We start from the raw sequence: 129925 nt of genomic DNA on the forward strand, positions 1-129925 counted from the left end.
GATTGGAAGGCCTGGTTGGAGCTCAGAACTTGAAGCGATGGGAAGCTGCCGTTTCGTTGCAGGGCACTCTGTGATCTTAGCTGGAGGCTGTACATGTATGTTCTGATGGGTTATGTTACTTTCGCAGGCCACTATATGCTTTCAGCGTTGGATCCATTCGAAATCGACTCGAACAACAACTAAGCTACATAGTGACTCTGCTTTGGCTGTGAGCCATGACAAGAGGCAGAAGTGGTATGGCTCGCCAAACTTTCAAATACGTTTGAGGCACCGTGATTGACCATTGCCCAGTCTTTCAGAACCACCCTTTCTCTTGAAAATGGGTGTTTTTACACCCTTAACATGTTTTTTTTTTGTTCACGCATGTGTACAGCAATATATTTGACTGCCCCCCCCCCGGAAAAGTGTTGGATGATATGATCCACTACCATACTAGTGAGGGAGCGTAGTTCAGTTGGCGCATGTTTCGGATAAGATCGTAGATCTTAACGTGAGGGGTTCAAGTCCCGCTCATGCCGAAACACATCTCAAAAAATCTAATGCTATAGCGTTGTGTGTAAGCGTGCCTCACCACTATTCAATGCCGGTGTGAATGCATATGGAAATACTCCGTCCATCGGAAAGGACGAAATGTTGGTCCTGTTTATAAGAGAGTCATGACCTATGCATGTCAAAACCAATACACTATTCTTCAAAGAGTAGGGTGTTCACCCGATGTGTTGCACCTGCCGTACCCGGCAAAATTCAGGTCCAGTCAATCTTGACGTTCATGTGCCGTAATAATCAATGTAATGATTGTGGGCATTAACGGAAAGGCAAGACAGGACATATTATCTGTTGAATGGGAACCAGCTTGAAAACTTCATATGGTTGTCCATGCTTCAAAAAAGGTGGCTGTTTTGGATTGTAAGAAAAGACAAAATACTATCAAGAGATCTATGGGGAAGAGCTGATGGGGAGAGAGAGACTTGTTTGAGGTCATGTTACAGTATAAAGTACAATGGTTAGGAAGTATTTAATCCAATCCAATTAAGCAAAAAACAAAAGAAATGAGGGAAATCATCAATCCTCATTTGCACATAAATTGTGCAACTACATGCATTTTATGAAAAATAAGTGAAAATTCAAAATATCATAATTTGCTTATTTTACATCCAATTTTGATGAAATTTTCAGCATTTAATATGCTTGTCTGATTTTTTTTCTTTTGATTTATATCAACATTTTTGTGAGGTGGACTTCACCTTTAAAAGCTAGCTAGAATATTATTTATTTATCATAAGTGTCAGAAATGTCCCATAAACAGCACATCTTCAAAGATATGCAACAGAAAAGACTGTCATTGGAAAGACCCTTTCATGCAATTGGCCACTAAAGTTTTCACTTTCAGTAGAAGGTTGAAACTTCAACATGTGCAGTCACAGGGAGAAACCTTATATAAAAAGCCGAGTTAAGAGGTTTAAAACTAATTGAATTTAAAGGAGAATGAAACCTTTGGACCAAGATAGCTTGTGTGAAAACAGAAAAATCAAAGAAACAGATCAACGAAAGTTTGAGAAAAATCGGACAAGTAATGAGAAAGTTATGAGCTTTTGAATATTGCAATCACTAATGCTATGGAGATCCTCACATTGGCGATGCGACAAAGATGTGTGATGTCACTTTTGAACAACTCTCCCCATTACTTTAGTATATATTTCACTTAAATTGCCTCTTTTATTACATCTATCAGTAGAACATGTATTCTTTCTATAGGAGGGCATGTAATACAGATTTTTAAAGAATACATCATGGATAAAGAGTTTGTACCACCATACGAAAAAGCAAAAAGACACATTTTCAGGGTATTTCATAGTCCATCAAAGGGAAAGTTGTTCATGTGTGACATCACACATCCTTGTCGCGTTGCCAATGGGAGGATCTCCATAGCATTAGAGATTGCAATATTCAAATGCTCATAACTTTCTCATTATTTGTCTGATTTTTCTCAAACTTTCTTTGTTCTTATTCTTTGATATTTCTGTTTCGACATAAGCCTACTTGTTCCAAAGGTTTCATTCCCCTTTAATTGGCATGATCCTTTTCTTTCTTTTGTCAATGTGAAAGGCAAGTTATTCTGTGGCATAGATAGGAAAAAGTGTGTCTGGGAAAAGTGATAAGATTGCACCGCTTACCACATCAGAAAACGAGGGGCTAGGGTTGGCATGATGTCCCCCTTCCACTATTTGATGCTTGTAGCGTCTTTGTGAAATTGAAACTAAGTTTTTTCTTCCCTTTTCTCTGAGTTTTGCCTATTATGCACCCCTTCAAAGTGGTACCTGAGGCACTTTTCCCCTTGAAAAGAATTGAAATTTTGATTGTTTATTATATTACTTTTCATGTTGAGCTTAAAGATTAAAGCAGAGATTAAAAGAAACATGAATCTTAATTCTAACTTTCTGTCTTTTCATTTCACCTGTATCTTGCTCTTGCTCATCTTTTCACATGCATTATTATAAGAAAAATTTGATTTCAGCTTTATTTCAAAATAATACACCGCAACACTCATATTTATTCAAATTTTCCACTTTAATATATCTTTAATAAATATCAATGATAAAGAAAAGTACAATGTCAAGAATATTGTTGATACAGTCATTGATGGAATAGCACTAAATCTGAATGTGCAAACTGAAACAGATATCACTTATGACATTTTCATTTTTTATTTATATTTATTTATTCATATAACATCCCTAATTGTTAATCAGAGTTCAAAACTGGATATTTCAATATTTTTACTACACTACTACTACTTGAAAGCAGGCTCTTGTATCAAACAGTCATGACAGGTCTGACCTACTGAAGCATTGACTATAAATTAAGAAGGCAACAGTTATCTGACAATATAAAATATATATACAGTTCATAATATAGTATACAATTTTTAAAATAGCTTTGAAATTTGTGCCATCTGCAGATAATACGAGGGGGTAAACAAAGAGATACGTACAACCAAAAGAACTAATGGAACAGTCGTAATGCAGTTTAACCGAGTCATCAAATTTCTTTGTTAATAAATTACTTGTTACATAATTGTTAAACGAGGTGAAGAAAGCTGTGAAACAAGCAAGAGCAGAAAACACAGACTTGTTGAATAAAGCATGATTTTCATGATCAATGTCACACAAATTAAATATTTGTTTTTCTTCAATTACAATAGATGCGAGGACGCCTTGCACTGCAGTCACTAATTTCATCTCTACTCTCTCTTTAACCTATCTACTGAACACCTGGCAGATATTAGGGACACTTGACTACATGTATGACATTTGCCCCTCCTACAAAGTTGGGGCACAAATTGTGACATTTCAGCATAGCTCAATACTTATCATACTCCATGGTATACATTAATTTAAGGAGGCTTTACTTTTGTATTAGGAACATACATTGACATGGTGTTTAGGTAATTGGGATTTAAGTCAAATTATGGCAATTCAGCTAACCAAAACTTGAGACAATATGCACATTTACTTGTAAGTCAGGTAGCTAAATACCTCAATATTTCCTATGCACAGTTTCAATTTTAAAAAGAAACTTCAAAAGTAGTACTCTGCTAAACCTGTAGCACAAAAATATACTATTTATTGGAGATTGTTTTTTAAAAATAGGGATCGAGGATGAGAATGAACTTTAATCAGCATGGTAGTAAACTTCAAATTACACAATAAATCCTATCGCCATGATAAATATCTTGCACCAGAGCACAAAAGGCATACCTAAAAACTCTAAGAAAGGTGCTTGAGGATAAGAAATACAAAATGAACTTTAAACAGCATGGTGGTTAAACTTTGAAATTGCACAATACAAATACTTTATATCTCATTGCCAGGATAAATATCTCGCAACAGAGGACAAAAAAATGCTTAAAATGTGAAACGATAATAAATGAAAATGCATTAAAACACATAGGTGCAAGCTGGCAAATACTTATCAATCCATTCCAATTCACAAGTATTTTTGTGGCAGCTATAGCTGTGGTCAATCCATTCCAAGTCACAATTATTTTTGTGGGCAGCTGTAACTGCGGAACAGAGCTCACTAGAGCTTAGCAAATGGAAGTCAAGCAATTAGTCCAATGTTCTTGTTAATATGGGTCTTAAACTAAAGAAAATTATTTTAATGCTTTTAATGTACAACCCCTGTATGGTGCAAAGGTAAACAGCAAAACTCTTCTTCATGATTGAATGCATTTGCAATTTATCCTTTGTCCATACAATACATGTTCTACCGTAACTTTTCACATTCAGTTTGTTCAAACTAATTGACAATATTCAATTCAACGATGTACAATTTTCTGATACACACTGTACATGTCAAATCAATCTGCATTTACCACACACATACACATCTGGAAAAAAAATGTGAAATTTGAGCTGTTATACCATAAAAAAAACAGGCACTTGAGAAAATGTAGTAAAACAAAATTGAACCATGATAACACTAATTGAACAAATAAGTCACATTACAATACACATTCCCTCTTCAATCGTCTACTGCAAAGTACAAAGCAGTGTAAGTAGTCATCTTAAAGATGTACATTCATTGTGTTAAAGAAAATTTAAGATCTATTAATCAGTTATGAATCTTTTACTGGAATTTTGTGAAAATTGTAAAGTAGAAACTCACAATTCTCTGTAGTTAATAAAAATTAAAGACCCTTATTAAAGCCTTGATTACCGGTATACATTTTTAAGATTTGAAGTGAGAGTACATCAGAAAACAGTAAGTAAAAGATGTAGGGTCATTCTCTGACAAACATTACAATTCATCATCTTGACCATCAGTCATTCCGCAGGTCCTCAAAAAGTGGCTTCTTTTATCCAAGTGATATTCATAACACTGAAGATCTCTAAGCTTAAAAACATGAATACTGTGCTCTAATTGGTCATAGAGACCGCTCACACAAATTCTAGCAGTTTTGACACTGGGCCTCTCCAAGGTCATACTCACCTTGTGGTGATCCCTTCAAATTACCCGTGCCAGTTGTTCTGAAAACATTATTCAGCTAATCAAAACTCTGGATTTTATGCAACTCAGAAATTTCAAAAAACTTGTCTTGTATCTTTAAGGAAAAAGCTGACTTGACCATCAAAAAAGTCCCACATATCAAGAGTGGCATTGTAAGAAAGTACAGAGTTCGAGCTTTCTGATGATTTATATAGTATTTGGGCAAAAAAAAGGGTTTTGCACAATTTTCAAGAGAAAACAGAGGAAGAAAATTCTGTTTGAGGCATCTTTTCAGGCCTGAAATTTACTGTATTTATCAAAATATTTTATTTAAAAAAATGACTAACATAAAAGAGTAACATTTACTCTTTCCTGTGATACAAAAAATAATCAATTTTAATTGACGATCAAGTGGTTAAATTCTTTGGGAAAGAAAGTCTGACAATTCATGAGATTTCATGAAATTCATGAAAATTAGCACTCGAGACCGAGACAAGACACAAAAACACTGTCTCAAGACATGTCTTGAAATGAGAAACGTCTCAAGACTCCCAACACTGAAAAGAGAAACATTAAACTTTTTCTGAATGGGTATATGTATTTGGATATTTCTGTCAATAATATAAACCTTTCCTTCGAAAATCTTCAAGCTTATTTTTTTTATCAATGCATGGCCAGCATGACGTACATGTATACTCTGCTATTCAAACAACGAATATCCAATAAAAGGAAAGGTATAAAACTATAATGTGTATTTTTATAATGAAGCAGAATAAATCAATCACAATATGAATTTTCACAAAGAATCAATGGCGGAAATGGCTCCTGAACTTTTGTAAGATTGTACTCCCATAAAATTCATATTCTTGACCCTGTACTATTGCTTAGTTTAGGCAGGCTTTGATGGAAAATAGGGAATGAGCGAAAAGAATGGGCAATCAAATATACCATGAACAAAATGGTCTTTGTCTGATGTTATCCAATGTCCATTTATGTCTCATCTCAGACTGAGGAAAAACCAGTATCATCAGCCAAAGAAAGTCCTCAATGAACGATACCATCTAAGTGGTCCTGTGTCATCCAGACGGCAGATTCTAATTCAGAATAATTCCTGTCAAACCGTTTCAAGTCCTTTCTGCAAAGGTGGAGCTACTTCTTCTCCCTCCATGAAGTCCTCCTGCAATAAAAGAAAAAAATACATGCTTACCTATGTAAATTATACATCATGTAAAACTTGAAAAATAGAATGATGGAGGTGACTGCGGGTATTGCAGTTTAAAGCATTCCTCAAGCACTGGTGCTTTTGATCATGTCCTAAAATAGCTCATTGTCACAATTAAATTGAAGATATGATGTTTCAATTAAACTAGGAGTGCCTTCTCTTCACTTCTTTGGAATTCTATTTTTCCTTTCAAAGAATGATTAACATTTAATCATTTTAATGTATTTTTTTAATTCATTCATTTTGATTCTCTGCAATTATCAAAATTGTCAATTCCATTAGAAAAATGATATTTGATGTTGAATGGATTATTACCGATAGTCTCTTAAAAATGTGAACCAGTGACTGTTATGATCCTGTATTATATATACTTACCAAGTCATAAATAACCTTTAGAATCAATGAGCAGCTTGGGCATGTTGCAACTTCTTCTCCATTACATAGAGCCTCCTAATAACACAAATAAAAAAAATAAGAGTAGGAGTGACAAGACAACCTGATTAATGATGATAATGTCGATAATTGTAATGATTGATCAGTAGAGGCGCTGGTCAAAATATTGGGATTGTCCCAGAAAACAAGGATATCCTCATTAACCAAGAAAAAACATGTCTTGATAAATTGAGATTGCCCTAATGCGTATACAGGGATAAAAATTATTTCACTATAAATGGTAAAAATGTAACGTTTCTTAGGTCTTTAGTTTTCTACTAATTATTTATAATTGCGTATTAAATTTTAGTGTTTGTGAAATAATAATTTTTATTTATAAATTGTTCTTCAAAACGGCATTGCTAGTCAGATGTCAAGGGTCAGGTATATTGTCTTTGCTTTGTTGACAAACGGAGCGAGGGATCTATGGGAGATCGGGTCTCGTAAGAAACGTCTCATTTTTACCATTTATAGTGAAATAATTTTATCCCTTTATACGCATAAGGCGCCTGAAGGTTCATAGATAAAAAAATTGATTCTACAAACCGATTTCACCCTCTAACTATGCATTTCCTAGGGAAATCCATCTTTGTGTACATGTGTCTCTTATATGGGCGGGGGTTCAAGACTCCATGATGAAGAAATATATGTCAAAATATTTAAAAAAACATCCATCATGGAGTCCTCAAGACTAGGGCCAATTGCATGAAAGGGTTTTTCAAGGACCGTCTTTCGTGTCGCCCATCTTTCATGATGCGCTGTATGCGGGATATTTCTGAAATTATGATAAACCAATAAAATTTGTTGTTAGCTAGCATTTAAACATGTTAAATCAATTGGTAAAGATCTACAATTTCATCACATCAATCATTTTTTAAACAAAGATTTTGTTTGCTTTATAACGGATGAATAAAATACGTTTGCAGGTAATTTATTTAAAATGCGTTTCACATGGTCATGGCGCATTATAAATCATGGGCGACACAAAAGACAGTTCTTTATTTTTTGCAACCCTCGGGCTTTCGTGCAAATTGACCCCTGATGAATAAACTCACCCTTTAAAAAACAGTCCAATCTACTTTACTTATCTAGATGTTAGATGTATCAGCTCTACAAATTTTAATCAAATACAACACTAAAAGAAAAAGGGCAAGGGGAACCCTGGACTGGTTTGGTTGACGTTGATCGACCCGACTTTCATGACTTTCTTTACTTGAACTTATGCGTGGCCATGTAACACCAAATTAATCATATGGGACCGAACAATAATGAAGCCTGCACTAAAATGACTAATTGACTAACCTTTGTTATCTCAAATCTGTCACCACACGGACAAGGATAGTGATATATTTCCGTTTCTTCGTCATATTCAAAATCTTCGATTTCCACTTCGTCGTGAAATACCGTCATTTATTACTAAAATATGAAATGGAAAGTTTGAGAATCAACAGTAAGTGGTAACACGTTGACCTACCTAGCAGCCTACTTACGAATTAAGTTCACTATTGATATGGTATTCTTGCTTGAGCTTACGATCTTGAAAAAGAATTAAATCCCTTGGATTGGAATGGGAGAGAGAGAGCGCAGACAACATGCTTACAAAAGCTCGTATAGCGGCATGTGGTGTACAGATAGGGGGGGGGGGGCTTGGAGAATTGTGAAATATAATATTATTTTCTGTATAGAAAAATCTATCACAACATTTGATTTTTTGTAAGAAAATTGTTGCTATTTCGCATTTTTGGGGGATGAATTTTACGTGATACGCCATATATTTGCCACCTCCAAATTTTTGGCTCATTACTCAACTACTGTACTACCCGTAATTCCAAAATGATGGTTTGAAATCTATGTACAGTATTGACGTTTGATTACTAAAATGTTAATGCTATGCTTTATTCACAAGAAATTTAAATTGGGTGGCATTCACGGGGACTTATAAAGCCATCATATTGGAAACCAAATTTCTTTGCATGCGTCCATTGACCAATAAAAGAATCTTGAATCTTCACTTTATCATAAATCATTAGGCCTATAAAAAATAAAAACCTACAGCAATTTTGGAGCCAACTTGATTGGAAATATATTGTAAGTTTCTCGAAGAATATAAGGGCATCGGTAGTGGCGGATTTAGGGTGACGGGGGGTGGTTAGGGGGTTTACCCCCCCCCCCCCCTCTTTGGCTACCAAACAAAAGTTATCGACCTACATTTTGGAGTCGACCCCAAATTACGTTCATGTTATAGTGAACCTTTTTTTTTAAATTCATTATCGGTACCAAAATGCAGTGAAGGGCTTACTGAGATGAAACTTTCTAGTACGTGTATATTTTTCGTTATATCTCTATGGGTTCAACGTAGCAGGGCTGATTTTTCGTTTTATCTTGAATTATTTCAACAATTCCGAAGATGAAAGAGAATATGTTTTATTAGCATACTGAGAGGCCTAATTCAATTTGATAATATAGTTGTTTTTTTTTTTCAAACATATCGACAGAGTCAAATCGCCTGCTCGTAAAACCCACCGTTATAAACTATGGGGTCACTCAGCCGCAGAGGGGGACACGTATGACCGTTACCACAAATGCAAGTGTCCCCTATTGCAGTCAATTTCAAGGACATTTTGTGAAATTTACCCCCCTATTTTCACGTAAAACAAGGACAAAATTGCGGTAAAGTGGTACCTTGAAACACCCCTAATTATAAGATTGTAAGGACACTTTTGCCCATTTCGCAAATTTACCCCTATTTACCGTATTTCAAGGACTAGGGCATTTAACACCCTTTCCTCATTAGAGGAAATTGCAACACAGGCGTCAGAGTGCTCAGTCCTTAAAGATGACCAAGAGCCAAGTCATACTGATACAATAATCCAAAAGAACTTTATTTTTCTTGAAAATTAAATAAGAAAAGTAGAATTCTTAGTAAAAATAAATGTAGAGTTGTCCATATAAAGATACAGAGCATGATGAGCGCGCCTTCTGCGGCTGGTGACTCAGCTAGCTCGGCGACGGATTTTGCTTCCCGTAATCGTTCTCCCCTTTTTCCTGACCCCTATTTCCATCGGATCGAGGACGGTGAGCACCCCGTGAGCACCCCTATTTTCACTACTTCGAGGAGTGTTCTGTCCGCGGACGTTCAATGAAATTGAACCCTTTTCCCGCGATTTTGGTAACGGTCATGCGGTCCCCATGTCATATTGAGTGACCCCACCGGGGAACTATTACGAAACTGGAATAAAAAATAGCGCAGAATAATAGCTGAGCCTGATTTTAGCCATATACGGATTGTACTTATTCAATTGTTCACACCTGATCATGTAACTATTTTTAAGAATTATGATTCAAATCCGATAAAGCCTGAAAACTGCTGCGAATCTGGGGGATTTGACTGCTTGTGTGCGATACCAATGAATATATACATTTTTTTGCAAGACCCATCACCCTACACAGTAATAGGCGGCCATCCAGCGCGGGGGTCCAGCCTTAGTTTTTCTTTTCTGGGGATATCTCACTTAAATTAAAAGCTTAATTTATTCATTTTTTATTTTTTGAAATATTTTTGGTACATTTTTATATTGCGTCCTGTTCAAAAGACAAATGCTCTATGGAAATATAACTTAGTTCGACGAGCGGGTTATTTAAGAAATTATGGCCTCCATAATAATGCTATACTGCCATATCTGCTATACTGCCAATCAGGGGCGGCGGAGCGAAGTTGAAAGTGGGGGTCAGGGAAAAAGGGACATTTTTTCTTTCGAAAAGAGCACTATCTAAAAATAAAGAAGAAAAAAAGGAAGTTACATGACTCACATATATATGGCATATATCGTACAAGTTTTTTCCTTCATAAGTAGTAATATAATATGAAAATTATATTGTTTTCTTAATTATTGTTTCTGTATACCAATGATGCCAATTCTTAATGGAAATTTGCCAAAATATTGCAAACGCTAGCTGTTCCTGTTTCCAGTATCATATCATATATGAGCACTTGGAAAAAGCCGATCACGCCATCAGAACATTATAGGTTTTGAACAAACTAGAAAAGAAACATGAGAAAAGGTGATTTCATGAAAAGTAAATAATAATAAAATAGGGCATTTAATTAGAGGTTTAAAGGGTTGAATTTCATTATCAAAAGAAAAAGAAGTATAGCGAAAGGGGCAATATTTTTTAAAGGAATTATGTGAGAACACGTTCACGAGTGGCACTTTTATCTAAAAGGGGCATAAGAAGGCAATTGGGCACAATTATTGCTAGCGGCATAAAACGATTTCTCAGTCCTCAAGTGAAATGGGCATAAAACACGTCATGTGATCGAGGATATGCATTTTTTTAATACGAGAAATGGCAATTTTAAACACATAAAACGGGTATTTCTCGGGACTGGTGAAATTAAGGGACAGAACACGTTCGAGAGGGGGTATATGTTGGGGTAAAAATTTGAACTTGTCTTACGAGGAAAGGGCAGCGGTAACACCCGAAAACAGGCCCTCCTCATAATTATGCAGGTGAAATTAGACCTATACTGTGCTCCCTTCATTATGTTTTTGACACCTTTATTACGTACGTAACGTGCCCTATCTTGAAAAAAGAGAGACCTTTCATATTTTTGGCCACGCATGGTATCCATGCACTCGTCAATGGAAGTGCCTCCCCCCCGGGGGGGGGGGGCAAAATAAACTTCCAGCTAGTGATTCCACTTTGAAGAAAATTAATTTCCCGAATTCCGGGAAATCCGGATTAATTCTGTTTAATTTTGGGGAAATAAAAATATTCCGGGAAATCAGAAAATTACAATTAAACTAAAATTAAAAGCAGCAACTTTCAATATTCGTGTTATATTTTAAGAATTGTAGCTTCATACCTAGCTCATAATTTTCTGCAAATTTTGTTTGCTTTTTTTTTTTTAAGTGCATTCAACAAAAAAGGTATTTTTGGTCACTGTCGGAGCTTGGGATGATCGGAGCAAGTTAAGGCTAGCTCTGTTATTGTCCAATTTAAAACAAAGTGAGAATTCCAGGAATTTTCTATGGATTTAAGGAGAGTTTAGATTCAGTTTTGAGAAATTTGTTTTGGATCTGTGGGGACACAGCTGACTCGGAGCTGTGACTGCCCGGTGTGACTGCTTCAGCAAAGTTTATCAATTATTTCTTTCTTGTTTACCGTATCGGGTACACCATAATTTTTATCTTCTTCAGTAACTATATATGTTCACGCTATACAACCTTACCACACCGAAAATACGACGGGGCCTTGAATTAACATACAATGTCAGAATATAAGTCTGTGAAGGGTGGAAAACTGAAATTAAAGGGAGCATCAGATCATAAATCGTAAGTATATTTAGAGAGAAGCGTTTTTTTTTTAAACCTTTTTGTGTTCCTATACATTGACAAAGGCGCTAGTGCTCTACATTACCCGATAATAATGCTCAACGCAACGAGCGCACGCCTGACCGCCACCCCGCTCGGGAGCCGGTGCGGGTGCATTGGGGATCTCTATTTCTTCGCGTGATGCCATGGATGCGAAAGAGCATTAGCGCCCGAAGCTGCAACTGAAGTTGTGAATTGTGTTTATTCCGTTGGGCACGCCAAGAGCTTGAGGCTATTAAGTTGAGCAGTGTAAAGGGCATATTGCGAATAACGTTGAAGGTGTTTTACTTTTGCAAATTACTTTTCTTTCCTTATTTTTTTGCATGTCCTTTTCTGACACGTGACAGTCACTGCACTGGAGATCAAATGCCATGAATGCCCAGCTTATTGTCTAACTTTGTTAGACAGGAATAACCTTCATTTCTGGGGATTTCCTTAACAATTTCTGACATTTCACTAAAATCCCCATTCACCAACGGTAGTTCGTTAGTGTGACGTATCTGTTATCACTTCCACCAATTCGCCGACTCAGTAACACTGCACTGTAGCTGTCCAGACTTCAATATTTTTTTTAAATCAAATTTACAGTCTAAGAATTTAGAAACCACCTTAGTCCTGTCTTGAATATATAAAAATAATGAAATATGAAAAAAATAGATCAAAAGGTATGAAAATAGTTAATTAAAAATAGTACTTTACCGATATTTACTTGTCTTAGTCTCGAGAATCACCCCCAAAATGGCAGCCAAAATATGAGATATTTACCAACAAACGGAGAGGGCTCAACAATTTACAAATGTGATATCGATATTGCTTTCGATATGCGACCTGCTCCATATGCGAGCTAAACCGCTACAATCACAGGTAGCAGACGACATTCGATATATCGAGACATTAAAAAGTGAATAAGGATAATAACGTCATTCAAGATGGCGACTTGCAAGAAAAACCATCAGCTTAGGTGAAAATGTCTTAGATGAGAGATTTCTTAATCATCTAGAGGAATTGTTTTCAATAACTCCGGTCCAAGGTATGCAATTACTTAAGTTATATATATTTCCCTGATAATGGAAACCATGTAACTGTAAATTTCACTTAAGAACAGTTTTAAATCGCGACCTGTAAAACATTAGTTCACTTATACGTTGTCTGTAGCCACGGGCCACCAACTCTTCAGTCTATGTATTGGTGAGTGGAGCCAACGTAGTTCAGTGGAACAATTAAAATACAGAGACTGAAGCTTTTGGTCTAATTTCTGTCATGAACTGAAGTGTGAAAACTCGTTCTAAAACTAACATTACAGCAAGGCTCCACATTAATTTTTTTTTGGTGTTCGGGCCTTTAAAACCTTCAAATAATTTTTTTGTGGCCCGATGCGATATGTAAGTTTGGTGGCCCAAAAAATATGAAGAAAAACATTAAAAATGAATAAAACAAACTTCTGAAATATCAGTTCTGCAGCCACTACAAGTTACTTTCAATTTGTACATCTTTTATGTAAGCCTTTATTTTTCCTTTGCTAATTGATTTGTGGTAAAATATAAATTGTTCTATCATTGTTAATATTAAATGATTGAGAATAAATGAATTGTATTGTTCCCAGGTTGTCTGGACTCAAAATCTTTGTACATAGACACACACTCATAATGGTGAAGTAAATAAGTAGTGCATAGCAAACTCAGATAGATGTACAAAACAATGATTTTTCCTTTCTTCCTCTTTGAATCCTAATACCTAGATTATGCAGGCCCCAAATCCATTTTTTTCTCCTTTGCAGCATATTATAGCAGGAGAAAATCACAGAAAAATATGCTGCAAAATTAGAACAATGCATAAAAAGGGGAATTAAACAAAAATAATTTTCAAAAAATATGTTACAAAAAGAAAACAAAAACAATATAAAAGAAATACAAAGAAAAAAAATAGAGAAAAAAAAATCAAAAGAATATGAAAGAAAAATGAAAAAACAAAATTAATAAAGAAGTTGGGAAAAGGGGAAAAAATTAAGAAGCCATTACAAATGATTATTTTAAGTCTATTCTGACTGGAATGTGATTAAAAGCCAAGCAAATAATTTTCACTTATCTTTTGGAAATGGTGCATTTCTATTTTTATATCCTTTAGGTTGTATTATTTTTTTTTCAGTAGAAGCATATTCTTTAATCAGGCATATTCAATGGGAAGGGGTATAAATGGTTTAACCACTTTCAAAAAAAAATGAAAGAAAAATTAAATAACAGCAAAAATTATATCTGGAAAAAAAGTGTGAAAAAAGTCCTTCCATTTATTTGCCAAAATATTGCAAAAATTCACGTTTCATATCAATGAAATCCCTTCCCAAAGTATTTACTTTCTCAAGAGTGGTTTTAGTTTAAGAAGTCATTTATAAACAAGAAAGAAAGAAACTGTTTATGTTTTTCTAGAAAAGACACAGCTTCGAAAGTATCAACATACATATACAAATGCATACATGGGACTGTGATGTTATGTGTTTTTATGTGTATTAAATAGCTACTGCATGCTATAGCGGTAGCTATGCAAACTTTGTATGAAGATCAACAAAAAGGGTGCATGACGAACTGGCTATCAATTTGAACTGTAGAAGGTTTATAAATGCCTGCGAAATCGGGAGAAAAATTGCGCTACTTTGAAAATTATTGGTTGACCAATTTGGGCCACCAAAACTTTACATTTTTTCAATAATGGAGCTGCACCTATAAATGATAGTTTGTAATTTTCTCATATTTTTGTCAACTCCAATAGAAGTTCCAAAAAACACAAGAAAAAGAAGCGGAAGAGAGAGCATGAGGATGGGCAGGCAATGGATGAGAAAGGAAAAGATGCTGAGAAACATGGTAAGCAAAGTTTAATAAATTCTAAAAATCTCTGAAATGATAATAAGAGCTATGTGAGGAATATTTGGAACTCCTTTGTTTTACAATGCCCGCCAAGTAACACAAAACATGCTGTCCACATTAGGAAAGTAACCATACATGATACATGTATGATAGTAGATTCAAATAGCATTTTGGGTTCATTTACCATTTATTCTCATTAAATTGTTTAGGAGATAAATAAGTTGTGAGAGGATTTGATGTAGCTCATTTAAAGTAATTTTTAGTTGTTTGTAGCAGTTTTATATGGTATCAGAGAAATCTGTTCTCAGCATTTCACAATTGATATTTCAATGTTTATGTAAATAACTCATTTTCTTGTGTCTGCTTGGTTTGAAATTATCTCATCTATGATATTGATGTTCAATACCTATAGAGTTAGGGTTGCATACACAGTTAGGCAGAACTCAGCCACTCGTGGTCAGTGTTGATTACAATGAGAATTGGTATTTTAACAAAGAATTATGAGTGTTTAGATTTATCTTTGTTTGTGAATTGTTGGCTCACTTGGCTGCCCTATGAATATCAGGCTTCCTATTTTTTTTAATGTAAATTTTCTTGTTTCACCATATTTCATTTTGCAGGGGGCTGGTGGGCAGTTACTGAATTTAAAAACATCAAAGGAAATGTTGCAATAGAAATGGGTCCAAAGACATTTCTGTTTGCAATGGACAATGGTCTCTTTACATTAGGAGCCCCTCATAAAACCAGTAAGTATAAATTGTCATATTAATGAGCATGTTACTTCCCGCTTTTTAGAATGAAAAATGTAGATTATCAATTCAAAAAAATAATGATTAAAATAACCTTTGATAAGGAATCAATACAATCAAACCCTTAACCCTTGAAAGCACTGGCTTTCAATCTGAGGTGGAAATTAGGAAAGGTATCTCACTTGAATTGAATTTATGTTAAATTGAAAAGCATTGGTTTGAAACTGAACTGAATTGAATTTGAAAGCAAGTTTGTTTTAATTAAATAATTGAAATGATTTTATTGAAGTAATAATTGGTTGCATGTTCAGAACAGATACCTGTTGTCCAAGTCTGGGATGGTAAATTAGCCTTTGATAATGACTATTGATCTTAACTAAACTGAATTGACCTGAGCAGAACTGAATTGAACTATAACAAATTAAATGAAATTGAACTGCACTGCACTGAACTGACTAGACCAGACTGAAAAGGACCGAACTAAACTAGATTAAACTGAAATGAACTAAACTTGATTGATCTGAAGAAGACTGGGTTGAACTGAACTGAACTAAACTTGGTTGAACTGAACTGAACTGAATAAGACTGAATTGAACTAAACTAAACTTGTTTGGACTGAACTGAACAAGACTGAATTGAACTGAACTGAACTAAACGTGATTGGACTGAACTCAACTGAACTAGACTGATTCAAACCAAATTGTAACTTCCTTAATTGTTTTTATCCTGAAAGCTGTAGAGGGCCCAGCCCCACCAGAGCAGATTACAGCCATCCCAGTCTCCGATAGTAAGGTAGCCTTTAAGACGGGCTATGGAAAGTTCCTGGGTGTAGATGATAAGAAGAGAGTTGTTGGCAGGTCAGATGCTATGGGACCAAGAGAAATGTTTGAACCAATCTTTCAAGATGTAAGTCTTATTGCAGTATTTTCTTGATTAATAATAATTGTTGAGAAAGAATCAAATTAACTGGACAAACATCCACGATATAAGTTTCTGTCATTTTGTCTGTGGTGCAATCAGGAAATGCCAAAATAATTGCAGTATTTTTTTAGGATAATATAAAGGTTTTTGTTTCTCTTTTGTGTATAAAAAAGGTAAATTACTAATTTACTTTCAGCTTTCTTCAGTATAGAAGTTAAGAAAAAACAACACCATATGTTTCATAAACCTGCATTTTGTTTATGAATACAAAAATACAATACTGAAAAAAGGAAAGTTGACATCAACTCTGTGCAATACACATCTGCACACTCTCTGTATTATGTGACTTTATCTCTTTTATTTATTATTTGATATCTGTTTGATTTACTCGACCTTCATGAAAAAGAACGAAATCATTCTACATGTTTAAAAACCAATGCGAAGCTATACAAAACTCTTTAATGGTTGAAAAATGTTGAAACTCTGATATAACACTACAGCAGAGTATCCCTACACAAATAATGCATGATTATGTGTGTTGAATTATGTTCATACTAAACTTTGATGTTGTAAACAGTAAATTATTGAGGCAGGCATATTAGGAAATCATTTTAAATACTTGTAAATTTAAGCTCTATTTCTCTCATTGTTTCTTGGGCATTTAATTATTACATTCTTAATTATTAGGATTGTTTGAATTTACTCACATAATTATCGACCCATTGTATTTTTACCAATTATCTCTATATTTGTATTTATGTATATATTATTAATTTGCGTATGTTTTCACCTCCAGTTTCTTTGTTCCTTAACTGAGATATCTTGTTCATGTATATTCTTCTTTCTTTTTGTTTTCTTTCTTATAGCGCTTTGAAACGTCTGTATCAAGTGCTTTATAAATTTTGTGTATTATTTATTACCGGTATTATTATTTATCATGTAAAACTCAAGTTTCAATTCAGCTTTATAGAATCAAGCATTATAATTGATTTATGTCAATTACTTAATGTCAATTAATTTAATTTCTTTATTTCATGTTTTATTATGAAGGGTAATCTTGCTATGCTGGCTTACAATAACTGCTTTGTATCCTGTAATGATGAAGGTGAACTCATGGCAACCAGTAACAAGGCAGGACCTGATGAGATGATTGTAGTAAGTCGGCCTTCATTCATAACTCTTTGCTTACGAATATTGCATATTTTTACGCCCATACAGTTAAATTCAACAATTTTAATAATTTACATTCTCTGTCACATTTGTTCTAGAGAAACTAACAAATTTTCTTGTAACCTCTATTGGATAATTACAAGGATCAACAGTGCAATAAGAAGAGCAAGATTTGAAGGAAATATTGAAATAACAATCGTCATTATTACCCTATAGTGCCAGCATGAATTCAGTTCACTAAATGTGAAGGTATAAATTATATAAGTGGCAATTTTGAAAGTTCTTTAAGTATTTTGATTGGGAGCGGGGGGTTAACAACTTTAAGTGATTCATGGATATCCAGAATAAGATATCAATGAATTTAGGTTTGGATGTTAACTTCCTGTGCTGATGTTGCAATTTTGCACATTCGTACAATTGAATTTAACTATCGTAATAATTATATTTTTCTCCCTTACCGTACCTTAATACGTAATAAAATGTGATAGATAGCTATAGTTCTCGGGTAGCATCTATTCATTTCAATGATTATCAATATCGATGGTGAAATTTTGAACTCTATATTCAAAGAAAATATCATCGGTACAATTGTCATTATCATTCCCCAAAACTTAATTCAGCGTCCAATGAGTTAATCATGTTACCAGTTTTAATTTTTAATGGAAATTTGTTTTACAGATTCCACTAGATTTTGAATAAAATTGATATGAATTGTGTCGTATACTTGTTTCATTTGTCCCATCACTTTTAATAAATGATAAAAACAGTTTCATATGTGGTTTTGAAAGATATATTCATATCATATGGCATTTATAATAATTTGTACTATTATACTCCTGCCTTATTTTACGTAAATATTGTTTCATTGTCTGTACTATATAAGTTTTCATGCGAATTCATTGTTTATTATACAAGTAATGAATGTTTATGAGTGCAATGGACAGAATACTTCATGAGGAGAAAGATGAAAAGATCCATTCAACTCAGCTACGCCTCGTTTAATGGATCATCATTTCATCTTTAACCGAATTAAATATTCTGTCCATTGCACGAATGAAAAAACATTCATTATTTGGTTTAAATGACACCTAAAAATTGATTTTTTTTTCATTTGAAATTTATGAATTTCGATGCAAAACATGCTCATGCAGTGCGAGTTTGATCTGTTGATTGTTACGTCATTACAACATGCGCACTGCTTGTGCCTGCAGCTGCAGTCTCGGTGCGCGTGTGCAATGGACAAAATCGTATGGATCCAAAATTGCACGGTTGATGATGTCATTGCAAAATGGGCTGAATGAACGATATCAACGAACCAATCAAATCACAAGGATATATCTAGGTGTCATATAATGTTCATTATTTGTTATTTTTATTTTCTACTGTCTAGATAAGAAGTGATGCCCCTCTGATAAAGAAGAAAAAAGATGACTTGCCTGAGGAACAAAAAGGTGACCTCAGGGAATGTGAAGTCAGCTATGTGTAAGTTACTATCTAAAATCTAATTACAAATTATATTCTTCAATGAGAGAATTTGTAAGAAATACATGTAATAATAATAATAACAATATACAGTTCTTGTATAGGGCATATCACAATTATGAATAATATCTCTATGCACTTCCAAAGGATTTGGATATTATTACCCCAGCTGTAGATTGGGCAGCGGTAATTACTAAGATTACAGCGCACACGCATTTCAAGGAATAAATTCCTGCCAGGTACCCATTCACCTCACCTGGGTTGAGTGCAGCACAATGTGGATAAATTTCTTGCCGAAGGAAATTACGCCATGGCTGGGAATCAAACACACAACCCAGGTGAGGTGAATGGGTACCTGGCAGGAATTTATTCCTTGAAATGCCAAGCGCGTAAAAGCTGCTTGAGCTACAGCCAGGGTAATAATATCCAAGTCCTTTGGAAGCACATAGAGACGTTATTCATGATGTGTTATGCGCTATAGAATAACTGACTACAGTATTATTATTATTATTTTATTACCTTGTATAAGGCAAACAAATTGAAACTCTCTCTCTGTAATATGTTTTAGTTAAGCAAATTCCTCTTGCTACCAAAACTGGAGACAAGCTTTAAAGAAAACAAATAAAAAAAATCATTATGTGAAGCAAATGGATTTCAAATATGTTATTAATGTATTGAAAAAAAACCCACTCTGCTCAGTAAATAAATATGATTTAACTTGTCTATGAAGGTCACTTAAGGCAGACAACTGAAGAAAAGTTTTCTTTATGAGAGGCAGAAAATATCATGCTTTTTGCAAGGTGGTCTTTATAGTCGGGTGGCTGGTTATTAATGTGTGATTGTATTTTGATTGCAGGAAGAAGTTTCAGAGTTTTCAGGATCATAAACTAATCATCAATGAATCGGCAAGGACAGGTCTCTCATCAGCCAGGGAAAAGGGCAAGTTACACGAAGCACTTCTTGACAGGTAGGGTTACACAAAAGACTAAAATAAAAATAATTTATTCATTGTGTCAACAGTTTCATTTTTTATACAAATCTCGTCAGAACTGTAGTTTATCTATTTGAACCAGTGTCAGTTTCATAAAATATTTGTCTTAAGGAAAAAAAAAATAGAAACATACTCTCAAATCATCCCATGTTAGTAGTTTGTACCAGAAAAGGCATTTATTATAATGCTCTTGTACAAAGTTAAAACATTCTTCCTTTGAGAATTTGTCAGTTTTCTCATATTATCAACTATACAAATAGGAAGAAAATGTGTAGAATGGTCACTTAAAGATAAATGCCAGTTGTGGTAACGATCTCAAAATGACTTTTTACAGAATCCAATATAATGACCACCCAAGTGTCTGTTTATGTGAATAAAAAATATGTGCCGAAGGATTCTGGAAGAAATTGTGTAATTGCTGAGAAGTAAGCAAAATAAGCGCGGATTCGGGCACTTCCGTTGGGTCTTTATTCCAGCAATATAATATACACTGTGACTGTCCCACGTGTGCCTATCTGTGTTGGCGATCTTCAGTGTGATTGTTTTTCAGCTTAGATTTTATGATTTCACAAAGTTCAGTTTATGTAACTGTACCAGATCTAGATAGACGATGATATACATGTAGTAATTCTTAACCTTGGCTTTAGAGACTTTCTCACGAAATAAGTGTTTTACTGCAACTACTGTAATATAGCTTTAAACAGCAAACCCTTAACGAGCAAATAATATTCGTTTATGGATACATTTCTTGTGACTCCAAAGACCTCCCAATTGAATGGTCCTATTGAAAAAAAGAAATCCTAATCTTAAACAAATTACCATATTCCTTTTTTCTATGAATTTTTTTTAAAGGTATAAATCCATATATCTGAAATAAGATAGAGTTGTGTTGTTTCCCATTATACCCTGACAAACAAAGACCATGTTTGTAGGGGGTATATAGGAATCAGTGTACAGCTTAAAAGTCCATGGATCTGTTGCAAATCTTAGGGATCATACTACTTCTTCAGTTTCTGCTGCATGCTCATGAAATTTTGCACACAGATTGGTATTTGAGTGAAGACATGCAATACACATTTCTTTGTACTGTATTACCCATGGTAATGACTATAACACATTAAATCATTAAATCAGAAAGAAATCTCTTTCAATTTACATGATACTGACATAATGAAGTAGTTATGAGTGGAGATAATCATTTTCAGGATTACTTTTAGTTTCTTTTGGAAAATATAATTCCTAGAATAACCCTAAGAATTTATTCTCATAATTTGTTAAAAATGTTATAGAGAATCAGACAATACCCATTTGTCTTTGAAAAGATTCCCTGAAATTTATTATGATGATTTGTTGAATATATATTTGTAATTTGTGATCAGGAGATTTGTCTTAATATTTTCTTGATGTAGGAGAGAAAAGATGAAAGCAGACCGCTACTGCAAATGACCCATGCTTTGCGATGTTTGGCCACAGTGTTACAGTGCATCGAGCAGATGTAAAGCCTGTATACCTCGACGACAGTGCTGAATGTTACCCAGTGGTTTAGCTGAAGTTAATTTGGTTCAAGGAATCATCAGTGAAATTCATCCGTGCAAAAGTTTATTCTCTTGAGACTTCTGAAATACAACCAACTTTTCTTCAATGAACTTGGATGATTTAAGCAATTGCCCCAGTCAACAGTCACTGAAGTTGGGTGTTAATACCTGAGTAGTATTTCACAAAGATGGACTAGTTACTAATTGCATGTCGTTTAAAACTCTAAAATTCATCATTTTATTGGTCAGTGGATGCACACTGCCACATATCTGTGAACGAGACATGCATTTGATAACGTGCACGGTTGCACTAACATGACTTTATGTCACATTTAACACTTAGTGAAACACCCCTGGTATCTCAAACATGTGAGAAGAAAGCATCGCTTCATAGAATATCTAGTCATTTTTTTTTTTATTATGATTGCAAGATATATATTTTTTTGCTTTGCTTTAATGACTAGATAGTCTATCAAGTAATGCTCTGTCTCAATGTCAGCATTTGATTTGGAAGTATAAATGGAGCCTGCCTACCCTGTCAAAGAGATGGCAATCTAATTCATTAAAGTGTTATGAATATATGGCCATGTATATTCACTCTTCTGAATAGTTAATTTATTTATTTTGTATCCAAGGTTTACTGCTTTAATTTTGTCGGCTTTCTGCATGAAGGGACTTGGGGGTAATGTTTACAATTATTTCTTTATTATGCACTTTTTAATTTGCTAATATTTTTGGTTTTACTTGTAATATCAGAATAATTTGGATGTAGCCTATGATGAACTCTTTCAATATTTGAAATTGATGAATTATAATGAAAATTACCCCTAAATTTTTCTTGCTTGATGCCGTCGCTATATGTCTGTTGCTTTTTGCCACTTTTACTATTAGAAAGAAAATGTTGAAAGTATAAAAAATGGGGACTGTTAGTATCTTTGACTACTTATTTGTTTCTATTACTCATGCAAATTTGTCGTACTTGTAAGAATTAAAGTCTAATTAGCTAGATAAACTCTTGCAGAGAATACCTGTTAAAGCATACCAATTCTCAGGGGAGTAGTTTGTTAGGTTTTGAAAATAGATTATAATAATATGAATTATTTACTGGATTGGAAATCCTAACCTATGAATACTTTAAAACACTGAGTATTTTGTGAATGAAAGAATGATTGTTGTTAACTGATCCATATGAAGATTTTGATTTTTTTTTTATTGTAAAAGATAAATGAAAAATACACTTCAGCAGTTATTTCTGGAAAAAGAAATCACATTTGATAAGGAAACTTTAGAGAAAATTGATATTAATTATTAGATTTTTCCCAAAAATTTTTTATGTAGTCAATCCTTAAATGTAGAAAGAATGATATAGACTGTTCTCACTAATCATGAAAGTTGAGTTTTCTTTTTATTGATACACCCTGAAGTAGTTTGTCAACAGAGATCAGGAAAAAAATGTAAGCATTTTTATCTTTCAGTTTTTTAATTGTTAATGGATATAGTCATAAATCTGAACAAATGATTGATATAGTTATGAATTTGCTGAATTCATTTATTTATCTATATTTTTTTTTTTGGGGGGGTGGGATGGGATGGTTGAGAAATTTGAATTCATGTATGACGGTGATCCTTGCTTGTAAATATGTTAATGTATTTCTTTTTTAAAACAAAATATATGTATATGTAAAGAAAAAGAATAATCCATGTACGGACACAATTTGATTTCAATGTCTTTATTTTATTAGTATATATGGCCAAAAGCAGGATTAAATATTATTGTAGCTGTAGAGAAAGACACAAAACTGAAAGATATGGAATATTGAAAGTGAAGCAAAACAAAATTAAAAATATAATAGGGAAATGGAGTCGTATGGAAAGATTTTTTTTTTAAGGTGAGAAGGAAAAAAAAAGAATGAACGAGGACAGGGAGAGTGTGAGGTGGAGGGGATGGAGAGTTTGACAATACAAATTAGACTTTTATGGATGAATGCCTGTGTATGGGGGGGGGGGGGTAGCAACATGTCACAGATTGATGTGTGCCAATGGAAGCTGGTTGATTTAAAGGAAACAACATTGTTGAATGAGTTTCTTACTAAATGAAGAAAATGTGTCATTGTTTTTTTGTGAAAATACAATTTGCTTTTGAAACTTCCATATTTTTTTTTTATTGACTACTTTGAGTCCTCCACTACCTTGATCATCAGCAATACCGAAAGAATCCAAATTAAAATAAAGGTAATTTAGGGAAACGTATATATTCAATTTTTTTAAAAAATTCATATATATATATATATATATATATATATATATATTTATATATATTTATATATATATATATGTACGAGCCTCTTGCTTTTCCAAGTATTGGCAATAACAAGACATCAGAAATGCGAACAACTGTCATTTAAACTTGTCACAGTTCACGAATCTTTCCCGAAGAAGGTAGATGACTACTGAAAATTTGGAAAATGAATAAAAGAACTTGTTGGCCTTGCAAACTTGCATTACTCGTGAATATCATGTTTCGCATTTTTAAATATATATATATATATAACAAAAAAATGCTGAAGATAATGCTTTCATTGCCAATAAAGTTTTTATTGTTCACTTGAACTTTTGACGGTCCTCCGTCTTCTTCAGGAGTATATACAATGTGTGGTATCAGAGAGCGCATCCTCAGACAGATGTTGCTGTCATGACTGGCTGAGGAAATTGCAATGAAAGCATTATCTTCAGCATTATTCTGTTACCTTACAGAAGCCAATACGTGAAACTTTAAGATGTATATATATAATATATATCTATATATATGTTATATTTACATTAAAAATTTTAATTTTGCAATGTAAAAATGCCATTAAAACAGAGTGAAACAGAGGTGTGCCCACTCTTTTGAAAGTGAGGACTTGTTTTGTCAAATGTTTTTGGGTACGAAATATCCATAACTTTTGGTTAAAAACTTTTTTTTTTGCTTGTCAAAATTTCCCTCAGAAACATGTGCCCCCCTTTTGGAAAATCCTGGATATATATATATATGTATATATATATATATAAAATATGTGCATATAATCAACTGCGCTTTGATACTTGGTATCATATTATTACCCCGGCTGTAGCTAAGCCGCCATATTAATAGGCTCTAAAGCGTTCATATATACATATATCTATCAGATTTGCTTCCTTTTGTCATGGGATGGCATATATCAGACAATTAATTTTTTACCAATTATAAAGATGATCAAATAGGTCCTGGGGTTGACTGAAATAAATTTGTGAAAATTATTTATTATCACTTAGAATTAGTTTTATAGTTATTACTATAGTGGTATATTGCCCCTTGATTGATGCTGCTGATGAGAGGAATAGAAGGAATTGTAGGATATAGATGAGAAAAGGAGAGGGAGGAAATGTGAAGGAATATTATCATATAGACCTATTGTCCTTTTTTTGGTATTTCAATGAGGTGGGGGTGCATCAAGCCGAAAGATTAAGAAAGATGAGGACGGAGCTAGGTCTCTACGTTGTGCCTAACCATGTATGCCTACTGCATAGAGATGTTTTTAATTAGGCATATCTCAAATTAGCTACTACTATTCGAAATTCGGAAGGATTTTACATTTGATTTAATATGATTTATTGTTCTCTTTAATTGCATTCATATCGTTCGTATAATACATTTGATGCATTAATGTAAAAGAAATGATTACCTGTTTGGAATGAATCGAAGAAAAAAAAATGTCACTAAAAATTAATTCTAAACAAATATATATGATCCACTCACAACATTAATTTGCAGGAGCAGATTGCTTGAAAAAAAAATGACAACCACGGATTAAAACTCATCAAATTGATTAATACATGTACATCTATAATTCAGAATGGAAACATCTGTTCCTAATTTGAATGATGGAGATTATTGGATGGTGGTGACAGTTTCGAAGATGAGCCGAGCACAAACAAAACATACCCACTGAAGTACTGTACACCGAATGCATAGTCCTCGCTCGATCCATGCATGCGCAGATGACATTATGTGTTGAGCGCCATCTACGTTCTCTTTTAGCTTATGCTAATATCCAAGGTATTTCCACTGCATATTTTTCTTTCGAAAAATCCACTTTAATCTTGGTTATTCAAAGTAATATTCATAAGATGACTTTAGTGATCATGAAACAATATATTATTCATGTAAATTTTGAGATAATTTCTGTAAATTATGCCCATATATCATTAATCTATAACATTTCCCTATCATCAAGTTAATCGGGCGAGAGCTCGAATGCGAAGGTGAACTGAATACTGCACAAGATTGTCACTTTTGTGAAGTTCTAATAGATTAATATGCATCAATCCAGTCTGAACTCATCATTTTTTTAACTGCATTATTTATTAAAATATAAGTTATGTACAGTTATTGAGCGAACAATTTATTGATTTGTTGTTAATCACGAAACATTTCCAGAGCATAAAATTGAACCGTCTGTAACTTGCACATCGTTGCCCCACACCTTAATTTTGGTGTGTGTAAATTTGGCACGCGCCTGTCGCGATGTCGATACGATTGTATCGTATGAAGTGGAGATCCCGGATTCCCAGAATTCGGAAAGGGGGAGGAGGGGGCGCATGTCTGCACACCCTTGTGCACATCTCAAGTGACTGTTAACTTGAGCCGAGATCAGGGTGACCAGAGTCAGACATCCCTTAATATTTCCCAGGCCAGCCCACTGCCCAGGATCGTTCTGTATTTTGCTCCTTTGTCTTTGACGTCCTTGCGTTTGGGCAGATGTTTTTGCCCCCCCCCCTTGTGGCTGTGGAAAATCCGAGTACGCCACTGCGAGACACCTATTTCATATTTGTCCTGTATTTCAGAATATTGAACAAAATATAGTTAATACATTTAGAAGTGAAGAATTTTAATCAAATATAATCAACACTGCAACAGATGATCAGGACAGTAGTCGATAGAGGCGCTGGTCAGAAAATTGGGATCGTCCCAGTTTACAGGGACTGTCTCAGTGTATAAGGATTTCTTCACGCAAGAAATCTAGGAATGCTCATTCACCTGTCATTGTCAAGTGCTGACACCAATCAAGTGTGCTAGTCAATGTAAACATCACGTTTCATAACAAGATTATTGGAAGACGGTAAGTCATGAAAAATAGACGGTGAACTGGGGCCGGCAGTGGGGGGAATTGAGGTCACTGAATCTATTATTAGCACTCTCAATTTCCGTAATTGCTGTCTTTGTCCCGTAGGGGGAAGTGAAAAAAAACCGTCCCCATAAACAAGGACAGTCTCAATTTATCAAGACATGATTTGTCTTGGTTTATGAGGATATCCTTGTTTTCTTGGACAATCCCAATTTTTGGACCAGCGCCTCTACTGATGATGAAGAGAGACAAGAATAAAAATTCCCAATGAAGGCAATAGGCCTAGGGCCTAACTGTAAACTTTTGCAAGTTCTGCGGTGCAAACAAACTGGTCTCCTGCTTGTGTGTGGTAGGCTAGCTACTAGCTCCGCATGTAGGATCGATCAAAGCAGATTTTCAATGGTGCAAACAATCTCACGTGATAAAACAGTTTTTCCATCAAATAATCACAAAATCAGTGGGAAATTTTTATATTATGGATTCAAAACTATTATCTGACAATGGTCAGATTTTACTGATTTGGTGATGTAATCGGAGGAAAAATTCATTGAGTTTTCATAACTAGATCTAGTTTCAGTTTTCGATTAAGTCGTGTGACTGGTGCGAACTTTGTATATGGGATTGGAGAGATGCCTGTGTGATGCTGCGTTATGTCATCTAATTCTTAAAGGTCAAGTCCACCTCAGAAAAATGTTGATTTGAATCAATAGAGAAAAATCAGACAAGCATAATGCTGAAGATTTCATCAAAATCGGATGTAAAATAAGAAAGTTATGACATTTCAAAGTTGCGCTTATTTATAACAAAATATTTTAATGAAGGAGCCAGTTACATCCAAATGAGAGAGTTGATGATGTCACTCACTATTTCTTTTGTTTTTTATTGTTTGAATTATACAATATTTCAGTTTTTACGAATTTGACGATTAGGACCTCCTTGCCTGAAGCACAAAATGTTAAAATAATGGAATTCCATGTGTTCAGGGAGGAATGAAACTTCATTTCACATGACAATGACGAGAAAATCAAAATATTTCATATTTCAAACAATAAAAAACAAAAGAAATAGTGAGTGAATGACATCATCGACTCTTTCATTTGGATGTAGCTGGCTCGTTCATATAACTGTTTTTGAGAGATGAAGCGAAACTTTGAAATGTCATAACTTTCTTATTTTACATCCAATTTTGATGAAATTTTCAGTGTTTTGCTTGTTGAATTTTTCTCTTTTTATTCAAATCAAGTTTTTGTTGGGGTGGACTTGTCCTTTAAGTTTGACAATGTTTCACTTTTAAGTTTTATTCATTTCTAAAACATTTTACTTTTTTAATTATAAAATATGCCATATTCAAAACCCCAAATATTAAGATTTTTGTTAGATGATTGGATTTTTTTATTTGCTTGAAGTTTGAACTTTTTTCCTCTTTCTTTCTTTCCTTCATTCTGTTCTATCTATCTTTATTTCCTATCTTTCTTTCCTGATCCTTCTCTTTCTGTTCATTTTTCTTTCCTCCTTTCTCATACTTTTCTTTGTTTTTAAAGTTCCCTTCCCTTTCTTTCCCTTTCCCTTCATTCTTTCTTTCCTTAAACTTTTCTTTGATTCCTTCTCCCTTGCTCTCCTTTTTCTTTTTGTTCTTTCTATTTTGTTTTGAGAAAAAAACTTCGAAATTGTGTTTTTGCACTTATCTCTCAACTTTCCCTGTTTTAACAATGTGCACAGCCAGAACGGAAAGTGTTGGACAGTTTGGACTGATATTTTCTCTTTGATAAACTTACTGGCCAACTCCCAGTTTTTTTAATGTATCAAAGCCTTGTTGCATTCTAAGCAAAATTCCAATCAAATAAGTTTAGGAACATCAATATTCATATAAATGTAAATTAATATAACAAAGTATAACTGAATATTCAAATATACAAACAAAAGATATATATTATATTGACTATTCAAACTATATGCAAGTTATTTTCTAAGCTTGAGTGCATCAACTTAACATTCTAACCAATCAGAGGAGAGAGGTGGAAGGAGAGGGAGAGTAATAGAGAGAGGAGTGAATAAAGCTGTATGAATGATGGTGGAGTGATTTAATACAAAAGAACCCTGTGTGAGGAGTGTACAGCAGTTAATGTGTAAGAGAGAACTGTACAAGAAGGAGTGGAATTTAGGATGAAAGGGTGAATATAAATGAGGGATGTTCTATTAGAAAAAAGGGATGATTCCTTAATAAGAGTGGAAAGAAATATCTACAAAATCAATCCCTACAATGACAATGTCTGATATTTTATTCATAGAATATAAAATATATATTTGAATTGCATCATGTCCATGTAAGAAGGCACCCAGGGCAAATATATGACCGAGAGTCTATAGTCAACAAATGGAACATTATAATACCCCCCCCCCAAAAAAAAATAACATTGCCTTGCATGTGCACAACTTACTAGGCTTACACACTGAAATAATATCACACAAACAAGAATAACAAAGAATATCAAACATATGTTAACCCCCCAAAAAAAAAGCAAAGAAGCTTCAGTTGAAAGTGATTTCCATGGTAATAATAAAAATTAATCCAATTTTCCCATTGTCAGTAAAAGTTGAGCTTGAAGATGCTGAAGAAAAACTCTTCATTAAGTTAACTTTCTAGAACATCGTACGAAACAAATGTGGACTTAAAAAAAACACTTTTTCAACTGATGTGAAGCCTCAATTGATAATGACATCTATAGACTATATGAATATAAAAAACATGCCTAATTTTCTATTTGCTTAATACTTTATTATCTAATATTTAACATTACATTGATATATCTTTACCATGTTATCATCCACTTACAGATGGTGAAAAAGGGATCAGAGAAGAAGAAGGGGCGCTCTGCCCTCAACGAGGTTGTCACTCGTGACTACACCATCCATCTTCATAAGCGCATCCATGGCGTGTAAGTTAAAGAATTTTGTATTATTTCTCATGTCATGTTTCATGGTATGGAAGACTTTTCAGTTCAAACCTTGAATTCAGGCTCTGTCAAGGCTTTGTCATTTACCCCCCCCCCCTTGTCCATTCATTGCATAGTTGAGGTTGCTATTAGGGGGTAAAAAGATGCAGAATTACAGATTGCTGCAACTTGGTCAAAAGGTGTACTCCTCCAAACCCAGTCAGTGGACTTTTATTTGGAGGAGGGGTGTATTGTTTATGCAAAGTTGCCATGTGGATAAGTTGTCAAAAATCCACCATAATATATTTTGGTTCACAATCCTGCTCTTACATACATCCTTTATGATGAAATGTTGATGAACATAAATTTACATACAGGATAATAACATTACATGAAGGTGAGATTATGCATCACAATTACTTTTAGTGTCTCCAAGAATTCTTTGTACACTACATACAACAATGCAAAATTAGAAGATGAATTAAGTTGGAGATAATAAATCCTAGCTTGGCTATCATAAAATTAATGACTTATATGCCATATGAAAGAGGGAAATATAGACTTTGTTTTGCACCTAGTTGAAATTTGTGATCTATCTCGAATGAATGAATATGATTTATGAATCATAATATGCAATAATGCATATTTTTCAGACCTTTCTGATCGTTGAAGCATAGCGTGTAATGCTTCAATGATCATAATTTATATTTCCTATTTTCCCAAAGATGAGATGATATGTTTTTATTTTATATGCAATTCGTTAGTATTTTGATTGGTATTACGTACATGTATTTTGCAAACGCTGTGCCTGTTGCCTTATTGACTTTTGTATAGGGGTGCAAATAGATTCATTTTTCATAATTCATTTCTTGCCAAAATGAATATCAAAAATGAGAAAGAAAGTGTGCCCTATGTTTTGCGCCATGTAATCATGTATTTCGCCATGTAATCATGCATTTCGGAAACTATTTTATTTTGATTGGATGGATACTTGTAACTTTTGCCTCACTGACTTTTGTACAGGAATTTAATTAGATTAATTTTTCATTTCTCGTAAAAATAAAACGGATGAAAAGGATGCAAATTTTATATGGAATGAAAGCATGTCATCTCGTCTCTCAAAAAAGAAAAAGTCATGATCATTGAAGAATTACGAGTTATGCTTCATTGATCACAGAAATGTATAAAAAAAAAATATGTATTCTTTGATAATGAATTATAATCTTTCATTCATGACTGATCATTTACAACTAGATGGAAAACAAAGGCTATAAATACTCTTCTCTTTTATATGATCAATGTATAATACAATTTATGAAAGCCAGGTTATCAGTTTGTGACTTTGATCATATTTGATCCACTCATTTGGCAGTGTTTTTAATGTACACTACAAATAATACCTGTGTACAATGTAAATAGAATCTGCATAAGTTGACCTTTCATAAGTCAAATAATTCTTGCAGTTTATGTCATCAAGAGTTTTAATTGTCTTTAGGCCACCGCACACCTTACAATTGGTTTGCGATTCGATTTTGAAATAAAACCTTAATGGAATTTAATTTTTATGCTAATATTGAGACACGGAATATCTTACTGTGTAATGTTCTAAATCATTGTACGACTATGCAATCTAAAGCGAATTTAACATCCAGTCGTAATGACATAGCAATCGTACGATTGGCTACAATTTGAAACCAATTTGGCCTTTACTCCAAATAAAGAATTGTTATTAGTATTCTTTCAGTTAATTTGAAACTCGAAGAAAAAGATACTTTTCATTACCATTTTCAGAAATTGAGCAAAATGTGATTTATTCCAAAATCGGATTGTGGCTCAGTCGTAAGATTTGCAGTGGCCTTTAGTTGCCGATGTACAAGGGTATTGACAGAAACACAGAGCAATATGAATGGCAGATTGGCAGACAGGAGTCTTATTAATATCCATTACTTTCAAGAGGGTCCCATGATTCACAAGGAAAATAAACTCAATTTCTGTGAATTGGGAAGTAACAAATACTTCTTCCTCACTTGTATTAGGTTGCATTTCATAAGTTGGGTATGCAAAAAGGGTGGCGTATGAACAATTTTCCACATGGTGCCATGGATAAATTGTTGCTACATCACATCATCTTGACCAAATTTATTGAGTAATATCTCATTTTGAAGCTAGAACTATAGGCTAAATATATTACTATGAATTAGATCAATACAATATAAGGAACAAAAACTATGGCACATTAAGTTTGAAGTAACAGGGGTGGCGGAGCCGGTGGATGCGGAGCCGGTGGATGCGGTAAATGATAAAATATTAATTAAACCTAATTAACAACTTACTATAATATGTAATATGACCATTATCCTCATATTTCTGGGCGTTTTACAGCAGGGAACAACTAAATGTCATAAAAATTTGACAATTTTGAAAATATGCAGCATTGGAATACATGTGTATGTCAGCTCTGATCTGCAACCTAATCAATTAGTGAACCGGAGAGATTTGGTTAATTATCTAATTTGTAATCTTAATTTTTAGTACAAATGTTGTGTATCATTGCAACAAACATTTCTACCCATGATGTTGTCATTTTGCCAAGCATATAAATACAGTGACAGGTATTTGGGGGGCAAAAATGTGAAATTAAATACTGTTAATTAATTAGTATAATTAATATGCATACAACAATAGATAATTATTCGATTTTTGGTTCAGATTTAATTATTGATGTTTCAAGATTATAAATGCAAAATACTAGGGTGATCCAATGTTGCATTTACTTTTGACACCATTTTATGTGCAGCAGGTCCAATTTGAGAAAAACACATTTCAAAATTCACATTTACATTGACGTCTATGTAATAATTAGCTGTTAATTAGTCATTTTAAGGAAAAATAAAGGTATTCAAGACTTAAAACTTTTTCATTATTTAGAGAATGGTAATAGCTATAACATATCAAAAAATACAATTTTTGACCATTTTTACCCTGTTCGCGAAATTGGACCACCTTATGACATGCGACCATTTCTGCTGCCACTATAAGAGCTTTACCATCATGATTGTTATATCCCCACTTATGACTATGCAGGACTTTCAAGAGGAGAGCCCCACGTGCCATCAAGGAAATCCGTACCTTTGCCACCAAGATGATGGGTACAGAAGACATCAGAATTGACACCAGGCTCAACAAGCACATCTGGTCTCAAGGCGTCAGGTATGATAACGTAAAACAATTATATAACTGTTGAGATTTGGGGACACAAGTACTGTAGGGCTGAGTCAAAATTTTTAAACGCTGTTCAAACGATTGTGGAAAGCATAAACATTTGCCTATTTTGACAACCATTTAACCTGTATAGATCTAAGGTCCAGGGGGGGGTCCAAAAGTTGCTGAAATATCACATTTTACATCTTTATATTCATAAAGTGGCCATGTATTTTCCATCTTTCCTTGTAATTGTTTTGATTTAGTTGGTAACTTCTAAAAAAATGAAGAATATTCACCTCTTAACTCTGAAAAATTGTTTTATGATGTTACACTCGGTACATATTGCAGTCTCACATGTAGACTATCATGGTGTTGACAGAGTGTAAAACAATAAAAAACTATCAAACGATCAACAATCGTTTTCAGTTTATGTTACAAATATAGGAATAGTGATTGAAATATTTCCATTATTTGTCTTTTTTGATTCCTTCAACTTCATTTTTGATTGTATGAGAAATGGATAAATATCTTACTGAGTGATCAGCAAAAAAAAAATAAAAAAATTGAATTCATATTTCAAATTCTTGGATGCCCAATTGATTGACCTGTGAGATTTTTTTCCCCTCAGTTTTTCCTTTTGTACTGCTGTAATATAGAAGCGTACCCTAAAGGAAAGTGACCAAGAAATATTGAAATCGATGATGGTCAGAAATCCGATTTTTCTCTTCAAAGTCCATTTTCTAGTAAAAAAAAATTCTTTACTAATACCCCATTCATAAACCCATCCTCCAATTATCCGCCTAAGAGTAATTGTGGATAATTCAATAAAAATTGCGTTCACAAACTCCGAAAATAATCCGCACCTTATGCGGCTATTATCCGCATAATTGGGTTTATGAAAGGGGTATAAGCTTATCATTGTAATGGTATAAACCTCTTATAAGAATGTGTCTTGTCTTGTTTTCATACAGGAGTGTTCCCTTCAGGGTGAGGGTAAGGCTTGCCAGGAAGAGGAATGAAGATGAGGATTCCCCACACAAGCTATACACCCTCGTCACACACGTACCTGTACCATCATTCAAAGGTAGGTTCTTAACCACTCTTCACGTACTTGAGAAGAATCCGTAATCAATTCAAGCATTTCACAATTCATTGTTTATAGGAGGCCTGCGAAGAAGCACTAAATCAAACTTGGTACTCTTGAAATGCAGTTGATAGTTTTATGCCTTCTTCAAATAATTGGTGGAAGAGGTTACTGAAGTGCGTTGTTAAATGTAGGGCGTTATGATTTGTCTTTCTGACATTTTCAAAATTTGTAGTAAGTCACAGGCAAAGTCCATTCTGATTAAGAGTGGGGTTTATGGGAGAAAGAGGTGGAAATAAAGATAAATTAATAAGTAAAGATAAATATTAAAAAAATTAAAATAACAAATCATTGAAGTGTTCCAACAGGCAAAACATAGTGAAAAAGCAATTGTGTATAATGTGTCTTTTTTTTTATTCACACTAGGCTGGGATGTATAGATCTGACACAATGTGATTGTCGGATATTGTACTATCATGTTATAATGAAATCAAATTCAGTCGCATATTCAAATAGCTGCAAAACACAAGCTTAATTCATAATGAGTTTCTGTTTGGTGGAATACTCTTGGATGCTCTGTGAAAATGCTGATATTATAAGTGGCATTTTGAAGTCCCAATTTATTTCATGAATACTGCTGACATTATCCATGCAGAAATAGCTAATTGGCATTGATTTCATTCACAGTACGTTCAACCCTATGTGTAAGTTTTCCTGAATATTTTCCTTTCTCTTAAAAAGAAAGAAAGAAGAGATTTAAAACATTCACCAATAGGCTAATTTCTTTCCATCCCCCCCCCCCTTTGTATCTTTCAGGTCTACAGACAGTGAACGTGGACAACCAAGATTAGATATTAAGATCAGAGAAATAAAAGAAGTCATTCGCATGTGTACATGGTAGAAACAGTTTATCATCTGTGTAGTGCTTTGGAGTCTATGCGTGTCGTACAAACCTTTATGGTGACTCTTGCTTGTTTTGCGAGCAGTGTGTATTTTTGTGTATGCACCTTTTGCGAAAAGAATTGATTATGTAAGTATGACAGCATTCAGAAGCCAGTGGAAAGAGAGATTGTGAAGGCACTGTAAGAAATGTATGAATGTAGAAATTGCTGGACTGTGGGGGTGTTTCACATTAATAATCAAGTTCAGCTTTGCATTCCTCGTTTCGTGTGGTGTATCATTGTATGATGAATAATCCTTAGTTCAGTGGTCAAAACATACTGAATTAATTTATAATGCCCTTGAAAATTATTAATGAGATTATGCTTGGTGTGCGATACCATAACAAATAAGTCACCACTGGCACTTCTGCCATGGGTGTACATACAACTTGATTATTTGTGGAATACCCCTCTGGTGTTGTATGAATGTGAGTTGTTTTACATTTAAATTTAGTGACTTATGAAATATCATTGGACCCTTAAATAGTTTATTGCCACTTGGTTGAGTGTACGCATTGAATTCTAAATTCATTGGTCCAATCCTGCATTGTCTGATGCCCTTTTGGTCTCATCTCACTTTGTCTTATTCCATTTTATATATAACTAGTGTATTTAATAACTATTTGATCAAATAAGGTCACTATGAAGAGTTATAATTACCATTCATGTAGCTACCATGGAAATCTTAATTGTGATTGGCTGCTGAGCTCTGTATACCATTGTAGTTGCCATTACAATAAATTTGTAAGTCTTGTTAAAACGAGCCCTTTTATGCTCACATCTTCTATTACCCATTTACCACTGGTAATAGACCAAATGGATCAATATATTCATTTTTTTGTTATATCCGTACAATGTTTTATACTAAATGTTTATTTTGCAAAATGAATTTGGGATGATAATAAATACACGAAATGGAAAATCAAGTGATGATGTGATAAAATGGACATTAGATCGGCATACTGTAGTGATGAAAGATGAATTAGACCAAAGGATTTAGATGAAACAAATGGCTGCAAACCCAATGAAATTGATTTGGTCTGATTATTCGTTATCAAAAAATTTATAAACAAAATAAGAGAAAATTGTAACAATGGAAGTTTTTTATTAACTTTCTTTAATCCAGTAACATATAAGACAAAATAGTAATACAAGTAATCGTAACTGCATCTAAAACAAAATGTGTACAAAAAAATGAAAATATTGTAATTTTGTACATTTTTCATGTGACACCCCCCAGATTCCATTGTACCAGTTTTTCACTTCATGTTGTGAGGTATTGTCTGAATATCACTGCTGATGAAATATGGTGCATAGGCATGGAGTGGATTTTGATTTGTGATGGATAGGTTCTGAAAGTATGTAGTTGAGTGGAATTCAGCGTAAATCAGAAGAGGGACTTGCCTTTGACATGGGTACGAATGTAAATAAAGGAGAGTGAGAGAGATGAAGGTGGTGAGAGCTTAATTTATAAATGAGTACTAGAATTTATATGTCCCTTTTCCTAGAAACAGAGTGCATGGATAAGGGCTCTGGGGTGTGAGAGTTCAGATTTTTTTTTGTTTTGATTTTCAGCTTAACTTTAGCCCTTTTTTTGCTTTTCTCTGTACAAAAAGAATGGGAGCTCATTCTATTTCAGACTTTTTCACCACTCTTCAGCTTTTTTCAGATCTTTTTATTTGTTACCACTCACACCCCTGGATTATACAAATCCAGTGTGTTTCTATCAAGGTCCATTGACTATTCGTAAGGCTAGCCGTTCTGTATAACCTCTGGTGGGTGTTTCATAAAGTTTTTCGTTAGACTGGTGATCCTTGTGGTAATTGGTATAGACACCAAAATGTGCATTGGCGATGTTTTAGCGCATAAGAAATGTTCACCAGTCATTCTTAAAGTTGCTCTCACGAACAACTTAATGAAATGCCCCCTGGTCCTGATAGGAAAAATGTGCATTGTTCATGGGGGGTATCATATAAGGGTGGCTATTCATAATTCACATGTAGCACAGAAAAAGATTCATTAAAGGGTTACTCCAGGCTGAAAATAATATGATTTGAACAGATAAAGAAAAATCAGACAAAACACTGAAAATGTGATCAAAATCGACAAGGAATAAGAAACTTATGGCATTTTAAAGATTTGCGTTATTCCCGTGAAACAGTTTGAGGCATGTCTTCGTGAATATTCAATGAGCTAAGTAACTGATGATGTCATATCCCCACTTTTGTATTTTATTATTTGAAATTAGGTTCATTCATTTTTTTTCCTTCAGGAACCAAAAATACTGGAATATCAACTGATTGTATGCAGTTATTTCATGATTATAAGGGAGACGTATCACTCACAAACGTATGGAAAAATTTAACAATTGTGATTTCATGTAATAACAATTGTGATTTCATGTAATAAAAAGGAAAGTGGGGATGTGACATCAGCCCATCTAATAAATATTCATGACGACGTGCATAATTATAACTGTTTTCACAATATATTGCTAAACTTTGAAATTCAATATCTTCGATATTTGTTATCCAATTTAGATGAAATTTTCTGTGAATTTACTCAATTTAGATATAAATATTTTCAGCCCAGACCATCCCTTTAAACAAGATCATAAAGATAGAATATATGAAAAGGGCAGTTCATAGGCTTCTTGAGGGCCGCTGTTCATAATCAAAGAAGGGTCACTATTCATAAATAAAAGTTCATAACAAAAAAAAAACTCGTCGCCGGGACTATAGCTACCTTCATACATTATTAACAGCAGGTTTCTTTGATTACACTATCATCCCTCTTTCATGATTGAAGGTAGTTTTCATAATTATATAGAAGGGGCACTAAACTCATTGGATACCCTTTTACATTATGATTAACAGCCCCCTATTAGATGATCACTAATTCTGGGGCCTTTTTTCCATCACGAACAGATTCTTTCTCTGATTTGACTTACGATTTTATTTGAAGTGAGCAACCCTCTATAATTATTTCAATATTATGAATAGCAGTCCTTATGATAAATGACTCTATTGGTGAATTATATCAACACTTATTGACAATGTTATGAATCGTGAATCTTATGAATAATGGCCCTTTGTACTATATGACAAGGGAGCCTTTTCGTTAAAACGAACGGACCATCTGAATGGTGGTCATGCCAGGGTGTTTGGATATGGGGAAGTCGAGCTAGAAAAGGTTAATAAGTGGTGTCTTTTTGTCCTTCAATTTACACATTGTTAAAGGGGGTAGGATGAAGTAAACTTGTTTTATGTGCAAGCATGGTGTCCCTCTTTTAATGACAGTTCCTCCCTCTCCTCTCCCGGCCCCATCTCGAGATCTTTTTTGAAGGAGGGGGGGGGGGGCGCTCTCTCTCTCTTACTCTTTTTCCCCTTTAATTCTCTTCACCTCTCTCCCTTTTTTTCTGATCCCCTCCTTTCCTCCCCTATATTATATTTTAGCGTCTTATAGATAAGGAGAAAAAAGGAAGTATTAAAAGGATTAAGCTCTGTGAATGATACAACTTACCATGCTTACGGGGCGGTGCTACATAGGGCCACCCCTATTATTTTATACAGTTGGTGAATAAAGGGATGACAATGAAAGAAAGGTATAAAAAGAAAGGTATTGGTCGTATTCATGTAAGAATAAATGGCTTTACCATTAGGACGTCTCTCCTATAAAAATACACTAGTACTGCTGCTTGATTCCTTGATGAATAAGGGATATCTAGTTCAAGGTAATTTAAAGGACAAGTCCACCCAAACAAAAAGTTGATTTGAATAAAAAGCGAAAAATCCAACGAGCATAACACAAAAGTTTCATCAAAATCGGATATAAAATAAAGTTATGACATTTTAAATCTAAATTTAATCTAACAAAATAGTTCATATAATTATGCACATCCTGGTCGGTATGCAAATGAGGAGACTGGTCACGTCATCCACTCACTATTTCTTTTGTATTTTATTATATGAAATGTGATATTTTCCAATTTTCTCCTCATTGTCAAGTGAAATGATGATTAATTCTTCCCTGAACATATGGAATTAAAATTATTTATTACCATAATGGTTCAGTCACGTTGACCCTTATAGTCAAATCTGTAAAAAAAAATAAACTAATGTATAATCAAACAATAAAAAACAAAATAATAGTGAGTTAGTGAATGACTTCATCGACTGTCTCATTTGCATGCCACTGAGTTGTGCACGATACCACTGTTTTTGTGAAAAATATGCGAAACTTTAAAATGTCAGCGACGAGATGGGATAGGGGGGGGGGGGGGTGGTCACATCTATCGTACATCTCTTCGGTAGGCAAAAGTTTCACGAAAAAGATGTCAGAGAAAAAAAATCATAAATGGGATCAAATATCATTGCGAAGTTGCATGATAGCTGGCGGAAAGTTAACTAAATTTCTGCGGAGCTCCGAGAAACTCTTGTAGTTTAGGTTTAGGTTCCCCCCTAAATGTTTTTGTTGATAACTTTTTCTTTTTTCCTGCGTCCCCCCGCTAAATTCACGTGAACCCCCCCCCCTGAAACGTCCCCCCCCTAAAATTTAGGTTAATGACCTTTTTTTTTTTTTTTGGCTTGTCAAAATTTTTTGGTTAGCAACTCCTAAAATTTAGGTTGATAACCTTTTTTGGGGCACTTGTCAATTTTTTTACCTGTGTCCATCCCAAATTTTCAGGTGGACACCCCTAAATTTTTTGGCTTCCGCCGCCAATGCCTTTTACACATTTTCTTTTTTACACAAGCACACATTGAATGTTTGGACAATTTTCAGATCCGTATTGCAGTGAACAGGGGCGGCCAGATAGTGCCACTGTTATTTTCATGGGGGGGGGGGAATGGGACCTAAAGGTCACGTCTCCCCCCCCCCTCCCCCATTGAACGAGTAAATAGAACTGCACAATTAACTCATAGCTCTCCTAGTACGTCTTTTTTTCTTCCAATTTTCTCCTCTTTCTTTTTTACTCCTTGAAACCACTGGGGCCGACACACAACTGCTCCTGAAGCACCGTCCCGCGTGTACTTAAAATGCGCTGTATGTCATTTATAAGGAAAAAACAAACAAACAAAAAGACAAACATCAAAATCGTTGTATAGTTTGATGATATGCGGAGGGAATAAGGCACCATCTTTCCTGCTTCCTCCTGATTTAAATTGGCCCATAAAACGCGTAACCTATTTAATTGCATAACTACTGGCGCCATACCACGGTGTGTGTGTGTGGGGGGGGGGTAAGGTAAGGTACTCAACTGTAGCCTGTATTAACTATACACAAGCCATGCATTCAAGTCATACACAAGTTTGAAAAAATATAAAATCATTAATGAACGCGTTTTACGATTAAATCATTTTTTATCACCCCATTCCCTGTGTGATTGGCAATATATGCAGAGTGATATCGTTTGAAGAGGATTCAATGTTGCGCAAAGCCCCCCCCCCCCCCGCAGTATGAATTGAAAATTGTAATTTGGCGATTTCAATTTGACTTTTATCATCAGAAACATAATGACTTTTTGTCTCTTTTGTGTCGTTGTGTCTATTTTTGGGCCGCGTATATTAATTGCACAATTTAAATTACATAATGTCCAAAATGTTCCCCTTGTAGTATTTTCACGTAAATGGACCATTCAAGGAGTAACTCCTTGATTATAAAGAGAAATTGGTTTTATCTGTTCAGGATCCCTGTAGTCGGACTTTCTTGTTCTCCATTCTGATAAGCCTAAAAATATAAGGCTTATTTTAATTATAGGCCCGATGGCCTAATTACACCATTACGTTGGTGCGCACAGACGATACCATCATTAAAAACATAAAATGTGGATTTGTGAAAATCCATAAGACGTTTGTATAAAAAATCATACAGATATTAAAGCAGTAAAACTGATACGACACGGAACCTTTGATCGGTTGTAAAGTTGGTATCAGATTGCATATCAACGCCGTCTCCGTAGCAACGGGGTCACGTTTTGATCTTAGTTTACACGGTTCGCTGCAAGAAAACATTATTGTTCCTGCTTTGACACTGTGTGATTGTAATTGAGAAAGACCCGTTTACAATGGTTATTATCTTCGCGTTGATTCAAATAAATATCACAGCCTTGAAATGATGGTGGTTTTATTGGGCGGAGAAACACTGGTAGAGAAAATATTAAGACACGATAATCGATAGCGTCCAACCCTTAAGGCAAACTTTATTAACTCAACAGAGCGAAAATCGATGAAAAAACGTCCCATTCTGGTTAGAAGTCATTACGCGGACATAAATGAACTACGTCGATTTGGAATGAGATTGATTTTTCCCTATTTCTTTTCATCGTTAGGATTTCTTTTGTTCTGTATTGATAGCTTGAAAAGCATTGTGTCGACAACAGTGTTATGAGAGGATTGAACAAGCTTTATCAAAGGGGTGTACGTGCGAGTCAAGAAGGGGCCAATAACACGATGCATAGCAACACATGCAGCCCCTAATTCTGTGACCGAGTTGGAATATTGGATTAATATTTCACATTGATTCCATTCATCTAATTTCGTTGACAACATCATATACTTTCATCGTTCGTCGACATTTAGAGAAAATGATTAGGTAAGCCTGTTTTAAAAGAGATCTTTATCTGCTTTTGTATAATTAAAATATCGTTGTAAGATATCGGGTGAGTATATATATATATATACTGTTTGTCAAATTAGTAATATACTATCAAACAAACCATTAATCAAGCTTCTCTCATAAAGAGTTTGCCATATTCTTGTGAACTGGCCTAAATTCTGATATACATGTACTATGCAAAAGTAAAAAAAAGAGAGAAAAAAGAAGTAACATCTTGGGAATTTTGTTGAGATATTATTGTCATATTAAATGTATAAAGTGGACTCAAATCTCCCATACACCTCAAACATTTAAGATTAGTTTACTAAATGAATTAATATGTCCTATACATCACTCTATTCTGATTCTTAAATATTGCTTATACAAATATTGGGTAATTTTGTGGACTGTAATTATGACTTACGTATATCATCTTTACATTCCACATACTTTTTATCGTAAGGTAATTTGGAAATAGTTTTGCATGTAAATCTGACGCTTTAGCTCTAGTAGGACTATAGCATATCTTCAAAATAATGACATTGATTCATTCTTGCACAAAAAGTGAAATATTATATACTTTACGAAAGATATTCTAAAAAGGATGTCTTTCTAAATGTAAATCCAACCCCATCAGTAGTAGGCCCGGATTATAATACACATGTATTAAAAATATAGTGTAATTGATTCGATCGGGCATAATGTAGATTAAATATACTTCACGAATGATATTCTAACAATTATTTTTTTTAAGACAAAATGGTTCTGTTACTTTCTGATTTATCTTAATATTCTTTCGACAGACTTTAAATCAAGTAAGAAAGTGAATTTTCTTTAAGGGCTTTGCAATCACTTTCTGTCTTAAATTGATATCGGGGATGGAATGGGGATAGTAGTCTTACCTCTTTCTATTAAAAAATGTAACAGTTTGATTCCATTCTAATCATTGCAAAGAAATATGAAAAATAATTATTTTCGCAATAAAAGCAGTAATGAAAGAATCAAGTTTCGTTGAGTCATTTCAGCCGATATTGATGTTATTAAAAATAATAAACCTTTATAGCTTGAACATGATTTCAATTATGGGGGGGGGGGCTTAATTATTAGTAATATCAGGAGGGGAACTTTGTTTGGCCAATGTTGGTGTTGACCAAAGGTCATTATTTAATATCGTTACTACCGTGAGAGTAAAAAAAAATTGACACCTCACAAATCTCCAATTTAAGGAAAAGTTTGATTATTGTATATTCTTTCTTCCAAATAATTTGATACCACATTCATGTGGTATGTGTTAACGCTTGAACGATTAGGAGGTATTCTTTGCAGTGATGTAAATTCTGATTTGCGCCAAAGTAAGGCACGACTACAATGAATGAATTCGGACATCAATGACGTCATTATTATCATACAAGGGTAGCATTAGATTAATTTCAAAACACTTTCTTTTCAGTAAATTACATTAAAATTGTTTAAATTGAATTGGTGGAATTGTAAAGTGTCATTTTTTTTACTCACACGGTATAATTTTTTTTACGAAGGTTCGATTGAATGCCATTAAAACTTCAGTTATTTTCCCTCTTATGCATGTTTAATTCATTTTAATTAATTTCAGATTTTAATGGTGATAATATGGATAGAAAAGGGAACTCACTTAATACTCATCCGCTCATCTGACCAATAAAGTCCTTAAATTAGTCATGTTTACCTTATTTCAAAATAATATTACATTCCTTCATGCAGGGGGAGTTTGTGGCCAATATTGTATACCTTTCCGGAATCAATTTAATAATTTATTTGTGTTCTCTTTACTATGTTTATAGCATTGTTGTACAGGTTGCAACAAAGATGAACAATTCAGGCTGACAAACTCCTGAACACTGAACCTGCAACAATGAATTCCCTGACGGTGCGATCCCCAGTACCCCTTCACCTCCCCCAAATCGAAGAACGCCCCCGAACAAGAACTTCAAGGAGTAGAAAAGGGCGGCTCCCTATCCCAGAGACTGAGTCAGGGGCGTATCGAGCCCATTTTAGGAGATGGTGGGAAGATGAAGGTCGTGCAAAATTATACGAGAGTAAGTGGGTTATTATTATTATTTTATAATATCTTTGTTGCTGCCTTTCATGGCTACTGCGTTATTTGGTGATTGCTATTGTAATACAATTTGCGCCTTTTATTTTTCATACAAATTCTGTCAAACCCCCAAAACATAGTAATTTCATAGGCCTATATATAGAAACATCGAATTATGTATGATATCAGATAGTTATACTTTCAGATAGTTTAAACGCAATTTAATGTATAATATTTATGATTGAATGAAAGAGTGTTGTCTAATTGTTTATCGAATACCATCTAGATAACTATAGTAGACCCTTTGTTTTGAATTTGGCCATAATTAGCGTATTTGACAGAATTTCAGTCGGATACTAGTAAGACAGTAACTTTTTTTTTTAACCTTTATATGTATTGATACGAACCAAATTGTACCATTAATGAGCCAAATATTAAAATCTTTCATTGTCCTTTTTTAACTTAATTTTCGTTGATTTATCTCAATATTTATCAATTAATAATTTCTTTTCTTTTGTGGATTTGTTATTGTTGATTTTTTCATTCTTTACTATAGTTATTTTTCATTTATTCATTCATTAATTTTTTCATTCATTCATTTTTTTCATTCATTCATTAATTATTCATCAATTAATTAATTCATTCATTCATTTTCCTTAAACTTATTCATTAGGTTTTCTTTATCAATTTGTTAATTTTTCAATGTCCCGTTTATTGTAATCAATCATATCATTAAAAAAAATCATCTTCTATATTCTAGAGGAAGATCCAATGATTGCCATCGGTAATCGAATCACGGAGGTACATGAGATGATAACACCGAGAAACACTAGAGAAATCACCATAAACAGGTTGCAGACCCCTCTGAGAAATAAAGTCAGGGTAAGTGGCATCCTTTGAAGTGATAAATGGTTATCAAAATAAATAGACAAAGAGGAAGAGAAAGAAAGAAATAAAGAAATAAAGAAAGAGGAATCGAGAAAATATAAACAAGGCAGTCAGGGGTGGAGAGTGGGAAGAAGAAAGATTACTTCGGGGGGGGGGGGTAAGATCTAGACGCGATAGAAGAAGGGAGGGAGTGAGAGGGAGGGGGAAGGGGGAGGGTAAGGGAGAGAGGGAGGAAGGAGAGGGGGGTGCGAGGTAGAGAGAGAGCAGGCGCGCCGGAACACTTTCAGTTTGGGGGGGGGGCAAAATCCCGAAGGGGGCACAATATTTTTGAAAGCGTGAGATACGGAAGCGATTGAGCGGGAGAGGGTGTGGGACCCCCACGGTAAGAACTTTGTGTAAAAATTGAGTGTAAAAGTTGCGTTTCTAAGAGCATTCAAAAATAAATTTCTTGAGAATTAAATTGAGTTCTTTTTGCTCCTTCTGTTTCCTCCCTTCTGACCCAGACTGGTGTTTCTTCGTGATCAGGGTCGCAGTTCCAGCAAATTACAAGCCTTATTGCAAACTCAGTTGTTTCAAACCAATGTAATATATGCCTTTTAAAGACTTTAAGATGACAAACATGACCGTACGCATCCGGGGGCCGCCGATCGAGAGGGCAAAATTAACAAAATTCACCAAAAGTGTGCACGAAATCTTTCAATTTTATTCTAGAAAATGCAAAAGCTCCCCCATCACCATGGGCGGAAATCCCAGGGGGACAGGGGGGACGCGTCCCCCTACCATTTTGGAAAGGGGTACATAATATCAAATGTCCCCCTACTATTTGTGCTCTTTTATTATGGAAAAAATACATAATTTAAAATCGAAATTATACACATGTATCCTCGAATTTCGAAATATATATAAACAGATATTTTTTATTTAAGAACTTGGTTAGGAAAAGAAAGGGCATACCGGCCCAACTATTCTCGAACTCTCATCTAGCCATATATGCCAGCCAAAGAGTGATGACATTGATGGCCATTGTCAATTTCATAACTAATAAAAATTACGAAAAAAGAAAATCGCCTCTGGATACTTATAAGTAAATTTAGTGCGTAGACGGTTAGATCAGTAAAATCATACCTTTGTTAAGCCAATTCACTTTCCCTTTATTCCAAATTTACTTGGAATATAAGAATATTTTCATTGTTCGCGTACTCAGTATAAAGAATAGTTTTCATGAGTTATGATTAATCCTTCACAGTGAACTTTAACTATGTTTAATCCCCCAAAATTTGTTTTTAAACACTCTATTAACGAGACTTATACTCCATTTTTACACAAAATTCCTGCCGTGGGAGGGGTCATCATAGGTAGATCAAGGGGGCGAAGCGGCGGAAGGTGAGGCGAAAAATGAGAAGAAAGATAGGACCGGGAAGAAAGTTGAATGATGGAAGGGAGGTGAATAATTGGGAAAAAAAGAAAACTTTCAGGTCACAGTATAAAAATAAAAAAAATCGCTCGCGCTATGCATAAATACACAGCCATCTTTTTATTTCAAAACGTGCTTGATTTTTTTTTCACTTTTTGGATCGAAATATATAAAATCAAATCATTTATCTAAGAAGATATCCATCTTTTTCATAATTTGTAGGTTTAGATATTAAAGAAAATTAGCTTGCCATTCGGTTTTAGTCTGAAATGTATTCATTAAAAAGTTAAACGTTATCACACTAATAAGATGGAAAAGGGGCTTATCAAAGGTATGTTTCACAGAGAAACTGTTCGTCAAACGACGCGAGGCTTACTATGATAATGTAATTGCCCCGTCAGGGGCAAAATTTTTTCATTTTTGACAATGGAAATGACAATTTTTAGGCAGAAAAGTGCCTTCATCGTTTACTTTTGTCCTTAAATAATTTATCAGTTTTCTACTTTCAGGGGGGCACATTGGGGGGGGGGGGGCAAAATCTCGTTTTGCCCCCCCCAAATTTTATTTGGGGGGGCAAGTGCCCCCCTGCCCCCCGCTTCCGGCGCCCTTGAGAGAGAGTATTATGTCCCTATGTGGGGGTGAGGCAGAAGGGGATGGATGCTAAGGACAACTGCAAGGGTAAACTTCTTTTTGGTTCCATTCCGTACAGTGTTTACCCTACTTGATCATAATAACCTATCAATATCAATATTTACATAATTTCAATTAGTTAATTAATCGTGTGTTTATCTATATCTATATCGTATTAGGAGCTCTCCATCATGACCCCTGCTACATTTCGACGGACCCGACGGCAAACAGTAGAGAAAAAGGTAAACCTCTCTAACAAGCCCTTATCTTCCTCTACACGAAGTAGTATTAAACTTCAATAGATACATGATATTGATTATGTATGTATGTATGGATGTATGTATGTATGTGTGTATGTATGTATGTATGTATGTATGTATGGAATTTATTATAGTACTACATGCATATTGATATATTTTGATTTATTCTTTTTTTGCAGGAGTTTCTGCATTTTATTCAGAAATCAATGATAGATTAACATGTTCACATAATTGAATGAATACAAATTAAATGTGACAATTTAAAATATACAATGTAAATAATACAAACAAGACTGGTAATTAAATCATACCTAAGCATGTGATATAGTTCGGTAAAATACAGGGGCCAGCTATTATAAGCACAGAGGTGCTTGAAGCAATAGCAGCCAGGAGAGGGGGCTACATGAAAACCATCATAAATTATATTTGATAAATTGATCGTCACGAAATATAAGATTTATAAATATATATATATATATATATATACATATTGGTTTATAAAAAAAAATTGGTAAAAAGAAGTGCAAATGTGTGCATGTGGGTGAGTGCAGGTGAATTAAATTAGGTATACTTAGAAATAAGAAATTTTTTCAACGAAGCTTTAAACGAATAGAGAGATGTACATTGTTTTATATCATGTGGCAATGCATTCCAAATGTCTCTTTTTATTGTTCGTAGTGTATTGTGTCTGTTTGATCAATTCGAATACTGTTTATTTTTTATCTTTAGTTTGACGCCGCCCATCATTTCTTCAATGCAATAAAATCAGTACTGATTGTCGTCACAATATTCAGACGAAGAAGGAGGTAACAAAATTTGCCCTACATTGTTTACGTTAATTTTTAGAAGGCTTATTATTTTTAGACCACACATCGATTTGCACACCTATGTTAAATTTGTATAGCTCAATCATCGTTATGTATTGATATTCGATCAGCCACATAAATGCATTTATCTTTTTATTGATTTTGTTTTATTTTAGGAATATTTATCATATGTCTTATTTTAGGAATATTTATCATATGTCATATGATAAATCTGTTTATCTTTTTATTGATTTTGTTTTATTTTAGGAATATTTATCATATGTCTTATTTTAGGAATATTTATCATATGTCATATGATAAATCTTTTTATCTTTTTATTGATTTTGTTTTATTTTAGGAATATTTATCATATGACATATGATAAATATTCCGAAAATAAGACATATGATAAATATTCCTAAAATAAGACATATGATAAATATTCCTAAAATAAAACAAAATCAATAAAAAGATAAATGCATTTATGTGGCTGATCGAATATCAATACATAACGATGATTGAGCTATATAAATTTAACATAGGCGTGCAAATCGATGTGTGGTCTAAAAATAATAAGCCTTCACATTGTGAAAATCATATACTATGATAATGAGGTTTTGATATATAAATAGAATGATTAAAAGATAGATGAGTGAAATTACTCGATGGAAAAGGGGGTATAGTGAACGAGTTGCATTTGACATTTTATCAATATTAATTCAATTTATGTTTTTTAATCTCTCACCATTGTATAATTATACTATCTCTGTTGATTTTTTGCTTGTAAAATGAACATTTTCAGCCTGCGAGCTGCCTGTTTGATATTTCTTTTCAATAAACCATACCAATTCAATATAATTCAATTCAATCAAAATGGTTTTAAGTGTCAAATCGATCCAATGCCATCATTGACTAATGTTTTATTTAAAGGGTTGTGACAGATTTTTTTTCATGACAATAAATGTATTTACAAATATCTTAATTATAATTCCTCACCCTCATGTCATATAGAATAGCATTAAAACCAGAAGTATGATAACTGATAGTGAAAGGGGGTGGCGTACATTGCCATGATTTTTCGTGGAGGAGGCAAGATGACCTAAATTAAAGATAACCTTACTTTTGTTCTTAATTGGCGATAGGACTATTATAGACTTAAAAGACCCAAAACGGCTTTTCCCTTATGCTCATCATTCTTCTTTCTCCCCCCATTCTTCTCTTTTTATGTTTTTTATAATCATTTTATTCACTACTGAAAAAAAAAAACAGGGGAGAGGTCGCACCTGCTCTCCCTGTCCCCCCCCCCCCTCTGTGTTGCTGCCAACGGTGAAAGAGGATTTGAATATTCTCATCATCATTCTCGTATTATTTTGTACCAGGTATGTTCAAAGAGGCCCGATCAGGGATTCCTTGGATTCAGATATAAGATGTGAAGATTACAACCAAGCTTGGTTCTCAAATCAAGATAAGGAGAACGCAGATACGACTCCACAAAAGACAGTGGTAAGGTAGCTGGGTTGATACTTGTTTTACATTACACATGCTGTCAGTTATACAGTGTTTAAACGAGAATTGAAATCTTATTTAATGATTAACTATGGAAATGATTCGTAAAGCCTATTTTTCGTGTGTTATTTATTAGTCAATGCTAAATTATCAATATGTTTCACCCCCCCTTTCCCGGGCCTGGCTGGTCTCTGTCCTCATGTCCCCTTTTTTGTCCCTTTTGTACATAAATGTGTCCTTCTTCTCTTCCCGCCTCTCTCTCTTAAGATATCATATTATATTATATTGCCATTTCTGTGTTGTTTATCCAATGTTCTTTGAATTCGTCATGAGGAACCTTAATTTACAAGCATAGCTTCACTTAGGTCTCCTCGTCTTCCTTTAAAATAATTTTTTTCTGTCTTAAGCCGTATAATGTATTTAAAAACAATGTTTTTTATGTATAATTGTATGTTTTATCATGCACTCTGCTTATTGTTTCATACACACTTGTATCTTTGTCATGTATTCAAACTCAAAGTTGGAAGACAAATAAAACGAACTTATGAACCAGTGGCGTAGACAGGTCCTTAGACCTGGGGGGGATGATCCCTAGCTGGGTCATACTTTATATATATATATATATAATTAATATATGAATATATATAATCAATATATAAATATAAAGAATGAAGGAGATAACGTACTCGATAAAAACAAAATATCATGGGCCAAAGCAGACGAGTTAAAGATAACAAAATAACACGATCTGCCTCATGGATTATCTCGTGTGTCTTTTAATCACTTTGCTTTCAGCAATAAACAGGGCATCCAGTAATAAACAAACTTCCTTGCACATTTTTCATGGCAGTAATCTTTTGTTTGATTAATGACAATGAGGGTAAAGATGATCATAAGAGAAATGTCATTTGTCGGATGTCTAGTTATCATCTTGGTCATGACAGTCCTGCTAAACATGATCTAGAATAACTAGTATTCCTTATTTTACTAGTATAGTAGTATACTCTTTTAAAAGTAGCGATATTGTTAATGATCAAACGAATGAATCAACAACTAAAGGAATAAACAAATAAACAGCCAAATAACTAAAAAAAATATCAATTACAATTATAGTAATAGGGGTAAAATAAAAAAAGCTCAACATTATATTTCTTATCCACGTGCAGATATGCGGACACTAAAATGATAAGCACACTCTGTTTAAAATTACCATGATTACCTCACCGGGTTGTCGGAAGTAAACTGTATAGATAGTAACTTGTTATAATTTCGATTCATTTCTTATTATGTACCTTGTTATGATGATTATGATAAAAAACATAGGTAAGGAAATGTAACAGTTTATAACCTTCAAACCTAGAAGACTGCGCACGTACAGAAATCACTGGTATAAGTAATTCCAAAATACATTGCGCCTCGACTTACTTCTTCTTGAAACTGGAAGACGTTTATTTTCACCCAATATAGTTATGCAAAACAGTCCTTAACAGTAAAGGATTATAATGCCCAACATGAAGGAAAAACAGGCATACTAATGCTTCATATGGCAGTATCAGGTAACACGCTCGAAAGGAACATACTTGCTAAGTTCCTATTCTCTTGAACGATTCAAAAGTATGAACGCTAACTTAGACCATAAATTAATCTTATCCATGGATTGATTCAATCTGCCTTCGTGAATTAAGGCATGTCTATATATTGGATGATTCTACCTTCTTTGAAAAGCGCAAAGTACTCTGAAAAAATTAGTGAAATAGTTCACTCTTTAAGGAGTGAATATATGAAAGAGTGAATATTGAGTGAAAAAAACCTCGGATATCACTGAGGCCATCCAAAATTTGCACTTTCATTCCAAAATCATTCATTTACTAATTCGCTCCTTAGAGACTGAAAATGTTCACCTTTCCTTTGCAAAGTAGGGGTTGAGGACATGGCCAGCAGGGAAAAGGGTCAGTGTATGTGTATAGGTAATTTCTTATTAATTCGTTTGAACAGTGTTAATGTGTTATGAAAGCAATTGCTCTGAAAGGGAGTGATTAAGCGACACTTTCTTAAATCTGTAATGAAATATTTTGAACTTATCTCCTTTGCAAATACATAATTATTATAAGGAAATGTACTTGGTGAAACTCTGAATAACGATCCTTAAATGTATATGACGACGCAAGACAGTTGTTATTACTTAAAACTTGCAAGTTGTAAATGCATATAAGATGATTGACTCTGAATAAAAGTCCAATTTTGATCATGTTTGTCATTGCTGTACGTTATGATTATTACTGCTATTATTATTGATTGATTTTAACTAGCATTCATTGCTTTATTACTGTATAGTTTTGCTTCTTCCCCCACAGAAACCTGGGGGGGATGATTGTACACACCATCCCCCCCACCTAAAATTCTGGGGGGATGCATCCCCCCCATCCCCCCCGCTATCTACGCCCCTGTTATGAACATTGATGATTGTAATAAAGTAGATGATTACGGCGAGTATAATGGTGGCAGTAATGAATGATGATGAGGAGAAGGATGGGGGGGGGTGGTGGTGAATTATTATAATAATGGAAATGACAACAACAACAGCGACGACGATGATGACGAATGGGAGGTGGTGGTTTTGATGGTGGTGGTAAGATGATGGAGGTGAGATGATGATGATGAGGATGATGATGATGATGATGATGGTGGTGGTGATGGTGGTGGTGACAGTTCATATTTCGGCGGGTTATATTAATTAAGTATATTTTAAAATACAAATTTGTGTTTCACTGTTTTTACTCACCTGCAGATTGGATACGATTATCAGTGCGATTTAAGAATGCAGCCCAAATATAGGACTCATGAACAACTTGAAAGGGTAAGTAACTGACACCAACATATCACGGTTTTAAAAAGGTAGATTGGTAATATTTCAAAAAGTGGTAGATTAACTATGAACATGTATGTTTTCCTGTTATTTTATCTGTAAGAGACTTGTACAATTCTGCTTAAGCTGCTGACCAATGTTGAAATAAAATACCATTATTATTATTATCATCATCATTTTAAGATTTTGAGGGGGGTTATAAAAAGGTGCCCCCAATGGCGTACCTAGGATTTTTCACAGGGGGGCGGCGGCAAATTCGTCCGCCCAAAAATTTGACAAGAAAAAAAAAGGTCTTCAACCACAATTCGTACCAGAAAAAAAAATGATAAGCAAAAAAGCAAACAAGCAAACTGCCCCACGTAGGTACGCTAGTGGGTGCCCCCATCAACGACGATTGAATATCCATGGGTTTTGAGGGTTTAAGTGTTGTCTCGAATTGGGCAAAATAGGGCAAAATAACAAATTTAATTATTTTCCTTTATCATTTTATTTATCTACCTATTTATTACATGTATCTATTTGTTTTTGATTTTGTTATTCTATATTATATTTAGATCGCTCTAAAGATTCGAACCATAAAAACATTCCAGATGTTTCCAACTAAAATTGAAGAAGAGCTTTGTCGTAGGATATCATACGGGTGCTATGACGATGGACGGGTACTAGCCTATCAAGGGAGTAATCCACGTCGCTTCTATTACGTCATCTCAGGACAAAGTAAGAAAATATTGATTGGAAAATGATAATGATTTATCAATTTCACCTTTTCAATGTCACCTTGTAAATTGATTAAAAAAATAGATTAGAAAGTCTTCAGATTTTAGATATTTTAGTTTACAGTCTTTGCTTTCAGATAATTTTTACAAATTGTTTTATTGTAGTATAATAATGTGATTTTAGTTCATGCAGACCTACTATATTAAAATAATTAAACATGTAATTTATCACGTACTTTTAAATTTGATAGGCATAAGCTTGTTTCAATAGTAACTATTATAATGTAATTGTGAAAGACCATATAATAATGATAATATGTGATTTATAATGCGCCAATTCCACTCGACAGAGTGCCCAAGGCGCAGTGAAAGAAGAAAGAAAGAACGAAAGAGAAAAAGTACAAGTATAATAGTAATAGATTCAGGAACAATTAAGAGGCATTGAATAGACGAGTCTTAAGGTAAATGTGTCAACGGACTTGCATTCACGGATTAATTGTCAGGGGAAGATCATTCCATAGAACAGGGCCAGCGTGAGCAAAAGCCCGAACCCCCTTAACGGATTTAGGAATAACAGGAAACCAGATCGAGTTGGATGAACGTATAGGGACCTGACTGTTGGAGTGTATTTGCTGATTAGATTAATATTGTACTGTGGAGCAGAGCCGTTAATTGCATGGAATACAAGGAGAAGGATTTTGAAAATGATGCGATCGTTGAAAGCAATTAACACAAATGTGGTGTCACGACCCCAATGATACTCGTTTTGCACATGTTTAAATGGAACGTTAAGCGGTTGAATAAGTTGACCATGGATGGGCACTTGCTATAATGTATATACTGAAATATAAGACTTAACACTTTATATCTCATTTTCCATTCATTTCCTTTTTATCATGACCAGTTGGTCTACTGCATACATACAAGTTACAAAGCGGAGAGGTTACGAAACCCGTTGGTGTTCACAATAGTGGATACAGCACTCCGGTAAGATATACACAGACGTGTTTAAAAAAATCATGTTTTAGAATGAGAAATTATTTTCATATGTTCTATCTAAAGAAAAAAACTCGCGTTATCTTTCCATATAAACAAAGTGGAGCCGTAGAGACCATGCTGCTATTTGTATGTTCGGATCATATTCTTCTATATAATACGACCCCCCCCCCCAAAAAAAAAAAATGATAAAGCGAAGTCAATTAAATATCGACCCGTGAAATTCCCTCGTTGAGTGAGAAAATACTTGATTTATTGCGGAATACAAACACATCGTCTATGGTTATAAACGTCTTGACACTATTATAGTCTTGAAAGTGATTAGTTTGATAAATGAAGCAGGAGAATAAAACAATCGAGGCAAATTTCCAAATGCACATTATGTACTTCAAGATTGCCGGGTATATAGATCTACCCACAAAGAGGAAAGTAAATGTAAAAGAGCGTGAATGAAGCTGGTCTTGATTCCATATTTTGCCGGCCTTGGCCTTGGGACTCGGGTCACGTGCACAAACTATACAGATACGGGAGAGGTTTATTTTATCAAAGTGGGACAGTGGGGCTTGTGTCCCCATCGATCTCGAAAAGAGGGCGGAGGAGAAGTGGATGAGATGGTATAGAAAGAGGAAGGAGGGGAGCCGGACACTGTAAACAAATATTGGGCAAAATTTTAACAAGCACGAGGGTAATTATGTGTCCAACCAATTTGGGGCAGTATTTTACCCGATGTGGGAAGCATATTGTCCAGTAAGGTTAAAAAAGCAGCAATTACTTTAGAATTAGCAAAATTTTAATCACACTGAATAAATAAAAATTCCCAAAAGAAATGCCCACTGTTGCTTGGACACACAATTACCCTCATGGAGCATTTTACCCAATATTTTTTTATAGTGGATGAACAGACAAAATGTAGGGGGCGAAGAGGATGGGATCTTATATATTTAGATATCCTTACAAAGATGAAAGTTAAATTAAGAGCAAACGTCGGAGCCAGAGAAGTATAAAGGGGTGGAGTCATAGGCGGCGGAAGCGGGGGGGACGTGTCCCCCCCTAAATTTGAGGAGGGGGGACGGTCCCCCCCCTAAATTTGTAGTTGATGACCTTTTTTTTTTTTTTTTTTTTTGCTTGTTAATTTATTTTCCTACGCGTCCCCACTAAAATTTATTAGGTTGAGAACCTTTTTTTTTTTTTTTTTTGCTTGTCAAATTTTTTTTTGGGGTTGTCCCCTCCTAAAATTTTTGGCTTCCGCCGCCAATGGGTGGAGTTGAGAGGGTCGAAGTTAACCAAGTTAGTTATTACCTGATCATTTACTTGCTATGTTTATCTCTTCTTTTTGAAGCGAGAAGAATTGGAGAAACGCACCCCACTCACCTCTCATATGGTATGCAAGGGAAACGTCGAAGTCTTGCTTCTTGAAATCGAGGTAAATATATTCATTCTAAATGTAAAATGGTGGAAGGTAAAAGGGAGAGATAATAGTAGCACGAAATAAAGAGGGCGAAGATGAGAAGAACATCGATTAGAATGCCAATAAAATATGAATATTTATAACGAGAGAGAAAAAGTATCATCTTGATCATAAAGACATTTAAGTTTTTTTTTCCTTTTGTTCAGGACTTCCTTTATCTGATAGACCCACCGGATGACCCTCCGATTGACTTCTTGAGGTAAATACGTCTCATTTCTCCTTGAAAACTGTTTACAGCCACCTGAACTTTAACTGAATATAGGAATCGAAAACTTTAAGAGCTCATAAACTTCATCGTCGCGCCATGTTAGAGTATGTAATTTATTAGCTGGCAATTAGGGATAAGTTAAATTGGGTAATGAATAGGCCTATAGATGTCATTTTCACCATAGTGTGGTCGACTTTTATAAGCCCTATATAAGAACGGAATTTTTGCCCTCATCTCTGTCACGTCTCTATCCATGAAAATTTGCTCCCACGCTTTAGCCACGCCCACTTTTGTTCCTTTACCCATAATGAAGGTTGGGAAATAAGTGTTATATTTGTTATTCATGGGACAACGTAAAGGTGGGTGTGTATGTGTGGGAGGGGAGGAGTGGTACTGTGATGATGCAGTGACCTCTTTAAAAGTTCTTTAGAAATTCAGGGGATTCTTTTCGTAATAATGCGCGATCATGGTAATATTATGTATAATAGTCAACGATAGAATTATATAATGCTTGCTTCCGATGGGTTATTTATGGGATAACGACATAAAGATGGTGGCGTATTTACAAACTGCAATTACAATATGCTTATCAATTTGCACAAACAAGAATTTTTTCCCTTTCTTTTCTTTTCTTTCTTCAAAGGCAACCTTGATAAAATGAGTGACATTCTTACGTGGACTGCCTAACTTAAAAATAATAAAACTGTATGCCTTAGATTGCTTAACAACATAGGCCTACGATGGACCTACGAATGCAACATCCATGTGAAACAAAATAATGTGGACATTTAAAAAAAGTTATATGATCTCAAATCTTGAACAAGAGAAGTTTTAGATTATCACTTTCTGCGAACTTACTTGTTAATTATTGATGAATTTTACGAACTTAAATCATTTTTCAAAATTATTTTCAGAGAACAGTCCATGTTCCGAGAGTTTCCAGTTGATGAGTTTCGTCAGTATCCGGACTCCATTCGGTCTCAGTACTATCCGTGAGTGTCGGAAATAGTTTTATAATATAAGCTTTAATATTTGGTCATACCACTATTTACCAAAGTTGTAATCAAAGATGCAGAGTACATTACTGTAAGCAAACGAGGGAAATTATCATGATTTTATTCCGTGCAAGAGAAATCTAAATCCCCTGACTGCAAGTTATGGTGATTATATTCATTTAACTGATGAGCATGATTCTGTTCAGGATCAAGATAGGTGACATTTATCCTCGTGTTTTTGTTCATCTTCCAGACCAAACAAAGTGATTTGTGAGGATGCTAATCACACCAAGTGGCTATATCTCGTAATGTCGGTAAGGTTTTGATAAATCTTCGCATCTCTCTCTCTGTCTCCCTCTATTATCTGATCTCTGCTTACCCCTCTCTTGTCTCAATGCTCGAGCTCGATCCATCTCAATATACGCCTAGTGCGCATCCTGGATTACGAAAGTATTATGCAATTATTATATTACACTATGTGATCGTAATGATTATGATGATGATGATGATGATGATTGCGATAACGACGACGATGATGATGAGGAGGAGGATCATGAGGATGTTGATGAAGATGATGATGATGATGATGATAATGATTATGATGATGAAGAGGATAATGAGGATGTTTATGATAATGACGTCGATTATGATGACGATGATGACGACTCTTACGACGATAATGATGATTGTAATGATGATGACGTTGATTGTGATGGAGGTGATAAATTATAGGGGGAAGAAAAGGTGAGAAAATGAGAGAAAGAATACCGGTTTCAATAATGATGGAACAGTGACTTCAACAATGATGAATATAACATTTGAATGTATTTTATGATAGTTTTGGGGATTACTATATTTCTTACAACAGGGTGAGTGTTGTTATCTACGCAAGCAGAACATACCAAGCGCATCAAACCTTGACACGCAGCCCTTGGTAGGAGGGGGTCCTCTAGGCGAGAATAAACGACAGAGGAGACCCTCTCATGCAAACGGTCAGTTTAGTAAAAATGTATACTCATTATTCGAGAAAAAATAGTTATTTTATAACATTTAGTATTCTATCATAATTTAAACACGAGTGTGATTATTAATTGTACTAGATTGCAAAATATTGTCTATTCCTAAACAATGAATTATTGAAATGTGTAAGGATTTGACTAAAGTGTAATTTCTTCCATGGAAGAAAAAAAGGAACATTTTGGGATTTTTCTTCTTTCTTAATTTGATGAACAGTGTGTTATTATCGCGTTTTCAACGGTTTTAAAAATCACGATTTTAAAGAATAGTTATTCAAATTTGTTTAGTTTGAACATGTTGAAGCGAGGTCAATGTGTTTACAAAATGTAATTGCAAAGAGAAATCTTTTCAGAATTTGCTACTTGTTATTATTGGCATGGTTGATAAAAATTAAAATTCATTATTGAATTTCTTAACTTTTTAAAGTACATCAACGCTCATGCATGAGATAAGAACAGGCGATCGAAGTGAATGAAAACCGATCTATATATATATATATATATATATATATATATATATATATATATATATATACATTTCAATCTTATCGTCCTTGAAAAAAGTTACATTAACGATTCAAGATGATTACTACTAATATGTTTTATCATTACAGAAATGATTGAGATGAGTATAGCAAGATATGTCGCAAAGCAGCGTTCATCTGTGCCCTATTTACCTGAGGTAAGCTCTTTTATTTACTGACAAACTTTATTTCATTATTTCATATCATATGTCATTTCATGTCATTCATTTCATATCATATCATATTATGTAATTTCATTTTATTTCACATCATATCATATGTCATATCAAATCATATATCATGTCATAATCATGTCATTTCATTTCGTTTCTTTTCTTTTCATTGAATATCATATCAATTGATTTGATTTGATTTGATTTAATTCCATTCCTTTCCATTTCGTTTCTTTATTTTACTTTTATACCATTTCATCTCATCTATCATTCCATTCTAATCAATTCATTCACATGCCATGTACCATTCCATCTCATTTTATTTGATGTAAACATAATATATACTAAATTCATTGCAAATTATAGAATAATTCAACTTAAGGATGTAATAGCAATTGCCACTTTAATTATCAAATCCAGATGAGTTTTTTTTATAAACAAATATAATGAATATTTTACAAACATGATTTTCAATCATTAGTTGGTTTCTTAAACATATTTTTGTATTCAAATCATAATCACTCATGGACTACACGTATTCATATTAAATAAAATTTATTTAGAATTTTATATTTTTCAATATGAGCAAACTGCGCCATGATCTAAATTTGACAACAGATTATGTCAGATAAATAGATAAAAATAAAAACAAATTGTCTCAGAAATGAGAAGAATTAAACAAAGAATAGAGGCCGTAGCATGTTATCCTGATTAATCTGGGTCAATTTTTTTTTTCTATTGATGTTCTACTCGTATGCATTGCTTAAACATTCAACCGGTAATTAAACTAGCTTGTCCTTTTACTTGTTATTTTCATATTTTGAATAATGCATATAATTCAGAATATTGTGCGCTTTCCTATAATGATTGAGTCTCTTGATACTATATAAGGTCATAATTAAGAGAATAATACGGATTATTATACCTCTTTTAAACCACCATCATGGGGAAAACTGAGAAAGATTAGAAATTATTCGGATTACAATTAATTTCAAGATTCTAAAACAGATCTCTTAAGGAAATCTGTGTCTTCAGAAGATCAGTAAACTTGACCGGATATCGCATACATTCGTAATTACGAAGGTTCGTATTTCCGAAGGTTCGTAAGTCCGAAAACGAAATGAGGTTCGTAATTCCGAGGGTTCGTTAGTCCGAAACAAAGTGAGGTTCGTAATTCCGACGGTTCGTCAGTCCGAAAACGTAATGATTAACGAACCTTTCGTTTTCGGATTAACGAACCTTCGGAACAACGAACCTTATTTCGTTTTCGGACTAACGAACCTTCGGAACATCGAACCTTATTTTGTTTTCGGATTATCGAACCTTCGGAATAACGTCACAAATGTTCGGATTAAAAAACACTTTTACGTTTTCGGATTAACGAACATCGAGGTATAGGCAATTTACGTGTTTCGGAATTGCGAACCTTTAAGCGGAATAAAGAACCTTCGGAATTACGAAGTATAACCCGGAATAACGAAGCTTCGGAATAACGAATGTATGCGCATCTATTTAAACACAGTTAAAAAGGCGGTTACAAGACTGATTTCCCCCGGGGGGGGGGGTGTAAGATAATTAAAATGAAATGGCCTTTCATATTGATTCAATAGCATCTTAACAGTCTGTGCTATCCATCATTGTATCTATTTTTTTAGATTACCATTTATCCACTCTGGATGTTTTGTTGTTAGTTTATGTTTTCTTATTTTGTATTTTCATGTTGAATGGTATAGTCTCACTGCAGTGCCTTTGCAAAGCAGTTTTTTTCTTAACTGAACAGGTCAACACTGCAGTATAAAATAATAAATAAATATTTAAACAGGTAAAACAACATATAAAAGCAAAATATATATATAAACATCGTAGAAGTGTAGTAGTCGGTAATATAGGAGGAGGAAGAGAAGAAGAGGAAGAGGAAGAAAAAGAAGCAACGGAAGAAGAATAAAAGGGAAGGAAGAAAAAGAAGAAGAAGGAAAAGAAGGAGGAGGAGAAGAAGAAGAGCAAGAAGGGGAAAAGATGATGAAGAAGAATTGTTATTAGAATTTGTATTTAATATCTATTAACTAAGAATGCAACACTAACAGTGAACTATGCTTGTGTATATATCGAATTAACTCAAGATAACAGTTAACAGAATATGAAGCAAAACGTTAAGAAACAGTGGGCAAATTCGAATTAATGTCTATAAAACTAAAGAGATGTAAACAAACGAAAAATGACTTTTGTACTTTCATCAATCGATCTTATACTCATGTATTGCACATTGTTTTCTATAATGTTTCAACGAGAATTTGAAATAAATATATGGACGAAAGTGAGATGAGGTTAGCTAGAATTCATAATCGAACCCTATATACTCACAAACAAGATCATTTAATATCGAAACCCCAAGTCTTCCTTTGTAGGACAATTGTTAGTTTTTGCAATTACTCCGCAGATGCTTTGTGGAGAGTAGAAAATATTGGCAAAAGCCTTTCATGGCAGAGAAGTCTTTGTCGAAATTGGTGATTCAAAACGCCATTTTCGTCTGTGACTCTGGACAACGCAATTTTTCGTCAGCTCAGAATTTTAAAAGGATCAGTTGTCCCGGTGCACCAATTTCGACAAAGCACCCTCAGCTGTTCATTGTGATTCAACGGGTATTTTGAATAGATTTATTATGTTGTATATAGTATCCGTCCCATTTGTAATTGCGAAAAACCCTATTATTCAACCTGCTAAGAGATGATACAGTCCCGCAACAGATTTAAAGTCATTTTATTGCAGATTGATTACAAAATGCGTTCAATCGGGCGTTCAATGTCCCTCTAGGCTCTGATATTATATCGGCATATTCTGTTCATTCGCTGAGTCAATTTGAAATAACAAATAATTGTTAATAAATCCTTAGAATTAAGCGTTGATAATTTAGAAATTCGCACACACAATGTATGATCTATGTCGAAAACGTAATCACCAACTTTATGCTTATGACAAAATAGACGTTGAATGATATGAATGCAAAAGAAACAAAATAATATCAAAATCAAATCAAATCTACTGTTGTATGATTATGAATTTGAAAAGAATGTATTACAAAAGAAAATAGCCAAAGAGCGTGAAATACGCCAAAATAACATGGGACAGGAAGCTGAAATTCGCCAAAAGCACACAATTTGACAACCCGGAAATTCAAAACAAAGGACATCTTATTAAGGATTATTATTTCTTATTTGTGGGCATATTTTTTCTTAATTTCAAGATCCGAACATCTATTGCTGAAGACACAGTGCCCACGACTAACAATCCTCACGGTCAATCTATCGGATATCCGCCTATTTCAAGAGAGGATACGAGATCTATATCACCGGTGAGTAGGATAGATGTCCGTGAATGCCTGTTATCATAGGTGTCGATCACGGGGGGATGGGGGGGATATATCCCCCCCAATATTTCAAGTGGGGGGGATGGCCTGTATTATCATCCCCCCCAATGATTTAGGGTAGAAAAATTATAATAATGATGATGAAAAAAGAAAGTTTGATCATGATGATTATAGTATGCCATCAATCAGTTTGTTTCCCTCGCAATTTGTGTATATTGTTATTAAATAAAAACAATCTTTTTCAGGACTATTAAACAGATGGGTGGAGGTTCAAGATGAAAAAGAATGAAATGTTTATGTATTTGATATTTTTTAACACATGACATGAAAGGACCCCAACGAAAATCAACTTTTGTTGATTGGGTGTTCCATCCCACCAGTGGTGAATAAATTAATTTAAATAAATCATTAACTCAAAAGGGTGGAAAATAAACGGGAGTAAAAGGGTGGCAAGATAAATAAAGGAATGACGGTAAACCCCGATGGCGCACGAGAAGCCACACAGGTTGTAATTTGTGCTAGTCTTAATTGGTCCGAATCTGCATTTTATCATCATGCATTAAGAAGAATAAAGATATTGCCAGTCAGGTTAGATTTAAGAGAGAAGTTGTATACACAGAGGCGTCGATCCTGGGTGGGGGGGGGGGCAGGGGGCGATCGCCCCACCAATGAAAATATTGGGGGGCAAACATATCGTTTTGCCCCCCCCCAATAATTTCGCATGTGCAACTAAAAAATAAAATAAGATTGTAATGCTACACTGAAATCAGCAAGCGAGATTGAGATACCAACTCGATCTTGATTCAAAATCATGCTCAAAATGTCTGCTTTTCAGATATGGAATATAAAAATTTTCAGCTCGCGCTTCGCGCTCGCATCATGTACCAAAACCCCATACTTTTCATGATTATATAGGTGAATATAATGTCCCGTTTTCAATTCTAAACCTCAAAAGAACTTTGATTTTGCAATAATCTTTTGTTGGATATATATCTTCCATTAAAATGTCATTTTTTCCAGATCAAAATATCAAAATTTTCAGCTCGCGCTCGCATCTATTGTTCTTCTAGATACCCATCTTAATCATTTGTACCAAAAATGCTTAGAATATCAAGCTTTCAGGTCAGAATATAAAGAAATTCCAGCTCGCTCTCTAGTGAGATACATGTATCCTCCTCATGAGTTACTACAAACAAACCTAAACAGGTACATTTTTCCTGTTTTCATGACATACTAAAAAAATTTAGCTCGCGCTTCGCGCTCGCATTGTTGGTGAAGGTGAGATATGTGTCTCTTTCTCATGAGTTATATGTATATATATATATATATATATATATATATATATTGTGATCGAGCGCCTTTGGAATGTTGATTCATAATTTTGCCCCCTCCCCATCTGAAAAATGGATCGACGCCCCTGTGTATACATCATGCTCAATGAACAGATCACTATGTACATGGTCCAGTCAATTTTTGTCATTTTTTCTCGGTATGAGTTTAGAATAGGCTGACTTGTAACACAAATTGAATTTTCAAAAAAATTATACAAGTATAGTACACTACAACAATGAAGGAATTTCCAAGAACACCATGCATATCAACCACTCCCAAATGTCCTAACTTGTGATTTTAGTGGGGGTAATGTTGAAATATCCCCATCCACAAGAACATTTGTGTCAATCATCCCCCCCAACCAAGAATACGGATCGACACCCATGCCTGTTATCATAGATTGTATGATTAAGTCAAGAGTTTAGAGCATTATCCCCATGGTAACATACCGCCATATATCCTCATTTGCACGGAGTCATTTTTTTTAATCTCCTGATAGAATGAGCCGAGACTCGACTCTATTTTGATTTAAAGAAACTTGGGACCTATATGATTTTCACTCGAGATGGTTTGAAATCAGCTAAGTTATGATGACTAACTAAATTTATATCAAAGTATCGAAATATTGGTCTCTTCAACTAGGGTTGACGCCATCTTGAGCCAAAACTCCACAGCAAAAGTAAAGTACAAGGTGGTTAAATATTAAGAGAGGGAGATAAAGCAAGTATCATAAGGGTGTTTTGAATTGACCATCAGCCTATAAATAACAGGGCTACTCTTATTTGGATGAACAATGAGATGTTTTTAAGGTTCTGATTAACCTGTTGGGTTTATCACGATTACTCACATTGTCTATTTGTTTTGTTTGTCTCTTTAAAATCCGACATGAAACCGTATTTTCTTTCACAATTTTGTTAACAGCATAGCTTATCGTCACGGCGAGCCAGCATGGTGGGCTACTCACACGACCTTCCTGCCCTGGCTCGTCACAATGACATCGTAGAAGATCCGCTACTTCCTCCTGATACCCGGTCGAGGTCTAGACAGCGTCGTAGCAGCATGTTCCTTACTGAACGGAGCCGGACGGATGCCTCTATATCACGGGCTCAAACACGGCAACGCACCCAAACGTTCCCTTTTGGCGGGAGAGGGGCCCGGGGAAGGAGACAGAAGCGCGTTTTTCTTCAGCTCGGAAAGCTACAACCAGGAGACATATTTGTAAGATCAGATATAGAGTGTATTAGCGTATTTATTTTTCATGTCCACAGCTCAGTTATGTAATTGAAAATAAATATGAGAAAAGTTAACGATGTTTTAGATTCATGAATTTTTTTTTTTACAAAGAGTTTCTAATAATCGAAGAATAAATCAGTAGAATGACTAAAAATAGCCCTGCTTGATTTCATTTGCCGTGTTATTGTTTGTTTGCTTGATTTTATTTCTGCGTTCACAATACATTATCAAAAATCATTAACATTGTTTGCAATATACAAAATAATACATAATGTTTACAACACAAACATGATACATAATTAGAAAAAAAATATGGTTTAGGCATATACTTCACATTAGGATGATAATAAAAAGCAGCATAAACAAATGAACGCAGGAGACCGCCGCCATCGTGAGCGGTTAAGCTTGTAATTATATGGCTCCAGACCCAGAATGCTAGTCTCATGATTTATTTTGCTACAATTATTTGTCCCGCAATTTGTTGGCATACCATTAAACCAATCGTGCTTTTGGGGGTCGTTGATTAGTTTTGTCCATGTCATCATATTCTACAGGGGTTAAATGAGGTCGCAGGAACACTACGGGTGGAACCATCAGGTGTCAGTGTGGTAAGTGTTGGTATAATCATTAATTTGATATCTAAATATAAATAAATCTTCTAAATCTCAAAGACTAGCAGATGATCACGTTCTCATTATTTTGATGTACAGAGTATATCACTGCTCCTTTATCATGTTAATGGGGTGCGAGAAATGCCATGTTGCTTGTAGTTTCTTTTCATTACAACTGGACTCATGACATACAACTTTTTTTTCTCGAAGGATGTAAGGCGCTATTATTTAGGGCCGAGTGTTATATCAAATTAGGAACCTTAAAAGTTTGTTTTCAGATACATGTTTTTATGGAATTAAGTTAAATGCAAATTTTGTATACTCAACTACCATACGAAAATCTTTTTCACCATAACATCACTGTTTTCATTGAAATTTAACCCAGACAAATCTGTAACATTCTCTTGGTTAGGCATCGAGGTACTTAACTTTCAGCCAATTGGAGTACTATTCTTTTTACGAGAGTCACGTCGTTCACAGGTCTACTGATCTAATAGTCCCGTTAAACCTTGTGAAGTGTGACAAATTGAGGGAAACGTACCTGGGAATAAACTTTACCGTGAGATGGATGTAAAAATGACCGACAGAAAAAAAATTGATATAAATGTGGAAAAATACCAATACCATTTATTTCACTTTTTACAGGTTAGTGGAGGGGCTGAGGTGATCTCGATTAGCAAACGGTTTTTCAGGCAGCATGCTGGTGTGATGACACTGCTTAAACTTGAAAGCATGGTAAGCAATTTTTACCTGCATGATTACTTTAAAACCATGGACCTAATAGGTCCATGCTTGAAACTAAGTTCCCGTTTTCTGCCGAGATTAGAGGAAAACCAACGTAACTACTCGTGACGGCAATAAAATGAAAATACGACCCATCGTCTTCAGTGGAGTGGTCTGCTGTTTATAAGACTGTCTTGATAACGGGTAGGAGCCCATAATTCCATTAAAATGAGACAAGAACGGCAGGAAATAAGGGTTTAAAACGCTGTGTGAACTTCCTGCGTGCTCGTATTTCCCTCTGTTTACATTTTAGTCAATAGACAATTCTGTTTCATTTCTGTTTGAAATCGTGTGCACACACACATGGGCGTTTAATAGCATGTTCAAAGATGATATGGCTCTTCGAAATTTGTCAAGCTGCTATTCTAGTCATTGATATTATATTCGTCTTAATTTCCTTTTTTTTAAAATATAGCTGCAAGAATTTGTTTCGGAGGAAGATGCAAAAGACCTTTTGCGTGAGGAAAATACATGGAAGCGATATAAGGAGGCACTCGTCAGTAAAGTCGCGACGAAAAAAGCCGAAAGGAATTCCAGAGGCAGGAGAGGGATTCGAGTAAAACTCAACCCACTAGCGCAGACGTTATGACGAATGGCTGACGGAAATAACTGAGTGTGATCGGTTATAAACGAAATATCAGGCATTTGCTTTTACAAGATAAAGGCCGTCGTCAATCGAAACGAATTACACAGAATGCAGAAGGGATGAATGCCAATCGGAAATTGCCGAGTATATAGAGACAAAAACTCACGAACAAATTATCCCAATGCAATTAAAGAGTTATTAGATTAAGAAACTAGATCAATAAAAAATGCCGTTATGTGAAAACAGGAAAAAGAATAAGATAAATGAATCATTAAAAGTTATTAACGAACTGTGATCCCTACATCTTTGTGGATTTCAGTGATGTAATCCATTTGCTGTATTTTTTCTAAACTTACTCAGAATTATACCCCCTCTTTTATGATATCGATATGATATATTAAAGGTCCATATTTGAATATTGCAAAGGGGAAGAATTCTTTGACATGTTTGAGGGAAATAATCATAGATTGCAGATAAATCGAGTATTATTGCGATTCACTTACCAAATTGCCATCTAAAATTGGCATGATAGTCATAGTGATCTCAAACAGCCATACCTTTCAGATTTCTGTTAACTTTCATTAGTCCATTTTCTTATTTTTACGCTTTCAAATCATTTTATCATCAAGGTTTGATTTCCCCTTTGAACGGTATAAAATGGTGTATAAACTTAGGATAAATCTTAGAAGGTGGAATATAAGTTATTATTGACAAAACTACGTAGTGTATGTACTGTGGACAGGATCTTAACTTCTTCCTACAGAAAAACAAAATGACGAATGCAGTCGGTAATGGTGTTGTCCAACAAGTTTTTTACCCAGTTTATGCATGGTAATTTAATTAATGATGAGTAAACATATTTTCGTAATAATTGTTAATTGCTCTTGTCAACATGTTATCATCTAGCACCTTTTATGAAAACGTAATTTCATATTTGCTATGTAATAATAAGATATTATTTCATATCAACTTTTTCATCAGTTTTTCAGAATGTGTAATTATACGATGTATACCAATATATAAAGAGTTAAGTGTCAAAGCTGTGTGTAATAACACTTGGGAATTATTACGACTTCATTTGTCTTATTTTGCAACCTAATTAACATGAAAAATGATAGGGTACATTTCTACGCAAAATTTATTGGAACGATATCGGTGAAGACAATTTCGAAATGTGACTGCATTTTTTACAAGTAACAACTATGATATATCTTCATTGCCCTACATAAAAAACGTGATTTTCTTGCTTTTAAATCAAATTCTCTTGCTATGACCCCCTATATTAGATCGAGTGTCTCACAAGACAATGTTGTTATTTCCATACGGAACATTTTCACATGGACATTTTGTCAATTTCTATACATTATTATATTTTCAGTTTTATTTAATCAGGGCGGCCTCATCAGTTAACAAACTGTTATCCTTGAGGGCCCCGAGATAAAAATCAATATTTACAAAGAATGAATACATGAATCAAAATTGCATACACTTAAACAACCGATATATAAGAAACATTAAAAATACAATCCAATAAAAGATCAAAATTGAATTTCAAGGAAAGGTAACTTCGATGGTAAGACAAAAGAAAAAGAAAAAGGCAATTGGAAACTGCTGAATACGATTTCACGGGAAAAGAATAAATGACTGGTAACAGAGTAATGTTCAATTGATTGGTAATAATTTGAGTACAGATTATTACATAATATCTGTCTGCATTTTTATGATGCGTGGATAAACTGATTAATGCCTAGAGGCAATGGTATGATAACTGTTCAAACCAAGACCCATCTTTTCTTTTTCAAGTCACAATCACTGAATCATATTTCAAGATCCCATCATTCACGCAATACTGCCATAAATCATGATTCGTTTAATGTAGGACTATTTCTTTAGAATTACCTTAACCTCCATTCCATGCATGCCTATATTTATCCCCACTACAAAATATGGTAATTATATTTCTTTTTGTAAGAGGGTGGGGGCACTTTCATTACACTGAAGTGAATATCATGCTCGTACAATGGCTTTAAAATAGACCCTTGACAATATGCATCTTCGATCTCAGAATACCCTCATCATAGAGTGTTTTGTCATGTTTTTCTCCCACGCTTAACAAGCGGGGCGGAGGGGGGGATCAAAGGGTGCCCACCTTGTATTGGCAGCCCCCCATCCCTTCTATGGCTTGTTTGCGAAGCAACAGAAAGAGATAAATCTATCTTGTAATGAAATGTTAATGTGTTTTACATGCTATATTTATTTTTACATTGGAGGATAATAAGTAAAGGCCTATGGTTAAAAAAAAATCTGTGGCAGTATTTTTATGTATAATTAGACGGATGTATATTTCACTCGATCTTGTAACATTATAGCATAAATTTAACAAGATTTAAAATTTACAAGATGAACATTTTAGTAGATGTGTTATTTGTTATAGAGTGAGTGGGTGTTTGTGTGTGTCACTGTGTGAGGATGTCTATGTATGTATCTCCCCCTCTCTACACGCTATTGTTTTTTTTTAACATTCGATGGAGACACCCGTCAACCATACATATATTTTGGCCAAGCCATGAAAGCTGTAAGAGTAATGAATTCGGAATCATAATTGACGAGCTGAAATTTATCATGTTTTTGTATGTCGGCGAACTGTCATTCGGTTTACTTTACGACACCAATGTCGAAGAGACACTACAAGTTAGCGGCTTCAAATGTGGGGGCTAAAACTCTAACATAGAAAATGAAATACAATGCAATAATTGTTTTTTATTCGTTTCTTAAAAAAACGACACGTTTAACTGAAACGTATGTCCAGTGACGGGGGGGGGGGGGGGGTGTAATCTCTTTAACGCGGGGTTATTATACAAGCCCCCCTCTCCTCTTGTACCACTGTAATGTTGTTTCTGACGACATCAATCATGACAATAAATGTCGATGTCTCCAATCAACAATCTAACCTAACAGCGCCTTCCAAATTGACAATGTGGGTGGATATTAATGTACATTCGCGTGTATACTTCACTTCAAGTAATTACAGCCACCATGTGACACGAATTCCCGCCGCTAGATTTAAATATGAAATAAAGGGCATCTTTAAATTTCAAATTTCATTAGTTCGACTGGCTACGTTGTCATGGGCGACTTTGGTTGAAATTAAGACTGGCAAATTAGCACCTAGCTGTCAGTACAATTGTAATCCAATGTAATATCTGAGTATTAGGGGGCGATCGATGCAAGTTGGTTAGGATGAGAGACAATAAAACGGATACGATTTTGTAAGATTAGACAATGGTAGAGATAGAAAGATGGGCAGATATACAGATAGATAGATGAATTGAGTGAGAGAGAGAGAGAGAGAGAGGGGGGGGGACGCTCTACTCGGATCGAGAGACAGAAAGAGGGGGATATGGAGAGAGAAAGCGATCTGTGATGTTTGGTGAGGATGTGTGGGTGTGTGTGAGGATGAGTGTGGGTGTGTGGGTGTGTGGGGAGAGAGATTCCGTCTGCATTAGAGAGAAAGAAAGAGAGAGGGTGAGAGAGCTGATCGGACACGTACATGTAAAATGATTGAAATGATGTTCCGGCATATACGGATTCTTGAATGATCGAATATTGTGTTGATGATTATACTGTGTGTGTGGGTTACAGTGGGAAGGTGGGTCTATGTGTGTGTTGCAAATAGACATAGAACCCCCCCCCTCCCCGAGTCCAGGATTAGTTAAAGATAGAGGGGTTACCCCTGCAGGAAAAATGAAAACAGTGTTACACATCTGTTCAAAATCACTAAGTTGACTATAATGAAGATATGATTCACTCTTTAAACATGCCAAATTAAACAGTTGAAATAAAATTTAAAACGATATACGACTATCAACGTGTTCCACTGTGAATACACTGTGGGACAATATGTCCTTTTTACCAGGGAAATGTGTGTGTGTGTTTAGGGAACGAGTCATAATAATTTGAAGAGTGGAGTAGTCAGTATTAGTTCGACGTGATAAAGAACGCGTTGAGTGAGATGTGTGTGGATTTGTGAGGATGTGTGAGTGTGTGTGTGTGGGGTGGGGTGGGTGGGTTCGTGCGTGCATGTGTTGGATTGTCCGCTTTTGACAGACGTGTACCAATCAGATGCATGATTTACGACAGAAACCTTCATTGATATCACATCCAAAAGACGTTACCCATGCATGTAATACAGGTGCACACCACCGCGGTCGTGGCGCTGGGCGGTGCACCGGCCACGACGCGTACATGCTGGTATGAGCTGTAAAGGAAAAAGGAAAGGGGAAGAATATAGAAAATACCGGGCGGTTTTCGATTCAATAGTGGAAGAGGAAGACATGATTCTGATAAAGATGGAGGAGACGGGAGAGACAGTTGGAAACTGTAATGGAAATGTATATTCCAAAGCTAAAATAGGCCAAGGGCGCGGAGTTTCCAAAGCAGGAAGGGGATATTTTGTTAAAACAATTTTAACAAGCAATAAGTTTGCACTCCCGAATGATGGTGATTGATATCATGAAGAATTTGACGAGCAAAAATCAAACAAACAAAATACCCACACATACCCGCACACACACCTTCAGACACGAAAGTGCACTTGCGTATGCAAAACAATTTTCACTAACAAAATTATTTTTTTTATGGCTCTCAAAGGAAGCGGGAATGGGTCGGATGTGCCCTTACAAGGATCCGCCACTGACATAGGCCTATGTTTCAATTATCAAGCAATATGTGATAATTCTATAACTGAACACAATAAAATCTAATTATTGGTATAAAGCAAAGTTTCAAAAGGAATAAGATAATAAACCAATTATATTTCTTAGTGATTTGTTACGATCTTGGCCAATTGTTTTATCTGATGTAGTGCTATTGACGAAAGGAATGAACTGACACTCTATTTATTTTTTTGACAAATTTATGACAAAATTCACTAATGTAACAACACCCAACTGAGTGGGCGTTACTAAGTTCCAATCACTATAAGAAGCATCTTACATATATTGGGCCTACATCAAGAAATGTCAAGCGATACCGTCTTACATTTTTGGTCATTAAATGCTTTACGAGAAAATTCCTCTTGAACGTCTTCATCAAAAGAGGTCGAAATGTCATGAGATGGCGTCCGCAATGGAGATACATTATTCCTCTGATTAGACAAGTTGATTCCCAAATGAGCTCAGTTTATTAAGATTGAAGGGATGTCGTTAATGTGCTTCATTCTCAAGTTGTTTCTAAACAAAATAAAGATTGTCTACTCTGGGGAACAGCGGTCTATTCCGAGACACATAAAAACCTGTTTCCAAAAACACGACATTTCTTAGAGTAATAACCGTCATATGCGATCATTATCAATATGTGAGAGTGTTAAATTATATAGGGGAGCATTGCATGAAATGACTTGTCGGATGTTTTGTTCCACAAATTATATGTTTCGTCCACCAAAACAACTGTGCTTTTCAGTCAGCCAATTAAAATCAAGAAAATCAAGATCTGACAACTTGTCGGGTAAAAAATGTTAATGAAACTATCTCCATTTTTCCTGACCTGTTGGGTGTAGGGAAATCTCCCATGTAACCATTAATTGGATTATCAACATATTTTTTTTCAGGACACACACACTAAAACGAGAGCACAATAAAACGTCGATTACTTAAAAAGAAATAATAGCATAGTATATAGAGGTGACTTGAGAGGAACCCTATAAGAGCGAACTTGGTGGAGAATGTTGTCCGCATTACAAGTCATGGTCACTGAACAAAATTGATGCATTAAAAAGGAGAGATGGTGAATGTTCGAAGATAAATCTTACTGTGATGCGAAAGATCTATGCCAAATTATGTTTGCATTGTCTTTTTGGCGGCTGCATCATGCACCTAATTAGTGATTACTGATGGTGTCTGCCTGAAGTAAGGAAAATTGTTGTTGAATTATGGAATAATGAACTACATCACTAAATATTCATGAAAGAGAAATATCGTTCGTTTCTCACATAGGGCAGATTTGGGTTAGCAAATGCTTTTACCTAACAATGGCATTAAACTTCAACACAAGCCATATCATATTGCATAGTTATGAATTTCTCCCCCCCCCCCTAAACAAAAAAATCTGTCATACGGTGTCGACCTCCATACCCGCAATGAACAGCTATGCTCGATCGCTATTTCCTAGCTTTCCATTATACTTCTTAAAATAATCGTACGAAATTAGAATTCATTTATATCTGTTATAATCTCTTGATGTTATTTCACAATGAGGAAACACAAAAGAAAAACAACATTAAAGAATTTTCTATATTGAAATCGCCTCTGACTAAGGGTGGACCTGATTTACAGATCACTGCAAAGAATATACATGTATATAATTATACTAATGTTATGATGTGACAGGATAGGACAATATAATGTTTATGAGGCACGGGAATCACCTAAGACTTGATAAAGATAATTTACCTATGTTGAATATAATACAATAATTGACCAACATAGTTTTGGCAACGACCCAACGTTTGTTAAAGGCCAAGTCCAACATGGCAACAAGTGAATATCAAGAAGAAAAAAGTACAAGAAAGAATAACTTTGAAACTTCCATTAAATAAGAAAGTTACTACTCTTTAAATTTTAACAAAACAGAAATACACAAATGAATGAAACGACGTTTAAGAGTATAGGTCATAAAAAATTAAACCCATTTGAGAGTGTGCATTATTCAAAATCATTGAATATTTTCATTCCATTTCCATCCCGCTTTTAAGAGTTGAATCCGCGCGCGATTTTCACCGCGTATTCCAATTGTTCAAACCCCTATTCAACCAAATTTAGTTTGACGAGACTAGGAGGTCCATTAGTTCAAATTGACATGTTCCAGAAATGACGCTATCGGGATCAAAAGCCTAATTACTTTCTGGAAGATATGCACCGAGAATTCAAAAAGTAATCAAAACGGTTATACAAAATACATGGCAGGTTTGCCATTTGCTTGAAATTGTCCCTGTATAACAAAAAAAAATGACAGCCGACATTTGTTATTTTATGTCTGGGCGAAATTATAATATAAGTCACATAATTATGATCCCGGACTAGCTTAATGCCTGGTCTTATTACCGAAAGTCCCGGAAGGGGAATTTTTTTATTTCAATTCTTTCATGTGTAGACTAACATGCCCTTTGGAGCACACGGTTTTTAAGGTTAATCATTAACTCGTAGACGAATAGCTCCCGACGGACTTTATATTCTCTTTGTTTGTAGGTAGGCCTGATATGCAAACAGAATCCCATGCACGTTTGCAAACGACCACCGTCACTATACATGTATTCATTCTTCTAAACCGTAACATAATAATAGGCAATTTTGAAAAGGATGATATCGGTAGCTTTAAATAATTAATGTCCTGTGATTTTTGACGTGCAACGAAATACCTTTGTCTTCCTGAGTCTGCCATGCTGGAGGAAATTTATTATGATATTGAGCCAAGCAAGCTGAAATATTGTCTATCTATTACTGATGTGGAACGTGCAGGCGCCATTCTGTTAGCGGGAACAGTGAACTTTGAAATATTGAACTGTGAAGACTGGATAATAAAAAGGAATTTGAGTCGTTACGGCTGAAGCATTTTGTCTCAGAAGGACCCCTTAATGTAGTCCATTATCCCTGAATGCCTGATATTTGATTTTGGATACATTATGCAGTTTTTAAGATTAAATTGGGAGTGACTTTACACTATCCACCCATTTTGAATTCAATAAGTGTTCCAGTGCATTGCGAGATATGTTTCCATTAGTCTTTGCAATGCCAGCTCGTTTTATGAGTGAAAGATTGAAATCGCATACATGGCATACGGAATGTGTTATACGAAGATATAGGTCTTGTTGAATACAAAAAGTGAGTAGTAGACCTATTAGGCGCATCTTATAAAAAGCCATATAGGTCAATGTTTATGAGTACATTTTTAAACATCGATATGATAGACTTATAAAGGCAAATCAGTCTCAGAAATGTATGTCATCTTCTCGAGTGGAATGGTTTGTACACAGGGTGGACGAATATTATCATGAGCAGGTTTGACTCAAAGTAAGAACGGCATTCATTAAGGCGATTAGGATGATTATGTACAAAGGACACCAGTGCTTGGTATAGTGCGCAGTTTATAGAATGAAAACACTGAAATGGATCCGAAGAAATCCTGGGTCTTGATCATTGTGCTTGTGGTATGCACCCTGACCCTCCTCCTCCATAAGAGTGCTAAAGTGATGGAAAATGGTCCGATCCTTGTCCACCTTGAGCCATCAGAACATCTTGCCAACATTTTCGAAGACACCCGGTTACTCGATAACCCGGACACGCATAACTTGCCTAAACCACAAGGATCCGAAAAAGAGGATCATCGATCTACTGCTGATTCCAAAGAAAACGAAGAAGATCTACTTTCGTACGTATTTCACGGATCACCATCGGCAAAGGATGTTTCTCAATCGGAGGGCAACGATACCGTCAATGACGACAGTTCTATTGCTGATATCTGGAGAGAAGAGGAGGAGGACGATGGGATATGGCGAATCTTCGAGGAGGAGTACAGGAAAATTGATTGGAAACGGAACAAGGATGGCTTCAACCAATGGAGGTGATAACCAAAATCATTTTTTGATCATTATCAACACTATAAAGTAGTAGTAGTAGTAGTAGTAGTAGTAGTAGTAGAAGTAGTAGTAGTAGTCAAAATCCTGCTGAAGTGATAGATGATCAGATGATAGCATCTCAGATCCCATCATGTCTACAGCCTTTACTGGAGAATGTCAGATGACAAGAAAACAAGTTCTTGGATCGTAAACCGTGCTAAAGGATGTAGGCCTGGATATGAGATCTGGATCTCATCATCTCTAATGTCACCAAGATCTCAATATTCTGATAAATATGATTTGGACAACCCGATATAATAATATTAGCATCTGCGTGTCACTTCTAAGTGTCCATACTAACTTCCTTGACATAAGTGTTTAAAGAAACATGCCTTAATTGATTTCATTGACACTAGCTGTTTGTTTAATGCAGGACAGAGCTGTCGATGTATGGTGTGGACTCTCGCAATGGCTTCTTGATAACCCAAGAATCTGTGGAGGTCAAACAAGTTCTTCCGTTCTACCTGAGTACCCAGCATACTTATACCGTCAGTGAATACTTCCTGTCTCTTGTTCCAAAGGTATGTTTTTCGTAGGGGTCTTTAATCATCATCATTTTAGTTCATCAAAAAGTAATTGAAATGGGAAGTATTTCAATGCAGTTTGGAGTTCATGATAATGTTCACATTTCAGAAACAACTTGGGAGAGTACTCGGATGTATTATAAATGAGAACAGTGATGAACAAACAAGTCTTTAAGAAACGAACCACCTGACACGATTTTTTTCTAAATATTTGATCAGTGGGGATAACCCATCACATTCATTAAGTATATTTCTAAGATTGGATACGCTCTTCAATTCGGTGAATTATAATTGGCATATAGATCACAGCACATGCAGGGTTGATTATTCTTCTAAAAATGAAATAAAACACTCGCCTAATGATTTTTTGTATATTTCATGAAATTATTCATTAATCTAGTCATCCCCTTACAGCGAGAAAAGTTTGGGAAGGTGTGCTGTGGTCGGTAATAGCGGTAACCTCAAAAACAGCGGATGCGGGCGAGAAATCGATGCAGCCGATTATGTATTCAGGTAAGTTACTTTTTTTCTCTATTTTAAATATAGTCTTTCTATCAATGACATTCAGTGGTTTTGAGAAAGAGGCCAATCTGTAATGGTTGCCTCTAAAATGAAAATATGGGTGAAAAGATGTGTTATCCTAAATATTATTTTGTAAAATGAATAAGGTTCATGTCTTGGTTTACTTGCCAACAGATTGGCTGTGATTATTATTCCATCGTCGAATCTGGCGATCAATGTCGCATTATTGAAATTGAATGCGTTGTTTGTACTGTGGTAGACCATAAATTACGCCACTTCGAAGAGTATGATAAGCTTTTATCTTAAAATATGATTTTTAAAATGTATTTAGAGTGTTGAGAGCGAAGCCCTCTTACCATGCTTATATTTTTTATTGATTATTTTCTCTTTTAGGTGCAACGTCCCACCCCTTGTTGAATACGAAAATGACGTCGGCTTGAAGACGAATCTCACAACAATGAACCCCAGCATGCTAGACACAAAGTATGACCATTTTACCAAGATATTTTTTTTTTCAAATAAAAAGGGCAAAAATAATGCAAAGAGAATTTGATAATGAATTAAATTGTGAGCAGATTTAGTCTAAAAGCTAAAGAGAGTAAATGAATCAAGTTATCTCAAAGAAGCTTAGCTAAAGTTTATGTCCATTTCAAACGTTGTAGGTACTTATTCATTTTATTATATTTGTTATTGATATTGATATCAATTAGTCAGTATATTTGCGCACTTTGAAACCTCCGCACAAAGCGCCATAAAAATGATATCAATTAATAACACCACAACTATCACGTTATCACTTTCTTCAAAACTATCATTCAGTGGCGTGCAGATGGGGGGGGGGGGGTTCACGACCAAGAAAAAAAAACGGAGAAAGGGAAGAGTGAAATATGATATTTTTATGGATGTATGTCAAAATCTATTTAAAAAAATACTTTTGTGATAATTTAAACAAAATATATATTTGCTCTCTCACAACTTAAAAAAAAATAAATTTCAAGCGATACGCCATATGTAACCCTCTCAAATTTTTGCTCATTATGCCGCTGCTATCATTATAATCATGATCTAGTATTGTTAATATTATTAATATCATCATTATTACAATTAATATCAGCATCATCATTTTCATCATTCTTTGTTTGGTGATGGGTATTTTTTAATTATAGTGGACGTTTCAAACACTTTGATAAAACTGTTACAAAATAAGTTATTCGTCGCCGTGATGATAAAGAATCAAAAAGTACTTTCGTTCACCAACCAAAACTTTCCAATTTCTACCAGGGAATACGGGACCATATCGATAACGCGTGAGATCGACTACCCGTATAACATGGTCCTGGAACCCTACAGTGGTGTCATCCTCCTCCCGTGCTTCAGCCACTTCTTCTACCTTCGAAAGTGCCTCAAAGCAATCAAGCAGTATTACCTGAAGAAAGCTAATATGACTTTCCTTCATCCAGACAACTTCATAACCATATGGGAGTACTGGAAAGATCGGCAAATGACCAATCTGCCTTCAACAGGTGCGTAGAATCGTAGCGTCGCCTTAGGCGGCATCAAGAGGGAGGGGGAGGGCATGGGTGCTATGTAATACGAGTAATTTGCCAATATCTACACAATTTTGGTACCAAGTATATAATAGGAGTACGGATAGGAATATCGAAAGTCATTTGAAAGCATTCTACAGGCATAATGGTGAAAGAGCCTATAGTACATCCACGCTACATATACCTACTCAGATATGAAACCTTTTTCTCATAATTGGTAATAATTATATTATTATTATTTATTCAGCAAAAAACATAACGAAACTATACATTCGGGTTAGATAAGAAATATCAACCACTGGAACGCCAGGGACAAAAAAGATAACTAAATTACTGTGGCATAAGCCCCCTGCTCCAATTTCAATAATTGATTTACAATAAATATTAGTAACTATACAATAATAAAGCACTAATAATAGAGTATAACATGCCACATGAGTGATCGAAAACAATATGTGATATAGATAATATAAAATTATATGGGCGAAAGAAAAGTAAATAACTTATCTCTAATATTTAGTATAAAGTTCTGTAAAATAATAAAAGTACATATATCATGCATAATTATGTAAAACATCTTCATCACAGTTTATTAAAATTATTACAGACTTTGTTTTAGGCCTATATTAATTTGATGATTGCTCGAAATCAAGTGATCGAATTTCAGCCTATTGATAACATTGCAGGATTTTACATCATCAATGTGGCGGCCACACTTTGTGACAGCGTGGACGTGTTTGGTTTTTGGCCCTTCGACAAGACTTCATTGCGATCAGGTGTCACCGAGCACGTTATGTATCATTATTACGAGGAAGGAAAATGGCGCCCCATACACGACATGTACGGAGAATTTGGACAGCTATTCGAACTCCATCGAGGAGGTGTTCTGAAGATGCATCTCGGAAATTGCACCTCAAGTTGACGAATAATATCTCATGAGATTATACCGCTGGCATTCTTTTCAGTTCTAAGTGAAAATGCAGATCTGGAGATATTTTCCACACATTGTGCCTTCCGTCTTGTATGCATGATTGCAAGATCAGGTATGCCATCTAAGGGTGTCACTGATTAATTGTCTGATTGCGCACTTATTCAGAATTCCTTTTCCAGGTACCTTGATACCTACTTATCGGCGATAAAATCACCATTGTACCTCTTCGTTTCGGAAAGATTTTACAGGTTTTCGATCACAGCCCTGTAACATAAAGCCCACGATTGATCATGGAGCTGATTTCTAGGTTTAATCATACACAATAATGAAAGCAATCAATCGTAGAAACCAGCCTCAAGATCATATTGTAAAGCATGATATTTATAATATCGTATGCAGGGCTCTGCTCTTTACAGCTTTAATAGACAAAACATTTTGCTATTCAAAGGTCAACGCCCTAATATTTTGAATTTGTATGAGATGATGAGACTATTCTTTTGGGGGGAAGATAAATGAAAATGAAACAAAAATGCTTTAAGATACAAAACTTAAGTAAAATGAACGGATAATACACTTGATATCAGTGAGTATAAGTGTACGAGGGGCGTTTTTTGTTTTTGATAATCCATCATGCCATTTTATGTATATATTTGAAAAGGCATATTCCCATGAATTTGCATTATATATCAGTTCACCGGCAAAGATATTATTGTTAAAGATTTGTGTTCTAGCAAATCTTTCATAAGTTAATAATCGGTATCACGGTAAAAAAAACGACGAATTTCCTAGTTGGACAATTATTAATAATCTGCAATTAAAAAAACACTTTTACTAGTTTTATTGAAATATGTACATATTTCTTTACATGTATCCTTGATACTAATTATTCATTAGGTTTTCATGATACTAAAATAAACATATTAGGATTTTGTATTGAAATAAAACAAACAGAACAACCCGAAACTTGGGAAAATATGTTTCTATTAGTGTAGCTAATGTTTTTTTTATAATCATAGTAAATAGGCCCCGTAAGAACTTTCATCGAAAAGCATTTCAGTGACTATTTTTACTCATTCGACACCGCAAAACGGTAAAAAAGTTTATATCACATGATTATAATTTACAAGAATCAATTGGACTTTAGGGCATTCTGAAACGTGATAAGGGTGTGAAAAAATCAGTCTAAGGAATATTTTTATCCCGTTTCCTATATGCAGCAGATATTTCAGGGGATACGTCTTGATTAAAATAATGATAAAAAATCTTTAAAGTTTATTTTAAGTCATTTCTAAGATACAAAATTTGATAGACAACGCTATCACGAATCGCTTTTCAAAAGAGAAAAATACTCTATTTTCATATAGGCAATGCGGAATGTATAAAAAAAAATGGAGTTTCTTAAGTCATGTTAATGCAGGATCGAAGCTCTCTGTTTTAAGAAAGTCTTCATAACTTATTTTTAGACGACATATAGTGTGGTGGGAATGTAAGAACCCATATGGATAAAAAATATTTGCATGGTTTAGGTCTGTGAGTAAGTCTATGAGATTATCATGATGATACGTTTCAACGTCATTCATATTCGAAATTTTGATTACTTTTTTAAAGTACAAATCTTACGAATTATATAAGTGAAATGTACAATTTGGCTGTTAAACAGTAATGTTTTGATAATCCACCTGTTAATAAATTTTGTATGATTTACTTAATGTTGTGGTATATCTTTGAGTTAATTATGTACATTTTCTTTTATTTGTTTAAAGTGAAAATAGATATCAATATAAAAGTTTTGGGAGAAACAGGAATTGTGAACGATTGAAATCACTTCAAGTGGAAAGTGAATCAAATACACACACACACACACACACACATATATATATATATATATGTGTGTATATATATATATAGATGTGTGTACATATGTACATATATACATATATATATATATATATATATGGAGAGCTCACTTGCAAAAGGGGTTAGGTCCACACAGATTATTTTTTTTAAAGAATATCTTGAAAATATGAAGACGGGTAGATTTCTTTTATACCAAATTTTATGTTCTCACGGTAGGGTATCAAGAAAATTCAGTTTCGCATAGAAATATTGCAATATGGAAAATTAAAAAAAATAATTTTCTTGGAGTGGACCTAACCCTTTTGCAACGAAACTCTTCTGAAGAACTCATTTTTCAAAAGGGGTTAGGTCCATTTTGCATAAATTTTATTGTTTCTGTCTATCTGACTATGGATTGTATTCTAGTTAACACAGTTTATAAAACAGTTTGATTTTGTGATATAAACATTGTACTTGAGGTAATGCAATTCATCGTAATATATTGATAGACGAGTCTCATAATATTTGAGTGAAAGCAAAATGAACATTACAAAAAGTATGTTTGTGTGGGTGTGAATGAATTATCGAAAGAATATTGCCTTATGCAGGTGCATGATTACACATTATGAACAGTAAACAAGAAAGTTATTCCTATCAAGAAAACATTTGTTTTATTGTTTTTTTTCAACTTTAACGAGCATACATTGTTAATTGTGCATAGAGCCAATCAAGTAAACATACGAATTAAATTACCTCAAATCGAGGACAAGAAAATCGATTGCTTGAGATTGAACGGTTTTATCCAACTATCTTACAGTTAATATTATATCCATAGTAGCACTTGTTTCAGGAGTTACATATATTACAATCCAAATACTTTCGTTTTCAAAACTTAAACATAAAATATTCTCCCAGATAACTTTGTTCTTGCGTTCGAAAAAAAAACCATATGTCAGTCTGTGCATGTGCACAACAAAGATTCGAGTCTTAGAATGTCTAATATTTCACAAAATAACTTATAGTTTACGGCATAAATATGCCTAAAATCCCATCAAAACTAGAGCAAAAAAAAATTAAAAATGTGCAAAGGAAACAGCGGTAATTAAGATTGAAAAGGCAATTAGAAAGTAAAAAGTAAATGTTTCGTTGCTTATATGCAATTTTATGAAAGATTTATTGTCATGAAAAATATATTTGAGACGCATTACGCACCAGTATAGTAACGATGGGTAATAATTCGTTTTCATGATCAATGTGGGAAAATATTGTGTGAAATACTGAAATGACACGAACGTTATTCCCCTCGTATATCATCTTGAGGATGTGATATCAAACGTACAAACTTAAGTTTTTAATTTCTACACACTTAAAATGCTGAGCAACATACTGTCCACTGTGTTGGGTGTTAAATATATATATACATATATATATATATATATATATATATTCTGAGCAATATTTATCCACTTCAGCAAATTATTACCAAATTATTATTTTTTTACCAAATTTGGACAGATTTTGACCAATAGTTGTGTGGACAGTATGTTGCCCAGTAATGCTTAAAGATTTGGCATTTTTCGCCTAACCTTTTCAAGAGTACAATCTCTCGCTCTACATGTACACATTCATGTTACTATTTTTTTCTGATTATACACTTTCAAAGTAAGCTGCACTTCACATTCAGCAGATAAATCAATTGAAATTGAATTGAAATACATTGGCGGCGGAAAAATCAAGATTCAGGTAACATTTAGTATGTTAAATTTATCATACAACGTTGCATCATCAGTATTGTTGAAGAATATCACGTGTTTGAATACAAAGTTCACTATGCTCCGGTAAAAAAATAAATCCAATAAACCATAAATATTTGGGAGGCGCCAGGAGTGTCATTTACGACAGACACGATCGTTGTAAAGAACTGATCATATCATATTATTAAAGTCGAAAGAAAAAAAATGCAAATTCATTGCTCGACCTTTGGGGCTGACTAGAATACAAGCTTAGGTGCTTGCATCATTAGTGAAATATATTCAATTTTATTTTTGGCCCACATGCCTAAATCCCCTTCGTTCAATTAGTGATAGTTACCATGGCAACGGTATCAAATTTAACATCTGTAGGATGAAAGCGATACGGGTTGTTTTTCATGAGCATTTCAACAAATCATTTACAATATCAGGAGTAGTGACTTTAATCTTTAAATTCAAGACATGATACTCACATAATAAATGAGATTGGGAAACGGTTAACTCTAAATGTTGTCGTACACCTTACAACAAATTAATTGAAAATTAGACTTTCCTAATCTGTATAGATATCAATTAGCTCGCGTACTATATGATTCAAGTTTATAACATGCGTTATCGATTCCGGATATTTTTTTTTACCCATCTTAATCATGTCTGTTATATATTTCATTGTATTTAAAAATTTCATTTATGTATATTCACCATAATGACAATAATATGTAAGAAATCTCTTTTTTTGTTTTAATTTCCTAACTAAAATAATGGAAACATCCACTGACATCTATTTCTTATATATATTTCCCTTTAAGTACACTTTTAACCAATTGAACTGTTTGCGTGTGGTACAGCATGTACAGTAAGAAGACGAATTATCAATACGTGATAATATCAATGAGCAACAAAACCTGATATTCAATATGCCCTATATAGAAGTGGTTGATCCCATAATGGATACAAGGAATCTAGAACGTGTTAGTGTGAGCATGTGACATATTTTGTCAAGAAAACAAAGGTGACACCAAAACCTGTACAACAATTAAAACAAAATTAACACATACTCAAAATCACAAATGTTCTGGGTATTTCTCACGTGCTCAGCTTGCCTGTGTCACCGACCTTTAAAAAAAATAACCATTTCCGAATTCTGTGTCGAACTTTTTATCTAAAAAGCTGAATAGCTGGAATCCGCCTAAGTGACTTATGGTGAAAGGACTTATAAATCTACTCTGCTACGCATTATCCCTGATCAATATTCTTCGAAATCAGTTAAAATTCACTTTTCTTTGGGAGATCAACCTTTTCTATATTGCACATCATCAAACACGTTTTCAAGTTTTTCACGTTTCCTGACTGCCGATGGCCTTATTATAGGAAATTATATGTTGCTGTTTTCTCAATATCACATACCAAAATCATTATGATTAGTTTTCAGACACTATCATAAATAATATAGAAATCCATTTCAAATTACGTTCCAGGATTTTTTTTTCAGTGAAAATCCGGCAAATACCAATTATGATGCGAAGGTCTGCTCGTTTCGATTAGCCCTGAAGGCGTCACTTTTCATATCAAAGAAAATGGGATCGTAACCATCTCCTCGCTCATAAATTAATTTTCCATGTTTAGTTTTTTTTTGTAGGAAGGGATCATTATAAAAAATCTGAAAGCTGAATCGAATGAGGCACAGAATAATTGCGCCGGCCGCGTTGACCTTCTTCCTACTGAAAAAAGAATATTCTTAAAAAATATTGGACTTTGAATTTTACGTAAACGATACATTTGGAAGATGAAAAAATGCGTGAAACTATGAATTCTCATGAACCAAATAGCGAATAGGGTCTATCGAGTATGTGGTAGTCTTTTAAGGGCACAATTAGGTATATGCCTAATCCATTTTTCAATAAAACAACATGAATGACATTAACCAGGTTCAGACGTTATTTCCCAGTCAGAATGAAAGTTTCCCTACAGTATATAACTGGAAAGAACACAATGTCCCACAATGTGATCAGTGTGGAACACAATGCGAAATAACCATCACATTATTAAATTAATGTGAGCATTTCAACAATGTGAATCACTTACATAGTCGAACGTGTGAACACGCTGTGAACGGTCACACTGTCGAGGTGTCCACAGTGTGAAAATATTTTCACACTGTTGAATGTGAGCATATTAACAGTGAGAATAGTATTTTCAAATAGTCAACTATGTGAACACACTGTGATGACACTGTGTGATACCGTGTTCTTTTCAGCATGGCGCAACAATTAAAATTACCACGGCTTGAACCGTGGATCGAGTAACTTCCGGAAGTGGTATCGCAGAGCGCGTCGACATTACGATTTTTCACCGCGTGGAGTCTGTACTTTGACGGAGTGTAGCGCTGCTTATCTCGACGATGGAACTGCAATGTCTTTTCTTTTTTTCTCTCTCTCTTAAGGTCGTATGATCATAGCTGCTCTGAGGGATTGTCCGCAAGGGCAATTTACTCCGACCGGCTAGTCGTTGTATCAAGATATTCATGGAAATATTTAGAGATACTTTGTCGGTGCATGGTCGGTGGAAGGTCGTGATAATAGTTCCTTCAACTGAAGAAAGTTGCTCAGACATTTCCTCCGACCAAAACTGCCTTCGTATACTATTAACATAAAATGTTAAACTGTGCATGATATAAGAAATAGAGTTATATACGAAGTGAAATACAAAGAAATCAAAGCACCCATATCACATTTTAAATAAGGCTCATTCGTTACATATTTCCATTAATTAACATGTAAGACGTGTTATATAATATACCATAAAAATACATGTCGCGATAGGAAATTTGATACAGCGAAGAACCTGAATACAAAAAATGTACAAAAATCTATTTTTTTTTAAAGACGGCTGTCAAAATTAACCCGCACATGTTCTTGGGTTGTACTCCCAATATACTTTGTAGTACAAGACTGGCCGGTGACTGGAACAGAGGGTCTCTTCATGCTGAATACTTGTTTGAAAGCATGACGATATCGTTGGCTCATGGTGGTGTAGATGACGGGGTTTATGACGCAATTGATGTACGCTAAGGCGCGTGCGGAATAGCTCAGACCAACAAAGGTATCTGAATGAAATAGTAAACGTTTTTGAATCCCCGATAACATTTCAATGAAAGAAAGGATTTCAAATGGAGCAAGGCATAAAAAGAAGATAAATCCATTGATGATTAGCATCCGAGTAATTTGATCACGCATGCGGGAATCGATTTCAGAACTTCGTTCCGAGTGGCTCTTCAGACGACTCACCGATTTGTTCAATCCCCGTATGATCAGAATATACATTATTCCATTGATCACAAGAGTAAGAAAAAATGGAATAGTCTGCATTCCTTCTCCATATGCCTTTACCCATGGGTAGAAAGCTGTGCAAAGTCCCCATGAGTCTGGGTAATTAAGATACTGAGCTTCCTTTGGCCATATAATACAAATCGTAAAGAATTTGCTATTCGTGGTTATCAGCGCTGATGCAAGACAAACGGACAACATCCAAGCAATGCAAGCTAAGACCCCTGCTTTACTTTTGCTGATACAGTACCGATTTTGTGGTTTGCAGACCGCGCAAAATCTTTCTATCGATACCAAAGTGACAAAACACAATGACACGAAATAAGTTGTGTCGGTGATGAGGTATATCCAAACACAACCGCCATTTTGAATCGGTGTATCGTCTCCATGTATCGGCGATTTGACAAATCGGTACAATTTCTCCCCTACTCCTGTGAGAAGGAACACGATATCGGCAATGGCAAGATTTATCAAATAACAGTTCGTTGATGTGTGCATTCGAGGTACACGCGAGACGACGAAGATGAAAGCGAGGTTGTCGACGACGCCGAAAAACGCGATTAGAGGGAGAAAAACGGTGGTATAAAATGTTTCTCCGCTACTGTATCCGAAACTTTTGGCATCAACTAACGATGTTATGTTATCCGTTTGGATGCACCATGAGAGGTTTGTTTCCATCTTGACTCCCAAAGATAACTGTTTGTACAGTTAAAAGGGATCAAAGTCAGGATATCATTCGATAAATGTCGATTTAAGAATTGATTCTTACTCGATAAGTTAGTATGATTCAAAATGATTTGTTCTTTCACACACATTTAGTCAAAAATATTTCGACATCCTCATACACTATTGACATTCAAGACAAAAGTTATGTCTTGTTCATGTGTTTAGTAACATTCTTTTCTCGAGTATGTTATTTAGATCAAATTACCGAAGTTCGTTTCGAATTCTTTTAACTTGGTAGAGTTGAAAATGTTCACTCTTTTGTCTCCTTTTGAAACAAGTTAAACTATGTCACTGATCTCCCGATTTCAATGATATGCGATATGCTACAAACAACGGCAGTCATTACCACTTCAGTGAATTGTCAGAAATAAGAGTTTGCCCTTTAGCAGTCTTCTAGTTCTAGGGTGCAGTTTACATTCCTCAATCGTTTACAGTTACACATCCCACATGTCAACGATGGAATTTGCTAAACATGCTGAAGTTTATAATGCAAGCAAGACGAAAATCCATGAGCCTTCTTGTCTCCATGCACGTCGAAGTAATTTTGCTGCATTAATAGCTTGTCAATCACCGCTTTGGGATAGTTGCACATGTCAAAATGTGCTCTACTTATCATTGACTTGTAGTCTATTAAAATCAGCTCCGCCAGTTAGAGCAACTGATTTCAAATGGAAGATCCTCCACTTTAATTCACTAAACAAAATAATCGTTCTGTTGCTATAGTAAACAAAATTTCTCCAAATTTATTGGAGCGCGCGACACCTCTTCTCACTTTATTGCATTAGACTGGCAAAAATAAGAGGCAGACTTTAATATATCTCGGAAGATGAGCAGTTTTCTTTGTACCACTGCCCCGATTCCCTCTAACTTAATTAGGCTGTGTTGCTTATTACAACGTTCTTTGTCCTTGTGTTTCCGGGAACAATACAATATAATCAGTGACATATCCTATTGAAAAAGATAATGACGTTTCGCTGAAGGTTCCATATTTCAATAAGATACTTCACAAGAAACAATGTTTTTCTCCGCATCAGCTTATTCATTCGTTTTGGCGTGAACTAGATCATCTGAGATGATGGTTAATCAGATCACATGAGTTGTGTAGAAGTAAAAGTACGTGTTCATTACGAGGACACACCCCGAAAGAGCGTCTATCATCATGGGAATAATTCATTAGTGTCGATTTTGCAATGGAAAGTTTACGAATACTGATCTCCATCTACTGCCTGTCTTATCATTTTATGGTCAGTAAATAGTTACAGTATTATAAGTGGCTTGGTGCGAGGATATCAGTATTTTTGGCGGCACGCTGTTTGCATTGGTCACAACCGAAAAATAAATCTCTTCGTCGGTAAATAATGCATGGTATCAGAATAGTTAATGAAGTTTAGATTGTGCGGAGATATAATTGGGTGACATATGGAAATTAGTCACACAATCATGATAATAGCTTACCGAAAACTCCAGTCTTTTAACCCTGTTCAAACATCTTCAGATGCCTGTAAATGGCTAGTGAGAGTCAGAAACGAATTCAATTTTTTTGAAGACACTCTCCTCCTTAAATACAATGCGAGAATGAAATTCTGCAGTGATAATGATTTTAAAAATAAACTCCTGTGAAGGTATTCTTTCTTCAAGGAAGGTTGTGTTATAACGAGGAGTACATATATTGTACGGATTCATCGTGAAAGGACATCTGTTCCAAAACAAGTTTATGGATATAGTGGACACGTCTATATTCACTCATACTACCATATATCTCACTGATGACCTGCTCCTAAAACGTTTCTCAACTAATATCAACATATCAAGGAAAAGATGCTTTGTAGAAGCCTCATGAACACCCAAATCCAAAACACCGCTGATAATCTCAATGCTCTTGATAATCGCTTCATCAGTTTTTCATCACGTTTTGTTTTAATTTAAGTTCTGATGCAAACGGATAAAGTAAATTTAAATTAACTTTGATGTAGAAATGCGGTCAATGTCCTAATCAGATAGTGAAGTACCTCTGTCGTTGTCTGCGATCAGTGAATACTGCATGGGATCCAAACATTAACTTTGATATCGATGAGGATAGCAACACAGGATCCTTACAGATCTCATTTGCACGGCGATTTATTCAATGAAAATTGAAATATTGCCGATTAAGCATAAGTCTGCACCCGTTCTTCACAAAGAATGAACTAATAGTTAAGATGGAGGATATCTTGTAGTGACTTCCTCTTTCTCAAGAATCACAGATATGAAATTATTTTTTCTTACACATTTCTGTTTCAAAACCTTGATATAAATCAATAAAATAAGCCCCTCATTCCTCGTTCTTATATACAGTCGGATTGAGACCGGTTCTCTCATTTTGTTGAGATGTGCATGTGATGGTATCTTCACTGTATCTGTTTCTGCTTTCTGAAAGGTAGGTCAACTCCATATATCCGGGGCTCTGTTGTCCAAACACGAAGCAGTATCCCTCTAAACGGGTGGGCGTATCCAAGAATTCCAACGGTGTTTCCATAATGATGCCCTCCTTAGTTTCCTGTAGCATGAATACAAAAGGAAAACATTTACTCTCAGAAATGTTTTATCAACCTATCTGGTTGGTTGGTTGGTGAAAAACACGAAGCAGTATCCCTCTAAACGGGTGGGCGTATCCAAGAATTCCAACGGTGTTTCCATAATGATGCCCTCCTTAGTTTTCTGTAGCATGATTACAAAAGGAAAACATTTACACTCAGAAATGTTTTATCAACCTATCTGGTTGGTTGGTTGGTTAAGATTGTGAACCTATCAACTGTTGGTTTAGAAAAATCCCCATTTGTTTGACATGCAATTTTCTTTTAACCAACAGTTGGTAGTTCATATGTTAACCAACCAAATATTTTTTTTCTGAGAGTGTATAAAAAGCAAGTGCAAGATTTATCGTTATCGAAACTCCCCATAGTGATTTCGAATGTCAACGAAATTCAGTAAGTAAGAGGTAGGACCTACATGTATATGTATGTCCTTTTACTTTTTTGTTCTGCACGTAAAACACAACGAGACGTATACAAACAGTCAAGAAATTAATAACTATATACATTACAATGCTATTTTAACAAGTTAAATTCTATCTGAAGAGAGTGCATGACGGTATGAATTTAATAGAAGTTTAACGTTACCAAGATGAAGAAAAACCTAAATGATGATGGAGTAGCAACGGACGCGGGAAGTGTGCTGACGGAAGAAGCATTAAAAAGATGTAAACGCACATGCAAAATCAGCAAGCATAGGTAGCAAGATCGGGTATCAAGCGCAGGGGAAAAAACTTCGTGTCACAATCGGAAGCAACAGGTGGAGGGAGAGAGGGGAAAAGAGAGAGAGAGGGAGAGAAGGGGGGGGGTAAGGCATGTCATGTACGTGTCGTAGGAAAAAGAGTGTATATTGCGCATGGAAAAAAGAATTCAAAACGGAAAACTTTCAAAAGAAATGGGGAGAAACGATATGAAAGAGAGAACAGTAATGTAAAGCAAAAAGGCAAGATAGGAATTTAAGCTTAAGAAGAGCACCCCAAACCTTTATATATATATATATATTGTGAAAGAAATGGATGAAGAGAACAATGGTAGGCGTAGCTTAAATCAAGTTCCCAAGAGCTATCTGCCCTCTGTAAAAATTGGTGATGCCGAAAAAATGAATCGAACACGGGTTCCCAGCTTGGAACGCCGGTGCCTTAACCACTTGAGCACAGAGACGGGTTAGTGGCAATTAGGCCGACCCCGATCCGATTGACCGTCAGATAAACAGATTTTCGACACTATACCAATTATAATTTCCTTTGTAAAGTTTAGGTTGGTTTTGAACAATGACAAGCCGCCATATGCCTCAGCTGGATCAAAGCTATTGCTTAGATACAGTACACGTATTGGACAAATTATACATATGTGAGAAATTATACATGTACAACAGTTTGGCAACTTTGTTCTCTTCATCCATTTCTCTTACAAAATATTTAAAAGTAAGAGAGTTGCAAAGGCTATTACACATGTAAAGTCTCTTACATTTAAATATATATATATATATATATATATATATATATATATATATATATATATATATATATATATATACATGTATATATGTGTGTGTGTGTTGTGGTGTGTAAAATAGTTCATGATCTACTGCAGATAATTTACTCCTTTTTTGTTTAAGCAGGGTATACTTCGACAGACAGAGAGACAATTTACATCTTTTGAATTCAGTTGTTACTGATGCATGAAAGATTCATATATGATTCTTTGTCAGGCTCCAGACTTATTCTGAATGATTTCGAGCTGAAAATGAATTAGTTAAAAAACAATTTGATGATGCTGAAACTCATTCAGGAGACGGATTCATCATGCTCCGAAAGTGCGGAGATGTTGATGGAGGTTGGCATACCAGTAAAGTTTCCTGAAGTCGCTCGACCCTGTGGCGTATCATGAACGCTCGATTTATTTTGCAAGTGGCTGGGTGGCGAACTTTGCCAAGCGAAAATTAGGTCAATCAATGGCCGACGTGCACGCCATGGAGAGCTACAGAGAGATTCACATTAAAAATGAAACGAATGTTCACGCAATCATCGATTTTACTTTGCAGTTGGACTCAACTGATTTCATGCAGTCGCTCTGTCCCACCTCCGTCTCGGCGCAATAATGCAACAAGCCGTGTTATGTTGCTCATCTTCATGGGGCATTTACACCTTCTAGTGCTCACTGAGTTCATATTCATTTGTAGAAAAAAATAAACATGTCAAACACAAGCTTGTGTTTGAGTGGTTCGTTCATAAAGATCGTCACTACACGTCCACCTCACAAGTCAGTCTAGATGGTCTAAGCGTCAACTCCCGGTTTCTTTTCAATAACTTTAACTGTTTAATGGTAAAGATACAATATGATAATCTAAAGTCCGTTCTCCAATCAGTCAATCCATTTAAAACTTGTTTATTTATTTTTTTTTATCAGACTCTGAAATTCCAGTATCCATACAGTGCCAGTTAGGTCAAACTGCTTAAAGAAGTAATTTATTGCGTTCTCTCAAGTTTGATCCGCTTTAGTAGCATTTACCAGAACGTGAAACGATGGGGTATATAAGTGACGCCCAAGCCAGTCCAGGCCTGAACAAGAGCCAGTTGATATGGGTTCACTTCTTTCACACAAATAGTTAAAGCATTGTCGCGAAAAATTCTGCAGAACGAAGTGAGAAATAATTAATGTAACTGCCCCTTGACGTGTCAAAAGGATCTAGTTTCTTTATCATTGATATGTGATGTGCGATGAACAAGTTCTTATATTAGCGCAATGGGGTATAATGCATCAATATACGCGGCACGGTAGGGGGAGGAAGATAGATGGTCTGCTTGAACGGATAACCATCATGACCATGGCAAATGAAAATAGACATACTGTTCAATATTTATCATTCAAGAAGTTTAGTCAAAGGCTTTTTAGCTTCAAAGGTTCTTTTTTCCCCAAAAAAACTATCTTTCAAGAAACATTCAACATTTTGGCCTGATTGTACTTTCAGTTGTTTAATTTTCATGGACACCTTTCCACTCATCACTCGATATACGTCTGATACTTGACTGTAAGCTGCAACGCCATTAGATAATAGAAATGGTGTTTATAAGGTGACGTGATTAATTCTACCGAGCCAGCAATTCGTACTTCATATTTCAATAAAAATGTCATTCTGAGGCGGCTGTATCCTGTTTATAACTAACATAAATCTCTCTGAAGCATGTTTGTGTGTGTGTGGGGGGTCTACAAATATATGTAAGGTCATAATATTCCATTCTTCTGTTGTGCAGGCAACTTGAGCCAGATGTACCTTTGTTTGAGTTTATTTTGTATACAGGATTCCGCAGTCTAAAATTAAAATGAACTCAAAGAATAATATGAATATGATGATCATGATGTTGAACAAACTATTGAAATTTCTATCAAATTCTGATGAAAAATCACAAAAATTAGAGGTTTTGCACCATTACGATAAAACAATTTAATAATTGTTTTCATAAATTGCAACTTCTGACCGATGATGACATGTTTAGGTTTTTTTTCAAATATGTTTTATGTAATTAAATATGCTTATAAATTGAAATGAATGATTGTAATCTTATATTACAAAATAGATAGTGGGGAGATTCATCACCAAATGACTAACCCGCTGATGGCAATTGAATATGCGCAGATCAAGGGTATAAATAATGCAAAATTTTATGTTCCACAACTTGGGGATTTTTAAATACGATTTCGATAATCATTTCTCCTACTCATTGGTATACAATTAATTCCGTTCGCTTTCATTTGAGGATGGAGTAGATCTCATCGCCTATACAGTTTACTAGTAACATTCGTTACGGGATTAGTATTAACATCGGCATTTTCGATAACATTTAAAATTCATGAACACCCAATTCCAAACATATAAAACAATATGGTAATATAAATCGTGGAATAAGTGAAAGAGTTTCATGACGGCTTGGAAATGCTGACTAGATAGAAAGTGTTTATGTGACGTAATTTTAGGGGCATCGTGGCGTATGGTTCTGACTCTCGTCTTTTAATCTGAGGGACTTTCCACACTGTGCTGCACTCAACCCAGGGGAGGTGGATGGGCAACTGGCAGGAATTTATTCCTTGAAACGCAGCTCGCGTAACAGCTGCTCTGCTAAAGCCAAGGTAATTATGCTGCATTACTGTAGAGCGGGTAGAGACTCCTCACAAAGTAAGCGCTATATAAGCTAATGTGATTTTTATTTTCACTTTTTTAAATTAACTTAACTGGTGCACACATGATTTGTATCGTGAACATCTTATGCATCTTATAAATTTTACTCTGCGGAATCATATTGTACATGCAGACTACAAACTCGCAATCGGCCCCTTCCCAGAATTGTTTTTCTCATTATATAGGGAAGAAGAATTTTAAGACGATCTCAAGTGATTATCGTTTGAGTGTACTTCAAAAATAATTGTCTTGCATTCAAATAGGATCTAAACGCAGGATTATTAATGCAAATCTGATTTTTGCTTTCTTCCTTGTGGTTGCAAGCGAGACTCCAGGCATTTTTTTTACCAACGTTTTGACGGCTTGTCAGCATTTATTCCTTAATAAATAAAACCATTAACATTGCTTAAGGGCTTCGTTTAGAAAAACTCAAGTGAAACGCTATTAATGAAGACGAGTATAATATGTTGAAATGCTAAAAATTCAAAATAATTTTAATTGAATGACTAAGAATAGTATACTTTGACATTTTGATGAGAAATCTTGAAAAGCCATGATTAAATTGACCATGGAGAATAGGATAAGAGTGAGCCCGTTCTTAGGATACTTTGTTCTTGTATAACAATGGACTGAGTTATTAAATAAAATGCCCTAGGTGACACATTATATTTATGTAAGGTGGTAGAGTGTTTGAAAAGGATAGTAAAATCAAGCAAAAGAAAATGCGAGGGAAAAGATGTGTTTCCAGACGAAAAAGAAATATGTCCAACAGTTGTGAAAAATAAGTTTGATAATTGAACAGAAATAAACAGAAATAAACAGAAATGAAGGGAAAAAACAATATTCCACACTCAGATTGACACACGAACATAAACGTTTCTTTGTCATGGATACGGTACGTAATATCTTGGTTTGTTCTTTCGGGCAGTCTCCTCCCTGCTACAGTCAAAGGAATTTTTGTATTTTAAAAAGCAAAGTCATATCTCTCGACCCAGGTGCTAAATGGGTACCCGGTAGGATGCGAAAGATATTGTATGTTTGATTTTGCCAGCGCCATAATGAGGCTGCGATGAATGCAAGGAATGCTCCCCAGGGAGTGGAAATTGTGCACTTTTCGTGCGGTATTAAAATGAATCCAATGACCGGGGTAATAATATGCTGTAACGCGCTTTGGGCCATTCTGGGAAAAGCGCTTTATAAAAATTGGCTATTATTATTATTATATCTTTCTGATGAATTGTTTGTTTCAAACGTTGATAATTATGCACCGCGGTTTTAGCCTCGGGGCCTTTTACAGCGTGCAAGCCTTTCAAGGAATAAATCATACCAGGTCAACATTTACCTCACCTGTGTAGAGTGCAACATCTGTAGATACATTCCTTATCGTCAGAAATTATCAGGAGGTTAATCATCATGCTACTGAATGTCTGACATCGACATAAGCTACCACGTCAGTGCCATTCATACAAATAACGCACAAACTTATGGACTTGTGTTCTAATGTTATCTCTATAAGATATGAACATACTGGAATAGTGTTAATACGATTTCCATAACGCCTTTGATGTTGCAGTTACATTAAAATAAAAATGAGAACGTTAATAATTTTTCCTCTAGAAATTAAAGACCCCAAAACCGGGAATTTAAATTTTATCCCTTTCCGTCGAAACAAAATGAGGATTAAGGGGGGAATCTGACCCAGACGGAGAGAATATCAATTAAGCACATAGGTGAAGGTTTGAACGAAATTGGACAAATATTCAGAAAGTTACAGAGTTCAAGATTTAGTCATCATTTTACATTCGAATTGCTACCGTGTTAATGTAATGGGTAGGGAATACTTGCTCCAATACCAACATATTGGAGCAATATTTCTCAAGAGTTTTACTAGGAATAAATTTCGTTATCATGCTTATAAGGATATATACAGATACAGTACTAAGGAGAAAGCCACAAATTCGTGATGATTAAGTATATTCAAGAGAAATGTCCCTCAGCTGCTTATTCGTCACCATGGCCCTGCGGAGGGGAGGGGACAGTTGCTCTCTTGAAATTTTTAATACTTACATTTTGTTACTTTAAATTTTACCCCCCAAAATCGCCAAAAGTGTCCAAGAAATCTTTTAATTCTCTTTCGAAAATGCAAAAGCGCCTCCGTGAAAAGCTTGGTCGTTTTGAGTTTCTTCGAAAAAATGTACGCGTCTTGCCCCCCCCCCCCAAAAAAAAAAATCTTCGTACGCTCATGCTTGTGACAATCTACTAACCAAATTGTTAATATCAAATTGGTAGTGTGGTTTATTTTCAAACAGTCATGAAGTTCTTATTCATCGTGTTCTTTGTCAAAAATGTCTTCAAACGTTCACCATTCTCCGTTGTAATCTCCATTCGGTTAAAGTATTTAAAGACTTGATTTCTATCTCAGAGTCTAGACGCGACATTGTTATTGTGTGGAGGTGCAGATCATTCTATTTCATGTGATAGCCATACCAAAGAGACTAATCCGAGTTCAACTGACTAGCATTCTTTAATTGGATATAATATCGCATAACGGTTGGAGGGTGCAGTGAACGAGTGGTCTAAGGCGCCTGACTAGACACATGAAAGTCTGGGATTCGATCCCTTGAGCAAGGTATTTAATCAACGGTGTTCTTTTACTCTGCTATCAAATAAATGGAAATGCTACAAGCATTCTTTGTAACTATACACTGTAAAAAAAATATTGGGTACAATTTTAACCAGCACGAGGGTAATTATGTGTCCAACCAATTGGGGGCAGTATATTGTCTAGTAAGATCAGGGGCGGATCCAGGATTTTCCAAAGGGAGGGGGAATTTTTCGGACGAAAATTTTGACAAGCCTCCCCCCAAAAAAGGGTTTTCAACTGCAATAAAGGATATTTCGTACCCCAAAAAATTGATAAGCAAAAAAACAAACAAACAAACAAAGGTTTTCAACCACAAATCAAGGATATTTCGTACCCGAAATAATTTGACCAGCCAAAAAAAGGTCTTCCATCTTCAATTTCAAAAATTCAAATTTTAATTTTGCTTCTCAAAGGGGGAGGGGGCACGTGCCCCCTGAGCCCCCCCCCCCTGGATCCGCGCCTGAGAAAGGTTAAAACAAATAAGCAGCAATTACTTTAGAATGGGCAAAATTTTCATCACACTGGATAAATTAAAAAAATGTTCATGGTTGGACACATAATTACCCTCATAGAGCATTTTTATCCAATGTTTGTAGAGTGTATGTAAGCACTTAAGAATTGGTTGTGCTAGTGTAGTTGTGGCAGCACTCTCTCGAGTAGAAATAATCTGAAAGCCACTTTTCTGGTTGAAAACGGAAATTCGAAGGTAAGTGCAGTTGTGTAACAAAGAGGCAGGCCTCATCTTTTTCCTGTGAAAGTCGAAGGAGCATGTTCCTGACTTTGGTCACCATTCGCGGCACATCACTTGCGACAGTTATCTAAGCGTCACTCGTAAACTAGGTGAAACGTCTGATCAATAACAGTAGGCAAAATGTGAAGTTGTCCTTGACACATGTGTGTCAACCTTGTTGTGAATTTTTGTTGGATACATTAAGAGTGAAACTAAAAAACTGTTATTTCCGATTCTTTTTCACTCTTTTATCGATCTAATTCATTTGGCCACCCCCAAAAAAAATGTGAAAGGGAGGTAAAAGGGTGTGAAGAACAACAACAAAAATGATCCTATTTTCACAATGTGAGATTATTTGAATTTCGAATTCTCCGTTTAGAGACCCATAAATATGTCATGAAAGTTTCAGGATGAATTGATCCCCGATTACCCCCCCCACAAAAAAAAACCATGCGAGAATGGTGCTACCGTAGAAACAATATTCTGTCATTTTGTTGTATATGAAAGCAATCATAGATTGGATTGAAAATTGTCCGAGTGTCACGAATGCCTACAGCCAAAATGCTGTTTACAGTCATCGCAAAATGACCCAATGAGGGGGATCGCAGGGAAAGTTATTCGTTAGATTGTTCATCGCAGAAATGCAGGTGCATGCCTTTTGGCATTTTTGACAAAGCTCGAATAACAATTATTAATTCTAAAGCCAAACCCCATGCCACACATATAAGGTCCACACTACATACTAATGTCACGGATAGAGACCGATAACTTATGAAAATGATACCAAATAAAAAGTTAAATTGAATGTGCTCTAATTAAAATAAAAACGGCGATGAAGGATATATAAATAGTCACTTACGCTCAAATTGTACATGTGATATGTACGATGGAAGTTTTGGCTTCCACTTCAGTCGGGTCTAAAACGTGATGAAATTCAGGCGGAATGGATGAACTTTCAGATGGTAATCAGTCACTTGTGATTACCGAAGAGGATCCCTGTGGTTTCATGTTTTATAAACACGGTAAACACAAGATAATGATTCCCCAGTGGTCCACTGTACTCCTGATTAACTTCAATCACTAAGAGGATCCTGGGTTATTATTAACCATCTGACCGGTTGAGAAGCTGAGTGGCGTTCTGCGAAGGAAGTGATCGTGAAATGGTGTGCCATGCAGTGTGTGCTTTTACGCCAACCTTTCTTGTGCATAACTTTTTGTCTCTGTGGCTCTCCCACCTTTTCTCTCTCTCTCTCTCTCTTCGTTCTTTTTCTCTTTCTCTCTGTCTTCGCCCCTGTTACTGCCCCCCCCCATTTCCAACTGTCTCTGCCTCTTTTTAAATTCTCATTTTTCACTTCCCAATCCATCATTTTAATATTGCACTCTCTCGCCCTCGTCCGCCCCAACTCGATCGTAGGCCTGAAATCAGTACCCCTTGTCCCCCTCCCACACTCTCCTATCATTCTTCTTCGCATTGGTCCCGATCTCATCGTATTTGGTTTAACACTGATCCATAATGATGGGGGTGACTAACAGTGTGTTGAAGAGCCTTAGTTGTTTTCCTCTCTTAAAATACTAATATTTCAGTCATCGATCTTTTTATTTCTTTATCATCTAAATATGGAGACGTGTGTCTCTTACCTCCACATCACATCAATATACGCTTCACGTCACATAGTGTGTCGGTGGACCTGGATGTATTTGCTCATCTCTTCATTTTGTTCAAGTTCTAATGCTCGTGTCAATCCAAAATGTCAATCTATCAAAATTGGGATTTTGTTTTCAAATTATAAATTCAGGTCGCAGTGTTGTGTGTGTGTGTTGGTAAACTGCAATGCCACGAGCATTTCTAATAAAGACGAACTATTACCGCAATGAAAGGACAAAGTAAACTTTGATATGAAAAACAAATCGTGATTAGATTGAGAAGAAAAGTGAAGATGCATGCTTAAATTCGCCCCCCCCCTCTCTCTCTTCTTATACACGCAAACACACCCACACACACACACGCACACATATTCAGGACGTGTGAGCATGCAAACAACTCCACTCTCTCTCCCATACACGCTATCCTTTCTTATCTCTCTCTCAATCTCTCTAAGAAACTTGCATTACCTTATTTTTCCATCACGCTCTCCCCCCCCCGCTCTATACGTTTTTCTTCCTATTTTTATATAAGCCGTGCATGAGTCCCAAAACTACTCTTTGTTGCCTACCTCAAGTAAAATATTCGAATATTACCAAATATGTATTTGCTTGAAAGTCTCTTAGATTAAATATTCATCCACTCATCGAGGAGTTTGCTTATGTGTTTTAATGCAAACAAATAACTACGAAATTGATTCATGGGGCCTTATCTCTTAAAATGTTGAGCAACATACTGTTGGATAAAATTATTTTTCAAACAATAATGTGTAGTTTTCAGCCAAAGCACACGTATCTGGTGTAAAACTATCCAGAATTAGATAAAGATTTAACTAATTGTTGTTTTGTGATAGCCATTATCATCTTGCCGAAATTTAATTTGACAGTGATGTAATTCGGAACGAAATAATGCATTGTTGCATTCACATGAAAGACTTTTTTTTGTTAGAAATATATATAATGATAAATTATTTATTTTCTTCTCCTCTTTCTATTATCCCACTTGAGCTGCTTAATTCTCCTCTTTTTTATTATTTCCATTTCTCCTGCTTACCTCTGCTACCTATTGTGATGTCTCTTATAATTTTCATCTTTTCTCTATCAACATCACCTTCATAACTATATACAATCTCATCTGCTCAATGATAACTAATAGGCATGCACTTTCGGCCTTCCGAAATAACCTCTCTTACCATGCTGACTAGACGAATTTATGATTATTATCATTTTTGTCTCGCCCACCAGAGGTGAAGGCGAGACTTAGGGATCCAAATGTCGTCCGTCTGTCGTCCGTCGTCCGTCACAAAAATATGATGACACATAACTCCACAACCATAAGTCGCTTTTCAACCAAACTTGAATGGTAGATGGACTTGGGGGACCTGCATGTAATGCTGCAGTCGGAGGTCACATGATAAGGTCAAACGTCATTTTTAGGTCAACATTAAAGTTTACATGCAAGACTCTCTTACGACACCTAACTCCGCAATCATTTATCACTTTTCCAACAAATTTGCATGGTAGAAGGACTTGGGGGATGTGCATTGTATGCTGCAGTCGGAGGTCACATGGTAAGGTCAAAGGTCATTTTTAGGTCAACGTTAAAGTTTATATGCAAGACTCTCTTATGACACCTAACTCCACAACCGTAAGTCACTTTTCAACAAAACTTGGATGGTAGATGTACTTAGGTAACATGCATGTAACGCTGCAGTGAGGTCACACGGTAAGGTCAAAGGTCATTTTCAGGTCAGCATTAAAGTTAACGTGCAAGGCTCTTATGACAAGTGTTTTTCCATCCCAGGCATTTCACAATGAAGTTTCGATATAATTCTCTTGCGTGCCCTCGCAAATCACGATATTTCTGGTTATTTTCATAAGTGGGCGAGACACAAAATTGATTTTGCCTTGTTTTTACTAAATATGTTATGCTAAAAAGCGCAACTTTTGAAATAACTGCTTTGGATGAGGCAATCGGATGATAACAAATTTTTTTCGATAAATAAGAAATAAACAATCCCTTTTATATCCAGCCAGAAATCCTTTCATTGATTTTAAGGCATGTACATTACAAGCATAAATAATTCCCAATCGACTTAAAATTTCATTATTTGATATCACTTTGTGTCATATACTGAAAATACATTTCAACTTGTGCTGCAGCATTGTCTATCATGATATTACCACAGTGAAGTCTGAATGATGAATAAAATATTGGCTAAATTATACATGCCATCAATATATAATTTTTCAGATTACTTGCCCCCCATTTTGCCAATTGCCCTCGTAAAAACCTTTTCGTAGTTTAATATATCGTTTTTATCAACCCTTACTTGAAATTAGACTTTAATGTGCTTGATCAAATTAAATTTGCTTTTTGTATACGGAAACAAACGAGAACATGTACTGGTCACATCAAGTCACTTTAATGTGCCTTTAATGTCATTCTACATTTCTTTGATTTCATCCCCTGTAATATTTCATCATTGCTGGCATGCTGTTTCTCTAGATTCTGTATGCTTGTTGCCGGTCTCTTAGATCTATCCGAACTGTCAATCACGTCAGTGGTGGACTGTGAGAGTCTGAGTCCAATGAGAGATTGCAACCAGACAGGTATTGATCCAATATAATGGCTCTGTGCTCATAACATTGTCCGACCTACTCCCGAGGGGGTAGCATCAATTTTTTATTTCTTTTTTTGCCCCGCAAAATTGTCATTAAGCTTTCCCGAGGGCGAGATTTAGATTTCAGTGATCGTTCGTGCGTTTTGTTAATCATTTAAAGGGACGGTCCAGGCTGGAAATATGTATATCTCAATTAATATAGTAAAATTCACAGAGCAAAATGCTGAAAATTGCTGAAGCGCGAGAAAAAAAAATGAAATTCAAACCTGAAGAGGGGCATTCTAATGCTTGCTCGTAGGAATTCACCAAGACCATAAGTGTCAAAAAAGTTTACACTTTGAAAAAGCCCTGGGAATTAAAAAGTATACAACATCTGGGTAATTTTTTCACATATAATCTTGGGTTTGGGTCTCGTCTATCCAATGAAAGTAAAAGTTTTGACAGAATGTTACACTTGAGTGAGCACTGTCCATTTTTGTAAACCTTGCAGAAATCTGTTTGCGCAGAAATGCTCGTTTTCACGCTGTGTCAAGGGGAAAGGACGAAATCAAACTTATCCTGTAAAACATTTCTCATACATTTCTTTTGCACTTTTAGTCAATTGAAATAAAATGGATACGTTCAAGCATTTTGTAACAATTTTGCCAGCCAAATTGGAATTTCGACACTTATTAAGCACAATCTTTACCCTATGCATGTATGTGCCAGCTGGATCTGAGGCCATAACCTGATAACTGAATCTGAACAAAAGTTTTATCAGACATCTCTAGCACTTTCACTAATTTTGTATCATTTAAAGTGGGTTTACATATCATTTTTCTTGTAATAATTGTTTCTTCATACTTTTCCTAAGCTTGACCATGATTATCAAATTGAAAATCAAGCCTAAGCTATTTCATGTAAATTACAGCTCAGTGTAAAGCAAATATCGTCACGATAGCCTCGGTGTGTGGGGGAGTGGGGTGGGGCGCAATGCACGCTTCGAAGTGTTTTGGGCAAGGAAACAAGTTTAAAAATGTAAAAGATATCTTAAAATCAATTTCACAAGCTAAATTCCAACTGTTCTTCATGATTAAGGTCTACTTTTATTCGCATAACTATTTCAAAGTTCTGCGCAAATTATTTTTCACTAACTTTTCAAAAGTAAGTGGTGCTCACTCAAGAGGAAATATTTATCGACAGTTATATCGTCATTTGCTTAAATGGATCTGTACCAATGTTGAAATGTGGAAAAATCTTCAGGATATTACTAATATACAATTTTACACGATTTTTTTCTAAGTGTAAACTTGTTTTGATACGCACTGTATAACATAGTATAATATAATTAAAAAAAAACAATTTCTTCATCCCCCACTACGTTTTTTTTTCTTTCTCCCCTCTTTTTCTCCTTTTCCCCGTTTTTTTTTTTTTTTGTTGGGGGGGGGACAACCCATGCCCCCCGTAGTTACGCCACTGGTGGACAGTATGTTGCCCAATATTTTAAGACTCTACTCCTAGTCTCTCCTAGGCCCGGAGCGCATGTGGGAACAGAATGTCATATTGTTTGCAGTTGTTGTAAATCAACTACATGTACAATTATCAACTGTCTTGATTGATCGGTTTATAAGTCAGTCCAAAACATTTCTGTAGACGGGGGAATGGGGAATAGTTAGTCTAGAGAATTAACAAGGATTCAGTGATAGACAAAAGGAGGGATGGGGAGATGAAGGGAAAATCCACATTTGGTAATGATTTCTGTGAAAGGTGAAAAAAAAAATGAAAATTTGAAAGACATGATTTAAAACAATAAGAATACCAATCTTAGATGGACAATTTGCAGAGACAGATTAAGACAGATTCCGCCAGACACATCTACAATGACACTCGAAATAAATTAAATTTGTATTGATTTTACGTCTTTGAAAAAAGGAGCTTCCAAATTGTTCGCGTCGTTCGCGTTGTGCTATATAAGATTCCTGGAGAAGATTATAAATCAATGTACATTGTTTCTCATCACTACAAGCTCTTATAACACTAAGAAAAAACTTCATGGAAAACAGATAATCCTATTAAAACGTAAAATAATATTTTGTATCGACTGTTTCACGTTTAAATGAAGGGAATTTCTTAATAATCTTGTGTTTAGGCTGAAAAGCGTCCAGCAGCCACATCTTCAAAATAAAAGATGCACGGTTATCTGAGGTTATCTAAGACAATGATTAGACCTAGTATAAGGCCCTTGGGGATAAGATTATTGATGTTTCCATTTGTCGGGGGATAACGGATTGAATATGCAAGGCGAAGTGGACATTTAAAGCTCACACAGTCGTTTATTAGACACAAGTCAGCTCGTAATTCATCTTTCTCAGTATAAATGTGACCATGAACAATAATTCAGGCCGTCATTTTAGGAATTCACCATGCCAGACGCCAAATTGGAAAACAGCCGTTCTAATGGCATACATTGTAAGTCAATGGTAGGCATATATGCTTGTGGTTTATGCAACATACGTACAACCATGGAGCTAACAGCGCCTGAAATTTACAATGGTTACATAATAAGTGTAAAACTTGCACCCTCTGTCGTTTGAAATAAGCAGGTGAAAACAAGGGCGATGATCGGGGGGGGGGGGGTGGCACCAGGCGCGGATCCAGGATTTCGAAGGGAGGGGCCGGGCCCAAATTCAACCTGATTTTGGCGCCCCTGTGTACTTTTTGGAAAAATGGCGGCCCCTCCCTCCCCCAGACAATCATAAGTGCCTTAAATGCATGTTAAATTATCTTACTTCATAGGCACATGAATCAGGGGCGGATCCAGCCTTCGCCAGTAAAGGGGCCCGGAAATATTTTTTCAGCCATATTTTCCCCGATCGGCCGCTCGAAGATGTTTTTTTTTTCGTTTGTTACTTTGAAGGGGGTAGTCCTATAGTCACTTCTTAGCTTTATTCTTTAAATCAACATAAATGTATAATATAATAATCCTTATTTTATAATGACTGCGCGAAGCGCGAGCAATTTTTTTTTGAACTTGTATGTATTTTTTCCTAAAATTTGAACATTCTGAAAAAAGATGTGCCTACAATACTGCGAACGCGAAGCGCGAGTATATTTTTTTTATAAACGTTTTGAACTGATCGGAAAGGTAGGCCTACCAGTCCTGTTAAAGACTGCATACAGTTAGCCATGAAGACGTTATATATTTCAACAATCAAATAATGCGAGCGCGAAGCGCGAGCTGAAAAATTTTGACATTTCTACATAAAGAATGGAAAACTTTAATCAGTTTTTGTAATCATGAACAGGATAGCTATACAGTATAACTAAACAATTGATGCGAGCGGAAAAATTCTAGATTTAGACCTAGAACGGGACACTCTATTCATGTTTCCTAAATCATGAAAAAGATGAGTAAGAGGGGATCTTCCTACATTAATAATGCGAGCGCAAAGCGCGAGCAGAAAATGTTTGTACACGTTTTGAACTGATCGAAAAGTGCCTTTTAAGGACTGCTTGCATTTAGCCATGAAGACATTACATATTTCACAATCAAATAATGCGAGCGCGAAGCGCGAGCTGAAAATTTTTGACATTTCTACATAAAGAATGGAAAACTTTAATCAGTTTTTGTAATCATGAACAAGATAGCTATATAACTAAACAATTGATGCGAGCGCGAAGTGCGAGCGGAAAAATTTTAGTTTTAGACCTAGAACGGGACACTCTATTCATGTTTCCTAAATCATGAAAAAGATGAGTAAGAGGGGATCTTCCTACATTAATAATGCGAGCGCAAAGCGCGAGCAGAAAATATTTATATACGTTTTGAACTGATCGGAAAGTGCCTTTTAAGGACTGCTTGCATTTAGCCATGAAGACATTACATATTTCACAATCAAATTATGCGAGCGCGAAGCGCGAGCGTAAAAAAATCGAGATTTCGACCTTGAACGGGATACTCTATATGTGATTTGTAAATCATGAAAGGGATGAGAAAGGGGATCTTCCTACATTAATATTACGAGCACAAAGGGCGAGCAGAATTTTTGATATTGTGATCTGAAACTCGATAACTGAATGAAAATGAGCGCGCGTGTTTCAGATTTAGACCTAGAATCTAGGCATTCTAGGTCATTTCTTTTATCATGAAAATAAAAGCGAGCGCGAAGCGCGAGCTTAAAATATTTGATATTCCGATCTGATATTTCAAACACTTTGTAGGAAACTTGTAAGGTGGATATAAATCGCACTTGATAAAGAGCTGATATGTTTCATTATTACTTTAATTTTGAGACATAGGACCTTGACATCCCTAGGACCTGTTATCATTTGAATATGATGATTATGTATCTTCCTATTCATCTTGCTAAGCGCGAGATAAAACAAAAGTGACAATTTAATTATTAAATTGATATCTTAGTATTAATGCATAATGAGGGCGCGGAATCTGATGATATTATGGCCTGAACACTGAACATTTCAAGCACCTTTTTATTCATGAATAGGATGCATCATTAATTAGTTGATATATTTTTAACCATTAATGCGAGCGCAAATCGCGAGCCGAAATATTTGATAAACTGTCATGAAAAGGGGATTTTAAGTAGTTTGTTATACAATCAATATTGAGACATACATAACCCGCCAATCAAAAATGCAAGCATAGCAGCGCTAGCTGATGCGTTTTGACAATCAGACCTGAAAAGGGATATTTTGAAAACTTTATGGAATACATGAAAATAATAGGTACCTGATAAATCAAAATTCGCGAACGCGCAGCGCAATTGGAAAATGTTAATATTCAGACCATAAAACTGACATTTTTACAGAGCACTTTTTAAAAATCAATATGTAAATCACAAAAATTTATGAAAGTTCGATTTCCAAGGAGAAATATGTTTTGTATACTGACTTCCAAACTTGATATTTAAGCTCCGTGTTGAACAAAATATGTGGATCACTTAACAGGCAATGCGAGCGCGAAGCGCGAGCGAAAATTTTATATAGTGACATAAAATATTTTTTCCAAGTCTTCCTCTCATCTTATTTTATTCATTCGTCTCCCTCCTTTTTTTTCTCTTTTCTTTTCCTTCCTTTTTCTTTCTTTCCCCCTTTTTTTTGCTCTACCAATAGGGGGGTCCGGGCCCCTCGGGTCCCCACCTGGATCCGCCTATGCATGAAGAAGAGGCAATTGAATAATGGTTTTATAATGATGTGTTCATGAATAAATGTAATATCACTTTGAAAATAATCAATGCAAGCGATTTCTATTTTAACCATTTGATGCTTTCAATTTCGTTTAACTTCTCATCTGAGTAGGCCCTGCTAGTATTATAAAGTATCAAAAGGTTATGTATCTTATTGTCAGGAAAATGCTTGGACACAAACAGAGTACAGAGTCGAGGAGGTTTAAGTTTAGACTCCGTTTATTATCAGAGTACTCATGATGCAATTAATGAAATCATAATTACTTAAAATTGGATGTCAATCAGAATATAATTAAATATTACAAATATATAACCAGGAAATTATGTTCAGTAACCAGTCTTGCATAAATCAAATCGTTTAAATGAAATTGTGTGTGACTTCTATGGAAGCTGGCTTAGAGTTCAAGGTCCGGAGATTTTGAGGTAAATGTTCCTTGCTTTAGGCAAAGCAAGTAGTGCGGACATGTAATGGCCAGATGGTACTGTTCTTACTTTCCTTTTGAAGATTAACGAGTTGCAAATGGGTACAGCACGAAGATTCCATAACAGTTCCCCACCACACAGAGGCTTGACGCCATCATCTCTCACTCAGTATTGCGAGATTCACGAAGTTATAAATTCATCACACAGGAGGGGGAAGTTCTGTCACACGCTGTCTAACCCTTCAGTTGGCTTTATACTCTGTCCTAGTCCCCAAAGGGAGGAGCCACCTGTAATTACAATCCAAACTTCCATAGATAGCGATATGCAAATAATACCTTACCTCTATATAATACAATTGTAACAGTTTATTTCTGTTTGACACCCACAATTACTTTAGATCAAATAACAATAAAATCACAAGCAAATCATCATTTAGAAATATCTAAGTGAAGTTAAAGATTAAGGTAAATACTTGTTTTACTGAATGAAATGTTAACTAATTTACATGCAATAACGAGACCACTATAAATCAGGATTAATCCTGAGCGGCAATTATCAATCAATCATCGATCTATCTTCACACATTATGCCTGATACAACTCCAGTCTTTATACTAAAACATCCTTAAAATTCAATATCAAATTCATCAGAGAATAACACATCATAGTATATAAGTGTGAAAACAAGACAGTTTATAACTTACAATTCAGCTTTGGTAGTGCTTGGCTTCAAAATAAATTCAGTGACATGGCTGATAAGGAAAGGACATGCTAGAAGTCTTTCCTCTATGACCACCTAAATGACTTCCTCAATTAGCAGTGAGACAAACTGAGAAACCCCTCACATACAACCCATTCACTTGTACACACTCATTCAAATACGCTCAACCATCCTAGAGTCACTCTCACTACCACTCACACTCCTGCTCTAGCAACTTATTTGCATTACAAAGAAAAGCGAATTGCAGCTCCTGTATATCTGAAATGAAGAAAAAGTATTTGGTTACAAAGGGTAGTTTTCTGACAATTTCCTCCCTCCTTAGATAAAAAAAAAAATTGTGTAAGCATAATTTTTTTTGGAATGAGAAAACATTCTTAAACATTCTGAACAATTTCAAATATGGACTCAATCGATGCAGGGGTTTATTCGTTGAACTCAGCTCGACTTAGGAAGTCAGCGCCCACATTCTGAGAACTTTTAATACTCTCAACTCTGAAACGATAGGGCTGAAGAGTGAGTGCCCAGCGCATGATCCGCGCGTTTGTCTGTTTTGCGCGATGAAGATACGTCAGGGCTTGATGGTCAGTCTGAAGTACGAACTCTCTACCATACAGGTATGGTTCATACTTCTGTATTCCCCATACAATGGCCAGAGCCTCTTTCTCAACTGTGGCGTATGATTTCTCACGAGGCAGTAACTTCTTACTTGAATAGCTCACAGGAAACTTCTCCTTTGTCTCTTCATTCTCCTGAAGTAGGACGGTACCTATACCGATATTCGACGCATCCGTGCGAAGAAAGTATGGCTTATCACTGTTAGGCAACTGAAGGATTGGCGAAGAGGCGAGATGCACTTTCAATGCATTGAAAGCGCCTTCCTGGCTATCCCCCCATTCGATGCGATTGGGCAGCTTAGCCTTCGTGAGATCAGTTAGTGGAGATGCCACTGCCGCAAAGTTGGGAATAAATCGGCGGTAATAACCCACGAAGCCCAGGAAAGAACGCAGCTCTTTCTTGGTGCGAGGAGGCTTGGCATCCTGGATCTTGAGGAGCTTGTCACTCTGAGGTCGTAAGGTCCCTTTACCCACTACATGGCCAAGAAACTCTAGTGATTGACAACCAACTTCGCACTTGCTCGGTTTAGCAGTCAAGTGAACCGATCGCAACCTCTCAAGGAGTGCTGTGAGAACCTCGATGTGATCCTCCCATGTCTTGGTATGGATCAATATGTCGTCAATGAAATTATCGGTCTTCTCCAAGCCTTGTAGTACCTGTCGCATCATCCTGGTGAACGTGGCTGGCGCGTTGACGAGGCCAAAGGGCATCATTCTGAATTGGAACAAGCCAGCTGGTGTAAGGAATGCAGTGTAGGGCTTGGCACTTTCAGCGACTGGTACCTGCCAATAACCTTTGGTGAGGTCCAACTTGCTGAAATAACAATCTTGAGATATTGACGCAAAGATGTGTTCTGGATCAGGGAGTGGCTCTGCATCAAACACCGTCATCCGATTCAAGGTCCGAAAGTCGATGCAGAATCGTTTACTACCATCCTTTTTGTCAATTAGCACAATGGGAGAAGCGTAAGGTGACTGGGACGGCTCAATAATCTCCATGGTAAGCATGTCTTCCACTTCTTTCCTCACTGTCGTCTGTAAGGCATGGGGAATGGGATACTGCTTCTTCCGAAAAGGCTCGCTCGATGTAAGCTGGATGTCATGTGTCATAACATCGGTTTTCCCTGGCAAGTCAGTGAGAACGTCAGCATATTCTCCAAGGACTTCACGAAGTTGGGTCTTTTGAGTTTCTGACAACTCCTCATTGACATGTACTTGGGAAGGCCCCTCTTTTGCAGTCAGTGCAGGAGTTTGACAACAGACCGACTTGTTTGGCAACGGGATGTCAAAGTCTTGTGTTATCATGGCAGCGGCCTCATTTCGTTCATGATAGGCTTTAAGTAAGTTCGCATGAAAGGTCTTGATTTGACCGTTGAGGTCTATCTTATAATCACATTGACCTTGACGACCAACTACGGGGAATGGTCCCTTCCAGTGGAGAAGTAACTTGTTGTTTGCAGTAGGGAGTAACAGCAACACCTTATCCCCAATAGCAAAGGAGCGATTGCGGCTTTTCTTGTTGTAGTAGGCTTGTTGTGACTCTTTTGCCTTCTTCAGGTGTTCGTGGGCTAACTTACATGTGTCTTGTAGTTTGTTCTGCAAATCAAAGACGTATTCGTAGGTACTGCGGGTCTCATCATGTGGGGATTCACCTGTCCACAGCTCCTTAAGCAGGGTTAGAGGCCCACGGACCCGCCTGCCATAAATCAACTCAAACGGAGAGAAGCCTAAGCTTGCCTGAGGGGCTTCACGATAGGCGAACAGCAGTGCTCCAAGATATCTATCCCAATCAGTTGGTTTCTCTGCACACATTCGGCGGAGCATCAACTTCAGGGTTCAGTTGTTTCGGGTCATTGATCACCTAACGTCCCCTGAAGTAACACCTGTTCTTCCGGAGCATCACTGTGCTAGCAAGCTTGCAAACGAATTTGCCGATTTCTTCTTGCAGAAAATAAGAAATCTGAAGAATCTTCTGGACTTAGAGAGAAATGAAAGACTGTCAGTCGATGTTTCCGAACCCATCGGTCCAACATTAGATGAGTTTGATTTGGTCCAAGAGGAAGAGATCAAGCGCATCATCAAGTCTACTTCGTCATCGACATGCGACCTTGATGCTCTGCCTACATCTATCATTAAAAGATGCTTGCCTGAACTCATTCATCCAGTCACAAAGATTGTTAATTTGAGCCTTCAGTCGGGTATCGTACCATCAGATATGAAGAAGTCCATCATGGTCCCACGACTGAAAAAGTCTTCTCTGCCTCCTGAGCAACTCTCAAGCTACCGGCCAATTTCAAACATCAGCTATATATGCAAGGTAACTGAAAGGGCAGTCGTTACGCAGATTCAAGATCATCTTCTTGTCCACGACTTATACTCAGAGACACAATCTGCGTATCGAGCACATCATAGCGTTGAAACAGCCCTCCTCCGCATACAGAATGACATCCTCCTTGCACTTGATCAAAAGAAGGAAGCTATACTAGTCCTTTTGGACTATTCGTCCGCATTTGATACTATAGACCATACCATCTTGATTGATAGACTATCTCAACGCTTTGGATTTTCTGGGAGTGTCCTTGACTGGTTGAAATCTTATTTGAATAGCCGCAGTCACACAGTAAGAATTGGAAATGCTGTATCAAAACAAGTAGATGATACATGTGGAGTCCCACAGGGATCGGTCATAGGCCCCCTCCTCTTTACTCTCTATATTGCACCCATACAGGACATCATCCGTGCCCATAACATGGAATCCATGTTCTACGCAGATGATACCCAAGTGTACAGCATTTTCAATCCTGACGAGAGAGACTCTGTCATTACTAGAGTCAACAACTGCCTCCGAGATATCCGAGCGTGGTCTACGATGAACAAACTGACTATGAATGATGACAAGACGGAGGTAGTACATTTCACCTCAAAGTTCCTTTCAAGGTGTTGTCCTGATGTCAGCATACACGTAGGAGGTGAAGCAATACTCAGTAGAGAAGTTGCCCGAAACCTCGGAGCCATGATTGATCAGCATTTTACCTTGAAGGCCCATGTAAATAGAATATGCAGTTCAGCTATGGCGGCCCTTCGCAAGATAGGAGGTATTCGGGACTATCTTGATCAGCATACTGCAGAAATGCTTGTTCACGCATTTGTGACTTCGAGGCTGGACTCATCCAATGCACTGCTTGGAAATTTACCTGACTTAGAGATCAAGAAGCTTCAACGGGTTCAGAATATAGCTGCAAGGATAGTCTTAAAGGCCCGCAGACATGAGCACATTACACCCCTTCTTCTCTCTCTCCATTGGCTTCCTATTCATCTACGTATCCAGTACAAAATCCTTCTAATTGTCTACAAAGCTTTGCACGGTAACTCTCCTTCCTACATCTCACAACTCATCAATTACTATGTACCTAATAGAAAGCTCCGTTCTGCCAATCTAAACCTTCTCCAAACTCCCAGAGTCAACACCCAGTACTATGGAGAACGTGCCTTTACCACCCTTGCATCACATCTATGGAACTCTCTACCACCTCAACTGCGTGAAGCCACTTCAATAGCTCATTTCAAGACAACAATCAAGACCTATCTTTTTTCAATGTTGTAGCTTAATATACATGTATTTTAATATAGTTTTATTCAATATGTTTAGTACCAAATTAATACCATGTAATGATATATGTATATTTAATGTTTATCACAATGTAGCACAATACTTAGTTTAATGTAGAATAGTATTTTATTTTTCATTGAAAACCATATTAATAATTTGATCTCGTTTGTAATGGATAATTCTTTTGTTAAGCGCATAGAGATTACCAATATTATGCGCTATATAAGTACAATATTATTATTATTATTATTATTATTATTCCGTTGAATCTTTCCACCAAACCGTTCCCAGCAGGATGATAAGGAGTGGTGAACAGTTGGCGCAACGACAGCAGTTTAGTCACTTCTGCGAACAAACCCGAAGTAAACTGAGATCCTCTGTCACTAAGAATTTCCTGTGGCACACCAATACGAGAAAAAATATCGACAAATGCATCAACAATGGTTACTGCTTCAATATTTTTCATAGCAATAGCTTCGGGGTACCGGGTGGCAAAATCTACTAAGGTAAGTATGTACTTATTACCCCGAGATGTCCTTGGTTCTATAGGACCCACAATGTCAACAGCCACACGTTTGAATGGCGTGTCGATGATGGGCATGTCACCCAAGGGAACTTTCTGAACTCTTCCTTTCGGGAAGGTTCTTTGGCAAATGTCACAAGATTGGACAAAACGGGATATATCTCCAATTATACCCGGCCAATAGAAGTTTCTCAATATCCGGTCAGAGGTCTTCTTGATTCCTTGGTGACCACCAAGGAGTGATTCATGGGCAATCTTCATCACTTGCTGGCGAAGTGATGTTGGAAGAACTACCTGCAAATCAGTTACATCGGTCTTAGGGTCTTTGTTTTCCCTATAAAGGATCCCCTTTTCCACAAGAAACCGTGATACAGATCCATCTTTACTAACCTTTGGATCACTGTCTTGTGCTAGCTGGAAGCAACGACTAAGGGATGAATCAGACTGTTGCTCCTTTAGTAGGGACTTTGCTGTCACAACATCGGTGATGGGAGGAGGTACTCTCAAAGGTTGAGCTGGTTTGTCAGTTCTTGCTTTCTGTGCTCGGGTCTGAACAGCTTGAGCCTGGTCGAGTATTCCATCAGTGCTTGGTTGCTCTTTCTCTGATGGTGAGTAGTCTGGCTTCCACTCTGGGTCTGGGTCTGATGGACAGCGGACACCTGATATGTTTCCTGTTTCATCATCAGCTAACTCTTCAACATCGTTTCCAGTTTCTTGAAGAAAGGACGCATGAACTGGTGTTGAACGGAAACGGCAGTCATTAGCAAGATGACCTGGTCTCTTACAGATGTAACAGGTCCTAGGAGGACGCAGACGATTCGGTGGTCCCATAGGGCGGGTTGACTGGTTCATCTTCTGAGGTTGACTAGTCGAAGGACGATTAGAAGTTGCCGAGCTGGGCTTCCTATCAGGTTGACAGAATTGGGAGAACGTGGATCTTCTGGCTTCAACAAAATCCTCAGCTAACTGTCCAAGTTCTTCAAGAGTTGAAACGCCGTGTTCCTTTAAGAAAATCAACAAATCTGGAGAACATTTACTTAAAAATTGTTCCCGTACCATTAGCTTTTTCAGTTCGTAGAAGTTATTACCAATATTTGCAAGTTGTAACCATCTATCAAACAAATTATCTAATCTGAGAATGAATTCGTGTGAATTTTCATCTTTTTCTGGTCTAGCATTGCGGAATTTTTTACGGAAGCCTTCCTCTGTCAAGTTAAAACGTTTAAAGAGGGCTTCTCTCAATTGATCATAGTCTTGGGAACTCCTTGCAGGCAACCTAGCATATACCTGCAAGGCCTTGCCAGAGAGCAGGGCACTAAGGTTCAATGCCCAGGTGTCCCTAGGCCACCCGTGCACCACGGCATATTTTTCAAACCTGAGAAGATAGCTATCAAGATCATCCTTTTCCTCATTAAAAATGGGGAGTTTAGGCACTTTTACTTTTGGTTTAGAGAGTGTTTCCTCATTTTCAATTCTCGATTCAGAGAGTTTTGTTTTGAGTTCCAAAATAGCTATTTCATTTCTTTTCAATTCAAGTAACTGCACTCGCTCTTCTCTAGCTGCAGACTCTCTTTCTCTAACAAACTGCAATAAGCTCTCACCTTCTAAGCCTTCTGCTTTTCCAATCTCTGCCCACTTTTCCATTTCATTTAGTTTTAGCTATTTACATCAAATACCTTCAATTAAGGTGAGGTGGCTATGATCCAAAGCTTACGCAACAGTCAAAGAAACATGGATAACATTCATATGAAAATAATTATAGGTTACATAAAAATATAGCATAAAAGTGACTGATAATGAATTAAAAGATCATTCACAAATACAAATATCTAGTCCAAGCAAAACTTCCTGTTGAGTTAAATTTCCCGGGTCTCGGCACCAAAATGTCAGGAAAATGCTTGGACACAAACAGAGTACAGAGTCGAGGAGGTTTAAGTTTAGACTCCGTTTATTATCAGAGTACTCATGATGCAATTAATGAAATCATAATTACTTAAAATTGGATGTCAATCAGAATATAATTAAATATTACAAATATATAACCAGGAAATTATGTTCAGTAACCAGTCTTGCATAAATCAAATCGTTTAAATGAAATTGTGTGTGACTTCTATGGAAGCTGGCTTAGAGTTCAAGGTCCGGAGATTTTGAGGTAAATGTTCCTTGCTTTAGGCAAAGCAAGTAGTGCGGACATGTAATGGCCAGATGGTACTGTTCTTACTTTCCTTTTGAAGATTAACGAGTTGCAAATGGGTACAGCACGAAGATTCCATAACAGTTCCCCACCACACAGAGGCTTGACGCCATCATCTCTCACTCAGTATTGCGAGATTCACGAAGTTAATTCATCACACAGGAGGGGGAAGTTCTGTCACACGCTGTCTAACCCTTCAGTTGGCTTTATACTCTGTCCTAGTCCCCAAAGGGAGGAGCCACCTGTAATTACAATCCAAACTTCCATAGATAGCGATATGCAAATAATACCTTACCTCTATATAATACAATTGTAACAGTTTATTTCTGTTTGACACCCACAATTACTTTAGATCAAATAACAATAAAATCACAAGCAAATCATCATTTAGAAATATCTAAGTGAAGTTAAAGATTAAGGTAAATACTTGTTTTACTGAATGAAATGTTAACTAATTTACATGCAATAACGAGACCACTATAAATCAGGATTAATCCTGAGCGGCAATTATCAATCAATCATCGATCTATCTTCACACATTATGCCTGATACAACTCCAGTCTTTATACTAAAACATCCTTAAAATTCAATATCAAATTCATCAGAGAATAACACATCATAGTATATAAGTGTGAAAACAAGACAATTTATAACTTACAATTCAGCTTTGGTAGTGCTTGGCTTCAAAATAAATTCAGTAACATGGCTGATAAGGAATGGACATGCTAGAAGTCTTTCCTCTATGACCACCTAAATGGCTTCCTCAATTAGCAGTGAGACAAACTGAGAAACCCCTCACATACAACCCATTCACTTGTACACACTCATTCAAATCCGCTCAACCATCCTAGAGTCACTCTCACTACCACTCACACTCCTGCTCTAGCAACTTATTTGCATTACAAAGAAAAGCGAATTGCAGCTCCTGTATATCTGAAATGAAGAAAAAGTATTTGGTTACAAAGGGTAGTTTTCTGACACTTATAATCTTGCTCAAATTTTATATACTCCAAATAGATTTTCAAAAGAAACAGAATGCGTGTAAACGGTGTATATAAAAAGAATATAAGATACTAAAGATAAATATACTGTAAAAATATACTTTATTGTCAGTGTCTTTATAAATATGAAAACAATGCTCTTAAGTTCGCATCATTTTGGACGATAAGTTCTTATCTCTCTCTTTCATACAATACTAGTGAAACATGAATTCCAAGGTCCCATGTATCTTGTATACATCAACTATTTCAAGATGTAACAATAAATGTAAATGATAGCAATGCAGTTTAGGCCTGAGTAAATCCACGTAATAGTTTCAGTGGAATTCGTTTAAAAAAATAAAACGTGATTTCCCACTGTAGGTTGGAAACGAAAAGGTGTCGTATCATCAACTGTATATAGCTGTCTTTTACGCATTACTACATGAAACAAAAATATAGGAACGATATAAACCATAGAGTTATTTCAGTTATTTGAGTATTTGACGATTCGTCAAAAATAAAAAACGCATCCGAAACTTTCACCATTACAATGAAAGTATCATTTATTCTTTTACATATTGCACACTAAGAAATAAAGGTTCAAAATTGAACCCCGAAAGGTTCATGCAAAATCAGCACCCTATGGGTTCAAAAATTGAACCCTGCGGTTGGGGTTCATTTTTGCAAACTGCACCCCTAAATTTCAAATTGAACCCCTAGGGGTGCAATTTTGAACCCGCAGGGTGCAAAAATGAACCCCAACCGCAGGGTTCAATTTTTGAACCCATAGGGTGCTGATTTTGCATCAACCTTTCGGGGTTCAATTCTGAACATTTATTTCTTAGTGTGTGCAAGTAAACTTCAAAATTTCTGTAAATAATATCTATCAATATATCCATCAGTGTTGTAGTCAAGGCTCAAACCTCCAAGGCCAAGGCTTTAATACCCAAGACCAAGGCTTCAATCCCCAAGGCCATGCCTAAAAACCTCAAGGCCAAGGCATTTCAAACTTTCAATATATGGAACAATGAGCCAACAACAAGGCGGCAGTTCGAATATCAGTTCGGCGCCCCTACATGTAGGTCGATCATCAATTTGCCCCCCCCCCTCCCTTCGAACATCATTTTGGCATCCCTTCGAACTCAATTTGCCTTCCCTAATACGAATATCATTTCGCCCCCCTAGCTCGAGTATCAATTTTGCGCCCCCTAGTTTGAACATCAATTCGGCGCCCCCTAGTTTGAGTATCAATTTGGCACCCCCTACCTCGAACATCGATTCGGCCCCCTCCCTAGTTCGAGTATCAATTTGGCGCCCCCACTTCGAACATCATTTCGGCGCCCCCCCATACATGTAGGTCCAACATCATTTTGGCGCCCCTACATGTAGGTCGATCATCAATTTGCCCCCCCCCCCGTTCGAACATCAATTCGGCCCCCAGTTCGAACATCATTTTGGCATTCCTTCGAACTCAATTTGCCTTCCCTAGTTCGAATATCATCCCCCCCCCCTAGTTTGAGTATCAATTTGGCGCCCCCCTACCTCGAACATGGATTCGGCCCCCTCCCTAGTTCGACTATCAATTTGGCGCCCCCACTTCGAACATCATTTCGGCGCCCTCCTAGTTCGATTATCAATTCGGCGCCCCCCATACATGTAGGTCCAACATCAATTTGGCGCCCCTAATTGAATATTAATTTGGCGCCCCTACATGTAGGTCGATCATGAATTTGCCCCCCTCCCGTTCGAACATCAATTCGGCCCCCAGTTCGAACATCATTTTGGCATTCCTTCGAACTCAATTTGCCTTCCCTAGTTCGAATATCATCCCCCCCCCCTAGTTTGAGTATCAATTTGGCGCCCCCCTTCCTCGAACATGGATTCGGCCCCCTCCCTAGTTCGACTATCAATTTGGCGCCCCCACTTCGAACATCATTTCGGCGCCCTCCTAGTTCGATTATCAATTCGGCGCCCCCCATACATGTAGGTCCAACATCAATTTGGCGCCCCTAATTGAATATTAATTTGGCGCCCCTACATGTAGGTCGATCATCAATTTGCCCCCCCCCCCGTTCGAAAATCAATTCGGCCCCCAGTTCGAACATCATTTTGGCATTCCTTCGAACTCAATTTGCCTTCCCTAGTTCGAATATCATTCCCCCCCCCCAGCTCGAGTATCAATTTGGCACCCCCCTAGTTCGAACATCAATTCGGCGCCCCCCTAGTTTGAGTATCATAGGCGCCCCCTAGCTCAAAAATCGATTCGGCCTCCCTCCCCAGATCGAGTAATAATTTGGCGCCCCCAGTTCGAACATCATTTTAACATCCCTTCGAACATCATTTCGGCGCCCTCCTAGTTCCTAGTTCTCTCTTTTTTCTTCTTTCCTCCTCTCCCTCCCCCTTTCTTTTCTTTTTTTCGTCCTTTTCTTTCCTCTTTTTCCTCTCTCTCTTTTTCTTCTCTTCCTTTCCCCTCTTCCCCTCTCTCTTTTTTTCTCCTTTTCCTTTCCCTCTCTTTTTCCTTCTCTTTCTTTCCCCTTTTCCTCTCTCTTTTCCTTCCCTTCCTCCCCCTCTTCCCTTTTTCTTCTTTTCTTTCCCCTTTCCTCTCTCTTTTTTCCCTCTTCTTCCTTCCCCCTCTTCCTCTTTCTTTCCCCCTCTTCTTTTCCCCCTCTCTCTCTCTTTTCCTTTTTTCTTTCCCCCCTTTTCCTCTCTTTTTTTTTCCTTTCTTCTTTTTCTTCTTTTCTTTCCCCTCTTCCCCTCTTTTCTCTTTCTTTCCCTCTCTTTTTTTTTGCCGAAGGGGGGGGCAAGGCCCCCTCGGCCCCCCCATGGATCCGCGCCTGGGTGGCACCGTGCCCACCCCCCCCCCACACTTTTTGAAGCACTGAAATGTGTCTTTTTACGCAAGGAAAATACCCCACACGAACGTGTAAAGTGCTATACTTTAACCTCAGGAGGACCCGTTTTAGGTGCATGTTACCATGTGCCCTGTCTCGTATAAGTGCCAAATTTTACCCAAATAAATCCTCCTCTTGAACGTATTCTGTACCCCTTTCACCTGAGAGGTATCCGTTTTATGTGTTAGCAAGTGCAGTTTCTCGTATCAGTGTCAATTTTTACCAAAAATGCCCTCATGAACTTGTTCTGTGCCCCTTTCACCTGAGAAGGACCCGTTAATGTGTGGTCAAGTGCCCCTTTGCCTTCTCACTGGTGCCTGTTCTTCGTATCAGATACACTGTAAAGAAAATATTGGGTAACATTTTTACCAGCACGAGGGTATGTGTCCAACCAATTTGGGGCAGTATCTTACCAAATGCGGGAAGCATATTGTCCACTAAGTTTAAAGGAGAATGAAACAATTGGAACAAGATAGCTTGTGTGAAAACAGAAAAGTCAAAGAAACAGGTCAATAAAAGTTTGAGAAAAATCGGACAAATAATGAGAAAGTTATGAGCATTTGAATATTGCGATCACTAATGCTATGGAGATAGCAAATTGGCAATGCGACAAAGAAGGGTGATGTCACTTGTGAACAACTCTACCCATTATTTTAGTATATATTTCACTTGAATTGCCTCTTTTATCACATCTATCCATAGATCATGTGTTCTTTCTACATGAGGGCATGTAATACATATTTTTTAAGAATACATCATGGATAGAGAGTTTGTATCATCATAAGAAAAAGCAAAAAGAGACATTTTGAGGTTATTTTATAGTCCACCAAAGGGAAAGTTGTTCATCAGTGACATCACACATCCTTGTCGCATTGCCAATGGGAGGATCTCCATGGCATTAGTGATTGCAATATTCAAATGCTCATAACTTTCTCATTATTTGTCCGATTTTCCTCAAACTTTCTTTATTCTTATTCTTTGATTTTTCTGTTTCTACACAAGCCTATTTGTTCCAAAGGTTTCATTCCCCTTTAAAAGAATAAGCAGCAATTACTTTAGAATGGGCACAATTTTCATCACACTGGAAAAATAAAATTGCCAAAAGAAATGCCCAATGTTAGTTGGACACATAATAACCCTCATGAAGCTCTTTTACCCAATATTTTTAGAGTGTAATTTTGCCCTAAAAGCCATTCTTTTCGTGCCCGATGAGCACCCGGTTTCTTTATCTAGAGTTCTGCTTCCTTCTGCAAGTGCGTCGTTTAATCGCATAATCCCTTTCAAAATATGCCCTTTCGCTGCTTCTTTTTTCTTTGGATAATAAATAATCAGTGGCGTAACTACGGGGGGGCATGGGGGGCACGTGCCCCCCCCATCGGCTGGCCAAAAAAAAAAACGGGGAAAAGGAGAAAAAGAGGGAAAAAGGAAGAGAAACGTAGTGGGGGAAAGAAGAAATTGTTGTTTATCATAGTGTTATATTATGTTATATAACATAAGAAGCATTTTTTCACAACTTTATGAAACATTATTTGCTTAATTGTGTCTTCATTGTTCCTGGTGCTCGCATAGACTTTTTAACGAGATATATAAACCTGCTGTACTAAAGCCTCTCGTTTTCAAATCAATATACAACAAAGTAATATATTTCCTCGCAATTAGAGTAATATTTGTTTTAAGTAGTGATATATTCTTCTTTTTCATGACTACTGAAACTTATTGCCCTATTTTAAGGTCTTAATATAAAACATTTCCTGTCCGTGCTAACGTTCGCATTAGTGGATTGGTGAAAATTTTGCTCTTCATGAACTCCTAAAATCAGTCCTTAAAATGTCAATTTTTCTGATCTGAATATAAAAATTTTTTAGCTCGCGCTTCGCGCTCGCATCATTTGGTTAGTGAAATACGTGGGGTCTTAGTGAATTCCTACAAACAAGCCTTGGAATGCCCCTCTTCATGTCTGAATTTCCTAGATTTTCAGCTCGCGCTTCGCGCTCGCAGTATTTCATTAGTGAGATGCGTATAATAATCATGATTACAATGACTTCAAAAAGTGCTCCATGTGTTTAGATGTAATTCTAACAAAATCAGCAAGCGCTTGGCACTCGCATTAGATGACTATGGTGAGATATGTATACTCTGACTTAATGGATTCGTAACTATAGTCCTTAAAATATCCATGTTTGTGGTCAATATATACAAAAATTTCAGCTCGCGCTTCGCGCTCGCATCATTTGGTTAGTCAAATACATAGGGTCTTAGAGAATTCCTACAAACAACCCTTAGAATGCCCCTCTTCAGGTCTATATTTCCTAAATTTTCAGCTCGCGCTTTTGCGCTTGCAGTATTTGATTAGTAAGATGCGTATGATAATCATGATTACATGACTACAAAAGGTGCTTCATGACTGTGTTTAGATGTAATTCTAACAAAATCAGCAAAGGATGGCAATAGCATTAGATGACTATGGTGAGATATTTATACTCTCAATGGATTCTAAAATATAATCCTTAAAATTTCCTTGTTTAGGGTCAATATATACAAAAATTTTAGCTCGCGCTTCGAGCTCGCAGTTAAGTATCATCATTACAAAACAATTCGTTTATAATGTCAATTTTAAGCCGTCAATATCAAAAATTTTCAGCTCGCGCTTCGCGCTCGCATTATTTAATCAGTGAGATACATATCCGTTTGATGGCACTGCATGTCCTTAAAATATCTCTATTAGGTCAGTATACCTGACAACTGAGCGCGCTTCGCGCGCTCCCTAAGTGACCCGAAATTTTTGCTGGTGCCCCCCCAATGCCGTGACCCACGGTACGCCACTGATAAAAATTAATCACTTTTACCTCTAATCAAATGCCCTATCTTAATATATATACTTATTTACTTTTGATAAAACAATGCCCCTTTTCTTTTCTAGTTTGTTAAAAATGTTCAGTCTGTTAATGTGCTGATGGCGTCCCTTTTCCTCGGGAATAAGTGTTCCTATTATGATTCTGGAAAAGGACACTTTATATTTATCAATTTCACATAGGACATATCCATTGCCAAAAAAAATTGTCGACAAGAACGGCCAGCGTTTACCATACTATGGCTAATTCCCATAAAGAAACAGAATCATTGTTAAGAAACAAGAAAACATTATTCTCATTTTATCTGTTACTTATATAAAGGATGATAATACTTGTAAGAATAATCCTACGTGCCTTTAGTTTCATGAGTCATGTGGGTGGGGTAGATAAGTCATTTTTTCTTTGTTTTAAGATAAGTTGCCTTTTCGAAAGAAAAGGTGCCCTTTCCCCTTAGCCCCCACGTCCAACTTCGCCCCGCCGCCCCTTGGTGCAAATATGCGATTATAGTTTCACCTTCGAAATGCCCAGTTCTATTATCCAAAATGACGGCGCAGAAATGGCAGATTTTAGCTCATTGTACTGGCTTCAAACTAGCGAGCACATCTATACATGTGGGAACATAGATTCATGCTATCTTTAATCATGGTAAAAATAAAGTTTTGGTTATATATTCGTTCACTTATCTTGTTAATTATTTGGCTATTAATAAATTCATTTAAAATAAATTATTTTGTTGTTGGATTATTTACTCATATTCATATCATATTCAATTTCAATGAAATTTTTATTATCCACATATTGTCATTAATATATCGTGTCATTTACACTCAATCAATAATAATTGAAAAAAATAGTCTATGAATTTATTAACATGAATTATTAACATTTTTATTTACATTGCTATCAATGTGATCACAACGAATCTTTCTACTACTACTACTACTACTACTACCACTACTTCTACTACTACTACTACTACTAATACTACTACTACTACCACTACTACTACTATTACTACTACTTCTACTACTACTATTATACCAATGAAGCTACTTTTACAGCTATTAGTATTCTACTACTACTATACTTCTCCTTCTGGTATTATTTATCATCACTGCATCTACTATAATACTATTACAAATTCTACTATTCATTCTAATTCATGTTTTTTTTTTCATTATTGATATCATTTCACTTATATTTTATTAATATCTCACATAAATCATAATGACTTTCGCCGCGAACATTTATCTCCCTACAAATTTTATCAGACTTTTTTATGATACTAATTTATATTCAGCGTGTGATGACAATATCACATTTGCCAATAAGTTTCAGTATTGTTTATTTTGTCGACAGTTCATTCTGCCACGTCAAAGTTCAATAATGTCATGCTGCCATAAAACAATAAATCTGTCCTCCATGTGGCTATGTGTTTGCAGGCAGTCTAGATAGCATATCCAAATTGCATTCCCTGACAACAACCCGCCGTTCTTTTCTTTCATATACCATGTATATATATATATATAGAGAGAGAGAGAGAGCTATAGATGCTATAGAGCTCCTTTTGTTTGGTTTATTTCTGAATCATGACCCCTGTGTGTGTTTATCCAAGTTTCTTAACGTATTCCTTCTCTTACCCTGCATGCCCCCAGCTTTTCAGAGAGAGAGAGAGGGGGGGGGGGTTATAGGGTTGGGGTATACGCTCCTACTGTCTATTCATTTTTTTTCTTCTCAAGTTGGTTTTCCCCGTTTCCAATAATGTTAAACGGTTGTGTGTGGGAGTGTATGGGTGTGTGAGGGTGGGGTGGGTTGTGTGTGTGTGTGTATGTAGGTGTGAAGTAATTACATGTATGTGTGTGTGTTTGAGACATAGAGGGAGAGAGTGTGGGATAGAGAGAGAGAAAGAAAGAAAGGAAAAGGGTGCGTGTGATACAGAGAGAGAGAGGGGGAGCAGCAAGAGAGAAAATGTGTGTGGAAAAGAAAGAGAGAGCGACAAAAAATATGCATGGATCATTTTTATTCTTTATTAGAATTTTAATTTTCATCGAAACAAACCATCAACAAATTCATATTAAAACGCGTCGTCAGTTAAACTCTTTTGTATATACATTTACGGGTCAAGTGTCCAGCTTTTCAATCGTTATAACGAACACACATTGTCTAGTTTATTAAATTTACGAAGATAGAGGATGACTATCAAATTAACTCCCCCTTGCCATGCTTGTGATATTGGCAAGTGTTGTTGTAATTGTGGGGCAGGTCACTACGAAAACCCATACAGACTTAAAGGTGATGAAGCAAGTCGATCATGACTTTAAAGGGCAAGTCATTCTCAACAATAAGTGGATTGAATAATACAAGGAAAAAAAACAAGGATACCGCTGAAAATTTCATCAAAATCGAATAGAAAATAAGAAAGTTTATGACGTTATTGAATTTCGATTATCGTCACAAAATGGTTTTATGCAAAATAATGTGAGAGTCGTTGATGCCACACACTCACTTTTTCTTCTTCTCTATGTAAAATACAGAATATATCAATTTTAGCAGTTTCGATAATCAGGAAGCTCAAATCACAATTATGTTTTAAAAAACGGCAACTCAATATTACGAAAGAAAGTCAACCTTGTTTAACACTATAGTGAGAACAATTATAAGATACATCACGTATCATTAAATAAATTATGATTTTTATACAATATCGCCGATACGAATCCTCTTGATTAAACAAAAACAAATGTTTGAAAATGATGTTTCTACAAGTCATGTTAAGGGAGGAATTTATTTTTTTTCACATGCCAATGTGGAGAATTTTTTTTAAATTTCATATAATATCTCATATATATATATATATATATATATATATATATATAGTGAATGAATGAATGATGTCATATTCCCCTCATTTAGATACCGACCAGGACATGCATTTTATAAATGTTTTGTGAAATTAAGCGAAATATGTCAGAACTTTGCATCTTGTTTCACATATTTTTAACGTTATATCTGTTTGATTTATTAAAATCAAGTTTTCTTTGGATGGACTTCCTTGACCATGTTGACAGAAACAGGTAGTTAATGATTACAAGTTAATTCAACAAATGCTAGATCGTGATGCATTAGATATGAATTTCATGTTCATTGCATTGTTGAATATATTGAATATATTGTTTTCAACAGGTTTATATTATTGTGTAGTAAACTCATCGTGTACATCGCGTTTGTCATGTTTACAGTCTTCAATATCAGACAAATATCAATCAAGTTTAAAGATTTGAAGATTTAAATATGAGACAAGTTTATATACTCAAAAAACATACACAAGTCCATAGATTTTAATATTAATTAGACAAGTTGATCGATTTAAATAACAGATAAGTTTATAGATTTAAAAAAAAATGTTGTGTGACGCCATTTTTATCGTTTAATTTCTCATTAATTTTATTGGTTGCAAGACGTTTCTCGAAGTTTGTTCTTCTCTTTATTAGGACTGTCGATTGAAATTCTGCTGGGATAAATTGGAAAAATTAATCACCTATCATTTTAGCACTTCCCAAATTTGTTGTCATTTGTCATGGACCCATAACAGACGAGCCTTGAAAACATTATGTAGAGTAATGGCTAAACTTAATCACTATGAACGTCAGCGCTGATGACAAACCCTATAAAAAAAAATAAATAATGTCATCTGAGTGCTAACAGAAATTGTAAGAAAGCAGATGAAATCGACATGAAAATACAAAGAACCTTTTAAAGTGGTTGGTATGTTTGATCATTTAGAGAGAGAGAGAGTGTGTGTGTCTGTGGTGTGTGTGTGTGTGCGAGGGTGTATATATATATGTGTGTGTGTGAGAGAGAGAGAGAGATGGGACTATTTTGAATAATGAAGGGGCTGAGAATCAGGTGCTAGCTTGGTATACTGTTCTGATAAAAAATAAAAGAAATGGCAGTAAGCGGGCCAAAATCTTGATACATTTTTATAAAAATATCTATTTTTGCAATAAAATCAAAATTGACCAGTTATCAAGGGAAGTAGCTGAAAACATGACATAATGATGTGATTTCAAAAAAAAAAAAGCAAGTTTTGTTGAAGAATTATGAGGGTACCGCAGCCCCATTCCCTAAATCCTATACGTCGATGGGACAGAGAAGAGGGGGGGGGGGGAGAAAATAAAGTTAATCTAACACACTTTGGGGAGGGAGGGTTGCATGAGTAGATAGGAAGGCAGCATGATGTAATACCGTTACCTTTTACATTTTCTTTTCAATATGATTATGCATTAAGCATGGTCATAAAGAAAACAAGACATTGCAAATTCATAAATCGTAGTTAATATCAAGTAGAATAAAGGCCTATATCTAAGCCCTTGATGTATATGATTAGATGCATGTTTTTTTTGTACAAACCCACTCGCATATTCTGGATACTGTAGTTAAAATGATCTTTATAGGTCTAGCTAGCTGGCCGCCTTTCGATAACACCAAATCAATTTTAACCAACAACGCAAACATTTTTGTGCAGCGGGACTTTCGTTTAATATGTGTGTAATTATTAATCAGCGAACTGCTCTTTCTTATAAATCGATGGATGAATATTATTTTGACTGGAGGCATGCAGGTGCTTGCTATAATTTATACCTAATGAAGCGAACTGGTTTTCAATTAGGATGCCAAATCACTCATTTTCGGGAAAGAGTAAACAAAATTTGACCCGGCTAGGACAATATCGCTTTTGTGCTATACGACAAACCGATATAATGTATATCAACAAAATGAGAAGATAATAACTATGTTACTATAATGGTAGCATTCAATGAAGAAGAAATTCTGATCAAGGGGCAAGCCAGGAAAATAGTGAAATAAATCATCCGGTCAACTTGAATATCTCAAGAATTTCAATAATGTGGATTCAAAATTTTAGGGTTCAATATATGGGACTTGATTTAAAAAAATGTTTTTGAGAAACCACCTGTTCATGTGCATGACTATATCTATAAGACCAATACTATACAATTGTTTGGGAAAATTAAAATTTAATTTGTCTACAATGTATGATTGTTTGTTTCATTCTCCTTTAAGCACTTCCTATATGCTAGACCTATACTAACTGATACAATCCAATAGTACCAAAGTGCCCATTCTTGCTTTATTTCTTGTTAAAAGATTGGTCGAGATCTTTAGTGTTTGTTGCATTAAAAACTTCAAAGAACAGTTTTCCTCGGACATTTTCTTCCCGGTGTCAGAATAGGATTTCTCAAGACTATATACTTCCTGAATATTCATAAACAAAATAATTGGCAACGACTCGAGCAATTTTTTTTTTCAATTATGTGTTTTATTGGTATTGAAAATCACATATAATCACAATTTTTACAGGTAATTGGAAATGATTTGAAACAGTTCAAAAGCAGTAAAATCACAAAACAGAGATAAAATAAAAAAATTAATGAAAAAAAAAATAAAAAAAAAAAGTAAAAAGGGTGACATAAATCAAAATAAAACATTGGACGATACAGGTTACTCTATAGGGAATACACATCGAGATGAATATACATGTATAATCATTTGTAGCATATTACTCTGTGCATTGTACAAGTCTCAATTTAAGATACAAAAACAAATAGAATGGAAAAGGGGGAACTACCTGTATCTAAAATAAAAATCATATATCAAATCGCCACTTCTTAAAGTGTACAGTGAGTTTGTTTCTTTTCTTGGCTAGGTGATGCTCAATTTACTTTTGTTTCTTCACAAAACTTTTAATTAATCCACATTTGGTAAGGTGTTCTTGAATTTACAAATATAAATATAACATTTAGCCAATAATAAAAGGTAAGAAATCTATCTGTTGATACACCAAACAATTTTTGAAAATTAGTGAGATTGAAATCTGAATTTTTTTTTTATCGTAGTCAATAGAAGATTCCAAATTGGGGTAACCTTATCACAGTCACAGAACAGATGAATTATTGATTCCTCTTCGTTATCACAAAATGTACAGTTTGGTAAATCTTTCCTTTTGATTTTATACAGAAATGCATTTAGAGCTATAGTATTATGAAAAATCTTAAAGTAAAAGGAACGGAGTTTAGTATCGATAGTACAAAAGAAATTGGCTTTATGTACCTTTTCCCACAAAGTGGGTACAGGGATTGATAGGCATTCATTCCAGTAGTTGTACCACTCGAGCAAAAATTGACCAGCGTACAACAATGGGATAATCCACAACATGTCTAACATGTACATTCAAGGTTGCGGACGCGAATCCCATCATTTTATTTATTTTCATATTTTGAAATAAAAAAAATTGACGCGAGATATTTGAATATAAAAAAGGGCCAAGTCTTGTAACCTGATTCAAAGCTCTAAAACTCCATATCCCTGGTTACAGAAAGGTCCATGAGAAAAAAAATCGAAGCCGAGGACAGCAGTTGAGCCCCTTTGAGAGGAGCTCTGAGATGGATTGATTACTGGTTGGCGTCCATTATGAAGTAACTGGATGGATGAGCATATATGCCCATCTCCTCAATGTTAACATTGACAAGTACTGTATAGTGTTGTAATAAAAAAATAGATTAAGTGGATGAATGGAATGAATGGAATGACAATGTTAAAATCGTAATAGCGAGGGGCGATTCCAGGATATTTAAAAAAAGGCCCTGTCCCGTGGTACAATAATAAATGTTGACGTAATACATGTTTTCTCTTTTTAATAATAGGGGTATAGGCGTACCATCGGTCTACTGTAGAGTTACACGACCCTGGCCTCTCTTTATTTTAGAAACTGATTGATTCCACTGTAAAACTTCAATAATATTATGAATTTCAACATGCTTTCAATAAGTCAAAATTTTATGAAAATCATGAGTTTTAACCAAAAGTGAAGTCAGATATAGTTTGGAGGGAAACAATGGAATTTTCAATTTTCAATAATTTTGCTGATTAAATAGTCAAGTAAAAACACTACCTGAAACCATTATTGGCAAAACACTAGAAGACTGAAAATATTGCAGGTCAATGAAATAATGTATCATCGATGGTTTCAAATAATATCTATAACATTTTCATGATTCACAATAGGGGCAGCGCTAATTTTTTTTTTTTTTGGCAATGTCCCGTACTACATGAAAATGTAAAAGTTTTTCCTACACTTTTATGTTTGATGATGCAATCTTACAATATCAATTTCATGCATTTCATTGCAGGATTTGGATTCAGAAACAATCAACAGTAGGCCTATTTTAATTGAAGTACTTGATTGGACATTAAGTGAACTGAATAAGTATTTTGCCATAGAATATGAAATACGTGATTCTATAACAATCTAAATAGTCTTCATGTAGGCCTATTCTTTTGTGAATCCCTTCAGCTACACTGGTCATTTTCACTGGTCAGAACTGGTTAATTTCTTTGTTAATGTTATTGCATGGGAATGAAAAGAAAACCTTTATAATCAATTCACTCTAGCATGGAAGATGACTTCTTGCATGCTATTGTGAAATGATTATAAGATGGCTGCTATTGCTTCAAGCACCTCTGTGCTTATAATAGCTGGCCCCTGTATTTTACCGAACTATATCACATGCTTAGGGATTTAATTATCAGTCTTGTTTGTATTATTTTCAATGTTTCTTTTAAATTGTCACATTTAATTTGTATTCATTCAATTATGTGAACATGTTAATTTATCATTGATTTCTGAATAAAATGCAGAAACTCCTGCAAAAAAAATGTAAAAAAATATTTACATATCAATCATCTAATTGGACCTCCCTTATTGATGATCACTATTTTTTTTATACAGTATTGAAACTCCTACTTTTCTCCAGTTGTTTAGAAAAATCTGGAATATAAGACAAGCCATGTTGTTAAAAAAAATCTGGAAAATAATACAAATCATATGGTTTCATGAAATGCAGAAAATAAAAAAAAAGTAAAATAGCATTTCTTTAGAAAAAAACAATTGTGAAATTACAAGTGACAGTTGTGACATAATACATTTTATATGAAAAATCAAAATATTTTAGCCCCATTATTTAAGCAAACACAGTTTCATTCATTATTTATTTAAATATTGTATTGGAAATCATCACTTAATTCACTAAAATCTAACTTCACACAAAACCTCAAGTTTTTAGCTCTTAAAAAGGTTGTGAACCATTGTACATTTCCCATCGTGAAAAAAAAATATTGCTCCCAATTGTATAACGGATAGAATGAGGTTTACTAGTATATTGTCCTGAATGATCTTAAGGCTTTTCATTAAAAAGGAAGAATTTAGGGGCAGTGCTCCCTTTTCTAATTCCAGTACAACACGCAAGTGCATGCCTGTTCAACACATAAGTCATAAGTGTCCCGTACTCGACAAAGTATTTTGTTTATGATATATTGACAGAATTATTCAGCCAATAGCGGTTTCTAACGTATGTCTTTAGTTTGATAGGATTATAATCAGCTAAATAAAGTGATTGAAGAAGTCAAAGAGTTATAAAGTAAGAAAGTTTGGCTTCAATTTAGAGATGTTCCATACGACACACTTTGAGTGTCCTGTACGCCATGTTCTTGAAATTTTAATTCGCTTTATTTATTCATGAATGTTTATTTTGCTTTCTTTTATACATGTCTTTGTTCTTGGGTAATTGAATATCAATTTGAGTTCAGTTTTCATGAAAACTATCTGCCCAACTCACAGACTTTAGAGTGCAAACTCACAATTTTCTGTGTCCCATACGACACTACTATTTTAACTCTGTATTACTACAGGATGTGAATTTAATTCATGATAAGTCCTAAACTTAAGTCCTGGTTTTCCTAACGTTCTGGGAGTGCATGATATCACCTTTAGTAACTGGAATAGTTTTTTGTGTTTCTTGTCAAAAAACTGTCAAAGTTTCTCCAATGTCCCATACGATACGTATACATGGAATCACCCAACTATAAATTTTTTTTATTTGTTTACTCATCCTCGAAACTATGGAACAGCCTCCCTCATAACATCAAACAGTGCTTGACTTCTGAAACTTTCAAAAATTACCTCAAAACATTTCTGTTCAATTCTTCTTAATTTCTTTTATAATTTCCTAAAAAGCGCCTTGAGCACTCTACAGAGTGGATTTGGCGCGATATAAGTCTTAATTATTATTATTATTATTATAAAATGCTATTCGCTATAGCCAGGCAACTGAGGGGCGGATCCAGCATTTTCCAAGGGGGGGGGGCACATATTCCCGATGAGAAATTTGACAAGCAAAAAATCTGTTAGGGCGGTCCGCGGATTATAGTTATGTTGGTTAAAAATGCCTGGCAGCTCATCCAGGTGAATCCAGTGGTTAATTATTTTTGTGTTACTGTATTTAGTAACAATTATTCTTTATCATTGTATATGACCTGCTTGATATTCTGCCAAATAAAATAATAAAAAAATAGTTTAAAAAGTTTTCAACCAAGAACTATTTCTTCCACGAAAAAAATTGACAAGCATGCACCCCCCCCCCAAAAAAAAAACAATAAAAACAAATAAAAACAAAACAGGTCTTCATTTTCAAAAGGGTGGACACTTGTGTTTTGACGGCATTTTTACATTTTGACATGACAAATTTTAATTGAGCCTCTCAAAGGGGGGCGGGCCGGCTG

The 129925-nt window shown here is 35.6% G+C and overlaps 6 protein-coding genes and 1 long non-coding RNA gene across 8 annotated transcripts; 4 read left to right on the forward strand and 3 right to left on the reverse strand.

The window, feature by feature from the left end:
- Positions 1-4249: 4249 nt before the first annotated feature.
- LOC121411717 (DPH3 homolog) lies at positions 4250-8142 on the reverse strand. The gene is made up of 3 exons (XM_041604553.1): positions 7946-8142; positions 6587-6661; positions 4250-6166 (listed from the first exon to the last, which is right to left on the reverse strand). Exons 1-3 carry the CDS (start codon positions 8051-8053, stop codon positions 6104-6106), a joined length of 246 nt encoding a protein of 81 aa, XP_041460487.1. The 5' UTR covers positions 8054-8142; the 3' UTR covers positions 4250-6103.
- Positions 8143-11858: 3716 nt separating this feature from the next.
- Positions 11859-23435, forward strand: LOC121411726 (protein FRG1-like). The gene is made up of 8 exons (XM_041604563.1): positions 11859-11979; positions 14782-14873; positions 15497-15622; positions 16359-16531; positions 17597-17701; positions 19107-19198; positions 20055-20165; positions 21599-23435. Exons 1-8 carry the CDS (start codon positions 11915-11917, stop codon positions 21633-21635), a joined length of 801 nt encoding a protein of 266 aa, XP_041460497.1. The 5' UTR covers positions 11859-11914; the 3' UTR covers positions 21636-23435.
- Positions 23436-25702: 2267 nt separating this feature from the next.
- LOC121411735 (60S ribosomal protein L31-like) lies at positions 25703-34992 on the forward strand. Its single transcript, XM_041604574.1, has 5 exons — positions 25703-25802; positions 29707-29807; positions 32889-33014; positions 33980-34092; positions 34909-34992. The coding sequence occupies exons 1-5, from the start codon at positions 25788-25790 to the stop codon at positions 34941-34943; spliced, it is 390 nt and encodes a 129-aa protein (XP_041460508.1). The 5' UTR covers positions 25703-25787; the 3' UTR covers positions 34944-34992.
- A 6153-nt stretch (positions 34993-41145) lies between these two features.
- On the forward strand, positions 41146-67201 carry LOC121411744. Its single transcript, XM_041604586.1, has 20 exons — positions 41146-41624; positions 43448-43702; positions 44462-44583; positions 46813-46875; positions 47623-47699; positions 49079-49202; positions 51994-52062; positions 52626-52788; positions 53692-53774; positions 55123-55206; positions 55398-55450; positions 56374-56451; positions 56708-56768; positions 57323-57446; positions 58085-58152; positions 61409-61516; positions 63785-64081; positions 64651-64704; positions 65353-65442; positions 65906-67201. The coding sequence occupies exons 2-20, from the start codon at positions 43519-43521 to the stop codon at positions 66077-66079; spliced, it is 2076 nt and encodes a 691-aa protein (XP_041460520.1). The 5' UTR covers positions 41146-41624; positions 43448-43518; the 3' UTR covers positions 66080-67201.
- Positions 67202-73317: 6116 nt separating this feature from the next.
- Positions 73318-79031, forward strand: LOC121411752 (sia-alpha-2,3-Gal-beta-1,4-GlcNAc-R:alpha 2,8-sialyltransferase-like). Its single transcript, XM_041604599.1, has 6 exons — positions 73318-74692; positions 75121-75268; positions 75672-75784; positions 76187-76276; positions 77075-77316; positions 78027-79031. Exons 1-6 carry the CDS (start codon positions 74238-74240, stop codon positions 78260-78262), a joined length of 1284 nt encoding a protein of 427 aa, XP_041460533.1. The 5' UTR covers positions 73318-74237; the 3' UTR covers positions 78263-79031.
- A 5634-nt stretch (positions 79032-84665) lies between these two features.
- Positions 84666-97193, reverse strand: LOC121411761 (pyrokinin-1 receptor-like). Of its 2 annotated transcripts, none has more exons than XM_041604614.1 (2): positions 96891-97193; positions 84666-88446 (listed from the first exon to the last, which is right to left on the reverse strand). In XM_041604614.1, exon 2 carries the CDS (start codon positions 85860-85862, stop codon positions 84738-84740), a length of 1125 nt encoding a protein of 374 aa, XP_041460548.1. In that variant the 5' UTR covers positions 85863-88446; positions 96891-97193; the 3' UTR covers positions 84666-84737. The 2 variants fall into 2 exon arrangements, with proteins under 2 accessions (XP_041460548.1, XP_041460542.1); XM_041604608.1 differs by having other exon boundaries at positions 84666-88607.
- Positions 97194-113777: 16584 nt separating this feature from the next.
- LOC121411774 lies at positions 113778-114525 on the reverse strand. The gene is made up of 2 exons (XR_005969541.1): positions 114225-114525; positions 113778-113808 (listed from the first exon to the last, which is right to left on the reverse strand). It is a non-coding gene; the product is annotated as an uncharacterized LOC121411774 (long non-coding RNA).
- Between the last annotated feature and the right edge of the window lie 15400 nt (positions 114526-129925).

Source organism: Lytechinus variegatus, chromosome 1 (genome assembly GCF_018143015.1).
Source record: "Lytechinus variegatus isolate NC3 chromosome 1, Lvar_3.0, whole genome shotgun sequence".
Lineage (NCBI taxonomy): Eukaryota > Metazoa > Echinodermata > Echinoidea > Temnopleuroida > Toxopneustidae > Lytechinus > Lytechinus variegatus.

What these genes read in the sequence shown, in the direction of transcription:
- LOC121411735 (XM_041604574.1), top strand. An exon ending in CATAAGCGCATCCATGGCGT is followed by an intron (nt 29,808 to 32,888) that starts GTAAGTTAAAGA and finishes ATGACTATGCAG; the next exon opens with GACTTTCAAGAGGAGAGCCC. An exon ending in ACCTGTACCATCATTCAAAG is followed by an intron (nt 34,093 to 34,908) that starts GTAGGTTCTTAA and finishes TGTATCTTTCAG; the next exon opens with GTCTACAGACAGTGAACGTG.
- LOC121411744 (XM_041604586.1), top strand. Translation starts at nt 43,519, where the DNA reads ATGAATTCCCTGACGGTGCGATCCCCAGTACCCCTTCACCTCCCCCAA. An exon ending in CTCTGAGAAATAAAGTCAGG is followed by an intron (nt 44,584 to 46,812) that starts GTAAGTGGCATC and finishes ATATCGTATTAG; the next exon opens with GAGCTCTCCATCATGACCCC. An exon ending in CTGTGCCCTATTTACCTGAG is followed by an intron (nt 58,153 to 61,408) that starts GTAAGCTCTTTT and finishes CTTAATTTCAAG; the next exon opens with ATCCGAACATCTATTGCTGA.
- LOC121411761 (XM_041604614.1), bottom strand. Translation starts at nt 85,862, where the DNA reads ATGGAAACAAACCTCTCATGGTGCATCCAAACGGATAACATAACATCG.
- LOC121411726 (XM_041604563.1), top strand. Translation starts at nt 11,915, where the DNA reads ATGTCAGAATATAAGTCTGTGAAGGGTGGAAAACTGAAATTAAAGGGA. An exon ending in AAAAGATGCTGAGAAACATG is followed by an intron (nt 14,874 to 15,496) that starts GTAAGCAAAGTT and finishes TTCATTTTGCAG; the next exon opens with GGGGCTGGTGGGCAGTTACT. An exon ending in CACGAAGCACTTCTTGACAG is followed by an intron (nt 20,166 to 21,598) that starts GTAGGGTTACAC and finishes TTCTTGATGTAG; the next exon opens with GAGAGAAAAGATGAAAGCAG.
- LOC121411717 (XM_041604553.1), bottom strand. Translation starts at nt 8,053, where the DNA reads ATGACGGTATTTCACGACGAAGTGGAAATCGAAGATTTTGAATATGAC. An exon ending in ACAGATTTGAGATAACAAAG is followed by an intron (nt 6,662 to 7,945) that starts GTTAGTCAATTA and finishes TTGTGTTATTAG; the next exon opens with GAGGCTCTATGTAATGGAGA. An exon ending in TAAAGGTTATTTATGACTTG is followed by an intron (nt 6,167 to 6,586) that starts GTAAGTATATAT and finishes CTTTTATTGCAG; the next exon opens with GAGGACTTCATGGAGGGAGA.
- LOC121411752 (XM_041604599.1), top strand. Translation starts at nt 74,238, where the DNA reads ATGGATCCGAAGAAATCCTGGGTCTTGATCATTGTGCTTGTGGTATGC. An exon ending in GATGGCTTCAACCAATGGAG is followed by an intron (nt 74,693 to 75,120) that starts GTGATAACCAAA and finishes TGTTTAATGCAG; the next exon opens with GACAGAGCTGTCGATGTATG. An exon ending in TCCTGTCTCTTGTTCCAAAG is followed by an intron (nt 75,269 to 75,671) that starts GTATGTTTTTCG and finishes TCATTAATCTAG; the next exon opens with TCATCCCCTTACAGCGAGAA.